This window comes from Pantherophis guttatus, chromosome 12 (genome assembly GCF_059756535.1).
Source record: "Pantherophis guttatus breed Tessera chromosome 12, ASM5975653v1, whole genome shotgun sequence".
NCBI lineage: Eukaryota > Metazoa > Chordata > Lepidosauria > Squamata > Colubridae > Pantherophis > Pantherophis guttatus.
In genome coordinates this window covers 11,406,463-11,532,500 of record NC_142074.1, presented here as the reverse complement: position 1 = coordinate 11,532,500, position 126,038 = coordinate 11,406,463, and the positions used below count along the sequence as shown (strand labels likewise).

At 42.5% G+C, this 126,038-nt stretch overlaps 1 protein-coding gene and 1 long non-coding RNA gene across 3 annotated transcripts in view; one reads left to right on the top strand and one right to left on the bottom strand.

Annotated features, from left to right (window-relative positions):
* The window catches only part of POU3F4 (POU class 3 homeobox 4), a 4,734-nt gene extending 2,227 nt beyond the window's left edge, over window positions 1–2,507 (bottom strand). The window contains exon 1 of the mRNA XM_034434983.3: window positions 1–2,507. This exon is cut by the window's left edge and continues 2,227 nt beyond it. Within this exon, the coding sequence (XP_034290874.1) occupies window positions 1,227–2,423 (1,197 nt within the window). The 5' untranslated portion in view covers window positions 2,424–2,507 and the 3' untranslated portion in view covers window positions 1–1,226.
* A 2,236-nt stretch (window positions 2,508–4,743) lies between these two features.
* Window positions 4,744–83,808, top strand: LOC132711966 (uncharacterized). 2 transcript variants are annotated; one of them, XR_009622672.2, is made up of 3 exons: window positions 4,744–5,033; window positions 47,778–47,984; window positions 83,710–83,808. It is a non-coding gene; the product is annotated as an uncharacterized LOC132711966 (long non-coding RNA). The 2 variants fall into 2 exon arrangements; XR_009622671.2 differs by lacking the exon at window positions 4,744–5,033 and adding an exon at window positions 7,908–8,159.
* The last annotated feature ends 42,230 nt before the right edge of the window (window positions 83,809–126,038 follow it).

The following is a 126,038-nucleotide window of genomic DNA, read 5'->3' as shown; positions in this document are numbered from 1 at the left end:
TTCTTTCTTTCTTTCTTTCTTTCTTTCTTTCTCGGATATAGAGATCACGATTTCCCTCTTTCTATCGGCGATGGGGCGAGGGGGGAAGCTTTGCCATTTAAGCACAGAAAATCGGCGCTGGGAGAGGGGCAAAAAATTACATTATAGCGGGGGGTGGGGGAAAGACCGGTGGGTGGGTGGGGGAGAGCTCGCTGGCTTCCCACGCCCTCCCCCCTTTTCCTACCGCTTTTCTGTTGCTGGGCTTGTGAAGATGCAACGGCAAGAAAGAAGAACAGTGTCTCTTTTTTTTCTTCCTTTCTTCAGGAGGTGGTGGTGTAGTCTATATCGTGGAAGATGCTGCTGAAAATCCTGGTGGGAAGGAGGGAAGGAATAGAAAGGAAGGAAGGAAGGAAAGAAAAATAGAAAGGAGGGAAGAATAGAAAGGAGGGAAGGAAGAATAGAAAGGAAGGACGGAAGAATAGGAAGGAAGGAAGGAAGGAAGGAAGGAAGGAAGGAAGGAAGGAAGGAAAAATAGAAAGGAGGAAGGAATTTTAGAAAGGAGGGAAGGAAGAAATAGAAATGAGGAAAGGAAGGAAAAACAGAAAGGAAAAATAGAAAGGAGGGAGGGAAGGAAGGAAGAATAGAAAAGAGGGAAGGAAGGAAGAAGAGAAAGGAGGGAAGGAAGAAACAGAAAGGAGGAAAGGAAGGAAAAACAGAAAGGAGGGAGGGAGGGAAGGAAGAATAGAAAGGAGGGAAGGAATTAATACCAAGGAGGAAAGGAAGGAAAAACAAAAAGGAAAAATAGAAAGGAGGGAGGAATGGAGGGAAAGAAGGAAGAAGAGAAAGGAGGGAAGGAAGGAAGAAGAGAAAGGAGGGAAGAAAGAAAGAAATAGAAAGGAGGAAAGGAAGGAAAAACAGAAAGGAAAAACAGAAAGTGTGAATGAGGGAAGGAAGGAAGAATAGAAAGGAGGAAAGGAAGGAAGAACAGAAGGGAGTGAGTGAGTGAGGAAGGAAGGAAGGAAGAATAGAAAGGAGGGAAGGAAGGAAGAATAGAAGGGAGTGAGTGAGTGAGTGAGTGAGGAAGAAAGGAAGGAAGGAAGGAAGGAAGGAAGGAAGGAAGGAAGGAAGGGAAGGGAAGGGAAGGGAAGGGAAGGGAAGGGACAACGCCGTGAGGTCAACCCCCGCCCGCCCGCGCGCCCGTCCGGCTGGGTGCGCCGTTCCCCGGGTCCTGAGCGGGTGGGTCACAGTCAAAGGTCGTGACACGAGGCGTCCGTTTTGCCGCCGTGCGCGTAGACTTCGTGGGGTTGCGGCGGCTCGCCCGGCGGCGTCATGCGCTTCTCTTTCTGCCGCCGGTTGCAGAACCAGACGCGCACCACCTCCTTCTCCAGCTGCAGGCTGTCGGCCAGCGAGGAGATCTCCTGAGCGGCCGGCTTGGGGCATTTCAAGAAGTGGGTCTCCAAGACCCCTTTGACGCTGACCTCGATGGAAGTCCGCTTCTTGCGCTTGCGGCCCTGCGCCGCGATCTTGTCGATGCTGGTGGGGCTGCCGGTGGACGAGTCGGCCTCCTCCAGCCACTTGTTCAGCAGCGGCTTCAGCTTGCACATGTTCTTGAAGCTCAGCTGGAGGGCCTCGAAGCGGCAGATGGTGGTCTGCGAGAAGACGTTGCCGTAGAGGGTGCCCAGCGCCAGCCCCACGTCGGCCTGGGTGAAGCCCAGCTTGATCCGGCGTTGCTTAAACTGCTTGGCGAACTGCTCCAGCTCGTCCGAGGTGGGCGTCTCTTCGTCCGAATGCTCCGGGCAGTGATGGGAAGCCAACTCGGTGGGCTCCGCCGGGGAATCCCGCAGCACCGGGTGAAGCCCCGGAGGAGGAAGAGGAGGAGGAGGAGGAGGAGGAGGCGCAGCGGCGGGTGGAGGCGTTAAACCCCCGCCGTGGTCCAGCATGCCGCTGACGGTGAAGCCGGCCTGCGAGTAAACGTTGAGCGGCGGCGGAGGCGGCGGGGGTTGGCCTCCGCTGACCGGCAAAGCCGAGCCGTGAGCCGGGGTGGCTCCCCAAGCGTTGGGGTGGCTGGCATGGTGCGGGGAGTGATGGCTGACGTGATGGGGCGAGCGGTGGTGCAGGATGGCGCCCAGCTGCAAGTCTTCTCGCCCGGGTTTCACGTCGGGCTGGTCCAGGGAGCTTCCACCACCACCACCTCCTCCTCCTCCACCACCTCCTCCGCCGCCACCGCCGCTCAGAGCCGCCGCCCATGGCCCCGCGTCGCTCAAGCTGGTGACCCAGTGATGGCCCAGCGGATGCCCGTTGCCGGCCACCCCTTGCAAATAGTCACTTTGCAGAAGTTTCTGCGGGTTGCGGAATGGGCCGCCTTGCTGCATCGCCACCGAGTCCGCATGGACCAAAGCGCCGGAGTTGAGGATGCTGTAAGGGTTGGTGGCCGCCGTAGCCATCCTTGGGCTCTCGCGCTTCGTTTTGCGTGGCTTCGGGCTTCAGGCTTTGGCTAGGCTAGGCTAGGCTAGGCTAAGGCTGGCTCCGGGTCTCTCTCTCCCCCCCTCCCCCTCCCCGCCTTGGATGTGGCGAAGCGGCCGCTCGCTCGAGCCTTTGACAGTTTACCCAGCCGAAAGAGAAAGCCGACTCAGCCAGCGCTCTCTGACCGGCGTTACCGGCGCCCAATCCGACAGGCTCTTCCCGCCGGGAAAGGCAAGCCGTGGCCAATGATGGAGCGCCGAAGAGGTTGGCTCCACGCCAGGCTCCCCCCTTCCCTCCTCCTCCGCCCGCCTCCCAGGGAAAAAAAAAGAAAAAAGAAAGAAAGAAAGAGGAGGGGAAAAAAGGAGGGGGGGACCCGAAGGAGCGCTGGCGGGCGAAGGGTTAAAACGAGGGAGTCGACCGGCAGGAAGTGCCTCCGTCCGGCCTCTTCATTGGCTGGCGCCCGAGGGCTGCCCGAGGGTCGTCGGTGGGGTTAACCCTTGCTTGGCCAGCTGGCTCTTCTTGGAAAGAGGGGAGTGGGAGTGGAGGAAGGAGAGGAGAGGAAGGCTCGGAGCCCGGTTTGAATTCGCAGCCATTGAGTCAGGGCAAAAAAAAAAAAAAAAAGGCGCGCGGGGGTCTTCTCTCCCCTCCCCGCCTCTCCTTCCCCGGGACGTGCGGGGCTGGGTGGGGAGGGGGCGCGTGGAGAGGTTAAATACCTGCTCCCGAGAGCGCCAGCGCCTCCTTTGCCAAGCTGAAGGTGGAGACCCTTCTCAATGGCTTGAAGTCTAGGTCTAGGCAGGGGTGTCAGCAAAGGATAGACCCCCGGTGGGTTTACTCTACGGGGTGGGATTTATTCTTGCAAAGCCAACAGGTTGGGTGAAAAAATGGGGGGTGGGTGGGCTGGTGGTCTAGCAGAGAATTTTTTTAAAAAAAAGAAAAAACGCGTCCCCGAATAACCAGGCACTCAGGAAGTTTGCAAAGTTGTGCCTTACCAAGAAAGGAGGAGGAGAGAAGGAGGAGAGAGGAGTGGGGGGTGGGGGGTGGGAGAGCCTTGCGTGCCTTACACAGATTCCTAGCTCGTGGGAATCGGAGTGCGTTGCCCACTCGTGCCAAGGGAGGGAAAAGGCACCAAAGACAGTAGCTGAGAAGAGTTGGCTGAGTAATCCGGAGCCAACTTCTCCCTCTGCTTCAAATATAAACCGTTTCTCTCATTTTTTAGGGGGTGGGGGTGACAAGGGGAGATAAAAGTTTGCTCCCGATGGAAGCTGGATCCTCTCCATCCCGCCTCCACCCACCCACCACCCCTCTTCAAGTGGGGCAGGGAGCTTTCCTACCCCTCTCCCCCGCCGCCCCACACCTTTTTCCAGCTTTCAAAGAAAAAGCTCACCTATCTGGGAAAAGCGGCCGGCGCAAGATTGCTTTGCGCGCACCGAGAGTTCCCCCCCCACCTCCCGGCCTAGGATTACACGCGAGCGGTTATCGCGCCTTTTTGTTTTGTCGGGGTCATTCCAAATACGGCGCAACCCCCTGCGCGCCCTCCCGCCCTGCGCACGGAGGAACTGGCCAATGGAAACCGTCCGAAAAGTAGCCACTCACCGGATTCCTTTCCAACTTCGACCGAAAAACCTGCGATCTTCCGTTCTTTTCTGCTCTCCAAATGTCCAATTTTGCATAAATCGAAAGGTCAGGAACAAAATCTGCAAAAAAAAAAAAAAAAAGGGCAGAAGAAGATTACCGGTAGTAATCTTAGTAGTAACATTAGTAATTTAGTAGTAATCTTACTAGTAGTAGTAGCAGCAGCAATAATAATAATAATAATAATAATAATAATAATAATAATAATAATAATAATAATAATAATAATAATAGCAGCAGCAGCTCTGGGTACAATTCTAAAACATCTGGAACATCACTTGAACACCACCGGCATTGACAAAATCACCATCAGTCAATTGCAAAACGGCAGTTTTCCCTGCAACAGCTTACATCATGCACCTACCAACCAAACAACGTCTGCCTATCCCAGGTCCTTTGCAAGGACTCGGTAGGTGGATAAAAATGCCAAAAAAACCAGTCTAAACATCTGGCTGACAGTGCGATTAACAAATATAATAAAATAATAAAAATGACATTGTGCTTTGTGTTTTCCCCCCATTCAAACATTCTGCAAAGGAACAGAAATTGCGATCTGTTGCGGTGCTCCAGCTGAGAAAAATTAAACCTTAATGCTTTGTGAGGAGGGAGGTAAGGGGGGGAGAGAAAGAGAAGCTAAAGAAATCTCTGACTTTTTTTTTTTTTTTGGTATTATTATTTTGAATGACCTTTCATTGCATAATTCCGAGGTAACCTTGCTGCGTAATTATATTTGCACTTACAGAACGCTGCATCACAGTTCCCTTATTGGTTTGAAATTCCATTAAATATATTACAGGAGCTCCCAGGTTAAGCTTGATTTAAATTTGCATACATTTTCATATATTTAGCAGAAATAAAAGAAGGCTAGCAGCTACCCCAAAGTCATTAAGGCAGTAAGTTCTCCAGGAAGACAGATCTGGAGTAAAATTCGGGAAAATGAAAATATCGCCCTAAACAAGGTGAGCTTCTTTTGCCCCCCCCCAATCCTCCTTTCTCTCCCCCCCCCCCTTTGTGTGTTTTGTATGTGTTTAATCTGAACGCTCTTTTTTCGTTCCCTATTGGTTTATTGTTTTAAACTTGGGGCAAAATAACAGACTAATACAATTTCTTGGCCACGTTTCAGAGACGAGGTCAGCGGACAGGTGTTTCTGGAGATAAAAAGGCAGGTGGTTGCTTTTAGTTTGGATTCGAAGTTTGCAGTAAAAGGACATTAGACCGACAGGCGATATAGACGAATAGAAGGATAGACAGATGGGTGATAGATAGATAGATAGATAGATAGATAGATAGATAGATAGATAGATAGATAGATAGATAGATTTCGCTTTGGCCAAACTTGATTTTTTGCTTTGGTCAATTCGCACTAACGCGGTCGTGGGTTTGCATTCGGGATCCACCTGCAGCTGTTGCACGCGAGGCTTTTTCACTGCAGACGTGGGGAAAAATCCTGTTCTACGTTCCCACGGCCCCACTAGAATCCGTAAAAGGGGGAGGTGGGCAGAGAAAACCGGCTGAAGTGGTTGGTGTCCGCGCGTGTGGTGGTGGGGATCCACCTTCCCAAAATAGGGCTGCCTTTCCTTTGGGGTGGGAGGAAAACGCGCCTATCCAAGAAAGGAGGTTTTTGTGTGTGTGTGTGGGTGAGAAAGCCGACAGGAAGACTGAAAGGGATCCTATCCGGCCTGGCATTGCCAATGGAGCCCCGCTCTCTTCCCAACCATTTCCGCCGAAGGTTGGGCGCAGGCAGGAACCAAGCCGTCGCCCTGCTTAGAGATAGGAGCGTAGCTCCTCGCGAGCCCTTCGGCCCCCAGGGTCCCCCCCCCACTCCTCCTCCAGTCGCAAAGTTGTTAAAAACAGAAATCTACAGGGTCTTAAAAAGCCGACCTTGCCCTCCACGGATCGAGCGCAAAGACGGCGCGGGTCGTTCTCGCTATCCTTCCCCCACTATACCCTCCCCGGCTCGAAGTTACCCGGGCTTGGCCCAAATCAGCCTCCCGAGTCCCGATCCCCCGGTGACCGACCGGGATTGGGCTCTTCGTTTCGGCTCAAACGGCCCGCGCGCCCCGAGGCCTGTCCGACGGGTCGCTTGGAAGGGTTGAAGGATCGCAGGGGTGAGAGAGAATAGAGAGAGGGGAGGAGAGGGAGAAGCTCTTCCTTAGAACTTCGGAGTGGACTTTCGTCCTTTAGATTGTCTCTCGGCCCGAGAAACAGCGACAACCAAAGCCGCCTTAACCCTTCAAGTCTAAAATCCGCTCGGAATGAGCTGATGGGCTTGGGTGCAAAGAGTAAGAATCGGGCCCTGCTCTCCAGAAGAGGCCTTGAGTATTCAAGCACCCCCCCCCAGGGTAATCCCCCCCACCCCCCCACCCCCCCACCAAGCCAAATCGCCACCCTATCTTCTTTTTTCAAACCTAGGCGCAAAATCTCTAGGCGATTTATTTGTCTCTCTGCATGTGTGTTCTTTGCCCTTTCCTACTTTCAGTTCCCCAGATTTCAACACACACACACCCATGCCCACACACGCGCGCGCACACACACACACAGGCACGCACACACGCCCACCCTATCTGCCTGGAGCTGAATTCCCCCTCCCCGTTTTTTTTTTCTTCTTCTTTTTTCTTTCCCCCCCTTTGCATCTAAAGCTGCTCGAGTGGGTCTCTTTAGCTTTACCCTGTCAGTCTAACTTCCCGAGTGTAACAGATGCTGTACTCGGGCGCCCTTTTCTGCGGGTCTCTTCTATTCAGCCTCGCATAGTTCGCCCCCTGATCCGGGTTTCCATAGAGAGGGGCATAAAAGGGAGGCCAGAATAGCGAATGCGTTGCCCCATGCGGAATAAAAGGACCTCATTCAATAGGCCGACCCCGTCTCAAGGCGAGAGAAGAGAGGGGGGGAGGAGAGGAAAAGAGAGAGAGGGAAAAAGAGAGAGATACAGTGAGAGATTAGAGAGAGAGAGAGAGAAAGAAAGAGTTGAGAGAAAGAGATACAGAGAGAGTGGGAGAGTAAGGAAGAGTTGAGAGAAAAAGATACAGAGAGAGAGAGAGATACAGAGAAAAAGAGATACAGAGAGATATACAGAGAGAGAGAGAGAGAGAGAGACGGCGGTGGTGGGCGGGAGAGATTTCCTTTTCCAAGGGCGAACAGCGTAACTGTTGCAAGAATCCTCGGTGACTTATTTTTCGTGAGCTCCGGACGAGACACTGCTTGTCCTTTAAGTCTTTATTTAGAAGAAGAAGAAGGGATTTATATATATATATATATATATCGAGAGCCAATCTATGGAATCTATAAAATCGATTCGCTGTTTTTTTGCAACGCGTTCTATTTTTTTGTTTTTTTTAAAAAAGCCGGTCGTTTCCCTGGGACTTTCTCTCTACACGCCCCCCCCTCACATTGCCCCCGCTCGCCGTCCTCAAGGGATGAGTTTACTATCACACTTTCCCGCCCGCGTACCCCCCCCCCCCCACCTACCCTCCCCACCCTCGCCTGAATGAAGCAAACGGGGAACCAAAGGCAGAGAAAAGGCGCGCTGAGTTGGGAAGCCCAAAACCGAGGCAGCGAAGGCTTTGCCATAAATCTCTCCTTCTCAGCCAGCACGCTTAACCAAGCCTGTGCGAAATAAATAAATAAATAAATAAATAAATAAATAAATAAATAAATAAATAAATAAATAAATAAATAAAACCAATCAATCAATCAATACCAGCCGCCATCGGAGAGCTCCGTGATAACTTTGCATTAATAGTGGTGCGCGCGATGTGGGGTTGGGGGGGGTGGATTAAGAAAGGACAGCCACCCGCGAGTAAAACGCTCCACCCAGAACTGGGAAAGTCCGCGGAGGCTTAACGGACCCCTTTCCCGGCACGTTTCCAAGCGAGGAAGCCCGCGGAAGGCCGGTGGGGCTGAGTTGGGAGGGCTAGGACTACCGCGCGCGTGGGTCCGTGGTTGCCACCTTCCCCCACCGACGCGTCCTTTTTGGAGGCCTGCGCAGCGTGGGGGGCCGCGATCCGGAGAATTGGTGCATCTTTTTTCAGCGCCGGGCAGGTTAAATTTGTGGGAGATCAGAGGCAGCTTCTGGAGATCGCAGACTGGTATGTACACACCTCTGATAGAGTGCGTGGGAGAGAGGGAGGGAGGGAGAAAGAGAGGGAGGGAGGGAGAGGGAGGGAGGGAGCGGGAGAGAGAGAGGGAGAAGAGAGAGGGGGAGAGAGAGGGAGGGAGAGGGAGAAGGAGAGAGGGGAGAGGGAGGGAGAGGGAGAAGGAGAAGGACAGAGAGGGGAGAAGGGGAGGAAGAGGGAGGGAGAGAGAGGGAGAGAGAGAGGGAGAAGGAGAGGGGGAGAGAGAGGGAGGGAGAGGGAGAAGGAGAGAGGGGGAGAGAGAGGGAGGGAGAGGGAGAAGGAGAAGGACAGAGAGGGGGGAAGGGGAGGAAGAGGGAGGGAGAGAGAGGGAGAGAGAGATGGAGAAGGACAGAGGGGGGAAGGAGAGGAAGAGGGAGGGAGAGAGAGAAGGAGGAGAGAGGGGGAGGGAGAGAGGGGGAGGGAGAAGGAGAAAGAGAGAGGGACAGAGAGAGGGAAGGAGGGAGGAAGGGAGGGAGGGAGAGGGAGGGGGAGGTAGGGAGAGAAGGGGAGAGAGAGGGAGAAGGAGAAAGAGAGAGGGAGAGAAAGAGAGAGAGGGAGGGAGGGAGGGAGGGAGAGAGATAAGGTTTCTTTGCTGAATTGGTGTGTGCCGCCTTTTGCCAGCTCTTTCAAGGCGGCGTGCAGACGTACAAGCCCAAGGTTGCCGCGAATTTGAGGGAAGGGGCCCTACTGGATTTATTTCACAAATTAAACCTGCATTTAAGGTGTGCAGAGAGAATCAGGAAGCGAAAGAAAAGGGGGCGAGGTTCGCAGACGCACTCGTACAGCAGGGTACTAAGAAAAAACGGGCGTCCTGGGCGAGTCACTTCCTTCCTTCCTTCCTTCCTTCCTTCCTTCCTTCCTTCCTTCCTTCCTTCCTTCCTTCCTTCCTTCCTTCTCCTTCCTTCCTTCCTTCCTTCCTTCCTTCCTTCCTCTCGTGGAAGGGGGGAAGAAGGGGAGAGCCCAACAGGAGCAAACTGGAGCTACGTTCTCCCCTACTCTCCGTCCGGGGCTACAGGGAGAAAGGGAGAAAAAACCCACCCCTCCCTCTTTCTCCCCCCCCCACCCCCCGCGTTGCAGACTGGATGGGGCGCAATTCTAAATTGCAACTTCTTCAGAGGCGGCTCAATGGCAAGAAAAGAGGCTGGGGGTTGGGGGAGGACAGAAAAGAACTTTTATTTTCTCCTCTTTAACCCCTGCTGGCTGCGGTTTTTGACTGTGTTAAATACGGCATGAAGATCCCGGCGTGGTGGACGGGCGGTGGGGGGGTGTGGGGGGCGGTAGCCGGGCGAGGTTGCGACCTCTGTCAAGAAAACTTCACCTGTTCGGCCCAAGTTCACTGAAAGAGGCGAAGGAATTTCTCGGTGGTGGGGAAAATGCAAGTAATAACAACAACATCAATAATGAGTGGCAGTGCTTGGAGGAAGAGAAGAGAAAGAAGTACAGAAGATAACGAAATGCAAAGACCTGAGAACAGAAATAGAACGACGGTGGCAAAAGAAAGCAAAGATAGTACCGATAGGAAGAGAGGCGCCTTGGGTGCCATCCCAAAAACAACTGGAGCACTCCTTGGACATTATCGCCACTGACAAATTCACCAACAGTCAATTGCAAAAGGCAATTTTACTTGGAACAGCTTACATCCGGCTGACAATATTTGTCACGTCAGCAAACATCCACATCTGGATATCCTGGGTCCTTGGGAAGGAGTCTGACAGGTGGACAAAAATGCCAAATCCAGTCTGAATCTTTCTGCCTGACTGGGGCGAGGAAATAATTATGACTTAAGAAGAAAAAAGACAGAAAAGTCTGCATTGGGGACTTGGCAGGACCTGGAGAAAGTAGCAGAGAAGAGAAGGGAACTGGAGATCACAAAATACAAAGATCTCCAAACAAGTAATGGAATGACTGAGGCAAAAGAAAGAATAGTACCCATAGCAATTAGGCACCCAAAACAACTGGAGCACCACTTGGAGACCCTCGGCATTGACAAAATCACCATCAGTCAATTGCAAAAGGCAGCTTGACTTGGGAACAACTTACATCCCGCCGCTTGAGGTGTGCAACACCATCAAACAGCCACATCTGTCTACCCCAGACCCTTGGGGAGGACTCATTAGATGGACAAAAATGCCAAATCCAATCTGAACCTCTGCCTCACTGTGCAAACAACCATATTATTATTATTATTATTATTATTATTATTATTATTATTATTATTATTATTATCTTTCATTCATTAAACATGGAACTCAAGTCAACCGAACGTTTAAAAATGGATCACAAATATCATTGACTAGCTCTGATGGTTGATATGGGTCGCTGCCAGCATCCTAGGTATCAACCAAGTATCTTCTTAAAGATATATACGATGTTCCAAGTAGCACAGTTTTTTTGCAGCTCCGCTGGTGTTATTGCAGGAAGCTGCAACTTCTTGATGTATTTTGCAAAATAATAATAATAATAATAATAATAATAATAATAATAATAATAATAACAACAACAACAACAACAACAACAACAACAACAACAGTTTACATCCTCCAACGATACCTTAACAGTTTCTAGGTCCTTGGTTAGGACTCAAGCTGCTGAGCTATTAACCAGCCTCAAAGGCTGTGAATCTCACTAAAGATTAAATAATAATAATAATAATAATAATAATAATAATAATAATAATATACTTGGTTGATACCTAGGACGCTGGCAGCAACCCATATCAACCATTAGCACCAGTCAATGGTATTTGTGATGCATTTTTGAATGTTCAGTTGACTGAGTTTCATGTTTAATGAATAAAGTAAAATCATCATCATCATCATCATCATCATCATCATCATCATCATCATCATCATCATCTGGAGGCCTTACCAAAGCATCTTGGAGGGTGCTTAAAACATCTGCACAGTAACAACATTTCCATTAGTCAATTGCAAAAGGCCATCCTGTTCGAATCCTCACATATGCTATTTCCATACATCCGAGGTTCTTGGAAAGAACCGGATGAGTAAGTAAGAAGGCCAACACTGGCTAAAAGACTGACAGTTGCAATTTCACATTGTTGTGTACATAGTAATGCCAACTGGAAGGAAAAGGGAAAAGGGGAAAAGAAAAAAGAAAAGAAAAAGTGAAGAGACAAATACAACCGTGTGTTCTGAAGTTTTTAGCTCTTTTTCAGGCAATCTGGTTAGATTTTCTGTTTTCTGTCCTGCTTCCAGATTTCCCCCCTCCCCACTTATGCAATCTACTACTCAAGATAATCTAGTTTTATGCAAGAATGGAGGTTGAATTTATGCCTGGGAGGGGGAAGAGTAGGATAATACAGTATATGGCAAAACAATTCCAGAAGCCAGTTAGCAGAAATGAGGGCGGGGATCTTTGTGTGTTTTCTGGAAATATTGTAGGGATTTTGCCTCTTCTGGAAACCAAACGGGGAGGAGAATCATATTGGGAGAGCCACAATCCCTCTTCTCCCAACCACAGCTTTAATTTGGGGGGGGGTTCATCCCACATCACCTTGATCCAATTCTATTCAAGTTTGGCTGCTTTTAATGTATACAAAATTGTTTTCGGCCCGAAACCCTGGAATCATCATCATATTCTTCTTCTTCTTCTTCTTCTTCTTCTTCTTCTTCTTCATCATCATCATCATCATCATCATCATCATCATCATCATCTTCATCACCATCATCATCCCTGTTGTGGGAACTCTTTTCTGGTTTCTTTACTCAGATTCAACTTCAAAACGTTTGCTCATGAGAATAGGAATTGGCTTCCAGCCACCAGAAGCTGCCTTTCCAAAATTTCCTGTTAGATGGTTCTTTTTAGGGAAGGGATGGTCTGAAGGGAGATAAATTGCTGATAACGAAAACGGTCTCCCCGCCCCCCACCTCTAAGCAATACAAGATACTAGCCATAAAGATGTAACATACTGGTTTGGTGAAGATGTGAGAATCAAAGTTGAAGCCCACCCTTCTAAAACTTACTACCAACCACCGATCTAAACATCTCAGCTGGTCCACAGCAATCAGCTACCCTTCCTCACTGCCTCTTTATTGCTCTTAATCCCTCCCTCCCTTCCACCTTCCCTTGCCCCCCTCCTTTCTATTTCTCCTTCCTTCCTTCCTTCCTTCCTTCCTTCCTTCCTTCCTTCCTTCCTTCCTTCCCCCTCCCTCCCTCCCTCTTTTCTATTTTTACTTCCTCCCTCCCTTCCTTTCCTCCCTGCCTTTTTTCTATTTCTCCTTCCTTCCTTCCCTCCCTCCCACTTTTCTATTTTTACTTCCTCCCTCCCTTTCCTTTCCTCCCTCCTTTTTATTTCTCCTTTCTTTTTTTTAAATTTGATTTATATGCCGCCCTTCTCCAGAGACTCAGGGCTGCTTACAATGCGTTAAGCAATAGCCTTCATTCTTTTGTATATTTATACAAAGTCAGCTTATTGCCCCCACAAACTGGGTCCTCATTTCACCTACCTTAGAAAGGATGGAAGGCTGAGTCAACCTTGAGCCTGGCGAGATTCGAACTTACAGTAATTGCAGACAGCTGGTGTTAATCACAATGCTATCAGTCTGCTGAGCCACAAGGTCCTTCCTTCCTTCCCTCCCTCCCTCCTATTTTTACTGTCTCCTTCCCTCCCTCCCTCCCTTCTTTCTATTTCTCCTTCCTTCCTTCCCTCCACCCATCCCTCTTTTCTATTTTTACTTCCTCCCTCCCTCCCTTTCCTCCCTCCCTCCTTTCTATTTCTCCTTCCTTCCTTCCTTCTCTCCCTCCCTCCTTTCTATTTTTACTTCCTCCTTCCTTCCCTCCTTCTCTCCCTTCTTTCTATTTTTCCTTCCTTTCCTTTCTATTTCTCCTTCTTCCTTTTCCTCCCTCCCTCCTATTTTTACTTCCTCCCTCCCTCCCTTCTTTCTATTTCTCCTTCCTTCCTTCCCTCCACCCATCCCTTTTCTATTTTTACTTCCTCCCTCCCTCTCTTTCCTCCCTCCCTCCTTTCTATTTCTCCTTCCTTCCTTCCTCCTTTCTATTTTTACTTCCTCCTTCTCTCCCTTCTTTCTATTTCTCCTTCCTTCTTTTCCTCCCTCCCTCCTTCCTATTTTTACTTCCTCCCTCCCTCCCTTCTTTCTATTTCTCCTTCCTTCCTTCCCTCCACCCATCCCTCTTTCCTATTTTTACTTCCTCCCTCCCTCCCTTTCCTCCCTCCCTCCTTTCTCCTTCCTTCCTTCCCGCCCTCCCTCCTTTCTATTTTTACTTCCTCCTTCCCTCCCTTCTTTCTATTTTTCCTTCCTTTCCTTTCTATTTCTCCTTCCTTCTTTTCCTCCCTCCCTCCTTCCTATTTTTACTTCCTCCCTCCCTTCCTCTACTTTCCCCATATCCAAATGTGCCATAAACCTGATTTAGACTTGGTTGGGAGACCACGAGGGTGATAAACTTACACCGAGACATTGCAACCCACCCTAGAACAAGGCAGGAGCAAACTCTTTCCCCATCGCTGCAAACAAACCCAACAACAAACACACCGCATATTCATTAAATCCCAGGAGCTGAACTGAACTGGTAGGTGAGTTTATCTGCACCTACTTTGCCCAAGACCTCTCGGGCATTTCAGTGATGGCAGTTGACACAGCATCTCTTCTCTTTCTCACTGTGCCAGATAATATCAACTGAAGCACTTCTGGGTAGAGGTTGGCGTGTGTTTGTGTGAGCAGAAGTCAGTCCAAGAGTCCTTGTGTCATTCACCCAACATGTTCCATCTGGATATTAGGAGCCATGCATTAACTTCCCTTGGAGTAAAGAGAATAGACATTACTCAGGAGAACCTCTTTTGAAGTCAAGTGATCCTCATATTGTGTCCTGAAATTGACTGGTCATTTCTTTTTAATGGCTAGCGAACTTCTGCTAACTTCTTCTCACCTGTTTTGGAAGGAGGAGGAGGAAAGAATGAGAATAGGGATCTAACATCCAGTATGCTGTTTTAGAGCTGGAGGGTAGAGGGAGAAAGTGGTTGAAGCTTCTTCTGCTAAATCTCTGAACAGAAGTCCTATGCACTTTTCCTTCCGTGCTTTTGCCTCCTTGGGAAGAAAATGAATTAAGAAACTTGGAAGAAGCAGCATGCCCGTATTTCAGTTTTCAGGATAAAGTGTCATTTCTGAGTCTTTGTTCCAAATAATTTACAATCGTCACCCAAGGCCGACAGAGCAGCAAAACCCAGAAAGCTGATCCCACTCTAACTTAAGCTGCTCACCAGCTTGTTTGAGAGGTGTCCGAAACAACTGGCCATTCAATCACGTTGGGAGGCTAGTTTATTGGTGATTGTTCAAAATCCTTTGGAAACCATGTGGACATTCTTGGGATATTAGTGGGGGGCATTGATTACAAGTAAATCTGGATTAGATCGGAAGTATTCACCCTGGAAATCAAAGCATCTGTAAACCCAGCCAGAACAAGAACAACAAAAAATGAGTTTGAGTTTGAAATCTGGCAGATTTAATCCATTTTTATTGCACTAAAGCAGCTTTAATAGTAAATCTGCTTTGTAAACTTGGCGACCGGAACATCAAAGGCATTGGCTTCTTCTGAAGATGAGCAATGGTGCTTCTGTCCATTTCAGCACCATCCAAATCTGGGGGTCTTTGTGGATTTCTCTTGCAGATTTTCAAAGATTGCCTGCTCTGCACCAGTTGGAGCTTCTGAATGCTCTTTCAGGGTAGCCCCACGTAGAGCACATCGCAGTAGTCCAGATGTGAGATCATCAGGGTTTAAATGACTAAATGTAGGGCTGGGGCTCATATATGAAGCAAGGAGGAGCAAGAGGAGGAGGAAGAGGAAGAAGAGAAGGGGAAGAAGACGAGAAGAAGGAGGAAGAGAAAGAGAAGGGGGAGAAGAAGAAGGAGAGGGAGGAACAAGAGAAGCAGGAGGAAAGGAGGAGGAGGAAGAGAAAGAGAAGGAGGAGAAGGAGAAGGAGAAGGAGAGGGAGGAACAAGAGAAGGAGGAGGAAAGGAGGAGGAGGAAGAGAAAGAGAAGGGGAGAAGGAGAAGGAGAAGGAGAGGGAGAGGGAGGAACAAGAGAAGGAAGGGGAAAGGAGGAGGAGGAAGAGAAAGAGAAGGGGGAGAAGGAGAAGGAGAAGGAGAAGGAGGAACAAGAGAAGGAGGAGGGAAGGAGGAGGAGGAAGAGACAGAGAAGAGGAGAAGGAATATGAGAAAGGAGAGGAGGGGAGGAGGAGGAAGAGAAAGAAGGGGAGAAGGAGAGGGAGGAACAAGAGGAGGAAGAGGAAGAGAAGGGGAAGGAGTAATAAGAAAAGGAGAGGGAGGAACAAGAGGAAAAGGAGGAAGAGGTGGAGTGTGTGCATATTTGGGAATAAATGAGATATTACCACGTTCACCACTGCATCTGGGGGTTAACGGCTGAGATTTTAAATCACTCTCCATGTGTATGGGGCATTGCAATAGGTTTTGGCATTAGATCATGTTTCCTTTTGTATCTTGGCTTTTGGAGCAGATAGTAAGGCTCGAGTAAGGCCCGAGTATGCATGACTAGAATCTCGTGCCTGAGATCAAGCCTTCTTAGGTCATCCTGTCCTCTCAGCTGGCCTGGGAACTTGCTTTGGTACCCCTCCTCCTCACCCATCTTTCCTTGCCTTTCTCTGCCTTCTCATCACCCGCTGATTCTCCAAACTGCTTAGAACTTGGCTAGTAGCAGCAAAGTAATTTGCCTAGTGAATTAGGAAGCTTCTCTCTGTGTGTCTGTCTCTCTCTCCTTCCCTCCTTCCCTCCCCCCTCTCTCTGTCTTTCTCTCTGTCTTTCTCTTTCTCTCTGTCTCTCTCTCTCTCTCTCTCTCTCTCTGTCTCTCTCTCTTTCTGTCTCTCTGTCTGTCTGTCTCTCTCTCTCTCTCTCTCTTACTCTGTCTCTCTGTCTCTCTCTCTTTCTCTTACTCTGTCTCTCTGTCTCTGTCTCTCTTTCTCTCTCACTCTCTCACTCTCTCACTCTCTCTGTCTCTCTCTCTGTCCCTCCCTCCCTCCATCTCTGCTTAATTTATGTTTTATCGTTGGTTTAGCCTTCTGATTTGATTGCCTTAGTAATGCAGGTTGCCTCCAGCTGCTGATGGTACAGCTTTAATTCTGTTTTAAAGGTCATGTAAACATGTGCCAGTAGCAGAAGGAATGCAAATGCAATCTCTCTCTTTCCCCCATCCCATAATAATGGAGCCTCCTGTTCAGCCTTTGCCTAGAAAATGAACAGGAAGATGCCCTCGCTGAGGAAGAAGAATAGCACGTAGAACTACAATCCTGAGAAAACATAGTTCTTATCTTTACTCCTGCAAAGAAAGTAATAATTGCAGCAACTACTTTACTACTAGTAGTGGCCTAATGTCTTTCCTTTTATATTGGTTATGTGATATAAAGATTGGGAGATTTTTGCAATGGCTACTTTCATAATAGTATAACTTGTTCAGTGACCAATCTAGCAAATCAATTTATATAAAATACTAACTGGGTTTTAATCTGGGTTGGGTGATTTTGAAAAATTGGTTATCTTATGTCTGTGCGTAAGAAGGAGATAATTTGTACACTGTATGAAGGGAGAAACATTCATCTATCAAAGGAACAGTGCCATACTAAAGGGGTGGGCTTGGCCTGGGAACTTTTCCTGCCCTTCTCTTGGTAAGGTGGCCTGCAGCTCCTCCTTGGAACGTCTCCTAAATTAAAATAATGTGAAATGAATAAAAACAACAGCCAGGAACAGCCACAGAAAGGAGTGAATTCCAGTCCCGCCTTCACCATGAAAGTTGGGCCAATTACCGGAAGCTGGTGAGTTCTAGTCCCCAGCTGGGTGACTTTGGCCAATCACCAGGAGATAGTGGATTCTAGTCCCGCCTTCACCATGAAAGTTGGACCAATTACCAGAAGCTGGTGAGTTCTAGTCCCTAGCTGGGTGACTTTGGCCAATCACCAGGAGATAGTGGATTCTAGTCCCGCCTTCACCATGAAAGTTGGACCAATTACCAGAAGCTGGTGAGTTCTAGTCCCTAGCTGGGTGACTTTGGCCAATCACCAGGAGATAGTGGATTCTAGTCCCGCCTTCACCATGAAAGTCAATGGTGGGGAGTCAGATTCACTTAATGACCACATGATTCACTTAACATCTGGGGCAAAATTGGGCATAACTCACTTAATAACCGCCTTGCTTAGCAATGGAAATTCTGGCCCCGATTGTGGTCATATGTCAAGGACCACTTGCAGTCTGATCTAGATATATCAATAGAACCTGGATGGCAAATGAAGACATCTAGCCTCATCATGTCAATGGCTGCCTTGCCTTGAATCTCCCGTTAGCTCAGGCCATTGGCCACAGTAACTGGGGCTCATGGGAGCTGTAGCCTTAAGGGTAATCTATTGAACTCGGTTGGCAAAATGCTCTTTTGCTTCACTCTTACTCTCAGAGTAGAATAGAATAGAATAGAATAGAATAGAATAGAATAGAATAGAATAGAATAGAATAGAATAGAATAGGAACAGGAACAGGAACAGAAGTAGGAATAGAATAGAATAGAATAGAATAGAATAGAATAGAATAGAATAGAATAGAATAGGAATAGGAATAGGAATAGGAATAGGAATAGAATAGAATAGAATAGAATAGAATAGAATAGAATGGAGTAGGAGTAGGAGTAGAATAGAATAGAATAGAATAGAATAGAATAGAATGGAATAGGAATAGGAATAGGAATAGGAATAGAATAGAATAGAATAGAATAGAATAGAATAGAATAGGAATAGAATAGAATAGAATAGAATAGGAATAGGAATAGGAATAGGAATAGGAATAGAATAGAATAGAATAGAATAGAATAGAATAGAATAGGAATAGGAATAGGAATAGGAATAGGAATAGGAATAGGAATAGGAATAGAATAGAATAGAATAGAATAGAATAGAATAGAATAGAATAGAATAGAATAGAATAGAATTCTTTATTGGCCAAGTGTGATTGGACACACAAGGAATTTGTCTTGGTGCATATGCTCTCGGTGTACATAAAAGAAAAGATACGTTCGTCAAGAATCATAAGGTACAACACTTAATGATAGTCATAGGGAAACAATCAATATAAATCTGAAGGATACCAGCAACAAGGTTACAGTCATACAGTCATAAGTGGGAGGAGATGGGTGAAAGGAATTAGCTTCACTCCATCACTGCAATTCTAGATAGAATTGAAACTTTGTGTGCATGTATTTATATCTTTTCTTAGTGGCCTTTCTGAATGCAAAAAGAAAAAAGAAAGAAAGAAATCGTAACCATTCACTTATTTCAACGATAAGTTTAAATTAAAAAAAAAAAAAAAGGACTTTGGGTAAAAATGTTTAGATTTGTTTGACACCAGGCTGACTTGCTGTTGTCTCCTGCCACCTGGCCTTATTTGATGGATCATTTGGGGGCAGCCCTCACTGCTGCATGCTGACCTCTGACCTCCAACTGTCAGTCTCTGTAAACAATGGTAAAAGGATACTGGAAGTTGTAGTTCAGCAAGGTTTGGAGAGATGCGGGTTTCTTTAATAGGATTTTGGAGAAGTTTCCCCTGCTCGCTTTACCCAATGCCCTCTGCCCTCCTATTTCTAAGGTCAATTCTAGAGAAGAAAAGCGATTAGGAAGAAACAAACACTCCGTCTAAAGATTGATCATGATTTTTTTTATTATTAAAAAGTTTTATCAAATATTACAACGATTTTTTCCCTGTCCCTCCTCCCCCCCTCCTCCCCTCCTCCACCCACCACTTCCCAGAGCAAATACAGGGTATAACATTTAACAAACATAAGCTAAAATATGCTAACTTTCTGTAGGCTCTTAATTCCCTCTTGCTCTTTAACTCCCCTTTCAACTAACAAAACATAATTCAAAAAGAAAAAGTTGATTTCATTCATAAGCTATTTGAAGCTTTTTAGTCCGATATTTGTTTTGAATATAGTCAATCCATCTTCTCCATTCCGATCTATATCTTTCATTTGAATGGTCCTTCAAATACGCTGAAATTTTGGCCATCTCTGCTAAGTTCACTACTTTTAATGTCCATTCTTCAATAGTAGGCAAGTCTTCCTTCTTCCAATACTGCGCCACCAAAAGTCTGGCTGCTGTTATTAAATTTAAAATCAACTTAGTCTCTATAACAGTAGAATCTGTAATTATACCTAACAAGAAGAACTGTGGAGTAAACGTTATCTTCTTTTTGAGAATATTTTGAATAATCCACCATATTTTTATCCAAAATGCCTCAATTCTTTTACATGTCCACCATATATGATAATACGTGGTATCATCACATTCACATCTCCAACACTTGGGTTAACCCAAGTGTTAAAGATTGATCATGATTGTTTACTCCTAGCCTGGGAAAAACTCTGAAAATCCCTCAGTCACAATTCTTTGCACAATTTTGGTGGTGGTGCTTGAGCGGGTATAAATAGAACTTAATAAGAAAATCTGGCGTAATTTTTAGGAAGGATGCCCCAGCTCTTTTTCTCTTTGCTATAATTGAAGAAATCATGTGCCATTGTTGGATATAAAAGGTATAATTTTGCAATTTGCCTCTAAGGCAGCTTCTAATCATAAAATAGCACTGCATCAATGGAAAACTCTAGCGATAGGGGGGAAAAATTATTTTGACTAGGTCAGGGGTCACCAACCTTTCGGACCTCAGGGACCACTAAAATTATAATTTTAAATCCCGCAGACCACTAATATGATCTGACTAATGACCAGCTGGGTGGGCGTGGCTAGGTGGTCATGTGACTGGTTGGGCATGGCCAACTCGATGTCACTCGTGTTGAGGGATGCCTTGCCTACCTCTACTCGTCCCTCCCCTCCCAACCACTCCTCGCCTGCCCGCCTGGGCTCCTTGGGGCCCCAACAGGAAGCAGTTGTTGGAGCTAAGCAGCCACCATGAGAAAAGTTGGTAAAACAGCTGGCTCAGTTCAAATTGGATCTGGCTGAGAAGGAGGCTCAGCAGAAGAACCTCACTGAGTCACTGAGGACTACGAGCATAGGCTTTCCAAGCAGAGGGAAAACCTGTAGGAATGCAAGGCCAGGTACTGCCAGGCAGCCAGGTACCAGGAGGCTGAAGTAGACCCCGAGTTATGATTTCTGGCCCCCTCCGACCCCACAAACGACCCCGAGGGGGGGAGACTCTGCAGCAACACAAAAGGACATTGCATGTATCCAGCCCAGGGGCCATAATTTGAGGGCCCCTGATCTAGTGCAGTATAAAAAATGCAAATAATTTTTCTGAGGACCACCAAAATTTTCTCACGGACCACCAGTTGGTGACCACTGGACTAGGTAGAAAATGGGAGCTGTAGTCCAGCTCTTGTGATCCAATCAGGAGTCTCAAAAACTCTCTGCTTCTTGACGAATTGCTTAAGGTCAAGTGAGATATAATTTAAACAAGCAAATCTGTAATAAAGTAGATCTGTGATGTTTGCAAAGGCAGCTGGAAAGACCGAGGAGGACTCAAAAGAGAGGGCTACGCAGAAGGGCAAAAAAACAGGCCTACCAAGCCCACCGTGCCATCGCATGCCAAAAGCGGGGGTCGTGGGGGGGGTGGCACGTACATGTGCAGGGGTGGGGCACGGCATTAAATTATGGGTGTGGGTACACGCGTGCGCAACCCCCCCTCTCCCCCTGCTTTTGGCACGCGATGGCAAAAGGGTTAGCCATCAGTGCCCTACACCATTTCTGACAGATGGCAGTCCAGTCTCTTCGTGAAAGCCTCCAGTGATGAAGCTCCCACAACTTCTGAAGGCAACTTCTGTTCCACTGGTTGATTGTTCTCACTGTCAGAAAATTCCTCCGTATTTCCAGGTTGAATCTCTCCTTGTTCAGTTTCCATCCATTATTTCTTGTCTGGCTTTTGGGTGCTTTGGAAAACAGGTTGACCCCTCTCCTCTCTCTGGTACCCCTCAAATATTGGAATACTGCTATCATGTCTCCCATGGTCCTTCTCTTCACTAGACTAGCCATGCCCAGTTCCTGCAACCGTTCATTGTATATTTTAGTCTCCAGTCTCCTAATCATCTTGGTTGCTCTTTTCTGCACTTTTTCTAGAGTCTCAACATTGTTTTTATAGTGTGGTGACCAAAACGGGATGCAATATTCTAGGTGGGGTCTTAATAAGGCTTTATAGAGTGGTATTAGTATCTCCCTTGATCTTGATTGTATCCCTCTGTTAATGCAGTTTAGTATGGCATTGGCTTTTTTGATTGCCACCACACACTGGCGGTATTTAATTGGTTGCCCACTAAGACTCCAAGATCCCTCTCACAGTTAATGATATTAACTCTGGTTTCACCAAGTCTGTATGTATACTTTTTTTTTTTTTTGCCTAAGTGTAAGATTTTACCTTTCTCTACGTTGAATTTCATTTTGTTGGATAGGGCCTTGTTGGTGTTCAAATCTGTCAAGATCCATCTGGATCTTGGGTCTATCATCTAGGGTGTTAGCTATTCCTGCCAACTTAGAATCATCTGCAAATTTTGTAAGTTCTCCTTCTATTCCGTTATCTAAGTCATTTACGAAGATATTGAAGAGTACTGGGCCTAAGACGGAACCTGGTGGTACCCCACTGCTTACTTCCCTCCATGTAGACGTAGACCCATTAAGGACTATTCATTGAGTATGGTTTGTCAACCAGTTACGAATCCATCTGGTGGTAATGCTATCTATCCCACTTTTTTCTAGCTTACGAAGAAGTAGGTTGTGGTCTACTTTGTCGAATGCCTTGCTGAAGTCTAAGTATGTTATGTCCACAGTATTTCACTGGTCTACTAATTTAGTCACTAATTTAGTTGAAGAATGAAAGGATGCAGTATTCCAGGTGTGGTCTTACTAAGGCTTTATAGCATTGATTCCAGAGGTGGGATTCACTTACCTTCCCTACCGGTTTGCAAATGTGAGCGCGCTCGCATGCTCGCTTCTCTCGCATATGCCACCTCTGCGCATGTGCACGTCCTTCTGCACATGAGCAGTAGTCGCGCATTACATCCGGGTGGGTGGGCGGAGCCTCCCACAGTCGCCGCTACCCGTTCATGTGATCTGGAGCGAACTGGCTGAATCCCACCACTGACTAACAAGAACGCTTGTAAAATGTGGCAAAATTCACTTAACCACTGTCTCGCTTAATTTTGGGCTCAATTGTGGTCGTACGTTGAGGACATTGTACCTGATTTCTCCTCTTCCACCTGCGTCTGGGCTCAGTCCTCCTTCTTCCTTATCCTTCCTTTCCCCAATTGAAAGCTCCTTTCTGGTTCTCCCACCCCTTCACCACCGATCGCTCTTTTCCTCTCTTCCCAGCCCCCTCTCACCGCCCTCCGCCCAAGTATTTGATCATTTCTTCAAATCCCACAGCTGAACCAATCTCTTTTCATGCAGAGGATAAAAAGAGAAGGACTTCAAAGTCAGTTCAGGTAATTAACAGCTGAGGGGAATCTTATCCAAAGGAGAGGTTCTGTTTTGCACCCAGGTCTGTTTTTCCGAGCCAGCCGGCACGAGAGCTCTTAATTCCCCATAGCATCCCCGTCTGCTTCCTCCAAACAGCTTGGCTGGGCCTCCAGTGATCACATCTGCATTTCAAACACTGGGGCTCTGGCATTCATTATTAATTAGCCTACAGTCACCCTACCCCTCCCTTCTCCGGACTCAAGTTCCAGCCTGAACACACTTATTCCTTGACCTCTATCTGAGTTTTTGTTGAAGAGGGTGGGGTGGGGAGGAAACTGAGTTGGGGAGGGGGGAAGGGAAGGAGGACGTGGCAGGTTGAAGGCACCGGAATGTTTAATAATTTCCTTTCTCTTGGACTCTGGGTTTGAGCGTGGCGGAAAGAGGCAGCCTTGCCTTTTCGTAGCCTTAGCAGGGAACGGGCAAATCAGAAGGCCGCCTGGCTGTTTGTTGACAGCAAATGCTAGGATGTGGGTTGTGTCAATCTGCTTTTGGAAGATAGTAAGAAGAAGGCTGTGATTTGTTTTGTAGGTAATAGGTCTTTCTTCCTTTCTCTCTCTCTCTCCCTTCCTTCCTTCCTTCCTTCCTTCCTTCCTTTTCTCTTTTCCTTTCCTTCTCTTTATTCCCCTTCATTCATTCCTTCTCTTTATTCTCCTTCCTTCCTTCCTTTTCTCTTTTCTTTTCCTTCTCTTTATTGCCCTTCATTCATTCCTTCTTTTTATTCCCCTTCCTTCCTTTCTCCCCTTCCTTCCTTCCTTCCTTTTCTCTTTTCCTTTCCTTCTCTCCATTCCCCTTCTTTCCTTCCTCCCCTTCCTTCCTTCCTCCCCTTCCTTCCTTCCTTCCTTCCTTCCTTCCTTCCTTCCTTCCTTCCTTCTCTTTTCCTTTATTTCTCTTTATTCCCCTTCCTTCCTCCCCTTCCTTCCTTCCTTCCTTTTCTCTTTTCCTTTCCTACTCTTTATTCCCCTTCAATCCTTCCTTTTCTTTATTCTCCTTCCTTCCTTCCTTCCTTCCTTCCTTCCTTCCTTCCTCCCTCCCTCCCTTCCTCCCTCCTTCTTTACTTCCTCCCTCCCTCCCTTGTCCCTCCTCCTTTTCCTCTCTTTCTTCCTTTTTCCCAATAGGGTACTAGGTAGGAAGAATTTAACAATAACTGGGGACATACATTGCCTTTCCTGCACCAAACTCTGGATTCATTGGCCCAATGGCTCTTTCTACCTTCGTGTTTCTGGGTCATTTAGACTACCAAGCTCTCACTCTGAATGCATCTAAAGGGTCTTTTAACAGTCCGCAGGTGCAAAGCCCCTCTCTTGCATTCTATATTCTGCACTCTGATGTCATGAAATCTGTATTGACGTACATGTGTACATGTCTGTTTCCTAGGGGGAAAAAAATAGAAATAAAAAAGAGAGTTTAGCTTACTGCTCTTCTACAGGTTCTTCACTTAATGATAATGATTTGCAGGGTTTCTTAAAATGTAAGGGTGCATTATAATTGACTTTCCAGTTTCTTTTTATTTATTTTTCTTCCCGCTGAGTTATTGTTTAATTAGCAACTACCGGGGTAAATCTCAGATGACCACTATAGGAGTAAGTGTGTTTTGTACTAAGATTTTCTGTTTGGTGTCAGATGTTAATTTTTGTTTGCCGATATTCTTTTCTCCCTAGATCCCCAATTCAGTCTCTTTAGCCACTGAGGACACGGTTGTATCCAAGTTACTCTTGCATTTATATTTTTTGCTGAAACAGGAGGTATTTGCACACGTTGCTTAATTCCTAAAGGAAGGATAACAGTGGTGTTAGAAGGCCAGACTAGTTAACAAGCTTGACATTCCTGCATTGATTTTTCTTAAAGACTAATTTAAATACATGATCATGCTTTTTGGAAAGATTGCCAGAAACAGATGCACACACAATTCGGTAGCAGAGTCCTACGCCGGAGTCCCACAACAGTCAAGAAGGTTTACTCTATAGTTTTTTATGGCTTCATCCTTTCTCCCTCTTAATTACAGCTACTATATCTGGGTGGCGGGGGGGAAAAATCCAGATGAGCACTAGAGGGCAGCAAATGGAGATCTAAAACCCAACACTTCCCTGCCCTCTAGTGGCTGCCTTGATCTTTGCAGCCCAACTATGGCGATTTTGCCTTAATGCAACAAACTGCCAAGGTTGAAGTACAGTTTTATGAAGGTTTTATGTTGTGAAACTCCAGCAATGCCCGATGGGAGTGAAAACAGCTTAACTTCCGTCTGGCTCCTTGCTAAACTCCAGATCCATTATTAGGGTTGCAAAATGTGTATGATTAACCAATTAATGTAATAGATTAAAATGTATTCCGAGTGCCTAAAAATGTGGCCTTGATTAATCATTGAACAGATTTTTTTTCCCCTTTAAAAAAAAATGTGATGAATGCTTGTGAAAAGACCAGCTGAGAAGTTCCGAAGTGGCATTTCTTAATGTTTGGAGAAAGGATCCCATCCCACTTAATTCCCTAACTTCATGTCTGCAATCACACAAGTCAGCATCATTGCAAAACAAAAAAAGGAGCTCTATTGTTTTTTTTATGCATTCCTCCCCTTCTATGCAGACACATGCAAATTTCATCCATTAATTAATTGGCTATGATGCAAGATTGCATAAGTAAGCTTAGGTGCTATTCATTTGGTAGCAGCTCCTGCTATAAGCCTAGGTTTGTATATCCTGGGTTGTATAAAGAGAGGCATAGAATCAAGGTATTAATTGACAGATCAGTGGAACAACTTCCCTCCAGAAGTTGTGAATGCTCCAACACTGGGAGTTTTTAAGAAGATGCTGAATAACCATTTGTCTGAAGTGGTGTAGGGTTTCCTGCCTAAGCAGGGGTTGGACTAGAAGACCTCCAAGTCTGGTGAAATGTAAAATTTGTTACTACCGGTTCTGTGGGTGTGGCTTGGTGGGAGGGGGGGCTAATGTGACTGGGTGGGCGTGGCCAACTTTTAAAAAAACTTTTAAAACCATTTTTTCTACAACCTCTTCGGTTGAAGAGATTGTAAAAAAATGCTTTTAAAAGCCTCTGACGATCCCAGCTGAGTTGCCTGATCATCAGAGGCTTTTTTTTTTCACTTTTAAAAGCATTTTTTCAACCGAAGATGTTGTAGAAAAAATGCTTTTAAAAATAATTTTTAAAAAAGCCTCTGATGATTGTGCAGCTCAGCTGGGCATGGGGGGGGGGCAGGGATTTTTGCTACCGGTTCTCCGAACCATTCACCGCCATCACTACCGGATCGGGCGATCCGGTCTGAACCGGGAACATTTTACCCCTGACTAGTACTGCTTTATAAAACCCTAGAAATACTGCAACCAATTTTGGTCACCATACTACAAAAGAGCTGTTGAGACTTTGGAAAAAGTTCAGAGAAGAGCAACTAAGATGATCAGGGGACTGAAGCATATAAAGAACGGCTGCAGGATTTGGGTTTGGCTAAAGATCTAAATGCACTAAAGAAAAGTCTAAATAGTCTAAAGAAAAGAAGAATTAGGGGGTGACATGATAGCAGTATTCTATTTGAGGGGCTGCCACAAAGAAGAGGGGATCAAATTATTCTCCAAAGCTCTGGAGCGCAGGACAAGAAGCAATGGTTAGAAAGTAATCAAAGAGAGAAGCAACCTGGAATTAAGGAGAAACTTTCTAACAGTGAGGACAATTAACCAGTGGAACAGCTTGCCTCCAGAAATCGTGGCTGCTCTATCACTGGATGTTTTCAAGAAGAGACTAGACAGTCACTTGTCTGAAATGGTATAGTTGTCCTGCTTGAGCAGGGGACTGGACTAGAAGACCTCCAAGGTCCCCTCCAGCTTATTCTATTCTATTCTATTCTATTCTATTCTATTCTATTCTATTCTATTCTATTCTATTCTATTCTATTCTATTCTATTCTATTCTATTCTATTCTATTCTATTCTATTCCACTCCACTCCACTCCACTCCACTCCACTCCACTCCTTGACAGGATGTGAAGTAGGTCCTCTCTGCCAGCAGGAGTAGGACAGGTTTGTCTTAGCAGGATGAGGTGATTCAAGACAGTCTCCAAATACTAGGGTTCAAAATTTTCTGCAGCTGAGAACATAGTCATTCGCTGCCCTTACAATGTCGCCTGAGTCTAGTATTCTCACCCACCCAAGAAGCTCAAAAATCAGATTTTGCTTGACATGCATTTAAGACTAACTTGTTGTTGTTAGTTGCAAAGTCATATCCGACCCATTGCGACCCCATGGACAATGTTCCTCCAGGCCTTCCTGTCCTCTACCATCCCCTGGAGACCATTTAAGCTCACGCCGACTGCTTCAGTGACTCCATCCAGCCACCTCGTTCTCTGCCGTCCTCTTCCTGTTTTGCCCTCCATCTTTCCCAGCATTAGGCTCTTCTCCAGGTAGTCCTTCCTTCTCATTAGGTGGAAGTATTTGAGTTTCATCTTCAGGACCTGGCCTTCTAGAGAGCAGTCAGGGTTGATCTCCTCTAGGACTAACCAGTTTAGAAACAGTTCTTTTGAAAGAGATGCTGAGACTCTGGAAAGACTCTTGGAGAACTGGCAAATACCACCTCTGGCTGGCTCCAGAGTGGGGAGGGAATGGGGATTTTGCAGTACCCTTCCCCTGCCACGCCCACCAAGCCACACCCACAGAACTGGTAGTAAAAAAATTTGAATCCCACCACTGCCCCTCTCCTTCCCCCTTCCCTTCACCTCCCTCTCCTCTCCTCTCCTCTCCTCTCCTCTCCTCTCCTCTCCTCTCCTCTCCTCTCCCTTACCTTTGCCTCCCTCTCTTCTCCTCTCATCCCCCTTCCTTTTCTCTCTCCTCTTTTTGCCATGTCCAAGCCTTCTCTACTGATCATTGCCCTGAATTTCCACCCCCCCCGCATTCTTGACTGTAAAACCAGGCTCCCTTGATTGCCGGCAAAAAAAGCCTTAGCATAATTTGGCATGCTTTTGGCATCCACCCAACCTGCCGCCTGCCTCCCTGCCAGGCGAAGGAATACTGTGCGCGTGCGGCTTCATAATTGCTAGTGCCAGAAAGTGTATCTGCGCAAGCATATGGACTGTGCCTCTTGGCCTCTGGGTCTCTGCCTCTGCGAGGCCTTTCCCAGCCCCTGTTGTGATATGCCCATAGAACCTGCTGGTGGAAAGGAGAATGGCTGCCTTCCCCCAGAACCTCTAACCCCTTTGTGTCTGCCAACGATCTCCGGCTGGCAAACGCTTCGTGCATAAACAGCAGCCTGATTTGGCTTATTAATTCGTCGAGCTGAGTAAAGGCTGCCCAGCCTTTTACTCGCTTTTCATGTGTGTAACATGTCGTATCACAGGGACACGGCTTTGCTTTCATGTTCAGGGATGTTTTCAGCAGATTGTGAAGGTTCTTTGCATCTCCGCTGTGCATTTCTCCCCTCTTCTCTTCCAAACTGAAATGGACGAAATGAAATAAAATAATGACATTTCATTCGTCTGAAATGGCACAGGGTCTCCTGCTTGGGTTGAGGGTCGGACTGGAGGGCCTCCGGAATCCCTTCCAACTCTGTTATTCTGTTACAGTAGCGGCCAAAATTGTGGAAACCTTTTGGGAAAAGTGTATTTTCTAAAACCAGCTAATAGCACCACTTTTTTTTTTTTTTTTTGGAGTGGTACCATAAAATTATACATCAATGGAAAGATAAACAAGAATGTAATGCAATAACTTTTAGGAAGGATTTGCTATTAGAATAGCAGTTACAGTATAAAAAGGGAAAGTGAAACACATAGAAAAAATGAGATATACAAAAATGTTCACCATGTCAGCTAATACTTCGTTGGGTAATCTTTAGCATGAATTACGGCCTTACCACGTCTTCCCATGGAGTGAACCAAGTCTTTTAGTTCTGCAGCTGTTCTAATGTGAAACCAAGATTGAATGATGGCTTCCAGGGGTGAAATCTTCTTACCTTCCCTACCGGTTCAGAAGTGCGCCCGTCACGTGCATGCTTGGACCCTCTGCACATGCACAAAGACTTCTGCGCATGCGCAGAGGGTAAAAAAGAGGTTACCTCCTCGTTAAAGCCAAGAAGTAATGACATCGGGCAGGTGGATGGAGCCTCGCGCTGCTGTGGCTACTGGTTCTCTGAACCACGCGCCGCGGCTGCTACCGGTTCAGACGAACCGGTCTGAACGGGTAGCATTTCATCCCTGATTGCTTCTATTAACTGGGTTTTATTGCTGGGTCGCTTCTGACTAACAAGTTTCTTTAGTCGGCTCCATAGATTTTCCATTGGGTTAAAGTCTGGGCTATTCCCAGGCCATTCCAGCAGTGGAATAGGATTATCTTGAAACTCCAAAAAAAAAGGTGGTGTTATTAGCCATCAAACCTCAAAAATACACTTTTCCCAAAAGGTTTCCACAATTTTGGCCACTACTATATATTCTTCCACTATTCTTTCTATGATCGCGTGTATCCATCCCCTCAAGTCCAAGAAAAGTCCAGAATAGTACAGGTAGCCCTCGACTTATGACCACAATTGAGCCCAAAATGTATGCTGCTAAGGGAAACATCTGTTCAGTGAGTTTTGACCCATCTTATGACTTTTCTTGCCAGAGTTGTTAAGTGAATCCTTGCAGTAACCCGGTTGTTAAGTGAATCTGGCTTCCCCATTGACTTTGCTTGTCAGAAGGTCACAAAAGGGAATCACGTGACCTTCAGAACACTGCAACGGTCATAAATATGAACCAGTTGCCAAGCATCCAAATTTTGATCACATGACCCTGGGGATGCTACAATGGTCGTAAGTGTGAAAAACGGTCATAAGTTTCTTTTTTTTAGTGCTGTTGCAACTTTGGTCAGTAAATGAAATAAATTGAGGACTACCTACTGTATATAGGATCTCCTGCCATGCCTGGGAGTTGGACTAGAAGATCTTCAAGGTGCCTTTCAACCCTATTATATATATGAGCCAGCCGTTTGCAGCAGCTGCTAGAAAAGCCAACACAGTTCTAGGCTGCATAAACAGAGGGATAGAATCAAGATCACGCGAAGTGTTAATACCACTTTATAATGCCTTGGTTAAGGCCACACTTTGAATTCTGCATCCAGCTTTGGTTGCCACAATGTAAAAAGATGTGGAGACTCTAGAAAGAGTGCAGAGAAGAGCAACCAAGATGATTAGGGGACTGGAGGCTAAAACATTTGAAGAACGGTTGCAGGAACTGGGCATGGCTAGTCTAGGGAAGAGAAGGACTAAGGGGGAGACATGATAGCAGTGTTCCACTATCTCAGGGGCTGCCACAAAGAAGAGGGAGTCAAGCTATTCTCCAAAGCACTTGAGGGCAGGACAAGAAGCAATGGGTGGAAACTAACCAAGGAGAGAAGCAATTTAGAACTAAGGAGAAATTTCCTGACAGAACAATTAATCAGTGGAACAACTTGCCTGCAGAAGTTGTGAATGCTCCAACACTGGAAGTTCTTAAGAAGATGTTGGATAACCATTTGTCTGAAGTGGTATAGGGTTTCCTGCCTAAGCAGAGGGTCGGACTAGAAGACCTCTAAGGTCCCTTCCAACTCTGTTATTCTATTCTATTCTATTCTATTCTATTCTATTCTATTCTATTCTATTCTATTCTATTCTATTCTATTCTATTCTATTCTATTCTATTCCATTCCATTCCATTCCATTCCATTCCATTCCATTCTTATTTTCTATGAAGGAGCATTAGAGAAATGACTCTCTACACATGATTAAAGCAGCTTCTCTACAAATTTCTAGGTTTTGAAATTCTGGCTGTTTTTTCTTGCCCAAAAGTGGAAATCTGCCACTCATTTCCAGATTTGATGCCAAGTTGTGTGGGCATCCCATTGTGCACTTCCAGCCTTCAATTGCACCCCTACGCATGAGTAATGGTTTGAAAGTTAGATGATTAGATTACTCTGTCAAGCACCTTTTCTCTGACAGTCCCCTGACAGGTAAGGAATGCTCATCCATGCGATCAGACATTGACGTTCCACATCACAGAAGGACAGTTAACCCACATCGATCTTTTGCTAAAATTGATAAATCCAAGTGATATTTTGTCAATGGACACAAGCACCGAAACAATTAAAATATGCAGTAAAACTGAGTAGGCACCGGTACGAGGCCGATCTCTTACATCTAAATTTCATGCTATTTGTAAGGCCGATGAGCGGTCATCCTACATTCTCCATGCTTTTTCGGATAACTCTCAAAAAAACAGCCTTTAACTCTAAAAACTACACACTCCTCATAATTTCCTCGCTCGTTTCTGCTGTCTTTTAACTCTTTCTTGGACCACTTCCCTGATTTCCCCTTGTTTCCTTGCACTGGGAATTGAGTGGAGAAAAGAAAGAATATTCTCAGTAAGCTTTGTTTCCTGTGGGTTTTCCTGATCTGGAAATCACAATTCTTTCATCCTTCTCAAATCATAAGGGAGGAAAAACCAGCCCCCTCAGAAACCAGGACCAACAATAAAATTCACAATAATCATCGTTATGTCAACTACATATTTGTAAGGCTTGGGATCATCTACAGTAGTGGCCAAAATTGTGAAAACCTTTTGGGAAAAGTGTATTTTTGAGGTTCGATGGCTAATAACACCACTTTTTTGGGGGAGTTTCAAGTTAATTCTATTCCACTGCTGGAATGGCCTGGGAATAGCCCAGACCTTCACCTGATTGGAAATCTATGGAGCCAACTAAAGAAACTTGTTAGTCAGAAGCGACCCAGCAATAAAACCCAGTTAATAGAAGCAATCATTCAATCTTGGTTTCACATTATAACAGCTGCAGAACTAAAAGACTTGGTTCACTCCATGGGAAGACGTTGTAAGCCCGTAATTCCTGCTAAAGGTTACCCAACTAAGTATTAACTGACATGGTGATCATTTTTGTATATCTCATTTTTTCTACGTGTTTCACTTTTTTTCTTTATACTGTAACTGCTATTCTAATAGCAAATCCTTCCTAAAAGTGATTGTATTACATTCTTGATTAAATTATCTTTCCATTGATATACAATTTTATGGTACTACTCCAAAAAAAAAAAGTGTTGTGATTAGCTAGTTTTAGAAAATACACTTTTCCCAAAAGGTTTCCACAATTTTGGCCACTACTGTACAGTTCTGATTCAAGAGCCAGGCACTGTTCAATGTGGTGAGCTCTATAACCATCATTTGAAATTGCTTTCAGAGTCAGACTGGGGTTTTGTCCATCTTATGCCTTGTTAGGATGTAACGGAAAGCTAGGATCAGGAGGTTTTCAATTGTTGCATGGCAAGGAGGAATAGGAATAGCGTGTGCTAGACCATGTTTTCCCATGGCTGTGTGTTGAAATATGTTGCCTTTGAACCTGGCTGCTAACTGGTTTATCAAACTGTTCTAACCAACAGAACAGCCCCTTCCTACCTAGCAGTTAGAAAGCACGTAAATGCAAAGTACGGTATATAGTAGCATATATTGTCTGGGCATGGAAGCTAAGCAGGGCTCATCCTGGCAATCACATGGATGGGGACCACAATGGAATCCCAGGGCTGAAGCTTAAAAAAGCATCATCTGTCAATGGCAAACATCTTGCTATTCCTTCCCCCTGAAGCATACTCAAACAAATCTTTAACTTTTTGTTTTAAAAAAAGAACCCATTCTTCTGAATTTTTAATATTGTTTTATAAGTTGCCGATTCTTCTAGATTTTGTTTACTCTTTTTTTTATTAGTTATAAGGCTGCATTGTTTTTTTTTGTTTTTTTTTGTCTCTCCCTGTAGCTTCTTCGTAAGCTTTGTTATTGCTGTGGCTTCACATTTACATGTTTTTTTTCCCCACTCGGTTTATTCTAACCTGCCTGGAGGCTTTGTAGCAAAAAGGGACATTTTTGTCGATAAATAAAACATGAAATGAAAGAAATATATCAATTCAGAAGAGCCAAAGATTCAAGTGGTGCTTATTTTCAAATTGAGCAGGAAAAAAAAAAAGTGGTTCCTTGGTTAAACCCAAGTGGGGATGCAAAATGAAAACGACATTCGGTAAAATAATAACAAAACATTATTATAACAACAGCAACAGTTTACAAAAGAGTAGTTAAAATTAATGCGGTGATGTAAAGCAGTCCTTGTTCTTTTTCCCTGCCAGTTCTCACTAAATTCGAGGAAAGAAGTTTTGTTTTCAGGATTTCTTCCCAAGGAAAAGAAAATGTGGGTGAAATGTGACATCTGCAGGGGTTGGTCAAACGAATTATTTTCATGAAAGCAGGGTTGTGTCATTGCAAGGCAAGTGTTGTGGTCTGCCAGCAGCAGAGTCAGACAGTGAGGAGGTTGGGGAGGAACATGGGCCAGTCCTGGAGTCTGGGGAAGGCTCGGATGAGGGCTCTGCATCGGAGGCAGAGAAAGGGCCATCTGGGAGGTACATGCTGCCTCCAGAGCTTCCAGAGTTCCAGGACCTCAGCGAGGCAGAGGAACAGGAGGAGCCTGTTCCCAGTGCGCGCATGCGCAGAGCTGCCAGAAGGCAAGAACAGTTAAAACAAAAGGGACAATTTAGGAGTAAGGCTTGGAGATGATTGGCCCCTCCCATAAGACTTAAAAGACGAGCAAAGGCACGTGGGCCTTTGCAGGAAGCAACACTGTTAATTCTGTGCAGTTTAAAGTCTGAAGCTCTGCTTGATTCTGGACTTGGTGCGGCTTTGCCAATTAGATCTTTGGCAGCGTGTCAAGGGAAATAAAGGTGGGTGATTATCAGCCTTATCCCGAAGGACTTTTTACAACTATCTGGGACTCATCTGTGAATGAACAGAATTCACAGCCGTTGAAATTAAAGAGGTTTTTGGGACTACTCGTGTGTTTTACTGACTCAGGAAGTCTAGGTCACAACAGCAAGTCCCACCCGATTTTTACATGTGCCATTTTGCTGAAAGGTGCTTTTCAAAAGATAACAGGGTTTTTTTCCCCTTGAAAACCCAAAAGTGCTTTTTTACAAGAGGCAACTTGAGTTTCTGGTTTTTCTTTGAAGACGTTTTGCTTCTCATCCAAGAAGCTCCTTCTCAGGGTAATGCAGATTTAAAGCTGACCAGCTGCTGTAAAGACTGTGGACCAGGCTGATGAACTGAGGATGAGCCAGCAGGGTTATTGCTACTGTCTATATAAGGGAGAAAGGACGCGGTGGCTCAGTGGCGAAGATGCTGAGCTTGTCGATCGAAAGGCCGGCAGTTCAGCGGTTCGAATCCCTAGTGCTAATGGGGTGAGCTCCCATTACTTGTCCCAGCTTCTGCCAACCTAACGGTTCGAAAGCACGTAAAAAATGCAAGTAGAAAAATAGGGACCACTTTTGTTGGGAAAGGAAACAGCATTCCGTGCGCCTTTGCTGTTTAGTCATGCCGGCTACATGACCACGGAGACGTCTTCGGACAGCGCTGGCTCTTCAGCTTTGAAACAGAGATGAGCACTGCCCCCTGGAGTCAGGAATGACTAGCACATATGTGCGAGGGGGACCTTTGCGCTTTGCTGGCGCGGCTTAGAAAACGTGGCTAAATAGGATGGCATAGTGCCGTGGCGGGTGGGTGGGCTTACCTGCAGGTCACCACTACTGTTTCTCCTGAACCGGTCCGAACCGGCTGAATTCCATCCTTGCCTGTGTCATGTCACTCAATTCAGGCTCCAAAAAACCCACATTTTTCTCCATCCTACGGAGATCTGTACTTCCCGAGCCATGACACAGATATCATGGTTATGTCCCCATGTGGGCCAAACAGCCGTCTGAATCCTGCCGGTATTGGATGGAATAGAAACAGAAGAATTTTGTGGGATGCTGGGGCCAAGCCAGCTGGCTCGGAGAGTGGCATCTGTAATTTCTTAAACAAACAAACAAAAAAACAAACAAACAAACAAACAAACAAACAAACTGCAGATTCTCTTTCCAACACCTTATTGGCTTTGTTTAGTTCCGCCCCTCTCCCCTCTGCCTGTTCACAATGCTTCTCACCCTCTTCCTCCCCCCCGCCCCCAACCCTTCTCCCCTCTCTTGCCAGCCACACACACAGTTTGCTGAACAGGGACTCCATTAATTCTACATTTCCTAGATGGTATCGAAGTCACAGTGGGTTTCCACAGAAATTAATTTGTCCTGACAACAGCTCTAAAGATTGGAGACTAGGGATAGCTTGGCTTAGTCCTTTTAAAACCGAGCACAATAATAACAAGAGAGTTGATAAGGAGCGGTCTTTAAAGACCACACAGAGGACGGGTTCAGGGCTGGGGAGATCCTCATTGGGCGGTGGTGGAAGGGGTGTGTTAATCTATTGTGTCAGGGGTGGCACATTTGATAGAAACCCAAGCTGGGTGGATAAATGTCTTTCACGAAGGCAGCATCCGATGGAATCGAGCCGGTTTAACAATAGGCATTTTTTGGCTATTTTAAAGCATTTTAAAATGTTTTCTACTGGAATGCTGAAGAATGCCATAAAGAATGAAGGATGCTATTCTTCATGGAGTGTCTATGGGGAGATGTCCATCTGCCAGCCTACCTGCCTGTCCGTCTGTCCATCCATCGGCCATGTTGATTTATCTCCCGCACATTCTCTACTTTTTTTTTGGTGGGGGGGGGGGAAGCTGTGCTGGTGTTATTTTTATTTTTTTGTCATAAATATTTTTTATTGTTTTATATAGCACATGTTCCATTTCTACATTGAACGGTATGTTTTCTAGGTGTCCAAAGTGTTAACATATAAACACCATCTTAATCATTATAATCAGTGGTGGGTTTCTACTGATTAGAATAGAATTTAGAATAGAATAGAATTTTTAAATTGGCCAAGTGTGATTGGACACACAAGGAATTTGTCTTGGTGCATAGGCTCTCAGTGTACATGAAAGAAAAGATACGTTCGTCAAGAATCATAAGGTACAACACTTAACGATAGTCATAGGGTACAAATAAGCAATCAGGAAACAATATCAATATAAATCGTAAGGATTTATAAGCAACAAAGTTAGTCATGCAGTCATAAGTGGAAGGAGATGGGTGGTGGGAATGATGAGAAGATTAATAGTAGTGCAGACTTAGTAAATAGTTTGACAGTGGTGAGGGAATTATTTGTTTAGCAGAGTGATGGCGTTCAGGAAAAAATTGTTCTTGTGTCTAATTGTTCTGGTGTGCAGTGCTCTATAGTGTCGTTTTAAGGGTAGGAGTTGAAACAGTTTATGTCCAGGATGTGAGGGGTCTGTAAATATTTTCACAGCCCTCTTTTTGACTCATGCAGTATACAGGTCCTCAATGGAAGGCAGGTTGGTAGCAATTGTTTTTTCTGCAGTTTTAATTATCCTCTGAAGTCTGTGTCTGTCTTGTTGGGTTGCAGAACCAAACCAGACAGTTATATATATTTTTTTTAAAAAAGTTTTTTTAATTTTTAGACAAATAAACATTTAATACATCAGTTTTCTCTTCTCTGTGACATCTCAGTGTTATCTTCCAAAGTTCTTTCTTTTTCTGTATAGTTGTCATTACTTCTGTCTTGATCCTTATCCAGTCCACAATATCAATTCATCACTAACATAATATTCAACTCATCACTTATTTTTACATACTTATATAATTAATCATTTATATCTCTTCTCCAACCTATAATAAAAATCATTCCATATTTTAAAATATTCTGAGTTTTCTCTATCTTTAATCATCAAAGATAATCTATTCATTTCTGCACAATCTAAGATTTTTTTTTATTACTTCTTCTTCCAAAGGTATTTTCTCCGCTTTCCAATTTTGTGCATAGACGATCCTTGCAGATGTTATTACACGTATTATTAGATAAACTTTTTCCTTGCTAATATTTATCAGGTAGGATACCCAGTAGGAACAGCTCTCAAACCAGACAGTTATAGAGGTGCAGATGACAGACTCAATAATTCCTCTGTAGAACTGTATCAGAAGCTCCTTGGGCAGTTTGAGCTTTCTGAGTTGGCGCAGAAAGAAAATTCTTTGTTGTGCTTTTTTGATGACGTTTTTGGTTCACCCTGGTTTGGGCAAACTGCTAGTGGCAGTGGCGGGAGGCTCCGCTCAACTTAGTTGTTCTACAGCCCTAGGTTCTGTGAAATCTCATTCACAAGTTTCTGGGCCTTTTTTCTGTTGACAAACTGCAACTCTGTGTTGCTGTGTTGCTCTCTGCAAAATCAATGGGGAAGCCAGATTCACTTAACAACCGTGTTACTAACTTAAGAACTGTAGTGATTCACTTAACAACGGTGGCAAGAAAAGTCGTAAAATGGGGCAGAACTCACTGAACAGATGTCTCGTTTAGCCACAGAAATTTGGGGCTCAATTGTGGTCATAACCCAAGGACTACCTGTAATACGTAACATAGATTTTGTTAAGGAATTCACAGAGCAACCCTAGAGTAACAAGGGTGTGCACATGAAAGCAACTGAGAACAGTTGCGAATAAACAGCCAACACACAGATACACTGAGTTGTGTTTACTTTTAAGAAATAGTAATATTGGCACAGTCCAATAAACAGTCCAGGTCATACACAGATAAAGCAGTAGATAGTAAAACAATAGTCCAGGGATATCCCAATAACAAAGTCTTCTTACCAGTTGTCGTAGTCATACACAATAAACAGTAGCTAACAGTAGCAACACAGCAAAGAGTAGTAACGATCAGCAAAGAGAAACAAACCATGTTTCAAGCTTCCTCTTAAGGACATTGGCTACAGAGCTAACCAATCAGGACACAGTATGATGCAATACAGCAATACAGTCTTAAAGCTATATTGAGGGTTTATATATAGCCAACCCAACAAGTTAGGTAATTATTATTTCCTAACAGATTTAAATAATGCCTTCCTTCTCTCTTAGTTTTTCTTGCTTGTTTAGTTTCCTGATCTTCTTAGAAAGTAACAATCCAGATAAATGTGTGGAAGGTCATGGAAAGTTGTTGTTTTTTATTTTTTTAATGACATCCTGTGTTTTGTGTCACCTGCAGTTGTGCAGGAAGAATTCTCAAGTCATTTTTACAACAATAATGAAAAACAACCCACAGGCAGGGAAATGGAATAATTGTAGAACGGAGCTATTCTGGTTAATAATTACATTCTTTTAAGTGTAGGAATCTTAACAATGTTGTGTTTCCCATCCCTTGGTATATGCCTGAATATAACACAGACACACACACACAGACAGACGGATGGATTTTTCCAAGTTGTTATGATTGTTGTGGTTGATTTTGTGAAATGAAAAGTATATTGTGTCCCTATGCAATATAATCTTGGCTGAATAATCTGGAAAGTTTTAAATGGGTTGCAGTTTATCAATAAGAAAATCTTGGCGCTGTGAAGAATTATGAGTTAGCGGATTGTCGATAAAATCCATTTCAGCAGATTTATGAAAAAAGCACCGTAATATTGCAAACGGATTACCTTATAAAAAAGGAGGAACGCTGTGAAACTTTTCACCATTTATCCATAGAAAGCATCACGGGGAAAATTATGTATTGCAAGCAGCAAATTTACATGTCACTGCAAATATGCTGTGGCTTCCAGAAAACCCACTTTCTCTCCTTGTTTTGCGCAAAAGTGAAGTCTGATTTTGCTTTTAATAACCTAAACCCATTAATGACGTAAGTCGGGAATATATAACTCTTCTTAAAAGCAAGGTGTTAATCCGTTTGACATGAAGGAGAATTCTCTCCCCTGATATTCTACAATTAAATATTAATGTAATAATATCCTCACAATTTGTTCCTCCATGCTGAAAAGTTAGCTTTTTAAAGTTCTCAGCTCAAAACAAACGAACAAACCAGGGTTAAAGATCTGGATCAATCCAGTCTTTTCTGAAAGAGTTATGCAGTGGAGTTGTAAGTCTTAAATGCATGTCCAGACTCAAGCAAAATCTGATTTTTGAGCTTCTAGGGTGGGTGAGAATACTAGACTTGGGCTACATTGTAAGGGCAGCGAATGACTATGTTCTCAGCTGGAGCAAATTTTGAACCCTAGTATCTGGAGACTGTCTTGATTACCAGATGAATCACCTCATCCCGCTAAGACAAATCTGTCCTACTCCTGCTGGCAGAGAGGACCTACTTCACATCCTGTCAAGGAGTGGAGTGGAGTGGAGTGGAGTGGAATGGAATGGAATGGAATGGAATGGAATGGAATAGAATAGAATAGAATAGAATAGAATAGAATAGAATAGAATAGAATAGAATAGAATAGAATAGAATAGAATAGAAGTTTTTACTGGCCAAGTGAGATTGGACACACAAGGAATTTGTCTTGGTGTATACGCTCTCAGTGTACATAAAAAGAAAAGGTACATTTTTCCAGAATCATAAGGTACAACACTTAATGATGGTCATAGGGTACAAATAGCAATCAGGAAACAATATCAATATAAATCGTAATGATACCAGCCACAAGGTTACAGTCATACAGTCATAAGTGGAAGGAGATGGGTGGTGGGAACGATGAGAAGATTAATAGTAATGCAGACTCAGTGAATAGTTTGACAGTGTTGAGGGAATTATTTGTTTAGCAGAGTGATGGCATTCGGGAAAAAACTATTCTTGTGTCTTGTTGTTCTGGTGTGCAGTGCTCTATAGCAGTGGTCCCCAACCTTTTTATCGCCGCAGCCCGCTGAGCGCGCGCAGGGGTGGGGGCACGGCCCAGGAGCTTTTGCGCACGGCCCATTGCGCACGGCCCAGGAGCTTTTGCGCACGGCCCAGGAGCCTTTGCGCTGCAGCGTTCATGTCCCCCGGCCGCTGCGCGGCCCGGTGCCAGGTACTCCACGGCCCGGCACCGGTCCGCGGACCGGGGGTTGGGGACCACTGCTCTATAGTGTCGTTTTGAGGGTAGGCGTTGAAAGAGTTTATGTCCAGAATGTGAGGGGTCTGTAGATATTTTCGCAGCCCTCTTTTTGACTCGTGCAGTAGACAGGTCCTCCATGGAAGGCAGGTTGGTAGCCATTGTTTTTTCTGCAGTTCTAATTATCCTCTGAAGTCTGTGTCTGTCTTGTTGGGTTGCAGAACCAAACCAGACAGTTATAGCAACACCAGATCGCTGAACTGGACATCCGGTTATGAAGCCACTGCTGTATCCCCATAGAAGTTGCTTCTTGGGTGGGGGGAGATGAAAGGAAGAATGAATGAATGAATGAATGAATGAATGAATGAATGAATGAATGAAATATCAATCAATCAATTACTGCATATGAAGAAACTAGCCCCTCTCTCATTGATCCTTGGAGGAAGACCTAACTGAGTGAAAAATAAATCTTCTTTGTAGCTTCTCTTTGGATGCAAGGAATTTTTGTCGTCCTAGTAGAGTTGAGTTCAGCAACTGAAAAAAAGGACTGTTGTCAAAACTTAATTTGATATATTTTGCAGGTTTAGCGCAATAGCTCAGAGAGGGAAAAATATCTCTTGATGTACTTGTTAGGTTTTCACAGGCAAAATGCAACTATTTCTTAGTTGCAACAGGGGTGGGTTCTACTTACCTTTACTACTGGTTCGTAACGGGATCGTGCATGCTTCTGCACATGCGCAGATTGCCGATGATGACATCCAGGATGGTGGGCGGGGCCTCCCACCGGTTTTACTACCGGTTCACAACCGGGGGGGCAACCCACCACTGAGTTGCAACCCTCAGAAGGTCTGGAAAATATCTTCTGGCCAATAGACACCTTTTTTTTTTAAAAAAAAATGTGTTTTTCCATGACTAAACGAATTAATTTGGTGGGCAGTGAAGCAATGGTATCTCTACAGAAGTAGGACTGAAGTTTAGTCTCCTTTTTATCACATTCAAGGGAATTTTTTTTTTAAAAAAAATATGTTTGCCAATTTGAGAATTAATATACCTATTCACTTAAAGCCCAAAGTCTAAAAAAATATACTTTGCAGCAGTGGTGAAATGTAAAATTTGTTACTACCAGTTCTGTGGGCGTGGCTTGGTGGTGGTGGTGTGGGGTAATGTGACTGGGTGGGCGTGGCCAATTTTTTTTTTTTTACTTTTAAAAGCGTTTTTTCTACAACCTTAAGAGGTTGCAGAAAAAATGCTTTTAAAAGCCTCTGATGATCAGGCAACTCAGCTGGGATCGTCAGAGACTTTTAGAGGCTTTTTTTTTCCTACAACCTCTTTGGCTGAAGAGGTTGTAGAAAAAATGCTTTTAAAAGCCTCTGACGATCCCAGATGAGCCGCGCGATCATCAGAGGCGTTTTTTTTTAACTTTTAAAAGCATTTTTTCCTGCCGAAGAGGTTGTAGAAAAAATGCTTTTAAAAGTAAAAAAAAAAAAACCTCTGATGATTGCGTGGCTCAGCTGGGCATGGGGGGGGCAGGGATTTTTGCTACTGGTTCTCCAAACCACCTGCCGGATCGGGCGATCCGGTCCGAACCAGGAGCATTTCATCACTGCTTTGCAGGTAATACAGGTACAGAAAAATGCACAGGATGTAGTAAAATGCAAGCCAAAATGTCATTTTTGGGTGCTTTTTATGCTGACTTCAGATTGTGTGGGCTTACAATGGGATATATAATATGACCAATACAGATTAGAAATAAATAGTTCCATTTGTCTCTGTTCATCTAAATGCTGTGAGCTTCTGCTAAACGGGGCAGCCAAAACGGCTGAAGGGAATCAGAACGGTTTAATCGTGGCTTAATAGGGTAGTTCCTAGCCATCCTTCATTCACTTCAGTACAGGAATTTTTTCCCAATGAATTAAACCTTTTTCAGTTTGGATATCCGAACACGTAACCTTCTCTTTTCTGGAAATGCTTCTTTCTTTCTTTCTTTCTTTCTTTCTTTCTTTCTTTCTTTCTTTCTTTCTTTCTTTCTTTCTTTCCTTCCTTCCTTCCTTCCTTCCTTCCTTCCTTCCTTCCTTCCTTCCTTCCTTCCTTCCTTCTCTCTCTCTCTCTCTCTTTCTTTCTTTTTCTTTTTCTGCCTGAACATTTATCTGTTTGAATGCATTATATATTTGATTGCAAGCAGTTCGTTTGATTTGATGCTCCGATGAGATAAATAGTCAACTTTTGGCTCTTGGCATCTGTGTTTTGTTTTATTTTTATTTTTTTTCCCTTTTGCATTCGAATGTAAGCTTCTGGATCTTTCCTCCTGCCTCTTTTCCACCAGCGTGATTTCCCTGGAGAGTCATTAACATTCAGCTCACACTAGCAGTCACCTACACCGTTGAACTTGCTATCAAATAACCTTCAAAACATTACTAGTTATTATATGTCATAGGCCAGATTGATGATAAACTAACTTTGAAAGAAGCCCTGAATCTTAAGGGGTTTCTCCCATCCTGTTCATAGGGGCTTTGTTTCTCATTAACATTTATTTGCCATGTCCTTGGGTTTAATTTTTAAATTGGTTAGCTTTCCCCTTTCCCCATCTTTTATGCTGGTTTCCAAACTGGGTTTTCTCCTCCCTCCTTCTTAAATAACATTTCATGATGATATTTTCATTCTGTTTGGGGAAGGGTGGTGGTGGAGGAAGGTATGAAGAATTCCATACAGATAGTCCTCCACTTACAACAATTCATTTAGTGACCGAAGTTACAAGAGCACGGCAGAAAGGGACTTATGACCGTTTTTCACATTTACGATGGTTGCAGCATCCCCTCAGATCACAGGATCAAAATCCAGATGCTTGGGGCAACTGACTCATATTTATGACGGTTGGAACGTCCCGGGGTCACGTCACGTGATCCCCTTTTGCGAACTTCCGACGAGCAAAGTCAAGGGGGAAGCTAGATTCATTTAACCAGCATGTTACTAACCTAACATCTGCAGTGATTCACTTAACAACGTGTGGCAAGAAAGGTCATAAAATGGGGCAAAACTCACTGAAACGAGTTTCGCTTGACCACAGAAATTTTGGGCTCAATTGTGGTCATCATTCAAGGACTACCTGTATTTGCTCCAGTTGCTCTTTGCAGGTTTTAAAGGCACTCGGAAGCTTTCCTTGATGGCTCGCCTTTAGGGGACATTAAAATATTACAATTTTTGTCTTGGGCTTGATAGTAATATAATAAGGGACCTAAGAATGCTCCTGTTGTGGCCCGTCAGTGGCCTGTGCAGCTAGTAGCTGATTCTGACAGCAAGGAGGCTGGTGTGGTGCTGCGCCAGCAGCCTGTGCAGCTGGTGCTCAAGTCAGACAATGAGGAGGCTGGAGAAGATGTGGTGCCAGAGGCGGGGTTTCATCCAGGGCCTTCAGAACCTCCAGAAGCTCCATTAAGTGAAGAGGGCAAAGAGGAGGAGCCTCTTCTTGATGCATGGGTGTGCAGAGCTGCCAAAAGGCAGGAGTGGCTCCTCAGGAGAAGGTCTCCTCGAGAGTAAGGTTTGGGGCTAACTCCCTTAGCCTATTTAAGGAGGAACGCTGACTGAAGCAATTTGCAGGGAACAACTTCATTCACATACCTTCGTGTCTTGTCTTGCTTATCTTATCAGCTTCCTGCAAATTGCTTCTGGGCATTCTGCCAACCACAGTAAGCTTTCAGTATTATTCTTTGAATTCTTGGCGGCTGTTAATGCAATTAATTAACAGCTGTTGTAAAAAACTGGTTTATTTAATAAACTAAGGTTTGAACGGACTTTGTGTGTGCTGCGTTCTTTGGGGTCCGTAGCTGGGGCAGAACAGCTCAGGAAATCTTTTAGCTATAGGAGCTCTTGATTTGGGGAACTAAAACAGAAGGCCGGTTCTGTTGTAATTTGACGCAGTTCTCCAACATTTAATGAAAAACTTTAAAGAGCTCTGGTATTCACTACACTAACTTTATCAGAGAATTATAAAAGCTCTTCTATAGTTTATGTTTCAAGAATTAGATGCAATTATGATAGGAAGGCAGCATCAGTGGCCAACGATACAACAGAAACAGATCAAGTTTTGGGAACCCAAAATGTTAGGAGCAGATGGTCAAATCTAACATGGATCCTCAGCAGTGGTGAAATCCTCCATGGATTGCCACCGGTTTTCTGCCTGCACATGCGCAGTGTGCGCCAAATACACGCTTCATACGGAAAAAGGAGGCTTAACAAAGTAAGTAGAACAGCGAGGTGGGGGAACAGCTGTGCTGTGCGATTTAGATTCGCTAGAAAGCAGGATTTCCTGCTTTCTAGCTAATATAAATCAAGCGGCCAGCTGATCGTTGGAAATACCGGTTCGGATCAATCAGTAGCTTTTTTTTTTTTTTACTACCGAGTTGCCTGAACTGGTAGTTTTTATCACTACCGGTTCGCCCAAACTGGTGCGAACCGGTAGCATTTCAGCACTGATCTCCAGTCAATATCAGGAATGATGAGGAAAGTCAAGTCTAGAGCATATTTTGTACGTGTCCCAGACAAACTGTTCAACCAGAGAAGCCATGAATAAAATAAATATTAGGTTGCTTCCTTCTGAGATGTTCTTTTTACTTCTGGTATTTTATTTTTTACTGACCCGTAGCTTCAGATTTCCTGGTAGACCTTCATTCAGGTACTGAATGTCCCGTTCAGCTGCCCTCAGCTTTTTTGAGGTCAGACAAGGTCACCTAGGTATCATATCTAAATGGAAGGGCAAGGGTCAACAAGTCTATCGGGTCCTCCTTAACCTCATTATCAGAAATCTATCTCTTACTATTAAGCGATGGCTTTTCTCCAAGTGAGGATAGATACAGTACATACAATAGGAATCTGTTTCACATTATAACCGGATAATTGGTGTGTCTGGCTAAGCGTTGTTTATATGCTGAATAGCAGTGGCTCTTCTGAGCTTTGGTCATTCCCAGACTAAATTTGGAGCCCTCTCAGTGTGAAGATGGCACTCTACTATTGGGAAATGCCTCTTTTCCAAAATGAGGGTAAGTACCTACACAGTGGTGAGATTCAAATATTTTTACTACCGGTTCTGTAGGTGTTGCTTGGTGGGCGTGGTGTGGCTTGGTGGGCGTGGCAGGGGAAGGATATTGCAAAATCCCATTCCCTCCCCACTCCTGAGGGAAGGATATGTTGTGGCCCGCCAGCAGCCAGCAGAACTGGCAGCAGATTTGGAAGGTGAGGAGGTTAGGGAGCAACATGGACTGGTCCTGGAGTCTGGGGAAGGCTCTGATGAGGGCTCCGAGTCAGAGGCAGAGAGGGGGCCAGGGCCATCTGGTAGTTTTTTGCTGCCTCTGGAGTCTCTGGAGCCTGACATCAGCAAGGCAGAAGAACAGCGGGAGCCTGTTCCCAGAGTGCATATGCGCAGAGCTGCCAGAAGACAGGAACAATTAAGAAAACAGGGTTGACTTGGGAGTAAGGCTTGGAGATGATTGACCCCTCCCATAAGACATAAAAGAGAAGTGAACGGGACGTGAGTTTTTGCAGGAAGAAATTAGTTCATCTGGTCGGTAAAAGCTCTAGAAAAGCTCTGCTTGACTCTGTGCTAAGTTTGACCTTGCCTTGCGTGTGGCAATTAGTTCTCTGGCAGCATTCCAAGGGAGATAAGGTGGGTGTTTGTAAACACTCCCCTGATAGACTGTTTGAGAAGCCTTTCGGACTGGGAATGATAATAATTCACAGCCATATGAATTAAAGAGGTTTGCCAGGACTAAGATTGTGCTGTGTACTTTCTAAGGAAGCCTAGGTCAGAACAGGATATTGCAAAATCTCCATTCCCACCCCACTCTGGGGCCAGCCAGAGGTGATACTTGCCGGTTCTCCGAACTACTCAAAATTTCCGCTACCAGTTCTCCAGAACCTGTCAGAACCTGCTGAATAGCACCCTTGTACCTACAGTCAGGAACTGTTGAATCAGAGCATCAGTCCAACTGGCCGAGCATTATTGACTCTAACACCATCAGAATATCTCCACTGGATCAGGGCCAAGGATGGCTGTAGTCCGGAATTGGTGACCCATGAAGAGTTTCTGGGTCCTGTCCGCTCTCACAGGGCAGCTCTCCTCAGGGTACTGTCGACCAGACAATGTCGTCTGGCGACGTCCAGGGGTAGGGCGTTCTCTGTGGGCACCCCTACCCTCTGGAACGAGTTACCCACTGAGCTCCGGAGGGCGCCTGATCTCCGTTCCTTCCGTCGAGGCCTGAAGACTTGGCTATTTCAACAAATGGGCTGATTTAGATTCTTGGGTTTTATTATTTATTATTATTTGATTTTAACTGGCTTTAATTCGGATTTTTATTGTATGTTTTTGCTTGTGTTCGCCGCCCTGAGTCCTTTGGGAGAAGGGCGGCATATAAATATGTGCAAATAAATAAATAAATAAATAACTTGCAAGGGGCGGATGGGAAATCTCTCTCCCCTTTGACTCCTCTATTTCCCTTGATAGACTCTCTCCTCCATGAATTTATTCAGTCCCTTAGATAGCCAGGGGGAAAAAAAAATAGGAAAGTGCAGCTGGCATTTCTAGGTCTTGCGGATAAGGTCTGAGGGGAGACCTTTCCAGTGTCTTAAAGGACTAAACGTTAATCTGATGGGGATGAATTGATGAGCAGTAGGGGAAAGGAATCCATAATCCTTCTGACTTTGATGTGTCTCCCCCTCCCCGCCCCCCCCGCCCCCCACAATCTGGTGTGTTGCTTAAGATACCCCAGAAGCTGGTATAAATAGCTGGAAATGGGAGATAATTCTTTTTAAAAATGTCATCTGAGGAAGAAGAAAGATATGTTAGTTATGAGTTATACTCTCTCTCTCTCTGTGTATGTGTGTGTGACACAGATATATACATACATATATATATATATATATATATATATATATATATATATATATATATATACACACATACATACATATATATATATATATATATATATATATATATATATATATATATATACATAAATACATACATATATATATATATATATACACATATATATATATACACATCATGTTAGTGCAAAATGACTACTGGCATAAGCCTGATGATGGCAGATGGGATTCTGCCGAAACGTCGCTTCTACCCTTTTAGGGATATATCCACAATTACACGGGAAGAAACCCGAAATATTAACTATACATACACATCTATATATATACACATACATACATACTATATAGATATATATAGATATACAGTTATAGTTAGTGCTTCTTAAAATGATAAATTAGGCCAATCATCCTCTGAGAAAAACGGGTATTTGCCTTTTTCTATTGCCGGTTTTGATTTTTAATGCTAGAGTTCACCCCTTCCTTCCTTCCTCCCTCCCTCCCTCCCTCCCCTCCCTTCCTTCTCTTTATTCCCCTCCCTCCCTCCTTTTCTTCCTTCCTTCCTTCTTTCTCTCTCTCCCTCTCTCCCCTCCTTCCTTCCTTCCTTCTCTTTATTCCCCTCCCTCCTCCCTCCTTTCCCTTCCTTCCTTCCTTCCTTCCTTCTCTTTATTCCCCTCCCTCCCTCCTTCCTTCCTTCTCTTTATTCCCCTCCCTCCTCCCTCCCTCCCTCCCTCCCTTCCTTCTCTTTATTCCCCTCCCTCCCTCCTTCCTTCCTTCTTTCTCTTTATTCCCCTCCCTCCCTCCTTTCCTTCCTTCCTTCCTTCTTTCTCTCTCTCTCCCTCTCTCCCTCCCTTCTTTCCTTCCTTCCTTCCTTCCTTCCTTCCTTCCTTCCTTCCTTCCTTCCTTCCTTCCTTCCTTCCTTCCTCAATATTTCGTTCGGAGCTAGTTCAAGGCTTCATTCTGTCAGCTGGCAAGATAGAGACATATACTTGTGTTAATTACCAGCATTTCTCCTGCTGCTCATAATTCTGCTTGCTTCACCAAAAAGCTCTTCAGAGAATGGTAGCACTTTCTTTGGGGCTTTAAAGGTTGCCAGATGTATAAATGAACTTTGCTGTGGAGCTTTTAACTGTTCTTTATAGAAGAAGGAGTGATAGTAATTATTTGGAATCTGGCTCTTCTTCCTCAGCCTAGCATCTCCTATGTACCCTGGATGATAACATCATCCTTGACCATAAACCATGTCGGGAGAGAAATATATGGGTATAATGTGCCCATCACTACTATGTTTGAAGCAAACAATTTACAAATTAGCCACCCCGGATAACAATTCCAGTAGGCACCAAGGAAACAATAACAGAAAGAAGCATTTGATGATAAAAAAAAAGGAATGATCTGGCCCTGTAAATGGTAAACACGCTTTTCTCCAAGCAATTTCTAAACAAATTATTTTGTTATTAGTTTATACAGGTAGTCCTCGACTTACAACAGTTCATTTAGTGACTGTTCGAAGTTACAACGGTGCTGGAAAAAGGGACTTATGCAGTGGTGGAATTCTGCCAGTTTAACAACTGGTTCGGTGAGCAGGGGTACGCCTCAGGTGCCTGCATGCAGCACTGAAAATGGAGCATTTGGAAGCTCAGCTGCTTACCTTCCAAGTCAGCAACGGTAAGTAGAACAGTGAGGGGGTGGAAAAATCAGCTGTGCCGCGCGATTGAGATGAGCTAGAAAGCAGCTCATCTTTCTAGATAGAGCGGTTATGGGTGAGTGGGGCCAGCTGATCGTCGGAGCTACTAGTTCGCCCAAACTAGTCCAAACCGGCTGAATACCACACTTACTGCATCTCCGTAGTCATGTGATCAAAATCCAGATCCTTAGCAACTGGTTCCTATTTATGACGGTTGCAGCGTCCCTGAGATCATATGATCCCCTCTTGCGACCTTCTCACAAGCAGACTCAATGGGAAGCCAGATTCACTTAACGTGTCCCTAATTTAACAACTGGGGTGATTCCCCTGACAAAACCAGGTCTTCTGGGTCTTCGAAGCTGTGTCAAAATGGAGGCCGATCTTATCTCTGTGGGGATGATGTTGCACAGGGAGGGAGTCACCACAGAGAAGGCCCTTCTTCTTGGTCCTGCTAGATGGACCTACTTAGGAGAAGGGACACATAGCATTCCCTGCAGGGTGGGATTCAAAAATTTTAGCAACTGCTTCTCTGCCCAGTTGCTGGGTGGGCATGGCCATGCTGGGCATGGCCTACTCGGCCTCCTGCACCATGGTGGGGTGGCATTTTTGCCCTCTCCAAGCTCCAGAGACTTTCCTTGAGCCTCCAGGAGGGAGGTCCTCCGGAGGCCGGAAATGGGCACGTTTCCTGACTTCTGGAACTTCCAGGAGGCCCGTATTTCATCCTCCCAGAGCAGGGGTCTGCAACCTTAAACACGCAGAGAGCCATTTGGATCCATTTCCCACAGAAAAGAAAACACCGGGAACCACAAAACCCTTCCTGTGCCTGACTATTTCTTGAGCGGCCACAAAACTAGCATATGTAGTTGAATTAAATGTTCTGTTTTCTTCTGAAACTTTTCTTTTCTTGGATTTATCCAGGGGTTGAAAACATTGGTGGTTGTGATGCATATTTTGAGTTGACAGGGAGCCGCAGCAGAGGGGTGAAAGAGCCACATGCGGCTCCAGAGCCGCAGTTTGCTGACCCCTGTCTCAGAGCCTCCACATGGGCGCTGCACTTACCTGGCATCCAAAACAGGCCATGTGGAGATTCCTGGGAAGAGTGGGTGAAGCCAGCCATCCTTGCAACTACCGATTTAACGAACCAGATGTAAAATTAGCATCCGGTTCACTCAAACTCATCTGAGCCGGCTGAATCCCACCCCTGATTCCCTGCCTCCCCTCTCTGGTGGGTTGGGTAGATATAATTGGGAAAAAATGGAATTTCTATTGAGCACTGCTCAATAGAAGCACTGCTTATTAGGAAAAAATTGTTATTTCAAAAAGTCTGCAATGGATCTCTGCAGTCCTTAGTCATCTCCGCTGGTTAAATAGTCAAAACTTGGCAATGCCTGCCGGAAAACATTGCCTTTGCTTGAACTTTTAAATGATGATTTGATGATGAAGAGTAACAGTCCTTTATAGCGGCTGAAGAAGGCTTCATAATTCTGCTAATGCCCTTTGCGATAATGCCAAGAAGAACAAGATTCAGATGGCATTGCAGCTATCCTGTGAAATTAATTTGGGTAGTTTAGGAATGTCTTTTCAATGTACAGTATGTCCTGGCTGGAAGAACTGTGTGCTTTGCTGTGAGATGGTAGCCCTGTTTTATTGTTCCTTCAACTTTGGGGGGAAGAAATATGGAGCAATGAATGAGACCAGGAACAATTGTCTTACTACCAAGATTAGATTAGTCCAGGCATCTGCAGCCTTAAACACTCAAAGAGCCATTTGGACCCATTTCCCACAGAAAAGAAAACATCGGGAGCCACAAAACCCTTCCCATGCCTGACTATTTCTTGAGCAGGCACAAAACTAGCATATGTAGTTGAATTAAACATTCTGTTTTCTTCTGAAACTTTTCTTTTCTTGGATTTATTCATGGCTGGCCCACCAGCGGTTGAAAAGCTCAATAAATCACATGCCTGCGGGTGTCGCACATTGGCGATTGTGACGTATATTTTGAGTGACAGGGAGCCGCAGCAGAGGGTTGAAAGAGCCACCTGCAGCTCCAAAGCCGCAGGTTGCTGACCCCTGGATTAGTCAACTATATCTGCCAAAGGAGTTTCTCCATGCCAGGGAAGTACAAATGCTCTGTTGGGTATCGGGCATCTCCCTTCTTGACCACATCACAAATCACACCATTCGACAACATTTTGGTGTGGCATCAATTATAGAAAAGATGAGAGAAGGCTGGCTGTGCTGGTATGGACATGTCCAGAGAGCAGCACCTTCCACTGTTGCCAGGACTGCCTACCAACTAGAAGTCAATGGCTGGCGACCTCACACGCATCCAAAACAGAGATGGTAAGATACCATCAACAAACATATGCAAGCGGCATATGTTGTTTAATTTCATTTCATTTCATTTTATTAGATTTATATACCGCCCTACTCCCGAAGGACTCAGGGCGGTAAACAGCCAGAAAGATAAAACACACAAACTACAAAATTTAAAAGACAAAATAAAAACCCATTAAATAATTTGGCCCAAAACAATTTAAAACACCCCTAATGTTTTAAAACCAATTTTAAAAGTTACAATTAAAAGGGAAGTTAGGCCAGGCCAGCCTGTTGAAATAAATGGGTCTTGAGGGCACGGCGGAAGGTGCGTAAATCCGGGATCCTCCGTATCTCCGGGGGGGAGCTCATTCCAGATAGCAGGTGCCCCCACAGAGAAGGCTCTCCCCCTGGGGGCCGCCAGTCGACACTGTTTGGCCGACGGCACCCTGAGGAGCCCCTCTCTATGTGAGTGTACTGGCCGGTGAGAGGCTACTGGTGGCAGAAGGCGGTCCCGTAAGTACCCATGATCTGAAAAGTGGACCTTGCACTTGCGGGAATACGCTAGGAGGAGGAGGAAGAAGAAGAAGGAAGGAAGGAAGGAAGGAAGGAAGGAAGGAAGGAAGGAAGGAAGAAAGAAAGAAAGAAAGAAAGAAAGAAAGAAAGAAGAAAGAAAGAAAGAAAGAAAGAAAGAAAGAAAGAAAGAAAGAAAGAAAGAAAGAAAGAAGGCAGGCAGGCGGATGTCCACAGCATATAAAGAAAATCAATACAAAATGTTCTATAGATGGCACATGGCACCTGAAAAATTGTTTAAAGATAAATCAGCTAAATGCTGGAAATGCCCCCAGATACCAGGATTGTATTATCATATGTGGTGGACAGGTCCAGAAGTGAGGAACTACTGGATTAAAATTAGAACATGGCTAGAGGAAATGATACAACAACATATTGATTTAAAACCTGAACTGTTCCTATTGGGTACCTTGCCAGAGAAATATAGTAAAGAGAATACTTATTTGATTATACATATTGTAACTGCAGAGAGAATTGTATTTGCGCAAATCTGGAAAGCAGAGAAAATCCCTTTAGGGGGAGAAGTAATTAAGAAAACATTGGAATGTGCAGAAATGAATAGATTAACATTGGTAATTAAAGAAAAGGAAGAATCAGAGTATTTTAAAGTATGGGGGCAATTATATCAATGGTTAGAGAAGATAGATATATATAAATTTAGATATTTGATGAATTAATATAAACATAAGAAATTTGGGAAGAATGATGTAACAATCTAAATGAAAATATAAAGATATGATAGAAATATAATATGAAAATGATGGCGGAGGGAATAGAAGATACAAAATATGTACTCCACTGAATGATTAAGGATGTATTGTTTGTTTGTATGTTTGTATGTTTAAAAAAAATTAAAAACTTTTTATAAAAAAAAAAGAAGGAAGGAAGGAAGGAAGGAAGGAAGGAAGGAAGGAAGGAAGGAAGGAAGCATCTTGAAGAGTGTTGAAGGATAGAAGTACCCAGCATGCTAGGATGGTGTTATGTGAGATCAGTTTACAGTTCAGCATGATGGGCAATCCTAGCCCTTCTTGTTTTAGCACATGGTGTGAATCGGGCCACCTTGTTACATGAATAGATGTAGAGCAACTGATTTTTGTTGACCTGCGTTTAGGACTTAAGTGAGCTGTATAAACCTCACCAGAGCTCAGCTCAGTGCATATAAGACTTCACCTGCAGGAGTTGATGAATATTGGTGGATGGGGAGGAGGAGGAGGTGGAGGAGGAGGAGGAGGAGGAGAAGGAGGAGGAGAAGATTGATTTCTGTATAGTCTACACCAGTGGTCCCCAACCCCCGGTCCGCGGACCGGTGCCGGGCCGTGGAGTACCTGGCACCGGGCCGTGCAGCGGCCGGGGGACATGAACGCTGCAGCGCAAAGGTTCCTGGGCCGTGCGCAATGGGCCGTGCGCAAAAGCTCCTGGGCCGTGCCCCCACCCCTGCGCGCGCTCAGCGGGCCGCGGCGATAAAAAGGTTGGGGACCACTGGTCTACACCAAAGTGTAGGGCCTGAGGGCCGATTATTCTAACCTCCGTGCTCTTTAGTGGTACTGCTTCTTTTTGTATTACTACTTTATATTATTCTTTAAAGAGAGCTAAGTCACAGTGCTGTATAAGATCATCTCTTTTTTGGTTTTGTTTTGAGGGGTGTGCCACATCTTCCATTCACCATCAGTGTAAAAATATGTGTGAGCATTGACACATGTTTTAAAGGAATTGCATTTCACCCCCAACTCAAATCATTTTGCTACCAATTTTGAAAAATACATCAAAAAAGGAAAATACTTGTAGCTTGGGGTTGAAGAGAAGAAGAAGGAGGAGGAGGAGGAGAAGGAGAAGGAGAAGGAGAAGGAGAAGGAGAAGGAGAAGGAGAAGGAGAAGAAGATAATCATCATCATCTGCCAAATGAGTGACAGATGTTCCAGCTAAATCTCCCTCACCTATTTCCACATCCCTTGTTATTGTGGCTCAGGTGGCTAAATGTACACATTGTTAGAACGGATGTGCTAGACTTTAGAAGGCAGTGATAAGAAAAGAAACACCCCATTTCCCCCTTTTTCTTCCCTATCTTAGTAGGTGCAGATTTGCATAGATTTCAACCGAATGAATATTCTGCTGGAAACACTGATGAAAACATCTTGCCTAGCAATGCACATCTTCATTTCAAGGTTTTCTGCTGCCAGATGCACCAAGGAGAAATCAATTAGTTTTGAACAATTACAGCGTTAGGTGCTAAAAGGACAACTCTAGTCTTAGTGTTCAAAATCAATTGTCAAAACAATATAAAATTAATAACTCCGTAATTCTAACCTCTTTTTTGGGGGGGGGGTACCTTCACAGCCAAGAGGAATTGAATGGTTTGAAATCAGGTGCCAGATTTCATTAGTGTTGGGTTTTTGCTTTACCGTGAGCAGCTTGTAACAAGGAGGGCACTCCGCAAATAATGCTAATACGGTTGATGGGGTTTGCTTCGTGTCCTCTTGTTTCTGGAATGGGGTTGGGACATTGTGCGACCATGTGACGCACGGGTATAAGGCACAGGTATAGTATAGGTGGCACCTGGCTCAATAGTAGTAACTGTGAGAGGGATTTTGGAGTCCTAGTGGACAGTGACTTCAATATGAGCCAGCAATGTGCAGTAGCTGTCAAAAATGCCAACACAGTAGGCATTTCTAGGCTGCATTAACAGAGAGATAGAACTGAGATCACGGGTAGTGTTAATACCACTTTATAATGCCTTGGTAAGGACACACTTGGAATACTGCATCCAGTTTTGGTCACCACGATGTAAAAAAGATGTTGAGATTCTAGAAAGAGTGCAGAGAAGAGCAACCAAGATGATTAGGGGACTGGAGGCTAAAACATATAAAGAATAGTTGCTGGAATTGGGTATGCCTAGTTAGTGAAAAGAAGGACTAGGGGAGACATGATAGCAGTCTTCCAATATGTCAACCATAAAGAAGAGGGGAGTAATACTATTCTCCAAAACAGCAGAAGGCAGGACAAGAAGCAATGGATGGAAACTAATCAAGGAGAGAAGTAATCTAGAACCTGACAGTAAAAGCTTGCCTCCAGAAGTTGTGAATGCTCCAATACTAGAAGCTTTTAAGAAGAGATTGGACAACTATTCGTCTGAAATGGTATAGGGCAGGGGTCAGCAACCTGCGGCTCTATCCCTTGACAGTCCAATCAGCACTGTAACCCCAGAACCCTCGCCTCATCCATACAATTTTTTTCACTTCTTTTTTTGGGGGGGAGCTGTCTCGATTAAATATGGAATAGGAGAGGCAATCTGATTGTCTCCTACCTCACAGAGTAATGTTTCATCCATCAGTGTCCACCAATTAATTGATTTTGTTGGATTTTAATTATGTTGGTAAACTTCAATTTATGAGCCTTTGAATCATCGCAAAGATTATCTTGAAACACTAGGAAGATTGAGAAAGCAAAAGTTGGAGGATTGGACTCTAAATGTAGTCATCCTAAGGCACCGTCTGCAAACTTTTTATGATGTCTAAACTCTTATTTGGTCTTTTTTTTTTTCCCCCAGTAGTGGCCAAAATTGTGGAAACCTTTTGGGAAAAGTGTATTTTTGAGGTTTGATGGCTAATAACGCCACCTTTTTTTGGAGTTTTAAAATAATCCTATTCCACTGCTGGAATGGCCTGGGAATAGCCCAGACCTTAACCTAATTAAAAAATCTATGGAGCCGACTAAAGAAACTTGTTAGTCAGAAGTGACCCAGCAATAAAACCCAGTTAATAGAAGCAATCATTCAATCTTAGTTTCACATTATAACAGCTGCAGAATTAAAAGACTTGGTTCATTCCATGGGAAGACGTTGTAAGGCCGTAATTCATGCTAAAGGTTACCCAACTAAGGATTAACCGACATGGTGATCATTTTTGTATTTCTCGTTTTTTCTACGTGTTTCACTTTTCTTCTTTATACTGTAACTGCTATTCTAATAGCAAATCCTTCATAAAAGTGATTGCATTACGTTCTCGATTAAATTATCTTTCCATTGATATATAATTTTATGGTACTACTCCAAAAAAAAAAATAAATAAAAAGAAAATGGTGTTATTAGCTAGTTTTAGAATATACACTTTTCCCAACAGGTTTCTACAATTTTGGCCACTACTGTAAATTCGGAAGAATAGAGGTGCTGTGTTTAAATTTTCATTTTAGAAAGCAGATGAGGTAGAAGTAAAAAAAGCTGTCTTCCCTCTGCATTGTCCTCTTTATGCAGAGCCAAGCTGGAACACATCCTCAAACCTCATAAAGAGTCGAGGTGGCGCAGTGGTTAGAGTGCTGTACTGCAGCTACTTCAGCTGACTGCTAGTTCAGCAGATCAGCGGATCAAATCTCACCGGCTCAAGGTTGACTCAGCCTTCCATCCTTCTGAGGTGGGTAAAATAGAAAATGCTATTTAGTATACTGTCTTTGGTGTAAGCCGCCCAGAGTCCTCGGAGAGTGGGCGGCATAGAAATATGACAAATAAAAAATATACATGCCGCAAATGGGACAGCCATGTGTGTCTTTGCGATCCATTTGTCTGACTCCTGTTTATAGAGATTCTGTACAGCAGAGCTTGGCAAAACGTGTGTTTATGGTCTCAAGAGCCCAGCAGATCATTTAACTGTCATTTCTTTGATTAACCTTTTACCTGACCTTGCTCCTTTAGGCAATGTTATTTCTCTTTCTTCTGCCTCCTAAAATATGAGTCTCATTCAGGGAAGACACAGCTCTCATTAAAAGAAATTCCCATGTAATTTCCATAGATGTTTCCACATACTTTGAGCCGAGGTTGTTTCTCCAATGTAGACAATGGGCTGGTATCTTGAGGTGTAGGGAAAGCGAATGTGTTGTTGGTTTGAGCTCCGAGCTTGGCGATTTGGTGGCAAGTGTTTCGTCCCCATTCGAGGAGACATCTTCGGTGCGGTTTGGATTGTGCTCAATCCAAAGCACAATTCATAACGCCCTGAAGATGTCACCTCAAATGGGGATGAAACATTTGCAATAGAATAGAATAGAATAGAATAGAATAGAATAGAATAGAATAGAATAGAATAGAATAGAATAGAATAGAATAGAATAGAATAGAATAGAATAGAATGAGGAAAGACTGAGAATAGAATAGAATAGAATAGAATAGAATAGAATAGAATAGAATAGAATAGAATAGAATAGAATAGAATAGAATAGAATAGAATTCTTTATTGGCCAACTGTGATTGGACACACAAGGAATTTCTCTTTGGTGCATATGCTCTCAGTGTACCGAAAGAAAAAATCAAATATATTCGTCAAGAATCATAAAATACAACACTTAGTGATAGTCATAGGATACTAATAAGCAATCAAATCATACTAGGAAACAATAAAAACAATATAAGTTGTAAAGATACAAGCAACATGGATATAGCCATAAGTGGGAAGAGATAGGTACTAGGAAGGATGAGAAGAAGAATAGTAATACAGTCTTAGTAGTTAATTTGACAGTGTTGTGGGAATTAGTTGTTTAGCAGAGTGATGGCATGGGGGGAAAACTGTCCTTGTGTCTACTTGGTGTGCAGTGCTCTATAGCGTCGTTTTGAAGGTAGAAGTTGAAATGATTTATGTCCAGGATACAAGGGGTCTGTAGATATTTTCACAGCTCTCTTTTTGACTAGTGCAGTATACAGGTCCTCAATGGAAGGCAGGCGGTAGCCATTGTTTTTTCTGCAGTTCTAATTATCCTCTGAAGTCTGTGTCTGTCTTGTTGAGTTGCAGAGCCAAACCAGAGAGTTGTAGAGGTGCAGATGACAAGACTCAATAATTCCTCTGTAGAAAAAGGTAGGTTTTGTTTCCTACCAGATGATTTTTTGGGGGGAGGAGGGGTGTCCTTCCACAGCAATTCCTTTTAATTTCAAAATGGCAGTGAAGCAGGTGCTGAAATAGCATCTGTACCACAAGGGTCAATGGTATTGATAGAATCTTCCTTCTCCTAGCAGGTCCATCGATGAGCAAATTTAAGTGATTTTTCTTAATTGGCCTCAGCCCAACTTTTTCCTCTTTTAAAGAGAGAGAGTCTTCTTTAAAGACAGAGATGTTTCTAATACCGTACAGATAGCCCTCAGCTTACAACAATTCAACCCTTTGAAGTTACAACGGCACTGAAAAAAGGGGACTTATGACTATTTTTCATACTTATTACTATTGCAGAATCCCCATGGTCATATGAACAACATTCAGGCCCTTGGCAATGGACTCATATTTATGACGGTGGCAATGTCCTGGGGGGGGGCGGGGTGTCATGTGATCCCCTTTTGTGACCTACTGACAAGCAAAGTCAGTAGGGAAGCCAGATTCACATAACAACCGTGTTACTAATTTAACAACTGCTGTGATTCACTCACAACTTTGCCAAGAAAAGTTGTAAAATGAAACGATGGAAATAACAGTGATTGATGAATTAAACCAGGGGGGAAATGTATTAAGAGAGTTGGAAGGTACGTTTGAAAGGGAGATAGGGGCCTGGACAGAAATTTTGGAAACTAGGCAGTGGAAGTGGGTAGTGGTGGGAGAAACACCCACACTGAACAGCCAAGAAGCAGTTACAGATAGAGATAAAGATCCCAGAGAGGTAGGTGGGAGGCAAATTAAAAAAGAGCATAGCAACTAAAGTATTGAAGCGGGCAAGAGATGCTGGATAGATGATTTCCCTTTGTTGTTGTTCTGATTTGCTTTTGCTTTTCTCTCTCTCTTTTCCTTTTTTTTAGGTAGGTGACATGACTAGAAGTTAGGTAGGATAGAAAGAAAAGGTTTTTTCAGTGAAAGGTGACATGATTAAAAGTTAGAATAAGTGACAGAAGAAATAAGAGAAGGGGGAATGTTAGTGTAGACACTTTTATATAATAAAATAAAATGACATTAAGAGAAAACATGGAATAATTGAATAATGACAGATTGCAACTTATTATAATTGTGTATCATTATTAGAAATATATGTTGATTGAATTTAATAACTATGACTAATTTTACTAGTTTTATTTGTATTAGAATGTATGACACTTAGGTGTTCACACTGTTCACGCATTGATTTGATACGTTTGTAAAAAAATGAAAAACTTTTTAAAAATTGTCATAAAATGGGGTGAAATTCACTTAACTATCTCACTTAGCAACATAAATTTGGGGCTCAATTTCTGGTCGTAAGTCGAGGACTACCTGTCTAGCTCCATGTTGAAAAATGGGGGCAACTTTATGATCTTGCAGATAGCCAGCTGCATTCCTACATTTCACGTGTATTCAAAGCAGTGATGAAATCCAATTTTTTTTACTACCGGTTCTGTGGGCGTGGCTTGGTGGGCGTGGTGTGGCTTGGTGGGCGTGGCAGGAGAAGGATACTACAAAATTTCCATTCCCACCCCACTCCAGGGGAAGGATACTGCAAAATCTCCATTCCCACCCCACTCCAGGGAAAGGATATTGCAAAATCCCCATTCCCTCCCCACTCTTGGGGGAAGGATATTGCAAAACCTCATTCTCACCCCACTCTGGGGCCAGCCAGAGGTGGTATTTGCCAGTTCTCTGAACTACTCAAAATTTCTGCTACCAGTTCTCCAGAACCTGTCAGAACCTGCTGGATTTCACCCGTGATTCAAAGATAGTCCAAAAAATGGTTAGGTTTGCCTAGTTGTATTTCTCTTTGTGATGTTTGATCTGAGGCATTCATGCCCATGTAACTTGATGATTTGCAGTTATTTCAAATAAATAAATTTATTTATTGCATTGATACCCTCCATTTCTTGCATAGCATTTGGGATTACAAAACATGCTGAACCCCAAACCCAGGTTCATTAAACACAATTGCTATGCTCACATGACTGGCTCTCCCCAAACAGTAATCATATTATGGCTTAATATTATGAGCCGATTCATCGAACACGCTAAGACAGTGGAGCCAGAAACTATCCAATCTCACTTTCATTTTGCCTGGCTTGTTGTACACACTCAACAATTAAGATGGCCCCTGCCACAATTCTCTGAGGTAGAAAGGACTGGAAGAAGATAAGTGACCTCAGATCATCCATGGAGCCTCTGAGTTGAACGAAGAATGAAAGTTGGAGGTTTCTAGTGTTGATCAGATTAACAGAGTTGGAAGGGACCTTGTAGGTCATCTAGTCCAATCCTCCACCCCAGAAGGAGACCCTATGCCATTTCTGACAGATGGCAGTCCAGTCTCTTCTTAAAATCTTCCAGTGATGATGCGCTCACAACTTCTGAAGGCAACTTCTATTGTTTCATTGGTTGATTGCTCTCCCTTTCAAAAAATTTCTCCTTATTTCCAGGTTGAATATCTCCTTGTTCAGTTTCTATCCATTATTCCTTGTCTGGCCTTCAGGTACTTTGGAAAATAGCTTGACTCCCCCTCCTCTCTGTGGTAGCCCTCAAATATTGGAAGATGCTATCATGTCTCCCCTGGTCCTTTGATTCACTAGCCTAGCCATACCCAGTTCCTGCAACCGTTCATCGTATGTTTTAGCCTCCAGTCCCCTAATGATCATAGAATAGAATAACAGAGTTGGAAGGGACCTTGGAGGTCTTCTAGTCCAACCCCCTGCTTAGGCAGGAAACCCTACACCACTTCAGAAAAATGGTTGTCCAATCTCTTCTTAAAAACTTTCAGCGTTGGAACATTTACAACTTCTGAAGGCAAGTCGTTCCATTGATTAATCATCTTGGTTGCTCTTTTCTGCACTCTTTTTGGAGTCTCAACATCTTTTTTATAGCGTGGTAACCAAAACTGGATGCAGTGTTATTCCAATATTATTCCAAAGTTGATTTTCCAAGGGAGATGGGCAACATGTAAACAAACAAACAAACAAAACTATATCCTTTAAAAACAAATAATATTTTAAAAAACGTAATAGCTTTAAATGCTTCCTGGAATGTCACAATACCTATACCAATAACCAACACATACCTATGGGAGCAATACAGACAGTGGTGGGATTTTGCTGGTTCTATCTGGTTCAGGCAAACCGGTAGTGGCGATTGCAGAAGGCTCCGCCCACCCGCCTGGGCATAATGTGTGAGCATTGCACATGCGTGGAAGGCTTTTGTGAACCAGTAGGGAAGGTACCATATTTTTCGGAGTATAAGAAGCACCTTTTTCCCCCCTAAAGGGGGGTGAAAATATAGGGCATAATATAGACTTTGAAGATTGGGAAAGAATTTGGAACAAAAATTACACTATAACAAAATCTGCCGCTTATAAGGAAAATCAGTACAAAATGCTATACCATTGGCACCTAGCCCCAGCAAGACTGGCTAAAATGTATTCGAACCAAAGCCCAAATTGTTGGAAATGTAACCAATGTTAAGGTACCTTTCTTCATGCTTGGTGGCTATGTCCTGAAACTAAAAAGTACTGGACTAAGATACAAGAATGGTTTACAAAGTGTCAAATAGAACTAAAGCAGGAAACATTTCTCCTGGGAATACTTAAAACAAAATTCGATAAAAAGATAAGATATTTGATTTTATACATATTAACAGCAGCAAGAATTGCGTTCGCGCAATACTGGAAGGAACAAAATACACCACCAGAGGGACTGATTATTCAGAAGATATATGAATGTGCCGAAATGGATAAACTTACCCTAGAACTAAAAGAAAAAGATGATTTGAATTTTGTGCGTGTTAGGGAATTCTCAGAGTAAGTCTTGAATAGCAAGGGTGTGCACATGAAAGCGATTGAGAGTAGATACGAATAAACACAGTCAACACAGAGATACACTGAGTTGTGTTTACTTTCAGGAAATAGTAAAGAACAGTCCAATAAACAGTCCAGGTCATACACATATAAAGCAGGAGATAGCAAAACGGTCCAGGGATAATCCAATAACAAAGTCTTCTTACCAGTCATTGTAGTCATTCACAATAAACAGTTCTTCTGGATTTGCAAACAGTAGCATACAGAGATATCAAAGATCAAGAACAGCAAAGAGAAACAAACCATGTTTCTAGCTCCCTCTTAAGGAGATTGGCTACAGAGCTAACCAATCAGGACACAGTATGATGCAATACAGCAGTCTTAAAGCTATATTGATGGTTTATATATTGCCATCCCAACAAGATAGGTAATACTCATTTCCTAACAATGCGGTTTGGGAAAAATGGTATACCTGGATAGACAATAGAAATAAAAATTGGAAATATACATAAGGCTATTGAGGTTTAGATATTGAATCTATATAATATATAAATTGTATGGAATGTTGATCCAAAGTATATAAAAATGACACAGTCTGTTGATTATGAGTTCTGTAAAGGAAAATTGTAATAAAAATTATTTAAAAAAATAAAATAGAAAAAAATAGAAATACTAGTAAAGCTTCTAACTGGCATGACCTTTGACCTTTGGAAATGTCGGGATCCCAAACTATTTGAACAGTATCAGACTGGTGACGGGCTGGGCAAGAGGGATCGTTCGCCTTCTAACTTATTTTTTTTAAAAGATGTATTAGCAAAATATGACTTGCAATTATGTATTTATTCTATTAAAAAAAATAAAAAGCCCACATTTTGAAATGCTGTAAGTGAGTGTTTTTCCACCCTCCCTCCCGCCTTCTCCATTGTTCTTGTTTATTTGTATTCGATTGCTTATTTATTTTCAGAAAAAGGACATTTTTTTCTGCCCAAATTCTGCTCGTACACCCCTAATTAAACGGCTCGGAAGGTGCATGCATCAGTCAGCAAAATCAGGCAGAGAACATTATGGAGTGAAAATTAAAGGAGCAAAACATCAGAGAGTCTACTGTATTTGCCTGCTGTTAGACACTCAAGCATGGAAAACAGGATACAGTTCCATGGATGGATAGCTTTCCTTATTAAAAAAACCCAGTAGGATGCACAGTAGGGGAACACACTAAAACAAGCCTTTGTAGTAATTTCCTCGAAAGAAATTTCCCAAGATAGCAAGTTGAAAAGCTTTTAATCTTACAGCTGGCTGATAGAGAGAGTTTTTGCTGAAGGTGGTTAAATAGGAGGAGGAGGAGGAGGAGGAGGAGAAGGAGGAGGAGGAGGAGGAGGAGGAGGAGGAGGAGGAGGAGGAAAAAGAAAAGGAAGGAAGGAAGGAAGGAAGGAAGGAAGGAAGGAAGGAAGGAAGGAAGGAAGGAAGGAAGGAAGGAAGGGTCTTGAAGAGTGTTGAATGATGGACGGACCCAGCATGCTAAACTGGGCTTATGTGAGATCAGTTTATAGTTCAGCATGATGGGCAATCCTAGCCCTTGTCTTAGCACATGGTGTGAATCGGGCCACCATGTTACATGAATAGATGTAATAGGAGTAGAGCAACTGATTTTTGTTGACCTGGGTTTAGGCCTTAAGTGAGCTGTATAAACCTCACCAGAGCTCAGCTCAGCAAATATTAAGACTTCACTTGCATTAGTTGATGAATATTGGTGGAACAAAAGAAGAGGAGGAGGAGGAGGAGGAAGAACAGAAGAAGAAGAAGAAGAAGAAGAAGAAGAAGAAGAAGAAGAAGAAGAAGAAGAAGAAGAAGAAGAAGAAGAAGAAGAAGAAGAAGAAGAATAGGAGGAGGAGGAGGAGAAGAAAAGGGAAGAGGAAGAACAAAAGAAGAAGAGGAGGAGGAGGAGGAGGAGAAGAAGGACAAAAGAAGAAGAAGAGGAGGAGAAAAGGGAAGAGGAAGAACAAAAGAAGAAGAAAAGAAGGAGGAGGAGGAGGAGAAGAAGAAGAAAAGGGAAGAGGAAGAACAAAAGAAGAAGAGGAGGAGGAGGAGAAGAAGAAGAAGAAGAAGAAGAAAAGGGAAGAGGAAGAACAAAAGAAGAAGAGGAGGAGGAGGAGGAGAAGAAAAGAGAAGAGGAAGAACAAAAGAAGAAAAGGAGGAGGAGGAGAAGAAGAAGAAGAAAATGGAAGAGGAAGAACAAAAGAAGAGGAGGAGGAGGAGAAAAGGGAAGAGGAAGAACAAAAGAAGAAGAGGAGGAGGAGGAGGAGGAGGAGGAAGAGGAGAAGAAGACGACGACATCATTTGATTAAAGTTGATCAGGTAGAGTGGGTGAAAAACATCTAGATCCCAAGATAGTTCCTCAAGAGAATTTAAATTTCCATTCTCAATCAGAGGAAAAAGTAATTAAAAAAAAAACTTTTGTCTGAAGGTTCTCATCTCTTCAAAGAGATGAAACTCAGATTAGAAATGGTGAGAAGTAGCAGAAGAACATTGTCTGTCTTGCTTGAGTTAAAACTCCATGGAAGGACCTATTTAAAATCTCCTCGTAAGAAGATTACCCGCATCTTCCTGGTAGCTTAGATGTTTTAACTCCTTCAGATGCTCTAGTCTTAGATGTTCTGGCAGTTGAGAGCAAAAGACAATGTCACCTCATTTCAGCTGTCATTCTTACTTTCTAATTCCCTCTGGTATAATGATGCTAAAAATAGCACCCCAGTTGCCACGTAAGATGCCCAATTTAGTTATCTCTTTCTCAGAGAGGATATGGAAAACGCTTTCACAAAGCAGTCAAGTATTCATCGGGGCTCTCTCAAACTGAATTTCTGAACTTTGCTTTCATTAGCCCTCTCTAATTTAGCTTGTTAACCTTTTGCCTAACTTCCAAAAGAAAAGAAAAGGAAGAAGAGAGTTGTGACTTGGAATCCTTCACATTAGTTAGCCTATCAGTTGATCGAAATAACTTCCTGCCCTCTCTCTTTTAAAGTCTGGCTGAGCGACGTGGAAAATTAATTCAGTTTTCTTCAAACAGGAGATATACAGGTAGACAGGGGTGGGTTCTAATTTTTTTTACTACCGATTCTGTGGGCATGGCTTATTTTGTGGCCATGGGTTAATGGTCATGTGACAATTCTTTAGGATTTAGCAGAGGTACTGGTCTACCAGGATTTTAACTACTTGCAGAACTGTACTGGTCTACCCATTTGTTCTTGGAGGCACCAGTCTATTCATTTGTTTTTGGAGGCACCGGTCTACCCATTTGTTTTTGGAGGCACCGGTCTACCCAATTTTTTTTGGAGGCACCTGTCTACCCATTTGTTTTTGGAGGCACCGGTCTACCCATTTGCTTTTGGAGGCACCCGTCTACCCATTTGTTTTTGGAGGCACCGGTCTACCCATTTGTTTTTGGAGGCACCAGTCTACCCATTTGTTTTTGGAGGCACCGGTATACCCATTTGTTTTTCGAGCGCGTTGGTCTACCACCACACTGCCTTTTAACACTGTAGGTCAGCTGTAGGGCGGCCCTTTGAAGCCCCATGGCAAGAGTTTAAACAGGTTTTTTCTTTCTAGCTGATCAGCTGGGACTTGGGAGGCAGCGAATAGATTGGGGGCGGGGCCAAATAAAAGGTAAGAATAACAGGGGGAGGGGCGGGAGGGCCCAGCTCCCGAACAAAGCGAACCTGTTAGGTGACGTCATATCATCACCGCTTGCGGCTCAGCCGAACTGGGCTGAACCGGGCTGAACCCACCACTGCAGGTAGCTCTTGACTTACCTGTACATCTTACCTGTACATTTTACCATTACACGACAACGGAGCCAAACGTTTCTGTTGCTAAGTGACACATTTCTTAAGTGAGTTTTGTCGCATGTTAAGGCCCTTTCTTGCCACAGCTGTTAAGTGAATCAGCTGCGGTTGTTAAGTTAGTCACATGGTTGTTAAGGGAATCTGACTTCCCTATTGACTTTGCTTGTCAGAAGATCACAAAAGCGGATCATGTGACCCTGGGCTGGGACGCTACAACCATCAGTTGCAGTGGTGGGTTCCAATTTTTTTTACTACTGGTTCTGTGGGTGTGGCTTGGTGGGTGTGATATGGCCTGGTTGGCATGGCAGGGGAAGGATACTGTAAAATCTCCATTCCCTCCCCACTCCAGGGGATGGTTAGTGTAAAATCTCCATTCCCTCCCCACTCCAGGGGAAGGATACTGCAAAATCCCCATTTCCTCCCGATCAGCTGGGACTCGGGAGGCAGAGAATAGATGGGGGTGGGACCAGTCAGAAGTTTTACTACCGGTTCTCCGAACTACTCAAAATTTCCGCTACCGGTTCTCCAGAACTGATCAGAACCTGCTGAAACCCACCTCTGGTTGGTTGCCAAGCATCTGAATTTTGATCATGTGACCATGGGGATGCTGCAACGGTCGTAAGTGTGAAAAATGATCAAAAATCACTTTATTTTCAGTGCGGTTATAACCAATCACTAAATGAACTGTGGTAAGTCGAGGAGTACCTATATTGAGACCACAATTCCAGCATTTCCAGCCAAATTGGCTATTTCTGGAGGGCCTCCAATTGGGGAAGAGTGGATTAAGCTGATCGGCATGGTTGGTGGTCATTTTGATTTCCCACAATGCACGGTATTTCAGTTTAGCTATGATGAGGAATTTTTTTTAGAGATTGCTGTCAGAAATTAAAGGTGCATTGCTGCTGTTTAAATACACCAAGGGGAACCACTGATGCAGGATGTGGTTCATGAATATGTTATCCTCCAAGCTTTATTCCAGTCCTAATCCTCAGTTGCACTCAAAGATGATGGAGAAAAGCTTGTCTCCTTCCAGTTTTGGTCACCACCATAAAAAAGATGTTGAGACTCTAGAAAGAGTGCAGAGAAGAGCAACCAAGATGATGAGGGGACTGGAGGCTAAAACATAGAATGAATGTTTGCAGGAACTGGGCCTGGCTAGTCTAGTGAAGAGAAAGACCAGATGAGACATGATAGCAGTCTTCCAATATTTGAGGGGCTGCCACAGAGAGGAAGGGGTCAAGCTATTTTCGAAAGCACCCAAAGGCCAGACAAGGAATAATGGATGGAAACTGAACAAGGAGAGATTCAGTCTGGAAATAAGATTTTTTTTCTAACAATGAGAACAATCAACCAATGGAACCGAAGTTGCCTTTGGAAGCTGTGGGAGCTTCATTACTGGAACCTTTCAAGAAGAGACTGGACTGCCGTTTGTCAGAAATGGTGGAGGGTCTCCTGCTTGGACGGGGGCTTGGACTAGAAAATCTAGGTCCCTTCCAACTCTATTAATCTGTTATCTTAATCTGTTAAATCTAATTTCCAACATTGTAGAATTGTTGAAAGTGTTTTATTTGGAGATGCAATTCAGTAGTCATGAGATCAAATGTCCAAATTAAATCAACTGCCCCAAATCAGCTCAACAATTTGAAGGAAATAGTTGAATTGACTCGGTTGCTTCCAAATTGGTTCAGTGATTCAGTGACCTTTTAGGCACGTACAGGAAGAAGGTTACTCAACTGAACTGACTTTCCGAGTCAGATTGATGCCATACAGTGGAGAAATCAGAGATCCGGATAAAACTCAGGAATTAAAATCAAATTGCTTTGATGGGTTGGATCTTTGCTGATGTGCTAGAAATGGGGACAACCTATAGCCTATTAATCATTATGGCTGCTGCAAATGATAGATCTGGGATATCAGAAGATCTACAAGTTCTGACCTTCTAACTCTAAGACCAGGAGTGGGTTCTACTTACTTTTACTACCGGTTCACAACGGGATCATGTGATTGCTGATGACGACATCCGGGGCAGTGTACAGGGCCTCCCATTGGTTTTACTACTGGTTCTTGGGAATCGGTCCGAACCGGGGGCAACCCACCACTGTTTAAGATATAATAATCAACTTTAAAAAGATTTTATAATTAAAGGAGGAAGTAATTAAATGCAATCGATTTTTTATTTATGAGGACCCAGATTTTTGGGGGGGCCATATGCTGACTCTGTAAACCACTTAGAGAGGGCTGTAAAAGCACCATGAAGTCTAAGTCTAAGAGCCTGAGTGGCGTAGGAGGCTAATGCCTCCTACTAAGGCAGCATTTAACATCCAGCTGCCTGCAATTACTGCGAGTTCAATTCTCACCAGGCTCAAGGTCGACTCAGCCTTCCATCCTTTCTAAGGTGGGTAAAATGAGGACCCCGTTTGTGGGGGCAATAAGCTGACTTTGTATAAAATATACAAAAGTATGAAGGCTATTGCTTAACGCATTGTAAGCCGCCCTGTCGGCTGGCGGCCCCCAGGGGTAGAGCCTTCTCTGTGGGTGCGCCCACCCTCTGGAATCAACTTCCCTTGGGGTTTCGGCTGGCCCTTGACCTTCGCACCTTTCGCCGCAAATTAAAAACTTGGTTATTCGAGTGCCCCGGCCTGGACTGATGGTTTTTTTTTACGGATTTTTAGTTGTATTTGATTTAATTAGGCATTTTAATTTGTATTATGGATTGTGGTTTTATTGTTGTGAGCCTCCCTGAGTCCGTTGGAGATAGGGCGGCATATAAGCCTAATAAAATAAAAAATAAATAAAATAAATATAAATTATAAATAACTCAAGGCGATGAACATACCTAATATTCCTTTCTTCTCCTATTTTTTTCCCCCACAACAACAACCATGGAAAGTGAGTTGAGCTTTTGTATTCTTCCCCTCTTCTTCCTAGATTTGTCCTTAAATGTCCTGTATGATTTATAACAAACGTTCTATATGATTTTTTTTTTTAAATTCACGCAGTATGAATTTGTCCATTAGAATTCCAGGCTTTTCTTAGATTCGATTTCACGTATAAACTCAGCGCAAGTGGCAGTTAGAAGAGGTACAGATTTCCGTCCCATTTGTAACAGGTGACTAAGTCGTTTTTTTCACCACCTAGGAGATTGTGTGGCTGGCTTCTCCTGAGGTCTAGCAACATTCAGGAGGGACAAAAGCATTTTCAGCAGCTTACAAACCTGAATGTCCCATCCCTGATAAAAGCTCTCTCTTTTAGGAATGTTTATGCTGGCCACCAAGGGATAAGAAGAGGAAACAAACATACATTTATAACGCGTTTCACATTGAAATAATTAGAGGGCATGGTTGCTGCAAGGGAACTGTGTCTTTAAAAATTAACCCTGATTTTTTTCTCTCTCTCTCTCTGACACCTATAGTAGTAACTATGAAGAGGGATCTTGGAGTTCTAGTGGACAACCATTTAAGTATGAGCCAGCCATGTGGAGCAGCTGCCAAAAAAGTCAACACAGTTCTAGGCTGCATAAACAGAGGGACAGAATCAAGATCACGTGAAGTGTTAATACCACTTTATAATGCCTTGGTAAGGCCACACTTGGAATACGGCATCCAGTTTTGGTCGCCACGATGTAAAAAAAATGTTCAGATTCTAGAAATCTGTAATCTCTAGAGTGCAGAGAAGAGCAACAAAGATGATTAGGGGACTGGAGGCTAAAACATAATGAAGAACGGTTGCAGGAACTGGGTATGTCTAGTTTAATGAAAAGAAGGACTAGGGGAGACATGATAGCAGTCTTCCAATATCTCCCTTATCTCAAAGAAAAGGGAGTTGGCTATTCTCCAAAGCACCTGAAGACAGGACAAGAAGCAATGGGTGGAAACTAACCCATTAGAGCCTTGGTGGCACAGCAGACTAAAGTGCTGTTAAGTAGCACTAGCTGCCAGCAATTACTGCAAGTTTAAATCTCACCAGGCTCAAGGTTGACTCAGCCTTCCATCCTTTTGAGGTAGGTGAAATGAGGACCCGGATTGTGGGGGCAATAAGCTGACTTTGTATAAAAAAGAACACCGCTTAGGGGGCCCCGAAAGCCCTACTAAGCAGGTATATATAAAAGTATGAAGGCTATTGCTTAATGCAGTGTAAACCGCCCTGAGTCTCCGGAGAAGGGCGGCATATAAATCGAACTGAGAGAGAGAGGGGGGGGGAGGGAGAGAGGGAGGGAGGGAGGGAGGGGGAGAGAGAGAGAGAGAGAGGGAGAGAGAGAGAGAGAGAGAAGCAACCTAGAACTAAGGAGAAATTTCCTGACAGAACAATTAATCAGTGGAACAACTTGCCTAAGAAGATGTTGGATAACCATTTGTCTGAAGTGGTGCAGGGTTTCCTGCCTAAGCAGGGGGTTGGACTAGAAGACCTCCAAGGTCCCTTCCAACTCTGTTATTATATTATATATACTACATTTCATTGATTGAAAATGATCCTTGATGTTTCCTTCTTTCCTCGTGAAGTCAAGGAAAAACTACCCCCAAAAGGCATGATCAGCAGAATAGAAAAACCCATCCCGGCCAAATCTATTCGTAAATAATCCCGATGATGAAGATTGTGCTCATGGGTTTGGATTGGAATCTGAGATTAGCAATCTGAAAACATCCCTAAATCGTTCAATAGTGAAGCACGAAAGGAATTGATGGTTCTTGCTTGATGGACAACTTACGAGGTTCTGCAACAAGAATGCAGGACACAGAGTTTGGGCTGGAGGAAGATAGAATCTTAATGAATATTAGAATATTAGAAAAAATAAATAAATCCATATAGGTAAAAGGAATGTAACAATGGATCCTGGAGCTTTATGGAAATTGCTCAAACAGGGAATTGGTCAGGTGTACTTTAATTGGATTCTTATATCGAGTGGCCTCTTCCAATCGTACATTGTAATCCTAAACTAACTGTTGTTTAAATGGCGAATTTTTCTAGCTTAAACTTAGTCTCAAACTTACATTCAATTGCGTTTGAGGAATGAGGCTCAGAGCAATATCTTCGATCAGCTGTATCTTCAAATAGAGCTCCAACAAATTGTGAAGGCTTACAGATTATACTGTCTACTTTAAATTCCCCTAGACTGGTAAACTCCGAATTATTTGGACTGCAACTACCTAAATCATAAGCCAACACAATCATTAGCTGTGTTAGCCAGAATTTATGGAAGTTTAAATTGTACTCATTTTGAGGTCACAGCTGAAGCCTTTGGTCCAGTGGTGAAATTCAAATTTTTTTACTACCGGTTCTGTGGGTGTGGGTTGGTGGGCATGGCAAGGGAAGGATACTGCAAAATCTCCATTCCCACCCCACTCCAGGGGAAGGATACTGCAAAATCTCCATTCCTACCCCACTCTGGGGCCAGCCAGAGGTGGTATTTGCCAGTTCTCTGAATTACTCAAAATTTCAGCTACCGGTTCTCCAGAACCTGTCAGAACCTGCTGGATTTCACCCCTGCTTTGGTCCATATTCTATGATATATGTGTTATTTTTTTTAAAAAAAAATAAAAGGTGAGGGTAGAGAGAAATCATCAATCTCACAAAAGGTAAACAAAATCAAACTTTATTTAAAAAAAATAATAAAGTGAAATTTAACCCTCTTCCTCATTAACTTAAATAGTAAAATGTTGATATTTGTGATAAAAGAAAAAAAAGATTAAAAAAATATTTTTCAACACATAAGAAAAACTAGCTAATAAAAAATTAAATAAAAATAATAATAATAAAACTTTAAGAAAACACTTTGATAGAAATTGCAGAGCTTCAACATAGACCACAAGATAGCTTGAGGAAAGGAGGAAGGGAGATAGGGAGGGAGAGAAGGGAGAGAGGGAGGGAAGGAGGAAGAGAGAGAGGGAGGGAGGGAGGGAGGGAGGGAGGGAGGAAGGAAGGAAGGAAGGAAGGAAGGAAGGAAGGAAGGAAGTCCTTTTCTTTCAAAGTTTTCATCATGATGAATTTTAGGAGAAAAAAAGCCATCTTTCATAATTTTTTGGGTTTTCTGGCAAGATTCAACTTTCATCTTTTATTTTACCTATAATATTTTTTTAAAGAAAACATCCTCTTCTAAAATGATTGGCATAACATTTTTTGTATTAAGTATAGATTGTGCATTATTTTAACTTCATTTTAAAGAAGCAGGGGGCCTCTAGATTAATTTTGAAATAGAAGGAGCAGCGTATACCTTTGGACTTCAACTCCCTGCTTTGATTTCTTGGCAGTGTTCATTTGTTCCTTGTTTATTCATTTGATTTAAAGGGAAACCCATTTCAATGTTTCAAGGCTGAGAAAGAAAAGCGATGGTCTTGAAAAGTTCTTCAGAACAACTACCTACTTTCCACATTCGGGGAATTTGGCTGGATATTCTCTGATGTCTGTTTAATTGCTTCCCCAAACAGGACTATTTCTAGATCAGCAGTATCTAGAAATAATAATATCTCACCTGTTGGGAGATCCACCCACATAATTTAGGACTGAGAAATTTGTTCCTCTAGATATGACCTTGAAACCTTTTTCTACATCACTGCAAGTTACCACTGATGCATTTTTCATTGAAGACCAGCAGAAGACATCTACAAATACCAACTAGCAGCCAGTAGACTTTAGGAAAACTCCTTAATTTCCCAACACATGCACAGACATAACCATAGTTTCAACTGGGAAACTGTGACCATGTAGACCAGAAGTCAGCAACCCACAGCTCTGGAGCCGCATGTGGCTCTTTCATCCCTCTGCCGTGGCTCCCTGTTACTAGTCAGCTCCACAATTGATAGGGCTTTTGGTTAGGACAGGTAGAGGAAAAAGGATGGTGCTCTAGGAGGAGACTCTATGATGGGGGAACCGGACTTCCGGTCAGCTCCAGAATTGAACGGGGGCTTCCGGTTAGGACCTTTGTGGCTCTTTGAGTGTTTAAGGTTGCCGACCCCTGATCTAGACCAAACCAAGGCCAAAACGCTAGAGAATTCCTGAAAGCCTGGCACTCTGACAAATTGGCCATCAATAGACACATAGACATAAACAACATCTCCATGCTGTGCAAAAGAGACAATCAAAAAGCGAACCCAAAACACTTCCCCACCAGCAAGCAACACATAGAAGAGCATAGATTAACACCAAAAATTTACATTGGACCAACAATCAAGAAATAAACAACACCCCAATTAAGGAACTGGCAAACAAGCTAACAGTAAACCAAGGCACCTCCAAAACCACTCCTACCAACGCTAACAGTCAAACCACTGGACTATAAACCGATAGCAAATCCTACTCCTTACTAGCATTGATGTTGTTACCTAGTTTGGATAATCAAACATCTACAAGAAAATAAACAAGCTCAGAGAGCACCAAGGATCCTCCTCCTCCTCCTCCTCCTCCTCCTCCTCCTCCTCCTCCTCCTCCTGCTCCTGCTCCTCCTCCTCCTCCTCCTCCTCCTCCTCCTCCTCCTCCTCCTCCTCCTCCTCCTCCTCCTCCTCCTCCTCCTCCTCCTCCTCCTCCTCTTCTTCTTCTTCTTCTTCTTCTTCTTCTTCTTCTTCTTCTTCTTCTTCTTCTTCTTCTTCTTCTTCTTCTTCTTCTTCTTCTCCTTCTCCTCCTTCTCCTTCTCCTTCTCCTTCTCCTTCTCCTTCTCCTCCTCTTCAACCCCGAGCTACAAGTATTTTCCTTTTTTGATGTATTGGTACATTTTAACATTGGTAGCAAAATGATTTGAGTTGGGGGTGGAATGCAATTCCTTTAAAACATGTGTCAAAGCTGATGCATATTTTTACACTGATGGTGGCACATCCCTCAAAACAAAACCAAAAAAGAGATGATCTTATACAGCACTGTGACTTAGCTCTCCTTAAAGAATACTATAAAATAGTGATATAAAAAGAAGCAGTACAACTAAAGAGCACGGAGGTTAGAAGAATCGGCCCTCAGGCCCTACACCTTGGTGTAGACTATACAGAAATCAATCAATCGATTAAAAAAGATACATAAGTGGAACAATCCTGTTTTCCGTCCAGTTACAATTTCTACAAATGAGTCATTTTTTTTTTTAAAAAAAGGACCTGTTTAATCATTACACAACACTCTTCATTGACACCTGGGCCTTATTAGAACAATTCTAACCCAAACCACATACATTAAAAAAAAAAAAAATCATGCATTTCTATTGCAATTGTTCCAATGCTGCCACTGTTATTGGAATGCATTACATTTTCTAGCTGATTCATGGCTTGCTTTGAAAGAAAGAAAAAAAGATTTACTTTTTTTTTAAAAAAATCTCCACGGTATATATTATTTTCCCCTCAAATAGCATGATACAACATTTCTTTAAGCAGAATGTTAAATGTCAAGGAAAAAGGCAATTAATCTACCGCATGCATATATTAGAGAGGCGCAAGGAACCCTTGGATTCTTAACATTGCATGCAGGATTCTGTTTTCTTTCTTTCTTTCTTTTCTTTTCTTTTCTTTTAAAAAAAGGGAAGTGAATTCCTGCAGGGAAATGGTTAATCTATTTTTAACTAAAGCTTACTTTTGTAATCTATCCAGTGCTTAGAGTTCTGTCATTGATCTATGATTTATGTGTTTTAAACCACTTCTTGGCTGCAGCATTGGTTTCTATCCAGAATGCTGGGCTGAATACTAATTGCGAGATCAAATTTATGCTGTTGGGCTAAAGCATCTGACGGGAGTTTTTCTCCAGGGCTCCCATAAAGCAGGCTAGGGTGGAAGCTTGTTGAAACCAGTTTTTCTAACCTCCCCACTCAGCATGTCCTTTTTAAAGGGCTTTATATGCCCAGAGTTAGGATTGATAGTTTATCTGAATTATTCCTGGCAAGGTCCATTGGGGGGGGGGGGGGGGGGGCTATAAGAAAGCTTTGGCCAAAAAAAAAAAAAAAGTTGAAAAGATTAAAGGCAAAGATTCAAGGGGTTATTTACAATCAATCTGGGGAAGCCTTTTTATTGTAATTGCTCACCCCTTCTTTGCAAGGACAAAAATTTCATTTTTTTTTTATTGTGGAGGATACGAGGGGAAAATAGAGGCAGAACTAAACAGAATGTTGAGCCACTACCCTGTTTTCCCCCAAAATAAGACATCCCCTGATAATAAGCCCAATCGGGCTTTTGAGTGCATGGCAATAAGGCCAAGAGCTTATTTCAGGTTCAAAAAAAATATATAAGACAGGGTCTTATTTTCGGGAAAATACGGTACGAATTTATCACGTTCTTCCTCTTTCCTATAAATAGCAACTCGGGAGGTTATCAAAATATTCCTGCCGTGCCCCCAAAACATTCCTATTCCAGCAGGCTGGCCTGGCCTGGCCTAACCTCTCTTTTAAATTGCTTTTTTAAATTTTAAATTTGTCTTATAAATTGGGGTGTTTTAAATTGGTTTTCTGGGCCAAAGGATTTAATGTATTTTAAATGGTTTTTAATGTTTGTATTATATGTATTTTATTTTCTGGCTGTTCACCGCCCTGAGTTCTTCGGGAGTAGGGTGGTATATAAATTTAATTAATTAATTAATTAATTAATAATAATAATAATAATAATAATAATAATAATAATAATGCACGGATTGAAGATAAGCAGCAAGAAAAAAATCACAAAGTACCGGGACTTGCAAATTGAAGTTGAGCGACTGTGGAAAAAGAAATTGTGTGTTGTCCCAATTGTAATTGGAGCCCTTGGAGCAATACCCAAAGGGCTACCCCGCTATTTAGAAGTTCTAAATTTACTGGACTTGAACATTTTGACTCTACAAAAAACCACCTTACTCAGAACAGCTTACATTCTCCGACGATACCTTAACAGTTCCTAGGTCCTTGGTCAGGACTCGAGCTGCTGAGCTATTAACCAGCCTCAAAGGCTGTGGATCTCACTAAAGATTAACCAATAATAATAATAATTCAACAGTAGGATTTGTCTTATCACCGGTTAATGGTCCTCCTTCAAGCCCAACTCATATGTCCAATTTTGGGGTCATGTTCTGCCCAATCCTCTCTTATCTGAACCCTTATAGATAGAACACCCCTCCTCTGAACAGCACAAAATTGTCCCCTGGCTAGGCTACCAGTCTGGAGGTTCCTTCAACCCAATATCTGCTTCTGATGGGCTACCATTTATTATGCAGTTAAGATCCATCCGTAAAGGTATGTAGCCAGGATGGCGAACCTATGGCACGCGTGCCCAAAGTGGCATGCAGAGCCATGTTGCCTGGCATGCGTGACGTCGCCCGTTACTCTTCCGGGTTTTTGGTGCCCATGCACACGCAATGATCATCTGGCTTTTTTGCACGCGGCAGTGCTGGAAACTAGAAGAGCTGGTCTTCCTGCGTGAGCATGCACGCCAGCCAGCTGATCATCGTGTTCGCATGCGTGCCAGAAACCCGGAAGAGTAGCTTGCTGAAACCGGAAGTTCAGTAGCTGAAACCAGAAGTTCATTTTCGGGCGTGTGCATGCGCCCTGGCCAGCTCCTTTTCTAGGTTGAGGCCCTGACATACGTGAAGCGCGTGCACGCATTCCCTTTTCAGTAGGTGCCGAAATGGTTCGCCATCCCTGGTATATAGTATAGCATATCTCAGGGACATGCAGGAAAAAATAAATGAATTCATGGCACTGGAAATATTTTCTCCTGTTTTGTATTATGTGCTCTTATTTTGACACATGTCGAGCAGGCAGTGTGATTTATGATAACTTCATAGCATAGCAGCCAATGTGCTAGAGTATGTTTATTAAGGGTAATGAAGTTTTTGCACAGATTGTCTCTTCTCTCTCTCTCTCTCCTTCCCTCCCTCCCTCCTCTTTTTCCCCCTCCCTGAAGATCAAAACATTAGCCACACATATATATTATGACTTTCCACAAACGTGGAAAGCATACAAGTGTGTCTATCAGGGGTAGGTTCTATTTACGTTTACTACCGGTTCACAGCGGGACCGCGCTCGTGCACTCGCTACAGTCTCGTGCGCATGTGCTCTTCTGTGCATGCGCAGAAGCATTTTAGTGACGTTTTACTACTGGTTCTATAGAACTGGTGCGAACCGGGGGCAACCCACTACTGGTGTCTATCTGTGTTAGACAGAGAAACACAACAAACCATTTCTGTCCCATCCTGGTTTCATGTACGTTCATTCATAACTTCATACGATCTGAATTTCAAACCATCAAATCATTTTATTTCAGTTTGAAGAAACCGTAGGTGAAAATTCACCCATTTTAAAACAGGGGGGGGGGATGCATTTTATTTCTCCAAACTCTTTATTTATTCATTTATTCAAAAAAAAAAAAAAAAAACCAACCACACCCCTCTACCTCCTAATCTGCACATTAGCCTGTGAATGGCAAATAAGGTCGGTCTGTTTAAAAATGGAGATTGAAAAAAAGATGGAACCATCTGGGGTTTGTTTGCATGGCATACAACTGAATCTCGGGAGTTACTGTCTTGTGCGAAACTGCTATTTGAGCATTAGCTGTCCCTTCCAACTGTGTGTGTGTGTGTGTGTGTGTGTGTGTGTGTGTGTGTGTGTGTATACACAGTAGCCGTGTCTCTGTTTATGTCATCTTTTTTAGGTTTTAGGATAAAAAACTAGAATACTGGTAGTGAAAAAGGAATGGAAAATGGTGGGAATGGGGGAAGACCTCCTGACTCTGTCCATGGTGCTGATTATCTAGTCATATCAGCAGGTTTTTGTGGGTATTTAGAGCAGAGGATGAAAGCATTTTCTTTGGGCATTTTTCCACTGGACATGTAAGAAGGATGGTGGGCAGAATTGAAAAATGGACAGCACATAGCTAGAGTAATGAGTTTTCATTTCCACCGAAAACAGGCTGTATACAAGTCTGGATGCGTTTTCCTGCATTCCTATTCTTAGTTACTTGTCCCCCTTTTTCTTTCTCTTTCCTCTTTCTCCAAGTTCTCCTCTTGGTCATGTGTCCCATGATTAAATTTTAGTGGGTGAAATCCTTGAGGATGAAACTTCATTTTTTGTGACTGTAATGGTCCATATTTTAAAAAAAAAGACTTGCAATAAAGGCAAATGCAGCCTTCCTTCCTTCCTTCCTTCCTTCCTTCCTTCCTTCCTTCCTTCCTTCCTTCCTTCCTTCTTTCCTTCCTTCCTTCCTTCCTTCCTTCCTTCATTCATACATACATTCCCCCCCCATCCTAAAAGAGTAGATGAGTGCCATGGAACAGGAATTGGCTATCTCATATCGTCTTATGTTTTGTCATATCATCTTATGTTTTGGAATACAACTGCATACAGAACATCAGGTTGTTTAGCCCATCCTAGATATTTGGTGAAATCATATTTTTTTTCTTCCTAGAGTTTTTGTTGCAAAAGCAGGGTCTGGCTTGGGGGGGGGGGAGTTTCAACAAAGTATCAATTCATTAGTTGCAACTCAGCTTCTCACCTGACCTGATATCATAGGCTGAGAGAGAATGACTGGTCCAAGGTCACCCAGCAGCTTTCATGCCTAAATTGGGACTAGAACTCATAGGCTAATTGAGTGATTGACCCAATGTTACAGAGCCAGCTTTCATGCCTAAAATGGGACTGGAATTCACCATCTCCTGGTGATCGACCCGAAGTTGCTCAGCTGGCTTTTATGCCTAAGGCGGGACTAGAACTCACTGTCTTCTGATTTATAGCCTGGTGTCTTCACCACTAGCCCAAATTGCCTCCCTTGCTGAAGTCACTTGCTTCTTCATAACATTCTGACTGATGCATTTACAAGCCACAGTGGAGTATTCCCAATGGTTAATTTTGTTCTTGAAAAAGAACTTGTCCAAACAAGTATATTTCTACATTAACAGATTAACAGAGTTGGAAGGGACCTTATAGGTCATCTAGTCCAACCCCCCACTCAAGCAGGAGACCCTACACCATTTCTAACAAATGGCAGTCCAATTTTTTCTTGAAAGTCTCCAGTGATGAAGCTCCCACAACTTCTGAAGGCAACTTCTGTTCCATTGGTTGATTGTTCTCATTGTCAGAAAGTTCCTCCTCGTTTCTAGGTTGAATCTCTCCTTGGTCAGTTTCCATCCATTATTCCTTGTCTGGCCTTCAGGTGCTTTGGAAAATAGCTTGACCCCCTCCTCTCTATGGCAGCCCCTCAAATATTGGAAGACTGCTATCATATCTCCCATGGTCCTTCTCTTCTCTTCACTAGACTAGCCATGCCCAGTTCCTGTAATCATTCTTCATATGTTTTAGTCTCCTCTGCACTTTTTCTAGAGTCTCAATATCTTTTTTATAGTGTGGTGACCAAAACTGGATGTAGTACTCTAGGTGTGGTTTTACTAGGGCTTTATAGAGTGGTATTAGTACCTCACTTGATCTTGATTGTATCCCTCTGTTAATGCAATTTAGGATTGTGCTGGCTTTTTGCCGCTGCACACTGCTGACTCATATTTAGCTGGTTGTCCACTAAGACTCCAAGATCCCTCTCACAGTTACTGCTATTAAGCTTGGTTTCACCCAGTTTATATGTGTGCTTTTGGCTTTTCTTACCTAAGTGTAAGACTTTACTTTTCTCTACATTGAATTCAGTGGTGGGATTCAAGTAATTTAACAACCGGTTCTCTGCCCTAATGATTTCTTCCAACAACCAGTTTGCCAAACTGCTCAGAAAGTTAACAACCGGTTCTCCCAAAGTGGTGCGGACTGGCTGAATTCCACCACTAATTGAATTTCATTTTGTTAGAAGGGACCCAGTGTTCATGTCTGTCAAGATTAGCATGATGAAAAGAATTTAAGATTTAAACTATTCAGAAGAATGAAAAAAAAAAAAAACAACCACAGGTTTGACCATGTCTGGTGTCATATTCTTATTTCAACCAGAAGAGGCAGATGAACATCAAAGAAGAGCCATGATTAAGTGGCCAAGCTAATGCTTGGCAGGAGGAACATCTCAGGTTCAATCCATAAAGCTCCATCTAAAGAAAAAAAACCTTGGAGAATAGAAGATGTGAAGGACCCTGATAATTTTGAGATACATGGGTAAAATAATTCAACATTGCTATAAGGATTATCAAGTTGCACTGATCATATTCCTGCATCATTGGGCTTCAGAATTCCCAGGGATGCAGCCATTCAGTAGAAATTAATTTCTCCTTGTCCTTTGGTTACAGCAGTTACTTTCGATTAGCAATGGTAGGAGGGAATAATTGCACTTCGGTTTTTAGGCTGTTCACATTCGTGCAAATCACAACTAATGTATGCAAATCACCCACAGCCAATAAGGTGTCATTCTGAGTCTTGCTAGTTTTGCAAGGCTGGGGCCAGCAAACACCCAGATTTAAATGTCAGTGTTCCAGAACAACCCAACTCCAATTAAAAACTCAGAGACAAGTGTCATCCCAAATCTTCCATTTATTGGAATAGGTATACTGGCACATCTGGGAAACCCAAATCTGAGAGTTCTGGGTTTTTGTTGTGGCTCCGTTGCCTGAGCCTGGGCTATCGACAGATGCAGACTCTGAGAGTGAGGGAGAGGAGTTGGCAAGGCCTCCCTCTCCAGGACCCTCCTCTCTGGCAATGCCTCCGGAGGACACCGAAGGCCAAAAGGTAGGCTCAGAGCCAAGCACGTCCCCGCAGCCACAGGTGGACAGCGATGAAGAAGATAAGTGCTGGCTAGATCCTTGACAGCGGCGCAGGGAGAAGCGTGCACAGCAGAGGGGAAGGCATGCCAGAGATTAGCTGAGTCACTGGACCACACCCCACAGGGTATAAATGTGGGTGTGGTGGCCGGTTCAGTTTGTGACGAGCAAAAACTAGAAATAATCCATGATCTCTGAATTACTGGACTTCTGCCTGCCTTGTCAGACTGCATTTGGACTAATCCTTGTATTGCTGAAACTTTGCCTGCTTTATCAGAATGCTTGCAGTCTAATCTTTGTTTTGTGTGAGTAAAGTCTGAATTGGCAGCTAGCCACTGGGTTGCTGCCAGCTTCAAAGACTTTGTCGTGTGGCTTATTAACTCCGGGCCGTCTGTGGGGTGCGTGTGTGGGACGGGGACAGAACAGTTTTCCCTCAAAAAATCAAAACCCCAAATCCAGCCGCTGCACCCATCACTCCATCACATGGCCCAATCACCATCCGTCCCAACGAGCCACCACTGCAACCACTCCTCCTCCAGATGCAGGAACACCCTGACCTTGACCAAAAAGAAGAATGCTATTATGTCTACCTACAACCTCTCTACTAAATCCCACCTCCTACTTTCCCAAGTGCAAGAAGGTGGCAGCATGGAAGCTTCCGGGGTTCATATGGCTTCCAAAGCTGACACAGTGTTTGTGATTTAAGCTGGGGAATTCTGGGAATTGAAGACCACACATCTTAAAGATTGCTCTAGTTTACTAATCGGGAAGCTTAGAAAGGCATAGAAGTAGAATCATTGTGCCTGGCAGAACCTAAAGAGACTTTGAAGGAGCATCTCTTCAGATGTTTACAGCATCTGTTGTGGTCCAAAAGTATACAACTTCAAGGCTTATTCAAATGAGGCAAGGTGAATGACCATTAAGAGAAATGTCTTTTCAACCATTAAACAGTCTTATTATGGTCTGCCCTGGATGGGATGGTGCAATGAATCAATCAATTTATTACAGTCTTAGACCAGAGACAAAGGGACACCGTGGCTCAGTGACTAAGACGCTGAGCTTATTGATCGAAAGGTCGGCAGTTCAGCAGTTCAAATCCCTAGTGCTGCGTAATAGGGTGAACTCCCATTACTTGTCCCAGCTTCTGCCAACCTAGCAGTTCGAAAGCACATAAAAAATGCAAGTAGAAAAAATTGGTGGGAAGGGAACAGCGTTCCGTGCACCTTTGGCATTTAGTCATGCCGGCCACATGATCATGGAGACGTCTTCGGACAGCGCTGGCTCTTTGATTTTGAAACAGAGATGAGCACTGCCCCCTAGAGTCAGGAAGGACTAGCATACATGTGCGAGGGGAACCTTTACCTTTAGACCAGAGACCAGAACAAATAAAAGCGCTGAGTAAATATACAACTAAAAATTCTAGTATGAAATAATAAACAACTAATAAAATCCAGTCTGTCAATTACATACGGTCTAACTATATACTACAATTACAATCCATATACTGTGTGGCCCATTGTAGGTTTGATGCCAAAAGGGAAAAGACTAAGCAGTGCAAAGGGTTTGCCATATTTGTTACGTAACATCACTATGGTGGAGAAGACATGCGTTTGTGACAAATCCCCAGTGCTGCTATGCAGAATCTGGCCACCTGTGCTGTAGTTATGGACTGTTCATCCTTAAACAGCCACTGAAGATAGGTAGTGTCGGAGCGACCAGGATACCTAGCAGTTATTGGCAGAATATGTTTTTTTCTAATCTTTGTGTAAATGGAATATCTAAGGAGCATGTGACCCACAGTCTAGTGGGATGATGTAGAACAGTGGTCACCAACTAGTGGTCCATGGACCACTGGTGGTCCGTGAGAAAATTTTGGTGGTCCGCAGAAAAATTATTTGCATTTTTTATATTGCATTAAATCAGGGGTCCTCAAACTATGGCCCCTGGGACGGATACGTGAAATGAACATTTGTGTTGCTGCAGAGAGTTTCCTCCTTTGGGGTCTTTTTGTATGGGTCGAAGGGGGGCAGAAATTCGGACTTGGGGTCTGCTTCAGCCTCCTGGTGCCGGGGTTTGGGTGAAGGCTGGAGGGAAGTGCCGCTGGTGGCGAAGAGCCGGAGGGCCTTATTCCAATGGGACTGCATCATGGCCTGGAACTGGCTAACCATCTCAGCCCGATGAGCCTCCAGGCGCCGGTACCTGGCCATGCACTCCCGCAAGTCTTCCCTCTGCTTCGAAAGCCTATGCTCCTAGTCCTCAGTGAGGTGCTTCTGCTGAGCCTCCTTCTCGGTCAGATCCAATTTGAACTGAGCTGTTTTGCCAACTTTTTCTCGTGGTGGCTGCTTAGCTCCAACAACTGCTTCCAACTGTTGGGGCCCTAAGGAGCCCGGGCGGGCAGGCAAGGAGTTGGCCACACCCTCCCAGTCACATGACCAACTAGCCATGCCCACCCAACAGTTCATTAGGCAGATCATATTAGTGGTCCGCGGGATTTAAAATTATGAATTTAGTGGTCCCTGAGGTCCGAAAGGTTGGTGACTCCTGATGTAGAAGACGTATGGGTGGGGCTACATCAGCTCAGGATTTTACATTGTGCCTTGGGAGATTTATTGGGCATCAAGATTGTCCTTAAATCTTTTATGATTAAAGACAGATCCAACCTCGAACTAAGGAGATGTTTTCCTGACAATGAGAACAATTAATCAGTGGAACGGCTTGCCACCAGAAGTTGGGGACGCTCCAACACTGGATGGTTTTTCAAAAAGAGACTAAAGAGCCATTTGTCAAGAATAGAATAGGGTTGCCCGCTTGAACAGGGTGTACTAGGTGGCTCAGTGGCTAAGACACTGAGCTTGTCGATCAGAAAGGTTGGCAATTTGGCGGTTCAAATCCCTAGTACAGGTCTCCTGCGTGACCCAGGGGGTTGGACTAGATGACCTCCAAGGACCCTTCCAACTCTGTTACTGTACCTCCAAGGTCCCTTCCAGTCCTGTAATCCTAAACTCTATCAAAACGTATTTATCTTAGAGCTACCCAATAACGTTCATTTTTTCCAGGTCTCAGGAAAACGAACCTTGGTAGTGCAGTGGATTCTGGGGTTCCAAATGAATGAAAATAAAAAGACTCCATTTGTTGGAGGGGGGGCCAGACACTGGAGGGTTCACACGGCAGTCAAAAAGCCAATTTTTGGCTTCTTTCATATGGTTACACTTTGGATTAAGCTCGGCATGGTGTGTTTGGCCTGCAGTTGTGGGTAGAATTGAGGCGGACTTTGTTCCTGCAGAAATCCAGCTGTGAGAGGTTAGCAAGTTGTGTGTGAAATCAGCAGCCCACCGAGCTTCAGGGCTGGGACGTCTTCCAGTGTGTGACTCTCCTTCCTTCATTGTTCATCTTCTTTAATCCATCCTGAGACTTTTTCTTTCTGTTTTTTTTTTTTTTAACAAAATCTCTTTCTTGTCTGTTGGGATACTAGGATAGACAGCAGGTCCTCGACTTACAACTCTTCATTTAGTGACCATTCAAAGTTACAACGGCACTGAAAAAAAGTGAAGCTCTGTCCCTTTTTCACACTTATGACCTTGGTCAAAAAGAGGGCTGTGAAAATATCTACAGATCCCTCACATCCTGGACATCCTGAAAAAGTGTGTTTTCTAAAATTAGCTAATAACACCACTTTTTTTTTTTGCAGTAGTATCATAAAAATATATATCAATGGAAAGATAATTTAATCAAGAATGTAATGCAATCACTTTCATGAAGGATTTGCTATTAGAATAGCAGTTACAGTAGAAAGAAGAAAAGTGAAACACATAGAAAAAACAAGATATACCAAAATGATCACCATAGAAAAAATGAGATATACAAAAATGATCACCATGTCAGTTAATACTTAATTGGGTAACCTTTAGCATGAATTACGGCCTTACAATGTTTTCCCATGGGGTGAACCAAGTCTTTTAGTTCTGCAACTGTTCTAATGTAAAACCAAGATTGAATGATGGCTTCTATTAACTGGGTTTTATTGCTGGGTCGCTTCTGACTAACAAGTTTCTTTAGTCGGCTCCATAGATTTCCAATTGGGTGAAGGTCTGGGCTATTCCCAGGCCATTCCAGCAGTGGAATAGGATTATCTTGAAACTCCCCCCAAAAAGTGGTGTTATTAGCCATCGAACCTCAAAAATACACTTTTCCCAAAAGGTTTCCACAGTTTTGGCCACTACTGTATATTATGAAGACACAGTAGTACATCTCTTCCATTTTTCTCCTTCCTTCATTTGGGCCTGTGCCTCTGTCAGAGGTCTTCAAACTTGGCAGCTTTAAGACTTGTGGACTTCAACTCTCAGAATTCTCCAGCCAGCTATGCTATGCTATGCTATGCTATGCTATGCTATGCTGGCTGGAGAATTCTGAGAGTTGAAGTCCAAAAGTCTTAAAGCTGCCAAGTTTGAAGACCTCTGCTCTATGTCATTCTTTTCTTAAAACTGGCCACTTCTATAGAAAACAGGGTGTCTAATGAGATTTTGCTGGCACTCTGAGCGTGCCAGCTGTGGCCAGGTAACATGTTGCAAGCAGCCAATAAATCTGGCTGTTCAGAAACTTCCAGGAACAAGTTTTATTTCCTCTCCGTGCTTCGGCCTCAGGAACTGTGTGCAGTCATGCATCTGTTTTTTCACAGGAGAACCTGGTTCCCACCCAACCCCCTATTTCCCAGCCAGGACTTGCACACTGAAGCAGGTGAGAATGAGGGGGGCTGGAGAAGGGGGGAAAGGAAAAAAGGAAAAAGGGAAAGAAAAGAAAGAAGAAAAAGGAAAAGAGAAAAGAAAGAAAATAGAAAATGTACTAACAATTCGGAAAAACTTGTCACATTAGTCAGCTATACATAATAAGTTCTGACTATCTTTGCATGCACTTCCACTTTTGAGAACGTGGACATCTGTTAAATGTCTGTTTGAAATGCCAACTGCTATGCACAATCGATGCCTTAAATTTGGACTGGAGTAACACTATGTTTATACTAAAATATACTATAATACTATATATATATATAGTATTATAGTATATTATACTATAATTACTAATATACTATCTATCTATCTATCTATCTATCTATCTATCTATCTATCTATCTATCTATCTATCTATCACCTGTCTGTCTATCTCTATTTCTATCTTTATCTATCATCTATCATCTATCATCTATCATCTATCATCTATCTATCTATCTATCTATCTATCTATCTATCTATCTATCTTATCTCTCTCTCTCTCTCTCTCTCTCTCTATCTATCATCAATCATTGATCATCAACTATCATCTATCTATCTACTATATCTATCTATCTATCTATCTATCTATCTATCTATCTATCTATCATCTATCTATCTCTATCTTTATCTCTCTCTCTCTCTATCTGTTTATCTATCATCTATCATCTATCTATCTCAACATATATACTCTTCAAAGGACCTGAGGACAGGACAAGAAGCAATGGATGAAAACTTATGAAGAAGGAAAGATCAAACCTAGAACTAAGGAGAAATTCCTGACATCAATTAATCAAGGGAATAGCTTGCCTTCAGAAATTGTGGGTTCTCCATCACTGGAGGCTTTGAAGAAGTGACTGGACAACCATTTGTCTGAAATGCTATAGGATTGGACTAGAAGACCTCTGTAATTCTGTATTCTGTTCGGCAAATCCACCTTCGCACAAGAAGGTCTCCCACATTTCTGCATCTTTTCCAAGGTGCTTTATCATTTCTTGAGAGTATCTGTTGCTGATGTTTCAGAGTATCCTTTAAAGTAGACAAGGTGGAAGTGATTTTATTTATTTTAATTTATTAGCTACCCAACACTAATGTGGAGATGTTCCTGGATCTCTGGTTACATCTCTATCCATCATTCAGCCTGCATCCCTGGCTGTCCACAGTTCCTGATAAAGGAAATGCTCCTAGGTTTTAAAGAAAGCATAAGAAGCCAAAGAATCTGCAGGCAATTTGCAAGGGTGGTGGTGGGGCTGCATGACAGCAAAACAGGAGTTGACATTCCAGTAAATACTATAAAAGGTACAAGAACCTGCACCCGAGCCATGAGGATTTTATTTATTAATTCTTCATTTATTTATTTAACTTCAATGCCACCCATCTTGCCGAGGCAACTCAAAATAACTCAAGGTGACTCAAAATGAATTTTCTCCAAATATTCTCCGGGGGGGTGGGGGGTGGAGAGGGAGGAGAGAAAATAATCATAACCAATTTCCTTTTTCAGCAAGTCAAAGGAGAGTAATTGAAGCAGAATATGCACCCAATAATTGTTCCTGAACTTCTCTGGATGGGACACAAATCAGATTGGCACAGCAATGCTGGACTACATGCAGAGAGCTAGCCCAGAGCACAGTGGTTTGTGTGACAGTTTCAACAGCTTGGCGCAATCATTTCACCAGTTCACAATCCAAATCTTATGGAGCGGTCGTTTGTAAAGCTGGGGTAACTGAGTTGAGTGGCAGAATCGCAAAATATAAACATCAAAACGCAAGAACACGTCTGTTGGATTAGGGCCAAGGTCTATTTGTCAACTCTGGGATCTCCTACCAAAGGTTCATCAGGTCCTGGAGATGTTTATTGAAGGTCCATTGGGCAATTGCCCTCTCTCACTGTCACACTTTTCAGCAGCAGGCATTCGTTGGATGCTACACGTTCTTTTTTAGATCGCATTAACAGCTGCCCTGTTTTTCATCAATTGGCTTCATTGCTCTGGATCTCCATCCAAGACAATGTATTTTTGGAACAGAAAATTCCATAATAATAAATTAGTTGCAGATTATTCTCTCCCAAACCTATTATAAATCTATTTCAGCGAGCGATTTTGGATATTAGTATTGTATGAGAGAAGAGGAAGAGGCGGGCATCCATTTTCTCTACGATGAGCATCATTTTTAAAGCTTTCGCCTTGTCTCCAATCCCTGCTGTGCCTTAAAAGAATAAAAATAAAAACAGAGTATCACAGGACTGTGCAGCATAATTGTGCTGGGAAGATGCACTTTTAAACGAAAAAGAGAACTAGAAAGATGTGGTAGGAATGCCTGTTTTTATTGCAGTTAATGGCCAATCAATGCAACCCACAGAAATAAAAAGACACTAAACAAACAATGCAACTAAAAAATACACAACACTTCATCAAATTAAACAATGTGGGGAAGTGAAAAGGCATATCTCCTAGTTACACCTAAAATCAAATTTTTATAAATCCTGTCATAAAACAAAATAAAATAAACAGTTACTTATCATCAGGAGTGTGCATAGACATATTTATAGAACCAAATGGCAGAAAGTGAAGAGGAACTAAGGAGCCTCTTGATGCGGGTAAAGGAAGAGAGTGCAAAAGTTGGCTTGAAATCAACATTAAGAAAACTAAGATCATGGCATCTGGCCCTATCAATTCTTGGCAAATAGATGGGGAAGAAATGTAGGTAGTGACAGATATTATTTTACTGGACTCCAAGATCACCTCAGATGGGGATTGCAGCCAAGGAATTAAAAGACGCTTGCTCCTGGGGAGGAAAGCAATGGCAAATCTAGACAGCATACTAAAAAGCAGAGATATCACCCTGCCAACAAAAGTGAGTATAGTCAAGGCTATGGTTTTCCCAGCTGCAATGTATGGCTGTGAAAGTTGGACCATAAGGAAGGCTGAGCGCCAAAGAATTGAGGCCTTTGAACTATGGTGCTGGAGAAGACTCCTGCAAGTCTCTTGGACTGGAAGGCGATCAAACCGGTCAGTCCTAGAGGAGATCAACCCTGACTGCTCTTTAGAAGGCCAGATCCTGAAGATGAAACTTAAATACTTTGGCCACCTAATGAGAAGGAAGGATTCACTGGAGAAGAGCCTAATGCTGGGAAAGATTGAGGGCAAAAGAAGAAGGGGACAACAGAGAACGAGGTGGGTGGATGGAGTCACTGAAGCAGTAAGTGTGAGCTTAAATGGTCTCCAGGGGATGGTAAAGGACAGGAAGGCCTGGAGGAAAGTTGTGATGGGTCGGACACAACTTCACAACTAACAACAACATAGAACCAAAACCTTTGATTCGTTTCTTTCTGCATTTGGGGATATATATTTTTTTTAAGTAAAATTATTTTAAGATGAACTTAAATTGTCTTATTTTAACCAGGCTATTGTTGAACATTATCATGTTCCACACCATTTTCAGCAGCAAGTTCTTGAAGGATTTCAGGAGGCCCCCCAAAATGAAACTATGAGCCATAGACGGTCCAAGAGTTGAGTTAATTACTCTTGCTGCAGACCTATTTCAGAAAGATGCTAGAATTCCATGAACCTATTGGGTTGTCCATTTGGCACACAATCCAATTCTACAATAGCCCTTTTGGGGATGAAAGGGACAACTCAAATAAGGACCCGAAGAAGAACACCATTTGCTCTACTGTTGAAACCTCTTTGGTGAAAGTACATATTAAGATCAGACCCTTTGAAAGGTCCTACGGAGAAATTGAAATAAGAAATTTGGTGAACACCTAACAAATGCTTTCCTACAGTGATGGACTCTGTGTTTTTGTTTTTTTTTTCCTTATCTGGTGTATCTGACATAGGTTTTGGTCTCTTGGTGAAAAAAATAACTTCCTGTTTCAACAGCCCTGTTTATTGTGAATTACGAGGGAAGGGAAAAGCAGGAAACGGAAGAAAGAAAAAGTGAAATTCAATATTTAGTGCTACATTCTGTCTCCTCCTGAGATATTTTAGAGAAAACAACCTCTTCTGCTTCCTATACCCTGAGGACTATTTCATAGTCCACATTTTCTACACCATGAGAAAATGAGCTTCTTGTAGTTGTTTTGGAAGAAGACCAACTGTGGCAGATATTGTTGCGGTAGCTTTTTCATTCAAGGTTTTTTTTTTTTTACCAGTCATTTCATTTTATTATTGTTGTTTTAATACATCCATTCTTTTTGAAAATGATTACCCTGGATAGATCAGAACCACTGATGAGAACAAATTTTATTAGGGGAAATTACTACCAACTGGCTAACTTAAATCATGTGTTTTCCAACCAATTAAGTTACTTAAAAGTCCTAGAGGTAAAAACAGACAAGCATGAGTTCTTAGCAGGGGTGAAATCCATCAGGTTCTGACAGAACCGGTAGTGGAAATTTTGAGTAGTTTGGAGAACCGGCAAATACCATCTCTGGCTGGCCCCAGAGTGGAGAGGGAATGGAGATTTTGCAGTATCCTTCCCCTGCCATGCCCACCAAGCCACACCCATCAAGCCACACCATGCCCACCAAGCCATGCCCACAGAACCAGCAGTAAAAAAAATCAGATTTCACCACTGGTTCTTAGGTTATATATTATATACCGTATGGTATAGGGTTTCTTGCCTGAGCAGGGGATTGGACTAGAAGACCTCCAAGGTCCCTTCCATCTCTGTTATTCCATTATTGTTATTATATTCACAACAATGTAAGACGCCCTCTCTCAACAGAGGAGGAAGGATATGATGTCATCTATCTCCAATCTACAACACAGTCCTTAGAACAGTTCCAAGAAGGCTCCATACCCATTTGCACCACTCAGGTGACCCTGAGGACACAGGTAAACCTCCAGGTGGCCTTAACGACCCACTAAAAGAATGCAAATGACCAGCTGTCTGCATGGAACATAAATCCTTCCATTCCCCACCATCCAGTCAGAGCTGAAGAAGCTTCTTGGACGAGAAGCGAAACGTCTTCAAAGAAAAACCAGAAAGTCCATTTGCCGCCTAAAAAAGCACCTTTGGGATAACTATGACTGAGAATCTGCATAGACATTCAACAATGTAAAACCACAGCTGCCAGTTCTTTACTGCTGTTGGCCTTTCATACACATCAAATTCACTCCTAGGAACCTAGGATGCCATTATGTATTGGTATAATATGTGTATGGATCCAAGGAGTTTGGCCTATTGCAATTGACAGATGGAAATTTTGTCAATGCTCAGATTTCTTAAGTGCCATCCAAGATTGCTTTGTTACTGTTATGGGGTTGGTTACATAGTTAGCCAGATGTTTCTACTGCATTTGGCATTTTTATCCACCTCCTGAATCCTGTTGTTTGAAGGCATTAAAGGTATGTTGCAGGATATAATCTGTTCTAAATCAAGCTGCCCTTTTGCAATGGACTGATGGTGATTTTGTCAATGCCACCGGTAGTCAAGTAGTGCTCCAGATGTTTTTGGGGATTGTCCTATGGGCCCTGTCTTTGCTTTCTTTTGACCCACCTTTTCTATTTGTAGCAATTTGTAATTAATGAGTTGTGATTCTCTCCATTTCTGTTGGGTCCAAGTGTTTTCCCAATCTTTTGATATGTCTTTATTATCATTGTTGTTATTTAGAGGTCTAAGTCTCTCTTTGACTTTTCAATACTCAATGTACTCTTGTAAGGTAGATTAGATGAAGAGTATATTTATTTATTTATTTATTTATGTTATTGAATTTGTATACCGCCCTACTCCCAAAGGACTCAGGGCGGTGAACAGCCATAGAATAAAACATATAAATACAAAATTTATAATGAGCCATGGTGGCACAGTGGTTAGAGTGCAGTACTGCAGGCTACTTCTGTTGATCACCAGCTGCCAGCAGATCGAATCTCACCAGGCTCAAGGTTGACTCAGCCTTCCATCCTTCAGAGGTGGGTAAAATGAGGACCCAAATTGTTGGGGGCAAGGGGTTTGACTCTGTAAAACCCCTTAGAGAGGGCTGTGAAGCACTGTAAAGCGGTATATAAATCTAAGTGCTATTGCTATTGTTATATCACTAATTCATTAGCAATACTTCATTACTAATGAAAGATGATGCATTGTACGTGATCCATGTAAGGATTTTTTGTTTACAGGTAGTCCTCGACTTACGACCACAATTGAGCCCAAAATTTATGTTGTTAAGTGAGACATTTGTTAAGTGAGTTTTGCCCCATTTTATGACCTTTCTTTTTTCTTTTTTCTAATTTTTAACTTTGATTTATATGCCGCCCTTCTCCGGAGACTCAGGGTGGTTTACAATACCTCCGTTGTTAAGTGAATCGCTGAAATTGATAAGTTAGTCACCCGGTTGTTAAGGGAACCCGGCTTCCCCATGGACTTTGCTAGTCAAAAGGTCGCAAAAGGGATCAAATGACCTTGGGACACAACAATGGTCATAAATACGAGTCAGTTGCCAAACATCTGGATTTTGATTACATGATCATGGGGATGCAACAGAGATGATGACTGTGAAAGTTGGTCCTAAATCATTTTTTTCAGTGCTGCTGTAACTTCGAATGGTCACTAAATGGACTGTTGTAAGTTGAGGACAACCTGTACTGAGTTACATAAATACAGGCGGTTTCAGGGACAAAACCAAATTATGATTGATTTTAACACATTGAGGAAGTTTAAAAGATCTCCAGTCTCAATGGCCAGTTTATTTCCAAATTTAACATTTGGATTTAAGGCTAAAGCATAATAATAATAATAATAATAATAATAATAATAATAATGATGATGATGATGATGATGATGATGATGAAGAAGAAGAAGATGATGATTGATACTTAGGACGCTGGCAGCAACCCGTATCAACCATTAGCACCAGTCAATGGTATTTGTGATGCATTTTTAAATGTTCAGTTGACTGAGCTTCATGTTTAATGAATAAAATAAATAATAATAGTAATAATAATAATATATAATATATATTATATGATATATATGCTATATAATATATATACTTATATAATATATAGTATATGATATAATATATAATAATATATAATATATAATAAGTTATCACAGTTGTCGAAAACCGAAAAGTACAATTTATTGATATCGCAGTACTAGGAGACACCAGAGATGAAGAAAAAGAACTGGAAAAAATCATGAAATATCGCAACCTGGCGATCGAAACTACACGGCTATGGATGAAACATGTCACAGTGATACCCATTGTCATTGGGGCACTTGGTACCATGTCCAAGAATTTTATAACATACATCAGCAAATTGCAGCTTCCTGCAATAACACCAGCGGAACTGCAAAAAACTGGGCTACTTGGAATATCGTACATCTTAAGAAGGTACTTGGTTGATACCTAGGACGCTGGCAGCAACCCATATCAACCATTAGCACCAGTCAATGGTATTTGTGATGCATTCTTGAATGTTCAGTTGACTGAGTTTCATATTTAATGAATAAAGCAAGTGTGAAATCCAGCAGGTTCTGAAAGGTTCTGGAGAACCAGTAGCGGAAATTTTGAGTAGTTCGGAGAACCGGCAAATACCACCTCTGGCTGGCCCCAGAGTGGGGTGGGAATGGGGATTTTGCAATATCCTTCCGCTGGAGTGGGGTGGGAATGGGGATTTTCCAATACCCTACCCCTGCCACGCCCACCAAGCCACACCACACCCACCAAGCTACACCCACAGAACCGGTAATAAAAAAATTTGAATTTCACCACTGGAATAAAGCTTAATAATAATAATAATAACAACCACAACAAAACAACAACAACAACAACAACAAAAACAACAAAAACAAAAACAACAATAATTGTTATATTTATTATTATATTTATTGTATTATTATTTTATAAAATACATCAACAAATTGCAGCTTCCTGCAATAACACCAGTGGAACTATAAACAGGTACTTGGTTGATACCTAGGACGCTGGCAACAACCCGTATCAACCATTAGCACCAGTCAATAGTATTTGTGATGCATTCTTGAATGTTCAGTTGACTGAGTTTCATGCTTAATGAATAATGATGATGATGATGATGATGATGATGATGATGATAATAATAATAATAATAATAATAATAATAATAATAATAATAATCCATTTAAAGAAGATATTGGTTGATACCTAGGATGCTGGCAGCAACCCGTATCAACCATTAGCACCAGTCAATGGTATTTGTGACACATTTTTGAATGTTCAGTTGACTGAGTTTCATGTTTAATGAATAAAAGAGAATAAATGATAATGATGATGATAAATAATAATAATAATAATAATAATAATAATAATAATAATAATGTACTTGGTTGATACCTAAGACGCTGGCAGCAACCTGTATCAACCATTAGCACCCATCAATGATATTTGTGACGCATTTTTGAATGTTCAGTTGACTGAGTTTCATTTTTAATGAGGATAATAATAATAATAATAGACTAGCCATAATAAATCAGAAATAATCCTAAACCTTCATTCTACTAGATAAAGGAATATAGCTAAAATACGTGTTAACTTGCTTTTCTGTTGTACATGCCTGCACCCATGGACCTCAGCCTTCTACAGTCAACAGCCTCTATGAAAAGAACACTTGTACAGCTTCAAATAGAGACAAAATAGTTCTTCTCATGAAAGCAATTTCTGTTTTCAAGGAAAGGAGGCATTTCTTAAAATAGTCGCGTCCCTCCTTCCAGTGGGTTTCTGCTGAGTTCGGGACCTTTTGCCAATATCATTTTACACATCTGACCAAAACCAGTAGCATTTGCATAGCGGGGAAAAAAAAACAACATTGAAGCAACATTGCCTAATGTCTTTAAGTTCCTGAAGGGTTGTGGGTTTTGACTGCAAAGTATGTAAGGGACCACTAGACAGGAAATCTTCTTTTGGAGCTTTTTTTTTTTTTAAAGTCAGATGGTGAGAGATGGTACTCTTCCTTTATCAGTGGTTTTGCCAGAGAGGTTTCAATTAGTAAGTGATGAGTGCTAGGAACTTGAGGAGTTTTGGGAAAACAACTTAAAAAAAAAACAACCTTGGAATTATTTACAAAGAAAATTTATCTCAGCCCTCTGAAAGTTAGTTTTTTGTTTTTTTGTTTGCCGAACTAAAAAGGAGACAGCTAGAATTGTTCCTGATTTTCTCAGAATAAAAATTCCTCCAAAAAGACTTATTTTAAAGATCCAGGATAGGACTGACACATGACGGAGATCGCCACCACCCATCGCCATCGTCGCCGCCCATTGCCGCTGCCACCTATCGCCGCCTCCGCATGCTCCATTTTTGGCCTGTTCCAGGAGGCGGGGATCGCCGCCGCCACCTATCCCCACCGCCTGGAATGGGCCAAAAATGGGGCATGTGGAAGCCGAAAACGGGATGTATGGAAAATGGGATGTACGGAGGTGGCAATAGGTGGCAGCGGCAATGGGCAGCGATGGTGGCGATGGGTGGTGGTGATCCCTGGAACAGCTGATAGGTGGTATTCCAGGAAGCAACTACCAATCAGCTGCTTGCGCTAAATCAGGCTGAAGCTGACCAGGCTGTTTGCTGTTTGCTGCAAGGAGGCAAATTCCTGGGAGGCAGAGGCAGATTTTTCTTCTTCTTGTTTTCCTCCCCAAAAGCTAGGTGTGTCTTATATTCTGGTGAGTCTTATAGTCCGAAAAATACAATCATGATTCTTGATGTATCTTTTCTTTTATGTACACTGAGAGCATATGCACCAAGACAAATTCCTTGTGTGTCCAATCACACTTGAAAAAAATCTATTTTATTCTATTCTGTTCTGTTCTGTTCTGTTCTGTTCTATTTGTATGTTCGCACATCACACTAAATCATAGTTTGTTTAAAACTGATCTGTTGATTAAGCTATAATGACCCTGTTGACAGTCACACTGAACCTGGTAATGGAAAGGATTTGAGTTATTCATTTTGGGCTGATCAGGAGAAAGTCTCCCTTATACGTATTGATGCAGAGCAAATAATTCCCTAGCATCCCATAATACCAAGAAAACCTTTTTTCCTTTCCTTTTCTTTCCTTATTTCTTGAACCACCGGTGCCAATTTTCTAGTCTCTGATCTGGGAAACACAAACAAATCTGAGCAATGACAATTTAGATCTTTACATTTCCATATTTATAAAGGCTTCCTCTTCGAGGGTGGAATGATTTTTTTTTTCTGAAGGGCTCCCTCTGTTGACAAACAGCACAGTTTGCATTTTGAAGAAGTCAAATTCAGGAAAGAAAAACAGGAAACCTCTCCAATAGATCCAGATGAATGTTTTTATGATATTGGAGTGTCAACAACAAGACAAATAGAATAGAATAGAATAGAATAGAATAGAATAGAATAGAATAGAATAGAGTAGAGTAGAGTAGAGTAGAGTAGAGTAGAGTAGAGTAGAGTAGAGTAGAGTTTAGAACAGAACAGAACAGAACAGAACAGAACAGAACAGAATAGAGTAAAGTTTAGAACCGAACCGAACCGAACCGAACCAAATAGAATAGAATTTTTTATTGGCCAAGTGTGATTGGACACACAAGGAATTTGTCTTGGTGCATACAATCTCAGTGTACATAAAAGAAAAGCTATGACCCTAGGACGCTGCAACAGTCATAAGTATGAACCCGTTGCCAAGCATCTGAGTTTTGATCACATGATCTTGGGGACGCTAACTGTGAAAAACGGTCATGTCACTTTTTTCAGTGCCATTGTAACTTTGAACAGTCATTAAATGAACTGTTGTAAGTTGAGGACTATCTGTATAACAAAGTAACAGAATACAAGGAGATCACTTTGGAATGTAAGTTGTGTATAGGTGTACGTCTGTCTGTGTTTGTGTCTGATTGTGCTTAAGGAGAGCCTTGCAAATGAAAACATAGCACACGGGGCAAAGAATTCTAAGGTCGCACATATGTGCTATTCGTTCCCAACTCTAGGTGGCGGTGCTTATTTCTGTTTCAAAGCCGAAGAGCCAGCGCTGTCCGAAGACGTCTCCGGGGTCATGTGGCCGGCATGACTAAATGCCGAAGGTGCATGGAGCACTGTTATCTTCCCACCAAAGGTGGCCCCTATTTTTCTACTTGCATTTTTTACGTGCTTTCGAACTGCTAGGTTGGCAGAAGCTGGGACAAGTAATGGGAGCTCACCCTGTTACGCGGCACTAGGGATTTGAACCGCTGAACTGCCGAACAAGCTCAGCATTTTAGCCACTGAGCCACCGCGCCCCTTAAAAGACTTCCACCAAAGATCTTTGACACCATATGCGGTTTTATCCAACACAACTAATTTCTCAAGTAGAGTGAATTAAAATCCCAGATCAATTCCAATTTTTAAACGACTGGATTTGTGTTTATTCGGGTTTGTGGATGGCAGCTCAGTAAGGTAACCAGCAAACGATTTTCTAAACATTTCTATAAATGTTTGTAATAACTGTTTTAAAATGGAACTGAAATCTGTTTTTTTTAGAAAAAGAACAATGCGAAACGGTGGGTTTTCCATTTCAAAGCATTCCTGTATCCTTCTAAACTGCTTTATCTATTCTAATAAGGATTCTGATTGTGGGATTTAAACAAGATGAATGAAAACCTGACTGAGCCCAACGGGAAGTAGAATATTTTGCAAAAACAGTGAGAGAACGAAATATGGGATACACGACACAAGCGTTAAGAGAGACTCCTCTCTCCTATAAATAACAACAATAAAAATAATTAAACTCCACAGCTGACCAATTTGCAGTTTGCCTGCCCTGTATTCACTAATGTTAGCAAGGCCCAACTTTGAGTTCATGAATGAACTCAAACGAACCACTATCTCTCAACCCAGCCTCCCTCACAGGGTTGCTGTTCTGGGGTTATAACAGCAGGCAGATTGTTATTATTCAGGGATTCCTTCTAAAGGAAAACTATGGAATCAAACAATAAAGAAGAACCAAAACATTCTTGTAGCTTTGTGGATGAAGGACAAGATAGATGATAGATAGGCAGACAGATGACAGACAGACAAGTAATGGATGGATAGTTAGATAGTTCTGGGATGGATAGATAGATAGGTGATAGATAGACAGACAGATAGATAAAGGATGGATGGATGGATGGATGGATGGATGGATGGATGGATGGATGGATGGATAGTTAGATAGACAGACAGACAGACAGACAGATAGATAGATAGATAATGGACATAGGTAGACAAAAAGATAGATGTTGTAAGGATGAATAGATAGGAGAGAGAGAGAGAGAGAGATACAGACAGACAGACAGACAGAGACAGACAGATGCACGCTGGACAGATGGATGGATGGATTGATTGATAGGAGATAGATAGATAGATAGATAGATAGATAGATAGATAGATAGATACAGACAGATAGACAGACAGACAGACAAGATAGATAAATGCTGGCTGGCTGGCTGGCTGGCAAGAAAGAAAGAAAGAAAGAAAGAAAGGAAAGAAAGAAAGAAAGAGAAAGAAAGAAAGGAAGGAAGGAAGGAAGGAAAGAAAGAAAGAAAGAAAGAAAGAGAAAGAAAGAAAGAAAGAAAGAAAGAAAGAAAGAAAGAAAGAAAGAAAGAAAGAAAAAGAAAGAACGAACCTTAATAGAACAAAAAGAACATTTGGCACGAATACGTGGTACCTTGACAAAGGTTCTCATGCTTCCTCAAGAATTTTAAAAAATACTCTATACAGAGTTGGAGTTCTTTTATTTTATTTTATTTTATTTTAGTGATGTACTTGTTAAAAGAACACAGCAGGGGGACGGTATAACGGCTCTAAACAGACAATGTAAAGCAGGAGAAAATCGCTCCCTTGGCCACATTTGGCTTCAGGTACCTCGAGGTAATTTGCAAGAGACGTTGTTTTACCGAGTAGGAAGTGCTTTCCGGCTTCATTGCACCCAGCAGGAAGGAAAACAGCAAGCCCGGCGCTTCATTTGTGCTTTTTATGTCGCTTCACAACCCAGGAACCATATGGGGTATAAACAGATCACTCCTGAGCTGGCTGAGAAAGGGTTGCAGGGCAGGAGCTTAGCGGGCGGCTGGAAGTGGCAACGCGAAAGCAGGAATGAAATATGGATGAAATTTCACCCCAGGGTGCTCTATCCCTTGCGGTGGCAAGAGGCTGAGGAAAATCCTTCTCCAGAAGGTATTCAGACAGCAAAGGACTCTGTTCCCCAAACAGATTGAAACCCAGGGACAGAGATGGTATTCAGCCGGTTCGGACCGATTCAGGGCGAACTGGTAGCGGAGATCGTGGGGGCCGCCCACCTGCCCCGGCTCTATGTTGTCCTATTTAGGCACATTTTTGAGGCCGGGTGCATGCACAGAAGGCCCACGTAGCGAACCACAAAGCGCATGCACAGAAGCCGTACGCGCAAAACGAGCAAGTGCTGGTCTGGGGTAGAGCTGTTTTCTGCCTTTGCGCAAAGTACAGCTGGTCCTCGACTTACGACCGCAGCGGGGCCCAACATTTATGTTGCTAAGCGAGAAAGGCATTGCGTTTGACATTTTTTATTGAGTTATAAAGAATTATAAAATACAAAGTAACTAGGAAATCAGTGGGGATGGAAAGGGGAAAGAGAAGTGAGGAAAGATTAGAAGAAGAAGAAAGGAAGAAAACGAAGCATTGACTTCCGATTCTCTCTGATACAGTAAAATAAGGATTTAACATCAAATCACAACTTTTGGCTTTTTCATTATAATATGAACAGGCCATTTCTATAAAGATCTATCAGTCTAATCGGTAAAACCCAAAGTCAGAGTTTCATTCTTTTCCACATCAAGCACAAAGTTCAGAAGCGGTTTCCATGCGGAAACAAAAGTACTTGTGTTCTTTTCTTTAATCGGAGCCTGGATAGCTCAACAGACTAAAAGCCTGTTATTAACATTCAGCTGTCTGCAATTATTGCAAGTTCGAATCTCCCCAGGCTCAAGGTTGACTCAGCCTTCCATCCTTTCTAAGGTAGGTAAATTGAGGACCCAGTTTGTGGGGGCAATAAGCTGACTTTGTATAAAATATACAAAAGAATGAAGGCTATTGCTTAACGCACTGTAAGCCGCCCTGAGTCTCCGGAGAAGGGCAGCATATAAATCTAATTAAAAATAAAAAATAAAAAAATAAAAAATAATCAAAATGGTCAGTTTTGCTAAGCGAGAAATTTGTTAAGTGAGTAACCAAAAATTGCCCCATTTCATGACTTTTCTTGTCACATTTGTTAACGGAATCGCTGCAGTTGTTAAATGAATAACACTGTTGTTAAGTGAATTGGGTTTCCCAAAGGGGATCACATGACCCCACTGCAACCATCATAAACAAGAGTCAGTTGCCAACACATGACCTTGGGGATGCCGCAACGGTCATAAGTGTGAAAAATGGTCATAAGTCTCTTTTTTCAAGTGCCGCTGTAACTTCGAACAGTCACGAAATGAACTGTTGTATGTCGAGCATTACCTGAGTGTACTGGCATGCAAATGCGAGTAGATTAATAGGTACCATTTCAGTGGGAAGGTAACAGTATTCTATGCGCCTTTGGCATATAGCCACATGACCACGGAAATTATCTTCAAACAACACTGGAACCCTCGGCCAAGAAAAGGAGATGAGCACCATATCCTAGAATCAGACATGACTGAAAGGGAAACCTTTATCTTTTATTAAATCCTAAACCATCTAAGATAAACTCTGAACAAGGCTGGTCGTTGAGTAAATTCAACTGCTAGCTTTCCACTTCATCTGTGGACACAAAACCACAAGGTCTGTGGAAACTGAGTCTGGGGTGTGTATGTGAGAAGATACAGTCCCTGTGGTATTTTATCAGTTCTTCCATATGGAAAAATACGCAGAAACTGAAGACGTGAGTGAACTGTTATACTGCATTTTCCAATCTTCAGAGGATCAGGAATACACGTGGCACGTTATACTGGCTTGATTTGTTCTCAGGGTAAATTACGATTTGTTCAGCCAAATTGATAGCCCCCAATACTGAAAGACTTGGTTCACTCCATGGGAAGACATTGTAAGGCCGTAATTCATGCTAAAGGTTACCCAACTAAGTATTAACTGACATGGTGATAATTTTTGTATATCTCGTTTTTTCTAAGGTGTTCATTTTTGTATATCTCATTTTTTCTACAAGTTTCACTTTTCTTCTTTCTACTGTAACTGCTATTCTAATAGCAAATCCTTTATAAAATTTATTGCATTACATTCTTGATTAAATTATCTTTCCATTGATATATAATTTTATGGTACTACTCCAAAAAAAAAAAAGTGGTGTTATTAGCTAGTTTTAGAAAATATACTTTTCCCAAAAGATTTCCACAATTTTGGCCACATCTGTATTTTCAGGTGAAAATATATCGTTCACACTGGGTACAGCATAAGTGTTTCTCAAGTTACCCCTTAGATGGGTTATATTAAGTCTACAACATTCAGAAATCCCAGATTGTATGACAGGAAATCTTCAATTTACAATAATTCATTTTGTGACCCTTTGAAATTATAAAAAAGCGACTTGTTACTCTTTTTCACACTTACGACTGTTGCAGTATCTCCATGGCCACCTGATCAAAATTCAGAGGCACGGCAACTGTCTCATTTTTTTTTTTTTAATTTGATTTATATGCTGCCCTTCTCCGGAGACTCAGGGCGGCTTACAATGCGTTAAGCAATAACCTTCATACTTTTGTATATTTATACAAAGTCAGCTTATTGCCCTCACAATCTGGGTCCTCATTTCACCTACCTTAGAAAGGATGGAAGGCTGAGTCAACCTTGAGCCTTGGCGAGATTCGAACCCTGCAGTAATTGCAGGCAGCTGGTCTTAATAACCAGCTCAATAACAGGGTGCCTTAAACCCCTGTACTACCAAGGTGTCATATTTATGACGGTTGCAGTGTCCTGGGGGCACTGATCCCCTTTTGCGACCGTCTGACAAGCAAAGTCAATGGGGAAGCCAGATTCACTTAACAACCGTGAGACTCATTTAACAACTGAGGTGACGCACTTAACAACCGTGGCATGAAAGATGGTAAAATGGGGTAAAACTCACTTAACAAATGTCTCGCTTAGCAACGGAAATTTTGGGATCAATTGTGGTTGTAAATCGAGGGCAAATTGTATTCTGGGAAATAATGGTATAGTAAGCAAATCCTAATTTTCAAATATCTCACAAAGTCTCCAAACAGAAAACTTTTCAAAAACTTGGTAAATTTCAATACACCATGTTACCAAAATGTCGAAGAAACACCCTTTACAACTGAAGTCGAATTGCTAGCTAGAACATTGTGGTCCTATCAAATTCTCTTCCAAGAACTTTGGCAGAACTACGAGTTCAGTGCACGTTCAACAAATCTGTTACACATTTGTCATGGCAAATTATTGATTTAATTATTAGGATCAAATCCCACCCCATGAGATCACACATAGGCCTAGCCCCTTCCCCACGATCATTATTTCTATTCCCAAATCTCTCAAAAGGGATTTGACCCATGATTGAATCTTGCATGCTTTCAGAATATCAAATTTGGCAGAAGTGAAGACAATGTTCTTTTAGCAAATCAATAGAAGAATACAAAGAATGGCATGTAGAGAAACTCCTAGCATAGCTTACTTTTAATCCTGGAGTAGCTAAAAAAGAAAACTGCACAAAAGAAAAAATGCTATTTCCCCCATCCTCTCTCCCTCTCCCTCCCCCACTCTCTCCCCCTCCCTCCCTCCCCCTCCCTCCATCCCCCCTTTCCAGATTATAAGCATTTGATCATAAATAAAAGATCATTGAAGGATTATTATTAAGGGGAGCTATAAAGCTGCCAAGCCACCATTCCTCCAGTCCTGAAAAGACCTTATGAAATACTAGGAATTAGCTGGGTTTAAACAAAAAATCCCAGAGTGGGAAATGACCTGCTATTAATCTTTGCAGAGCTATAGCAATGTAAACGAAGATAATTTCATTATAATTTGCCTATTTAAAAACTATACCATAAACTCATAAATGCCATAAACTCAGATAAAGATAGAATTGATTCTGAAACAGTGCGGAGACTTTATGAGAAAATCCCCGTATAGTAAAACGAAAGAATGTTTCAGGATAATAAATTAAGTACACACTGCCTACAATAGAAGGCTCCAGAAGAGCCTTGATGGTACAGTGGTCTAAACACCCTGTTATTAACACAGCTGCCTGCAATTACTGCTGGTTCGAATCTCTCCAAGGCTCAAGGTTGACTCAGCCTTCCATCCTTTCTAAGGTAGGTAAATTGAGGACCCAGTTTGTGGGGGCAATAAGCTGACTTTGTATAAATATACAAAAGTATGAAGGCTATTGCTTAACGTATTGTAAGACGCCCTGAGTCTCCGGAGAAGGGTGGCATATAAATAAATAAATAAAAAAAAGCAAAAAAAAAGTGTTTATTAACTATTTTTTTAATCCCACTTTTTCCCCTCCTCTCCATAGTTGTCAGATTGTAAAGTTCCAGGCATGGACCAGACCCCTCCAAACAATTCAACTTCAACAAAGAAGGGGATTTTGGATTTTCTGGCTTGAAGATTACCGATCCCCTGATGCATTCAACGGACAAGTCAAGAGCTTGGATGAAAGTGAAATATTGACTGAGCCTGATAGGAGAAAACAGGAAAGAAGAGAAAGACATCGCCAGCGTTCAATCCCACAAAATTGCTGCGCTGCAAAAGTTCATGTCACGCTGATATTTATTATTTGCATGCCGTTTTGAAAAGCTACCCTTCCATTATCTCACTTCACTGGGTTTATGACTCTTTGGTGTACCGATGTTCGTGGCACCGAGATGGGAGAGCTCCTGCGCCAGAGAGTTGTCTGGAGCCCACTGAACCTTCAAGTTTTAATGATTTTTCTTTCACTGAGCTCAGTTCTGTATGTACGTATGTGTCTTTGTACTGTGGGAAGCCACCGCCCTCCTACAAGAATGAAATATTTTGAGAAGTATTAAAAAAGGCAGGATAAAATATTTCCCCTAAAAGAGAAATTTAAAAAAATCTTAAGGGAGACAGAAACTCAGAGCCCTAGCTCCCCTACCCCCAGCAGATATTTTGTGGCCATTAAGAAAGACTGGGCCAGCCTATCTACAAAACAAAAGACTTTCAGATCCAGGATGAGGGGATCAAGACATGGCCCTTCAGACACAATAGGATTAACCCACTACTATCTAGCAGCAGAGCTCATTACATTGCACAATCTCCTAAGGACATTGCATCACCCTCCAAACTTCAGCCAAGTGTAGCTCGGACAACCCATAGAGCCAGCTATGACCCCAACAACAACCAATAGAATACATGTTCTTGCACAGGAACAGGAAGCTCAAGTGCAAAGCCCAAGAGAAGGTATAAAACCCCCTCACTCTCAACTCCATGTGGTCAGCTTCGCAGAACCACGTGCTTGGTGGTTCCATTCATCATCAAACCATCTTTCCAATCAGCCTCCATGTTTCCAGTGTCTTTCTCCCGGCTTGGAACTGAACCAGATGGATATTTCTTCCAACAGTGCTGTATGTGTGTCTGCATCTCTCCCTCTCTCTCTCTCTCTCTCTCTCTCTCTCTCTCTCTCTCTCTCTCTCTCTCTCTTTCTCTCTCTCTCTCTCTCTGTGTGTGTGTGTGTGTGTGAGTGAGTGAGAGAAAGAGAAAGAGAAAGAGAAAGAGAAAGAGAAAGAGAAAGAGAAAGAGAAAGAGAAAGAGAAAGACAGAGATTATTAATGTGCAAGAAAGAGGAAGGGAGTTGCCTAAAACTTGTGGACATTATTTGCACCCATAGCTTTTAGTTAGAACAACATGAATATCAGGAAGGATAGCTGTTCAGTGCATTTTTTTTTTCTGGCAAAGAGGAAGCTGGCAACACAGGAGAGGCCTCCTCCTGTGACAATCAAAAACAAATTTCAACAAAGATGTTAAAAATGTAAATGAATAAAAAATATTTTTTTAAAAAAACAAATTTCTGAATTGTTCCTTACCTGTTTCTGAGCTACCCAGCTTTCGTCTAAGAATTCTTGAAAGTCCATGTGTTGTGTTAAAATTAAAAGGGAGGAGGAGGAGGAGGAAGAGGAGGAGGAGGAGGAAAAAGAGAAAGAAGGAAGAGGAGGAGATGGAGGAGGAGACAGTGTTAAGTCCTTCTGCAGATTGTAGAGATGTGATTGTGAAAATAATTATACTTTTCTTTAGTGGGATCTAGAATGTACACTTGGTATTGCTCAGAGTTTAGTAGCAGAGATGTCTCCTGAAATCACAGATAGGCAAGCAAACTTGATATCATACCTTTACTCTCTGTCCAGGAATTTCCAGAATTGGAAACCTTGAAGTGCAGAGCCTGTGTGTGTGTGTGTTTGTGTGTGTGAACATTATTGCCAATAATTCTAGGGCAAGTCTTTCCATGCTAGGGGTCTGAACTATCTTACAATAGGGTCTGTACATTTTGTGGAACTGACTATTTATTTATTCAAGAATTTACTCTAGTTAACATTAAAACAATCCTGTATTACTTTTCAAGTCCAGGTGGGTTTTTTTTAATCCTCTGAGGACCATGGTTTGTATGTTTGTGTGCTAGCAACATGATGTCATGAGAATTCAATGCTGAGATTCCTTCCTTCCTTCCTTCCTTCCTTCCTTCCTTCCTTCCTTCCTTCCTTCCTTCCTTCCTAATGTGAACTCGCAAAGCATCCCTGGCCTGCTCTCGAGTTGCCATAGGCAAGGGGGATGGGAAAATGGCGAAGCAGCATGGCAGCCAAAAACAAAAGCACTTTCCAGATATGTCTCTCTCAAGGCTGTCTCCCAGGGTTACCCACAGCAGCCTGAGGGGAGTGATCTCTATAACCCGCAAAATTGCTCCGTTGGCAAATGTGACTGATGACACACCCTGGGGCGAGGGGGGAAACAGGGTCAAGTCTGGGCTGTAAATTATATGGGTTCAGAGCTGGCTTCACTTGGAACGTGCTGACATGATCTTCCTTCTTTCCTTCCTTCCTTCCTTCCTTCCTTCCTTCTTTCTTTCTTTCTTTCTTTCTTTCTTTCTTTCTTTCTTTCTTTCTTTCTTTTTCTCTGATTTCCTTCCTTCCTTCCTTCCTTCCTTCCTTCCTTCCTTCCTTCCTTCCTTCCTTCCTTCCTTCCTTCCTTCCTTCCTTCCTTCCTGGGATGTTCATCTATATTTCATAGAAGTCTGCAAAACTTCAATCAGGAGATTTGATTTCAGAAGCAATCCAATTGAAATTCCAAATCAAATTGTCGTACTGAATTGGACTGGAAAATTAAATTGAATCATTAGTTTGATGCTTCTGAATTCAGTTTTGTTTCGGATCATTCTAAAAAGTCACACCTTAGTTTGAACCATCCATTTATTATCCGAATAGCCTATAACCAGTTAATGATTTAAGTCATGTCTGAGTCAATCCAGTCACCCTTGCAAGTAAGTCTTCATTTTGTTTGAAAAGAGAGAACGCAAACCACAAGATCACATGGATGTGAATCGGCATTTTGTTACTGAGGTTTTAATGGCATAGGGGCTTTTTTGGGAGGGGGTTCTATAAAAATAAATCTGTGTGCCTATATATAGTCAATGAGTTGCAACCAGTGGTGAAATCCAATTTTTTTTGCTACCAGTTCTGTGGGCGTAGCTTGATGGGCATGGCAGGGGAAGGAAATCTCCATCCCCACCCCACTCTGGGGCCAGCCAGAGATGGTATTTGCTGGTTCTCCGAACTGCTCAAAATTTCTGCTACTGGTTCTCCAGAACCTGTCAGAACCTGCTGGATTTCACCCCTGGTTGCAACGCAATTTTACCACAACCAGGATCATCCAATGAATATCTAAGTACTACATACCAAAACTTGCTTATTCATTTATATAAAGCATAAAAATGGTTTAAATGAATAGAAGGAATAATAAAACTGATGCTATGCTTTGAAAGTTATCATATGCCCAAAGTAAAACAATCAGATACAGGTAGTTCTCATTTAGCGATTGATCACTTAGCAAATGTTCGAAGTTGTGACAGACCTCTCCCCCGCCCCCCAAAAGGTACCTTATTTTTCGGAGTATAAGACTCACTGGACTATAAGACGCACCTACCCTTTTTGGGTGAGGAAAACAAGAAAAAGAAATCTGCCTCTGCCTCCCAGCAATTTTGTCTCATTGCAGCAAACAGCCTGCTTTACTTTCATTTTCGTTTTTAGCATAGCTTGATTAGCACAAGGAAAAAAAAATCTGCTCCAGCAATTTATCTCCTTGCAGCAAGCAGCAGAGGTTTGTTGTGAAAAGAGGGAAAAGAGAGGGTAAAAGAGCAACCCCGAATATACTTATAATGTCTTATTTTTATGCTTTCATTAAAAAAAATATGCATATATATATATATGATCAATTATGGTTAAGAAAACAATATGTGTATAAGAAATAAAAATAAAAAACTTTTTTCAAAAAAAACCCCCATCAAAATATTTACTCATGTTTTTCTTTCTCATGTAGTCTATATTTCATATAAATCCACTCAGTATCTGTCAATTAACCATTTATTATAGACTAGTTCCCATGTTATAAAATATTCTTTTCCTTTGATTTTTAGGGTTAACCTATCCATTTCTGCACATTCCAGAATTTTTTTGATTATAATATCATTTGTAGGGGTTTCTAGATTTTTCCAGTATTGTGTTAGGATATGTAAAATTAAATATGTGTTATCTTATTAAAGTTTCCTGGAAGCATGCCTAACAGGAATGTCTCAGTTTTCAAATCTATGGCTTGTTTTGTCATAGTTTTCAGCCCTATGTGTATTTTCTTCAAATATTTTTTTGCTTTGGGACATGTCCACCACATATGATAATATGAGCCTGGTATTCGGTTGCATTTCCAACATTTAACAGATTTATTTTTATACATATTTGCTAATCTTGCAGGTGAATAATGCCAGCTATAAAACATTTTATAGAGGTTTTCTTTATGCGCTGTTGACATTGTGAGTTTATGATTTCTATTCCATTATTTCTGCCACCTGTCCAAATCTATTGTATAGCCAAAATTGTTAGCCCAAATTATCATAGTTTCTTGTACTTGTTCTTCCTCCAATTTGAAAGTTAATAAATAATTGTATAACCTCTTGATTAATTTTTCATCTGATCCCAGATATATTAGTACTCCTAATTCCTTGGCTCAATTACAGTTGTAAGTCCAGGACTATACGTATAACAAAGAATGTTCTTTCTGTGCCAACTCAGAAAGCTCAAACTGCCCAAGGAGCTGCTGATCCAGTTCTACAGAGGAATTATTGAGTCTGTCATCTGCCCCTCCATAACTGTCTGGTTTGGTTCTGCAACCCAACAAGACAGACACAAACTTCAGAGGATAATTAGAACTGCAGAAAAAACAATTACTACCAACCTGCCTTCCATTGAGGACCTGTATTCTGCACCAGTCAAAAAATGGGCTGTGAAAATATTTACATATCCTTCACCTCCTGGACGTAAACTCTTTCAACTCCTACCCTCAAAACGACGCTATAGAGCATTGCACACCAGAACAACTAGACACAAGGACATCTTTTTCCCGGACACCATCACTCTGCTAAACAAATAATTCCCTCAACACTGTCAAACTATTCACTAAGGCTGCATTATTATTACTATTAATCTTCTCATCGTTCCTATCACCCATCTCCTCCCACTTATGACTGTATGACTGTAACTTGTTGCTGTATCCTTATGATTTATATTGATCGTTTCCTAATATGTTTTGATTGCTTATTTGTTCCCTATGACTATCATTAAGTGTTGTACCTTATGATTCTCGACGAATGTATCTTTTATGTACACTGAGAGCATATGCACCAAGACAAATTCTTTGTGTGTCCAATCACACTTGGCCAATAAAGAATTCTATTCTATTCTATTCTATTCTATTCTATTCTATTCTATTCTATTCTATTCTATTCTATTCTATTCTATTCTATTCTATTCTATTCTAGTCTAGTCTAGTCTATTCTATTCTATTCTATTCTATTCTATTTCTGACAGTGAGAACAATCAACCAATGGAACAGAAGTTGCCTTCAGAAGTTGTGAGAGCTTCATCATTGGAAGCTTTTAAGAAGAGTCTGGTCTTCCATCTGTCAGCAATGGTGTAGGGTCTCCTGTTTGAGTGGGGGGGTGGGTTTGGATTGGATGACCTATAAGGTCCCTTCCAACTATTCTATTCTATTCTATTCTATTCTATTCTATTCTATTCTATTCTATTCTATTCTATTCTATTCTATTCTATTCTATTCTATTCTATTCTATTCTACTCTACCCTACCCTACCCTACCCTACCCTACCCTACCCTACCCTACCCTACCCTACCCTACCCTACTCTACTCCATTCCATTCCATTCCATTCCATTCCCCTTCCTTCTATTCTATTCTATTCTGTTCTGTTCTGTTCTGTTCTGTTCTGTTCTGTTCTATTCTATTCCATTCCATTCCATTCCATTCCATTCCATTCCATTCTCCTTCCTTCTTTCCTCATTCTATTCTATTCTATTCTATTCTATTCTATTCTATTCTATTCTATTCTATTCTATTAGTATTAGTAGAGGCAGAACTTGACTGAAGTTCCTTGGGATGCTGCTAGTTCAGTTTTACACCGTTCACCTGACTGTAATCTAACCTCTTGTGTATAGCAACACTTCACAGGCATTGTATCTTATTTGTGCAAGTTAGCATTGAGTAGTGACCACCATAAATGGCATTTGGTGTATGGAGGAAAATACTCAGAGTGGTGGATTGTGTCCCCCACATATTCCACACTTCAGTATCTTTATATATTCCTACACTATCTGGAAGGTGTCCTAAGAAGCAAGATAGTGATCAGCGCTATCAGTTTTCAAAAGCTGATTAAACATAATCAAGTTATTAGCACCAAATTGGCCATGATAGCAAAAGCCTCTCAATTCATTACCAATGTTCATTGGTTGTTAACCTGCCAATGCCTGTCAGCTGAGCATCAGTAGTTGCCAATAAAGCTAATTAGAATTAAGGAGCTCATCGTTGTTAAATAGATGATTAGCCCTGTTAGTTTACAATGTATTTATATATATACCACCAACGCTAAATAATATCAGCACTGTCCATTCAACCCCGTCACCAATTAAGCCCCATCTATGCTAATTTTTTTCTTAGCCGTCGGACCTGTTGAACTGAATAAAATTCACTTCAAGGAAGCTAGGTTTATGGTTTCAACCTTACAAATGCTTTATATATACTATTTTTCTCCCCAAAGAATTCAACATTATCATGTGACAAACACACAAGTGACAGGGAATTGTGCTAAAGAGATAGATCTCTTGATATTACCCTGTTTCCCCCAAAATAAGACATCCCCTGATAATAAGCCCAATCGGGCTTTTTATTTCAGGGTTCAAAAAAAAATATAAGAGAGGGTCTTATTTTCGGGGAAACACGGTACAATCCAGTGAAATGCAAGGAAATGCAATCTTTTAAAAAAAATCAAGATGGCCGCCATGACTACTATACTTGACTCAAGCTTCGCTCTTCTATTTCTGGCTTTGCATAAAAAAAAATATGGGGCCTGAATTATATGGTCACAGTCGCCATCTTGACTTTTTTCTTCACTTTTCCTTCAGATGCTCCTAGGGCCAATAAAAGGAATTTCTTCACACAAAAATTCGCTACCACTTGTTCATGAGAGATTGATGCGCAATAGAGCTCTCAATTGCTTCTGGTCTTGATGAGGTTATATTAATATCCTCTTCCAATTACCTAAGTAAATTAAATCAGACTTCCTCTAATCTGGTAAATTCAGAAACTATGGAGTTGTCTTGGTTGCAAGTGACCTTCCTTCCTTCCTTCCTTCCTTCCTTCCTTCCTTCCTTCCTTCCTTCCTTCCTTCCTTCCCTCTCCCTTTCTTTATGCTTCCCTCCCTCATCTCCCTTTCTTTAACTTTCCTTCCTTCCCTTCCTCCCTCATCTCCTTTTCTTTATTCTTCCTTCCTACCTTCCCTCTCTGCCTCATCTCCCTTTTTTATCCTTCCTTCCTTCCCTCCTTCCTTCCTTCCCTCTCCCTTTCTTTAGCCTTCTCTCCCTCATCTCCCTTTCTTTAACTTTCCTTCCTTCCCTCCCTCCCTCATCTCCTTTTCTTTATTATTCCTTCCTACCTTCCCTCTCTGCCTCATCTCCCTTTTTTATCCTTCCTTCCTCCTTCCTTCCCTCTCCCTTTCTTTATCCTTCCCTCCCTCATCTCCCTTTCTTTAACTTTCCTTCCTTCCTTCCCTCTCCCTTTCTTTATCCTTCCTTCCTTATTTCCGTCCTTCCTTCCTTCCCTCTCCCTTTCTTTATCCTTCCTTCCCTCATCTCCCTTTCTTTAACTTTCCTTCCTCCCTCCCTCTCTCCCTTTCTTTTCAAATCTTAACTAAATTTGACTCTGCTTAGAATGTTCAAAAGTTGCCATAATTGGCAGGCAGAGGCATTGGGGGTCTCAAAAGAGGGGAAAGGGTGGGGGCAACACTGTTCTCCAAGCCCCTCTTCTTTTGTACAGGTGTTGCAGATAGGTCCAAAAAAAGTGGGGGGCCTGATTACAATGTGATATCCTCACCTTGCAGATGGTGACTCCCCACTCCCTGTCCCCAGGTTCTGTCCCTTTTCTGAATGTCCCAGTCGAAGGGTGTAAAAAATAGGATACCCTCCTCATGTTTTCCTTTTGCAAGCTTCCCTGGAATCGGTGGATTTCCACCGGGAGGCCATAAAACCAAGAGGTTGAAGTAATCTGGGATTCATCTGGAGTCTCCTTAGGTTTGATTAAGTTTTTGGGCGGCAAATCATCCCCATAACCTTCCATTTAAACTTTTAAGTTTAAAAGGGCCGAGGACACAGGCGATGTTCTTTCAGAAAGTGGCTTGGTAAATTAATTGCAAATTACGTATTAATGAAACAAAAATACTTGGCTGTCATTCAAAGCCAAACCCTGGTTTCGCTTAATCGTTATTTTTTCAGAAAACACATTAGGTGCTCGCTTGACTCGCCAAGTGTTAACAGAAGCAGGCAGAGGAGGTGGCCCAGGAAGGGGGGGGAGTTTAGGAAAGCATTTGGTCTTCGAATGAGGGGGGTTAGGGTGGAAACCAAGTCCAGGGAGAAAATGCAATGCAAAAGAGAGCCACATAAAATACCAAATAGCTGACAGGATCATGAATACGCTTAGAAAACAGGAAGGAGGGGAAGAAATAGCCAGGGAGAGAGTAATTACAAAAATAAATACATAAAGCCGAGCATCTGTGCAAAGCCCAATGGAGAAATTCCATTCTGTTTTTCAGTTCCATTTCCTTGATCTCAAGCAGCCAGAATCCACATAAATGCTATTAATGTCCCAATTTTGAACGAAGGAGGCCATTGCATTGAGGTTTTTTGGCCATGCTTTCTTTCAGCTGGAACCTGCAAACAGTGGTGGGTTGCCCCCGGTTCGGACCGGTTCGCAAGAACCGGTAGTAAAACCAGCGGGAGGCCCCGCCCACCACCCCAGATGTCGTCATCAGCGATCTGCTCATGCGCAGAAGCAAGGTGCGCACGCAAGTGAAGTGAACGTGCGCGCGCGATCCTGTTGCGAACAGGTAGTAAAGGTAAGTAGAACCCACCCCTGACTGCAAATGATATTTGGCCCACTGGGTCACTTGGGGTGGACCCACATCATGGGTCTTGTAGTTCTAAGTTGCACAAACAGGATGGAAGCATTTAATAGGTAGTCCTTGACTTACAACCACAACTGAGTCCAAAATTTCTGTTGCTAAGCGAGACAGTGAGTTTTGCCTCATTATATGACTTTTCTTGCTACAGTTAAGTGAATCCTTACAGTTGTAAGTTAGTGACACTGTTATTAAGTGAATCTGGCTTCCTCATATGACTTTGTCAGAAGGTCGTAAAAGGGGATCACAGGGGTGAAATTCACTTAACTTCCCTACCGGTTCGCAAATGCACGCATGCCGTATTCCGCACATGCGCAAAACCTTCTGCACATGCGCAGAGGCTTAAAATGTCGCAAAAAAGCGATGTCATGACGTCTGCGTGGGTGGGTCGAGCCTCCCGCAGCCGCCATTACCAATTCGCCCGAACCGGATGGAACTGTCTGAATTTCACCCCTGCCGGGACCCAACAATCATTGTTTTTTTTTGTTTGTTTGTTTTTTTTTAAATTTGATTTATATGCCGCCCTTCTCCAGAGACTCAGGGCGGCTTACAATGCGTTAAGCAATAGCCTTCATCCTTTTGTATATTTATACAAAGTCAGCTTATTGCCCCCACAAACTGGGTCCTCAATTTACCTACCTTAGAAAGGATGGAAGGCTGAGTCAACCTTGAGCCTGGCGAGATTCGAACCTGCAGTAATTGCAGGCAGCTGGTCTTAATAACAGGGTGCTTTAGACCACTGTACTACCAAGGCTTCTGGGTTTATATGAGTCATTGCCAAGTGCCCAAATTTTGATCAAGTGACCTTGGAAATGTTGCAACGGTCTTAAGGTGTGAAAAATGGTCATAAGTCAATTGTTTCAGTGCGATTGTGACTTCAAACAGTTACTAAACGAATGGTTGTAAACTGAGGACTACTTGTATACTAGTAATCTGCATGCACACATACACAAAAAAACCCCACCCATAGTCATGTGATCAAAATTCTGGCACTTGGCAACTGGCATGTATTTTCAACAGTTGAATATCCTGGGGTCATGTCATCACCAGTTTTGATCTTCCCAGTTGGCATTTGGCAAGCAAAGTCAATGTGGGAAACTCACTTTGCATCACGTAAGGACTGCAGTGATTCGTGGCAAACTAAGTCATAAAACTGGGCATCGTTCACTTAAGCGCCTTGCTTATGAACGGAAACTCTGGTCCCCATTGTAGTCGTAAGTCGAGGAATATCTGTCAAGAAAAGACAGAGAAGACATCCAACACTCCAAACTGACATTTCAAAGAAAGACTTTCGCAAGTCAAAAACTTTCTGTCCTTATTACAAATCCCTTATCATCTCCCCGTTGGTCTCCTTTGGTTCTCTAATCCCCTTCGGATCAGCTCTACTCTATGCGTAAAGGAAGAGGGAGAAGGATGCGGCGGGATCTTAAGAGAGTCAGAAGATCGGCTTGTACTGGAAGATTGAGGTTAGGATTTCATTTCATTTTGTAACATTTCTCCGGATCAAGTTAATTCTATGCAAGCAATAAAATCACGCGGCAGCAAATGTTCGGTTTTAGATTTGGCAAGCTTCCGGTTATATATATATGTGAGGGATCAGAAATGATATCATTAATTTTCTCAACCATTTTATTCAGCTGTAGGGCTAAACCTCAGCTAATGCTACTTTGTTTTGTGATTCTTCCTCCTCCTCTTGCTTCTCCTCCTCCTGCCTGTTCTTCTTCCTCTTCCTTCTCCTCCATTTCTTCCTCCTTCTTCCTTCTTCCTTTTCTCCTTCCTCCCTTCTTTTCCTTCTCTCCCTCTCCCTCCTCCACTTCTTTTTCCTTCTCCTACTTTTCCTCCTCCTCCTCCCCCTCCTCCTCCTCTCTCCTCCTCCCTGTCCCTCTTCTTCTTCCTCTCCTTTCTCTTCCATTTCTTCCTCCTTCCTACCTCCTTTTCCTTCTCTCCCTCTTCCTCCTCCACTTCTTTTCCCTTCTCCTCCTTTTCCTCCTCCTCCTCTCCCTCCCCCTCCTCTTCCTCCCCCTTCTCTTCTTCCTCTCTCCTGCTCCTTCTCCCTGTCCCTCTTCTTCTTCCCTTCTCCTCCATTTCTTCCTCCTTCTTCCTCCCTCCTTTTCCTTCTCTCCTTCTCCCTCTTCTCCACTTATTTTTTCTTCTCCTCTTTTTCCTTCTCCTCCTCCTCCTCCCCCTCCTCCTCCCTTTTTCTCCTCCTCCTCTCTCCTGTCTCCTTCTCCTTCTCCCTCTTCTTCTTCCTTCGCCTCCATTTCTTTCTCCTTCTTCCTCCTTCCTTTTCCTTCTCTCCCTCTTCCTCCTCCACTCCTTTTTTCCTTCTTCTCCTCCTCCTCCTCCTCAAACCCCAAGGCCAATAAAAATTTTGGAAGTCTGGCAATATTCAGGTAAAAGTGGTTGCACTTCAGAATGAGCAGCTGGAAAAAAAAACCACATATCTTCTTCACAGGGCAGAAATCAGCAGTTCTCTGTTGTTGAATGAAAGCCAAGCTTAAATAATGAAAGAAATCCACCCAAGATAAAAAGATTTCATTTTGGTACTTCTTCAGTGTTTTTGCAGTTTGGCAGCTGTCAACATCTCAAAATATCATTCCCCCCTAAACCGCTGAAAGAAAGAAAGTCTTTGATTTTCCCCCTGAGACTCCGAAGCCGAAAATGGACTCTTTGTAGTCTCAACTTCATTTCAGCTGTGGAGAGTCCTTCCTCCTCCCACGATCCCTAACCCTGTTCTTACAAGTAATTCAGAAGCAGAACCTCTGTTAATTAACTAAGTTTTATCATTTTAACTCCACTTCTGAAATAATAAAACAAATCATAGACACGTTCGTCGAGTGAATCTCGAGAATGCCGTTCCCCAATTTTGAAACCCTGAGAGATCTACATTTCTTGCCTCTTGCATTTCTTCCATTATTAATAATGCAAACTAGTCTTTATTTGACTCTTTCATCAGCTTATAATTAGAGGTAAATATTTAATGCACTGATCAGGAGACGTAGAAGATATGATCACTGTTGCACTTAATTTTATTGTATATTATATGGTATGCATTTTGATAAAGCCCAAACAGAAATGTGTGGGAAATATGTTTTTCATATCTCTGGCTTTGATTTTCTATTTTCAAGCATCTGTAAGGTTGAAGAGAAGAATTCAGATTTATTTATTTGCATTTTGCTTTTATTATTTTTACAAATAAGTCAAGGGAAGCAAACATTACTCTTGTTGCAAATAAAGTTTATGAGTTTATGAGTTATCTTAGCTGTGATGGTTTATGAGTCATCATCTTAACTAAGATGGTTTATGAGTCAGCATCTATGATGGTTTATGAGTTGTCATCTTAGGTAAAAGTAAAGGTTTCCCCACACATGTGTGCTAGTCATTTCCGGCTCTAAGGGCAGTGCTCATCTCCGTTTCAAAGCTGAAGAGCCAGCACTGTCCAAAGACTTCTCCGTGGTCATGTGGCCGGCAAGACTCAATGCCAAAGGCCCACAGAATGCTGTTACCTTCCCACCAAAGGTGGTCCCTATTTTTCTACTTGCATTTCTTTACATGCTTTCGAACTGCTAAGTTGGCAGAAGCTGGGACAAGTAACGGGAGCTCACCCCATTATGCAGCACTAGGGATTCGAACCGCTGAACTGCAGACCTTTAGATCAACAAGCTCAGCATCTTAGCCACTGAGCCATCATGTCCCTTAAAGAGCACATTACAATAGTCCAATTAGGAGGTGATTAGCACATGAGTGGTCAGAGCTCCCTGATATAGCAATGGGTGCAACTGGCACATAACACAAAGCTATGCAAAGACCCTCCTAACCACAAGAGCCATCTGCTCTTCGCCCAGGAGTCGTGAATCTAGGAGGACCTCTAGATTCTGCATTGAATGTCTCTGGGGCAGCGCAAGCCTATCCGGAAACAAAGATAGACTAGTCCTTGAACCAGTAGGGTCCAAAGCCACTCAGTCTTGCCACAGTGCAGCGAAAGCTAGTTGTCCCCCATTCAAACCCTCACAACCTCCAAGCACTGGGATAAGACATTCATAGCATTGCTTAATCCGCCGGAGGGCAGAGGTATATAATTGGGTATCATCAGCATACTGATGATCCCTCACCCCATGGCATTTTTGTCATTAAGCACTGCTTTCATTTTATAATTGATTTCATATAATACACACTGCTTGAAACTCTAGCAAACAATACCCGGCTGGGAGAGAGGAGACACACTCACCGAATCATATAAGCACAGGGAAGAACATCACGAAGCTGTGATTGTTATTGGGGAAGACAAATTAGGTTACAGAAAGTCGGGATTGTTCAGGATTGCGCCGCGCAGGTCAATTCATTTGATGAAGGAGAATGTCAGCATTTCAGAAAACCTCCCAACTCCAAGTAAAAACGCTTTGGAAATTCCTTTCTAAGAAAAGGGTAAACTTGATAAACATCGTAGGGGGTGGAATGAGGTAAATAAATTCCAGGAGGCTCACGTGTTCCATGGTAGACTCTTCTTCCCACAATCTCCCTGATTTCTTTGCTTTCACAAATGGTCAAGGAGTGTGATACACAAGGAGGACTTTTTATCAGGTTCGCCTGATTTGCCAGTTGCGTCCCTTTCTGGATCAGGACTCGTTACGCACGGTCATTCACGCCCTTGTCACCTCACACCTGGATTATTGCAATGCTCTCTACATGGGGCTCCCCTTGAGGAGCACCCGGAGGCTCCAATTGGTCCAGAATGCGGCCGCGTGGGTGGTGACGGGAGCGATGTGGCGCTCCTATGTGACCCCCCTCCTGCGCGAGCTGCACTGGCTCCCAGTGGTCTTCCGGGTGCGCTTCAAGGTTTTGGTTACCACCTTTAGAGTGCTCCATGGCTCAGGACCAGGGTACTTACGAGACCGCCTTCTGCCACCAGTAGCCTCTCACCGACCAGTTCGCTCCCATAGAGACAATGTCGACTGGCGGCCCCCAGGGGGAGAGCCTTCTCTGTGGGGGCACCTGCCATCTGGAACGAGCTCCCCCCGGAGATATGGAGGATCCAAGACTTACGCATCTTCCGCCACGCCCTAAAAACGTTTTTATTCCAACAGGCTGGTCTGGCCTAACTCTCCCTTTTAAATTGGGTTTTAAATTGGGTTTTAAATGTTTTTTAGATAAATTGGATGTTTTTTAATTTGTTTTTTTGACCCTAAATTATTTAATCTGTTTTTTAATAGTTTTTTAACTTTTGTATGTCTCTGTATTTTAGTTTGGCTGTTCACCACCCTGAGTCCTTCGGGAGTAGGGCGGTATACAAATATGATAAATAAATAAAAGAAATAAAAAGAAATTCTTCCCACATTTGAGGGCTTCTTGGTACTCTTTAAACTTGGCCGTTTTCTTGCACCTCAAAAGTATTCCACACCTGAAGTACTGCAACCAATTTTGGTCACCATACTCTTCTTCTTCTTGTGCCATATCCGTCATCGGACTTTGGCGATCATATTGGCAATCCTATTTTTGTCCATAGCCATATGAAAAAGTGCTGCTGAGTTTTGTCCAAACCGGTCCCTTAGATTTTGAAGCTATGATGTTCTTCTTCTGCCTGGACCTCATTTGCCTTCAATCTTTCCCTGGAGGATTAAGTGAAGGATGCCGTATTTTTCTGGGTGTCGCATCACATGTCCAAAATATTTTAACTTTCGCTTTTTAATGGCTTTGATAATTTCCCTTGGCTTTCCCAGGCAGCTTATCACCTCCTCATTTGTGATTTTGTTAACCCAGTTTATACGTAACAGTCGTCTGTAAATCCACATTTCAAATGCTTCTAGTCTCTTCAAGTGGTTTTCTGTCAGAGACCAACTCTCCACTTCGTAGAGCAGGATAGAAAAGATGTAACATCTGACAAGCCTGATTAGTCATCATACTACAAAAAAGATATTAAGACTTTGGAAAATGTTCCAGAGAAGAGCAACTAAGATGATCAAAGGCCTGGAGACTAAAACATATGAAGAACGGCTGCAGGATTTGAATTTGGCATGTCTAAAGAAAAGAAGAATAAGGGGGTGACATGATAGCAGTATTCCAGTATTTAAGGGGCCACCACAAAGGAGAGGGGATCAAAATATTTTCCAAAGCACCAGAAGGCAAGACAAGAAATAATGATTGGAAACTGATCAAAGAGAGAAGCAACCTGGAATTAAGGAGAAATTTCCTAACAGTGAGGACAATTAACCAGTGGAACAGCTTGCCTCCAGAAATCGTGGGTGCTCCACCACTGGTGGTTTTTAAGAAGAATCTAGACAGTCTCTTATCTGAAATAGTATAGGTTCTCCTGCTTGAATAGGGGGCTGGACTAGAAGACCTCTAAGGTCCCTTCCAACTCATTCATTCCAAAAAAAAATGTTTCATGTTCCAAACAAGGGAACATCAGTGTTAGTCTAAGTAGGCTAGCACTGATGATGTTACCTATTGTAGATAATGAGACATCTGTAAGAAAGCAACCAAGTTCAGAGAGTATCAAAGACCCCTCATTTCAACTCTGAGCTACAAATATTCTCCTGTGTTCTTCCGAAGTTCTCTTCCCCAGTTGTGACATTATTGACAGCTAAAGGAGAGTTCTGCTATGGAGAAAACAAAAATAAGCCTGAGAATCTTTCTTCCCCCTGGAAACATTTAAAAAAAGATTTCCATCCCATTTCTCTGCTTACAAATCTGATGGAGAATTTAACAGGGAGCTATCTAAGGAGGCTTCAGATGGATAGGAGGACGGATGTCGCAAGAACTACAGTCACCTTTGGCACTTTCAAATGAATTCAAAAACACTTTTTAAGGTGTTTATTTCTTTTCTCTCTCTCTCTCTCTCTCTCTATATATATATATATAAACTTCAAGCATCCTGAAAAAAATTCAGAAAAACAGAACATTCTTTCCCAAAGGGTGGGGGAAATTAAGTTCTAAGAAACTGCAGGGTGGATATTTCGGCAAAATATTAATTTCGCTATCTTATTTCTTGATTTATCACATTTGTATAACCACTCGTTTCACACTCTGACTCTGGGCAATGAGCATAATAAAACTAACAAATACATAAAAACCAGTAAAAGAAGCCAATTTAAATTAAAATGATGGAAAAACGCATGAAAAGTATTTCATTGCCAAGCTAGGTGACAGATTACGTCTGCAATAAACCTCTAAGCTCAGTGACAATGGTGTGTTCCCTCCCTCCCCCCCCTCTCTCCATATCTATATTATTTACTGTGATCAATCAGTGCCACAATTCTTCAGCTGAAATCTGTGAAACAATCAAAATTGCAAATAGTAACATTGGGTACTTTGTATGGGAAGCCCAAATTATATTTATTATGGTAGATAACTTATATATATACATACATACATACATACATACATATACATATATACACTTATCTTGAAGGAGAAATCTGACAGTGAAAAAAAAAATAAACCGGGCAAACGGTTTTCCAGTGATAAAAATTAAATTAATTCATATATCAATATGACATTGATGAAGCTGAAGTTGACCTGGGGAGTTTAAATGCATAAAATCTAGATGAATCATTTTAAATAAAACTTGTGATTGTTAAGAAATCGATTTATGGCTGAGTGGAACGTTTGCAAGCTTTCATTTAGGTGAACAAATATTAATATTTTAACAACACTGACCAAGTCCCCACATTGTCTCTAAGTGTTGGGTCTGGACTTCTACTGCCTCATCTCTGGCCAAGGGTAAAAATATATATAATTTTTAAAGTTTATTATATATTATAGGTGTCATCTGTATATAGATGATACCTCAGCAGTTTCATATTATCCTTAAATTGGCTTACACATTTTAAACTCCAATTGGTGTTATTTTTTTTAAAAGAAATCATTAAATCATATAAACAAAGTGTGGTAACCTAGAGGTGGAGCTCTCGCCTTACGTTCAGGAGGCTGTGAGTTCGATCCTAGGTAGAGGCAGATATTTTTCTTTCTGGACATAATGAGAATATATCTACTGAACAAAACTCTGCATTGACGACAGGAAGGGCATCCGGTTATTAAAACACTCTGCTAGCTCCATTCAGTTGGCCAGGCTCCACCCCACATGGGATTGTCAAATGATGATGATGATGATTAAATCACACAAACCATTAACATTTAAACTGAGAACTAATAAAATCAATGTAAACATGACAAGAATTAGCACAAAACTGTTGGTTGTTTCATCAAACGGCATTCATTTCTTCAACAAATGATTCTGAGTTGATGGCTGAATGCTAATCAAGTGGTTACCTGGCAAACAGGTAAAAGGTTATAAGTTATATAAATTACATGAGTGAGATGAGCTGCATATACATTTGATGATTAAATAAAATAAGTTTTTTCCTAAATGGATCATGTACAAAAGTATGTTCTCTTTGAGTCTGTAATGGATGTGAGACTGGCCTTGGGAGACAGGAGGAAGAGACACAGCCTGGACAACCTTCTGATAAATGAAATCTGAGCTTGAAAATGGAGGGTGAATATAATGCTCCTAGATTACCAAAAGATAAAAGAAAAGGATGGGAGGAAAACTTTCAGATCAGCAGGATTCTGTGAATGTAATCTTACAATAAAGACAGAGCTAGCATTCACTGTCATGCTTGTTTGTCTGGACTGCCTTGCAAGGCTCACACAGTCTGACATTTAATGCTAGATTATTAAAGCACCGAACCTATGAAATTCAGTTTCTCTCACTTTCTTATTTTGCCAACTTTTGAGTTAGAAAAACCTAAAGAATGACCTTGCTCAATACCAATTTACCATTTCAATTGATGCTTTTCCCAAGTCTGCAGCAACATATTCATTCATTCATTCATTCATTCATTCATTCACTTGCTTACTTATTGTCAAATACGTCATAAGCAGGGGTGGGTTCTAAAATTTTTTACTACCGGTTCTGTGGGCGTGGCTTATTTTGTGGGCATGGCCTGATGGTCATGTGACAATTATTTAGGATTTAGAAGAGGTACTGGTCTACCAGGCTTTTAACTGCTTGCAGAGCTGTACTGATCTACCCATTTATTTTTGCAGGCACTGATCTACTCATGTATTTTTGCAGGCACCGGTCTACCCATTTATTTTTGCAGGCACTGATCTACTCATTTGTTTTCTTTTAACACTGATCAGCTGTAGGGCGGCCCTTTGAAGCCCCCTAAACCCCGTTTTGGGTCTGGGAGGTCTCCCCTGAAGCCTCCTGGGAGCGTTTTGGACCTAGGAGACCTCCCTGCACTTACCTGGGAGCCAAAATGGGGCATGTGGGGACTCCTGGAAGGGGTGGGGCAGGAAGGGGTGGGGCCAGCTAGCAATTTAACTACCGGTTCACCCGATCTGGCCAGAACCGGCTGAATCCCACCACTGGATACTGCCATACTGCAATTTATATAAAAATTCAATAAATAAGAATTTGTTAGCTTCTTATTAAAATGCAAACCCACTGACCATCTCTTGGTATCAAAAACAAGAATTCCAATGACATGCTTAAGCGGAACATCCCTCAAAGATACAATATCTAGTGGAAATGGATCAATCGGAAACCTCAGTTTCCTTCATCCAGTCCCTTCTCCTCTGATCTTTCAGAGCTTTTGCTTCCCTGCAGAGTGGAGGATGGGGTCTGGTTCGTTGTTGCTTGGCATTTATCCAGAGTTATTTTCTCTTTGGGTAACATTTTCTATGTAGAGAAGATATGACTATTTATAGGCCACAGTAGGGGTACCCAGTATGGATCCAACCGGCAGCTCAGCCAGGAATATCACTTGCTTAAAGACAGGTGGGAAGGCAAGACTACCTTTGGAGATTTGTCATCTGGCTTTTACCTCTCCAGCTGTGGCTTAGGAAAAAAGATTTACACTTCAGTAGAGCTGCTGAGGGCTTCCAGATAAAAATCACACCTTTTTGCTCGTGTTCCGACAAACTATCCTTAACAGGAAGGATACGAGCAAAGATTTCTCGTAGCAAGTCACATCTCCTGCACTCTCAGACTTAACAAAACTGAACGGAGGAAAATGATGGTCCAACAAAGAAAAGGGCTTCTTCATGTTGTTAAAAGATGAGAGATAGTGCTAATGGTCAGTGGTGGGATTCGAATAATTTAACATCCGGTTCTCTGCCCTAAACACTGGCTGGGTGAACGTGGCCATGGTGGGTGTGGTCAGGGGTTGTGACAGCCAGCACTCAGCCTCCTGCACCCCCCTGGGAGCAAAAATGGGTCATGGGGGGGATGTGCCACCCCCCTGTGCCCCATTTTATTTTATTTTATTTTATTTATTTATTTTATTAGATTTTTATACCGCCCTTCTCCCACTGGACTCAGGCGGTGAACAGCCAAGAATAAAAACATCACATACAATTTTTTTTAAAAAAAGAATTAAACAAATTTTGGCCCAATAAATTTAAAACACCCCAACTAAAATCAATTAACAATTAAAAATATCTAAAGGGGGGGGGGGGTTAAGCCAGCCCGGCTTGATGAATTAAAAAAGTTTTAAGGGCACGGCGAAAAGCACGGAGATCTGGGATCTGCCGTATCTCTGGGGGCAGGTCGTTCCAGAGGACAGGTGCTGCCACAGAGAAGGCCCTCCCCCTGGGGGTCGCCAGCCGACATTGTCTGGCCGACGGCACCCTGAGGAGTCCCTCTCTGTGGGAGCATACTGGCCGGTGGGAAACTATTGGTGGCAGAAGGCGGTCTCGTAAGTACACAGGCCCTAAGCCATTTTGGGCCTAGGAGGCCTCCCTGAAGCCTCCTGGGAGCAAAAAACGGGCCATGGGGATTCCTGGAAGTGGTGGGGAGGGGAGGGGAGGGGCAAAGCCAGCCAACAATTTAACTACCGATTCACCCGAACTGGCCCAAACCGGCTGAATCCCACCACTGCTAATGATCAAATTGAATTGTTTTTAAAAGATAAATTATATGGGAAGATAAATTTAGCCATGGGGATGGATCCTGTTACGGACCCATCTAGGTGTTAAGTTCTGCAGGAAAGCACTTCTAAAGACCCCTTGGTTTTCTGTAGTCTGTTAAATTTGTAACAGACTTTTGTAAATTACATTGTAATTTCATGACAAATTTGTAAATTTGGAAGGGAAATAAGGTCTTCTCCTATAATATCATTGCCAAGTTATGGAATGCATTTTTTAGGGAGTAGCATTAACTCCCAATTTCTCAGTCTTTAATGGAACTAGTGAGAAGAATCTTTTTTTCCACTCAGGCTTTCAGTTGTTAATCATCAACAATGCTACTAGTTTCATTCCATATTTTTGCCGTGGTTTACTGACTTGAATATGCAGGTGGATAGACGTCACAAGAGAAAACAACTAATACAGAAATAATCCTGATTGGCTAGATGTTATCTCTAGGATTAGCAACAATATTCCTTTCAAGCAGTAAGTTGTTAAGGAACACACGTAGAAGGATAGAGGATCATTGAAATAATCACCAAGTTGACAACCTTGGTGGCAGAAAGTTGAACAACTTTTGTTACTATCAATAGACCAGTGTCAGGATAAGAACAATTAAATTGTAAATACCCCCACTCTGAAAGAAGGGGCTTAATAGTACAGCCCATAAACACAACGCAACAGAAATCCAAAATAATTTCCACCTTTTGAGATAATCTTTGTATTAATAAATTGCTTCCTCATTCTAAGGCCCTCAGACCAAAACTTAACCACTGAACAATTCTGCATGCTATTATCCCAGCAATATTTAACATGGATCTACCTGGACATGCAGTCAACGTAGAGTAGTGGCCAAAATTATGGGCACCTTTTGGGAAAAGTGTATTTTCTAAAACTCAGTAATAATAACACCAGGTTGTTGTTTTTTAGTAGTACCATAAAATTATATATCAATGGAAAGATAATTTAATCAAGAATGTAATGCAATCAGTTTTAGGAAGGATTTGCTATTAGAATAGCAGTTACAGTATAAAGAAGAAAAGTGAAACACGTAGAAAAAACGAGATATACAAAAATGATCACCATGTCAGTCAATAATTGGGTAACCTTTAGCATGAATTATGACATTACAACGTCTTCCCATGGAGTGAACCAAGTATTTTAGTTCTGCAGCTGTTATAATGTGAAACCAAGATTGAATGATGGCTTCTATTAACTGGGTTTTATTGCTGGGTGGCTTCTGACTAACAAGTTTCTTTAGTTGGCTCCATAGATTTTCAATTGGGTTAAGGTCTGGGCTATTCCCAGGCCATTCCAGCAGTGGAATAGAATTAACTTGAAACTCCAAAAAAAGTGGTGTTATTAGCCATCAAACCTCAAAAATACACTTTTCCCAAAAGGTTTCCACAATTTTGGCCACTACTGTAGATGTTATGAATTGCTAAAAGGCTAAGAAAGTTAAATTAGAATGGTCTACCTTGTATCTATTGTCTGCGCTGTTTATTTCTTCAGTTCCTTCTAGAAATAGCGGAATTGAATCTAGAACTCTTTCCAAGCAACTCCTTGATATATTAACTGCTAGAAATAAACTGACTCTGCACCTCAGTCATACCGGGGCTCTGCTATCTTAATTTACAGTGGAGGTGACCTATTGAATTAAATCGCTAGGTTGCTCTCGTACACCTCTGGAGCACGATATAGCTCAACATTCAACAAAACGCAAGCTCGGATGGAGCAGCTTAAATCAAATCAAACCTTTATTACGGCCATAAGGCAACCAATAAAACAGGCTGAAAATGAAAATATACGAGACTGGGAAGAACAGAAATTAATACATGGCAGATGGTGGGTGCAGAACTGGGTGACCCGGAAAGGTACTCTATATCCAAACAAGGTTTAGACAAGAGGAATACAAATAGAAGTTACACCAGGATTTTTGTTCGTTGCAGAATAAATGCTGTCCAGTATAACCTAGGGCCATGATGGTGAACCTATGGCACGTATGCCAGAGGAGTTGTGCGGTGGCCTAGAGGTGGAGTTCTTGCCTCACAATCAGGAGATTGTGAGTTCGAGCCTAGGTAGAGGCAGATATAGGGTCTCCTGCTTAGGCAGGGGGTTGGATTAGATGACCTGCAAGGTCCCTTCCAACTCTGTTAATCTGTTAAAGGTGGCACACAGAGCCCACTCTTCTGGTTTCCGGTGCGGACATGCATGCCAGCAAGCTGGTTGTTATCGGGCAATGGAGTGCCAGAAAACGGCCCAAAAAATGGCCAAAAATGCCCAAAAAATCATAAGCTGATTCCAAGCATTAGCGTCCACACTTCTAGACATACAGGCAGTGGTGGGATTCAAGTAACTTAACAACCGGTTCTCTGCCCTAATGATTTCTTCCAACAACCAATTTGCCAAACTGCTCAGAAAGTTAGCAACTGGTTCTCCCGAAGAATCCCATCACTGCATACAGGTAGTCCTCAACTTACGACCACAATGGAGCCCAAAGTTTCTATTGCTAAGCGAAACAGTTGTTAAGGGAATCTCACTTCCCCATTGCTTTGCTTGTCAGAAGTTTGCAAGAGGGGATCACATGACCCCGGGGTCACTGCAACCATCATAAATATGAGTCAGTTGCCAAGCGACTGAATTTTGGTCACGTGACAATGGGGATGCTGTGTTGGTCTTAAGTGTGAAAAATGGCCGTAACGCTTTTTTCAGTGTCGTCGTAACTTTGAAGAGTCACTAAGCAAATGGTTGTAAGTCAAGACCTACCTGCAATGAAGCTTTTATAATCTAATCTAATCCATATTTGAGGTGCTCCTACAAAGATGAGGGGTTCAAACTATTTTCCAAAGCACCAGAAGGCAGGACAAGAAGCAACGGATGGAAACTAATCAAGGAAAGAAGCAACCTAGAACTAAGGAGAAATTTCTTGACAGTGAGAGCAATTCACCAGTGGAACAACTTGCCTCCAGAAGTTGTGGATGCTCTAACACCGGAGGTTTTTAGGAAGAGAGTGGACAGTCATTTGTCTGAAATGGTATAGGATCTCCTGCTGAAGCAGGGGTTTGGACTAGAAGACCTCCAAGTTCCCTTCCAACTCTATTATTCTACATTCTAAATTGCTACATGGATCTCAAGCAGTGATAGAATTCAAATTTTTTTACTACTGGTTCTGTGGGCATGGCTTGGTGAGCATGGTGTAGCTTGGTGGGCGTGGCAGGGGAAGGATACTACAGAATCTTCATTCCCATCAGGGGTGGGTTGTACTTTCCTTTACTACCGGTTTGCAACGGGGCCTTGCATGCGCACTTCTGTGCATACGCAGAAGCTTCCTGATGATGTTGGAGTCAGTGGGCGGAGCCTCCCACCAGTTTTACTATTGGTTCTTACGAACCGGTCTGAACCAGGGGCAACCCATGACTGATTCCCACCCCACTCCACAGGAAGGATATTGCAAAATCTCCATTCCCACCCCACTCTGGGGCCAGCCAGAGGTGGCATTTGCTGGTTCTCCGAACTACTCAAAATTTCCACTACTGGTTTTCCAGAACCTGTCAGAACCTGCTGGATTTCACCCCTGATCTCAAGGTTTTTAAAAGTACAGTCTTGGACATCATAGAGGAGATGGGAGATGACCTAAACTACAGGAAGGGCTCCATATTATTGAAGCCGCACATATTGTTGGATGGAGAGACATCAAGTCCTTCAAATGAGCAATCTCGTTTTCAGCCAAATCTTGCTACTTTGGAAGAAATGCGCTCGTTTAGAGCCGAGCTGTACGTCATTAAATGAAAATGATGTAATTATCACATGAATAGCTTGGAGAATGTGTGCCTGTGTGGGAAGCTCATGCAAAAAACGGTGCGCGCACAGCCAGACCCAAAAGCTTAAGTAGCAAAACCAAAGCTGCATGCTACTTTTAACATTCTGTCACCCAGAGTGGTAAAGAACAGGAAAGCATGCTGGGTTTCAATATCCCGTGTTTATTTTGCAAATCTATTTTGTGGGCAACTAGCAGTTTTTCGGATTGAGATGAGCGATTTGCAGCCCCAGAAGTTGCCTAGTTTGTTAAGCCCTCTTGAGTTGGGTTTTTTTTTTAAAAAAAACAATCATTTTAAAGACTGACTTCTGTGATGCAAATGGTTCCCCAAATCTATTCAGCGGATTCTGAGCCTGGCGTTGTCCCCCCACTCCGAAGCTTTCAGAGAGGGTGAATTCGAACGGTTAATTTGCACACCGCTCTGTTTCCACAGAAAGGGAAAACTGTCACCCTGTCATTTGAGAGTCTGACACGGCGCTTGTCAAAAGAGACAGCTGTTAAAATGAATTACTGTTGACATGGGGAGGAACGGCACTTCCCAGATGTAAAGGACAGCTGCGGCAACGCAGTGGCACAGGGTGGCTTTTTAAAAAATGTAGTCATACTGGTATTTGAATAGACGGTCTGTGGCGTTAAAATATGGCCTCGGCACAGGCCGTTTGAAGCTCTGAGCCGGAGCCAATGAAAGCGCTGATCTCTTGCTATATCTACAACTTGGGCTAGCATATGAAAAAAATGGCACTAAACGGAAGATTTTAAGCTCCTACCTTTAATAGGCAGGAGGAGAGTTTAAAGCGCAGCAGGGAAGTTGGCGTGTTCTTTAGGCCCTCAAACGTGGAAAGGCAGCGAGGTG